Below are 144,179 nucleotides of genomic sequence, written 5' to 3'. Positions count from 1 at the left end.
CTCACATGCAAAATACAATCATTTCATTCCAATAGCCCCAATAGTTTTAACCAGTTCCATCATCAACTCAAAAGTCTAAAGTCCAGAATCTCATCTAAATATCATCTAAGTCATACCTGTATATGGGTGAGAATCAAGGTGCAATTTATCCTGAGGCAAATCTTCCAGCTGTGAGTGTGTAAAATCAAATGAGTTATGTGCTTTAAAATACAATGGTAGAACAGGCATAGGATGAACTCTCCCATTCCAAAAGGAATAAATAGGAAGGAAAGGAACAACTGGTCCCCAGTAAATTCAAAACCCAACATGGCAAACAACATTAAATCTCAAGGCTTGAGAATTATCTTCACCTCCATGTCCCTCCTTCTGGAAACGCTGGGGCAGGGATCGGGTCACCAAGGCTCCAGGCTACCCCACCACCATTTGCTGAATGCAGCCCATGTGGCAACTTTCTCAGGCTAGAGTTTCATATGCATGGCTCTATGGGTCTGGGGTCAAGGCGACAGCTATCTACCCATGGCTCCACTAAGCATTGCCCTGGGGTGTGGTTCTCTGTGTTGGCCCCAACCCTGTGAGAGTTCCCTGCCTGGGCCTTGAGGCTCTCCAGGTTATTCTTTAAAATCTAGGTGAAGGCAACCTTGCCTCCACAAGCTTGTGTGCTCTGAATCCTGGGGGAGATAGTGGCAGGAAGATGCCACTAAGGTTTACCACCCATGACCTCCAGAAAGGTGGCCTGAGCCATACCTGGGCCCACTTCAGACATAGCAGGGTCAGCCAAGGAACGTTGCACCAGAATGTGGGGAGTGGAGCCTTGAAGTTATTCTGCTCCAAGTACCTGGCATTTTGGGACTGTGATGGGCAGGACAGCCCCAAAGATCTCCAAAATGCCTTTGGATCATTCCTCTATTTTCTTGTTGAACAGCACCTGACTTTTGCACATTTACACTGTTGTCTTCATCAAACACAGTTGCTTGGCCACACCCTTTGTGTTCTCTCTGGAATACACTTTTTTCTTTTTTACATGTCCAGGCTGAGAATTTCCCAAATCTTTAAGTGTTGCTTCCTTTTTCATTATAAATTTCATCTTTGAGTTGTTTCTCTCTTCTTGTGTTTTATAATAAGCAATCAATAGAAGCCATGTTGCACCTCAACACTTGGCTTAGATATTTCTTCCACCAAATATCCAATTTGTCACTCACTCGTTCTACCTTCTGCAAAGCACTGGGACACAAACCCAATTCAGCCAAGTAATTTTGCTACTTTGTACCAAGAATCATCTTTCCTTCAGTTTCCAATAATATGTTTTTCATTTCCTCCTGAGACCTCAACAAAATGGACTTTACCATCCATATTTCTGCTAACGTTCTGATCACAACAACTTAGACGATGATCTCTAAGAAGACTGAGGCTTTCTATACAGGTCTCCCTCTCTCTCTTTTTTTTTTTTTTTTTGAGCCCTTGCCAGAATCATTACTGCTTTGTTCACAGCACCGTAGGCTTTTTCTAAGATGCATCTCCAAATTCTTCCAGCCTGGACCCATTATCCAGTTCCAATGCAGCTTCCTCGTTTTTATGTATTTGTTATAGCAGCACTCCCACTTCTGTATGCCACATCTGTCTTAGTTTCTTCAGGCTGCTAATACAAAATACCTTAGACTGAATGACTTACAGAGAACATAAAATGATTGCTCACATTTTTAGAAGCTGGGAAGTCTGAAATCAAGGTGCCTGCCGATTTGGTGTCTTATGAGGATTCTCTCTCTGTTTCAAAGATGGTAACTTCTAGCTGATTCTCCATATCACGTAAGAGGCAAACAAGCTTTCTCTGGCCTTATAAGGGTACTAATCCCATTTATGAGGGAAGAGCCAGAACCTAAATGTGCTTCTAGGTGGCAGAGAAACCACCGGAGCTTTTGACAGTTACATGGAGTTAGGTGACAAAGTTGGAGTACTTGAGGGGCCTCAGACACCCGGTAGGCTTCTACCTTAAGGCATTCATTGAAATTTGAAGGAGGGAAGATGGCTAAACAGCTAAACCATAATAGCTCTACAGTGTCATGTCTCAAAATGTTTAGGAGACAAAGGCCTTCCCGGGGGTCACTCTAAAAATAAATGATAGTTGAAAGCTCTTTCTGGAGTAGAAAAAAAAGTAATACCATATAATCTCATTCTACAGGGGAGTCTAAAAAAGTCTAATTCATAGAAGTAGAGTGTATGATGGTGGTTACCAGAGACTGAGGGCAGGCAAAGATGGATGGGGAAATGGGAGACACTGGTCGATGGATACAGTTATAGTTAGAAAGGAGGAATAAGTTCTAGTGTTCTATTGCACAGCAAGGTGGCTATAGTTAATAATAATGTACTGTACATTTCAAAATAGTTCAAAGAGAGATTTTAAGTTTTCTTACCACAAAAAAATAATTAGTATTTGAGGTGATGAATCTGCTAATTTTGTTGATTTAATCATTTCACAACGTATCCATGGATCAAAGCATCACATTGCACCCCATAAATATATACAAGTATTTGTAAATTAAAAAATAAAATAAAACTTTAAAAAAGTGACACAGTTGCTTTTTTCTATACTCACGTGGTGAAGCAGAACATGGTGCCAAGTGAAAGGGCACTGGAATGTTAAAGGGCAACGTGAGAGAAGAGAGACGGGGCAAAATTCAGGTTCATGAAAGCAACAAATCTACCAGCAGGAAATAAGAATACACGAACCACAAACAGCAGGTAAAAATAAATAAGAGCTCACGCACAAGTGATTCAACTGTTACATTAATTGACAAGAAATTTAAAACAGCTATATTTAATACATTCCAAAAACACCCAAGAAAGGAGGCACAAAATATATAAAAAGTTGGAGATTTTCAACAAAGAATTAGATCCTATACAGCATAATTGAAAAGATTCTCTAAAACTGAAAAATAAAACGCACTATGTTAAGAACCCATAAAGACATCAAAGAGACCAGCAAGATAGTAGAGTAAGAGGGCACCTGCTTGTACCTCCCACACAACAAGAATTCTGCACCCATTCATGGACAAAATCTCTTTGGGGAAGCCCTGGAATTCAGATAGAAGGTTCTGAAGCCCTGGTGGAGTCCAAGGCCTAGAAAGGTCACTTTGAGAGTACAGACCTGCACCCAGCTGGCAGACCTGCTTATCGTGCTCCCAGATTCAGACTTGGAAATAGTCCTCATCCCCAAAGGGCTTGGCTACAGCTCCATTTGGCCACGAGCCTTCTACCAAAACCATCCACCAAGGTGTCTAGGAGGAATCACACACACTAGTGCCTGGGCAGACAGGCCTGCTGACTTCAGTCTCAGCAGTGGGCCCAAAAGTCATCCTGTAACTGGGCTCTAGCACCCTCAGCTGTGGTCCCAGCTTAGTCCTGTGCACACCAGGACCCCGAGGGAGATTTACCCATCTGAGCCACCAGGACAGGCATGCTGGCCATTGTCCAACAACAGATCCTAAAGGGACCCTGTCTTAGGTGCAGCTCCTCTTGCTGCAGTCTGGGAGATATTACAAAGGCATGGGGATACTTTTAGTTGAGATCTAGCACCCCTTAGCTGTGGTCCCAGCTGAGTAGTGCTCACACAAGTGCCCAAAGGGAGACTCATTCATCTGAGTTACCAGGATGAACCTAGAGGACATTATGTTCAGTGAACTCAGCCAGGCACAGAAAGACAAGTACTGTATGAGCTCATTGGTATGTGGAATCTAGAAAAGTTGAACTCATAGGAGTAGAGAGTAGAATGATGGTTACCGAAGGCTGGGGGAGGGGGAGTGAATGCAGAAAGGAGAGGTATTGATCAAAGGGCACAGTGCTTCAGTTAGACAGGAGGAATAAGCTTTAGCGATCTATTGTACAGAAAGGTGACTATAATAAAATAATGCACCACATATTTCAAAATTGCTAAAATAGTAAATTTTAAAAGTTTTCATCCCCAAAAAATAAATATGTGAGGGGATGGATTTGTTCATTAGCTTGAAATATTCATTCCGCAATGTAAACATATATCAAAATATTACATGGTACCCCCAAAATGTATATAATTATTATTTATCAATTAAAAATAATATTTCTTAAAAGAACTCATTAAGAACCCATTGGGATCAGTTTTAAAGTAATTTGGACACATTGGAACACAAGAGTAGTGACTTAAGGATAACTAAATGGAAAGTAGAAAAATTCAGAGAATAAAGCAAAAAGAACAATATGAGATGTATGAATATATATGTATATTACTACAAAGTTTCTGTCATGCAACTTTTTCTTCACAAACCAATAGCTCTCTATTTCCAAATATATTTGCTTGACTTTTAAGGCCTTTCATTAAATGTCTTGCAGTGATCATTGGACCTTATATCCTAAGGTGTGCAGGGAACATTTATACTGTCTTTTTAAAACTTTTATGTCTTTATATCTCTTACTTATTTGGGGGGAGGGGGCACAGCTTGCCAGTACAGGGATCTGAACCCTTGACTTTGGTGTTATCAACACTACGGTCTAACCAGCTGAGCTAACCAGTCAGTCCTCTTACACATTTTTAATTCTCCTTGTCAAGAAATATAGCCAATGAATATTTCCCACAGTGGTCATTTCCCCTGCTCTGAAAATCTGCTGTCTTTTTTCATACTAGGGTACTTCAAAAAGTTCATGGAAATATTTGTATTATCTTTTAATTCTACTTTTTATGAATTTTTGAAGATTCGTATTATCTTTGAATTCTACTTTTCATGAACTTTTTGAAGTACTATCAGTGTCAGTATTGTATAATTTAGCATGTATGTTGGGTCTGCTTAGCTTAACTGTAAAATACTTAAGATCAGGGATTAAGTCTAACATTTCATTGGTAACCTTTTAGAAGGCACACTAAAGTATCCTCCATAACATATCTACAATGGCCACCCCAATTTTTTTTGGGGGGGGGCAGGTGGCTAGTACAGAGATCGTAGTACTTTTTGTTTGTTTATTTTTTGGCAATTGGCTGGCACAGGGGTCCGAATCTGTGACCGTGGTGTTATAAGGCTGTGCTCTAACCAACTGAGCTAACCGGCCAGACCCTCCGTGTCTACAGAAAGAGCAAAGGCAGAGCCGGATCTAGTGGCCAAATGTAAACAGAGATGCAGTCACCACCAAGCAGAACTTTCTCATTTCCCCTTCTCTCCTGCCAAGAGCTACTTCTGCACAATGAAGTACTTCAGCACTCTAATCCTTTGTTTCAGGCTAAGACTTGCACTGGCTTCTCTAAGTCGTGGTTAAGCATCAGGAACCCCCATTAGAACCACATGACTGCCGTGCCAAGAAGCAATTTCCCCTCAAAAAATAGGGTGCTGGTCTCAGAAAAAAAGAACATGGAATATTGGAAAAATATTATTTTTTGCCAAAGTATATAGAAGGTAATTTGCCAGCTTTATAAAGACCACAGAAAGTAAAGAAAGCCACCAACATGGGATACATTTGGTAAGAATATGGTTTTGATCATTGGCCATCTATAGGTCCTTGCAGTATGGAACTGTGATCAGCTGAGAGATACAAATGTACAAATCAGAAAGGTGGATACATTTAATTGTTCATTATGACCCAAAGCAGGGACATGATCCATTGGATGAACATTATATTTTGCATTCCATTATTTATTTTGGTTTGTGCCCTGACTGTTTTTTTCAAAATGACTAATTTGACTTAGAAGAGAAATTGGACATAGATAAGGAAGATTACAGGATAGTTTTAAAGGACATACGAAAAGAAAAATTAAATGAAATAAAAGGATATATGTCAAGAATGGGGCTTATACAAAAATGCATGACTTTATTGTACATGTACTTCCTAAAAATAAGTAAAAAACAGCTGATTGCACAATTCCTGCATCCATATGAGACAAGCAAATAAATTGCTAAGGAGAAGCACCATGATTCCTGATTCTAAATAGAAATATTCTCTCAAGGGTCTTCTTAAATATAAAGAAAGAGATTGGTCCACAACAATATTTCAATAGCATCATGCTTTAATTTGAATTTTAGCAAATATTAAATTCTGTTGGAACGAGAAGAAACACCAGGCTAGAAGTAGATCTTCTAAGCCAGTGGTTCTCAACTGGAACAATTTTGACCCCACTTGGCAATGTCTGCAGACATTTTTTTATTGTCACAAATGGAAGGAGGAGGTATTGCTGGTATCTAGTGGATAGAGACCAGAAATCCTTCTAAGCACCCTACAATGCACAGGACCATCTCCCACAACAAATGATGAGCCAAAAAAAATGTCAATAGTACCAACACTGAGAAACCCAAATCTAAGCCCTTTCTTCCCCTTCTCCCTTTGCTACACTTACTTTTAATACACTTGCCTAATGTTCAGTACACTTATTTTTCTCATGAAGTTTTACCCAATGTAAGTGTGTGTATGTATGTGTTTGCATGAGAAAAAGAGGATGTGCACAGGCATGTAAGTCAGTCAGTCTTGAGGGTATCTGTTTTGACAGGTTATTCTACAAGGAGAAAATTTAGTCTATTTTGTCATTTAGCCACACACAAAATGAGTTTATTTTTTAATTTTTGGATTACTCATGGAATTCATAAGAATCTCATCACCTGTTACCAAAGAGCACTAAAATATCTGGTCATAGTCCTGCCATTTTCCTCATTTGTCTGCTGTCAGTTTGGGCAGGACTTTGCTTCACTTCTAAGTAATGAATATGCTGCTATTGGTCAGTAAGTTCATTCAAGCCAAAGTGAAAAAGAAGAAATACATGTCCCAATGAGGAAGATTTGCAATGGAAACTCCTTTTCGTTCTCTTCTGAGGTCAGGTGCCTCCCTGTCCATTTACTTACCTGTAATTTTGACAAATATCTTTTTCACAAGAGGTAGCTGTAAAGAGCTCCCCAGTGTTGTCCGTAGAAACCTATGCATCCATTTAAAACTGTCATTTAGCTCTTAAACATATCTTCACCTAAGAGAAAATGATTCCAAAGTTACAATACCCTGGGCCAGCTGGAAAGTAAGGTACAAAGTAGTGGCATTTAATTATTCTGACTATCATCACCTCAAGAAGTTAATTTTTCTCAGACAGAGACTTAGCTCTGCCTTTACTTTGACTTTGCAACTGGCGACCTCCCTGACTTCAAGCTCCTTGGTCTGTCCTGGGGATCCTGCTCTTCCAAGAAGTCTGATGACAGTGCCAGGGGTACTTGCAGAGCCAGCCTTTCTCTGTGTTCTGACCAATACCTGTCAGTCTCCAGTTCTGGACTGCACCCATCGCCACCGAGGGCCACTCTGCCTGCAGGCTTCCCTTTGGCACGCAAATCATGGTGATCGCAGAGAGAGGTAGAGCTGAACCTACTGAGAGCTTTTCACTTGGGTTTTTCCCACATGGAAGGAGAGAATCTATGATGTCATTTCTTTTAATTTTTAAAAGCTACTGGGTTGAAAAATAAATGCAAGAAAGCAGATTTTAATTACAATATATAAAGACTTATTTTACTTTCTACTTCTTTATGGGAGTAGACAATAGCCTTTGCCAAAGAGTTGTATAGGGCTGGGTGACTTATGCTAAATTAGCCTTGTCGATGACCAGGGTACCATTCTCTGGGAATATCAACCTGGTGCCTAGAATGGTACATACTATCAAATCATCTAGGAGTATTTATTGAGAGCTTTACTAAGTGTAAGTATCCTGACATGGCTCCTGCTGTCAATGAGTTTTGAGTCTGGTAGAAGGATCAGGACTAATACTCATGAAAAAATTAGCAAGCAGTGCAAAAAGATATGTAATAAAGTGCTCAATTGGAAAGAATTTAACTTAATTTAGAAACCTCAGAGTTTCTTAGAATTGAGGAACTAATTTTAATTACTCTTTCTTAACCAAGAAAAGATGCAATATTTATGTTTACTGTAGATGATGCCAGAACAATCAGGTGGAAAGAGAGAATAATTGTTTATTATTACATTTAGCTGTACATCTCACTTTTGGCATGGGTCCATAAACTTCATCGTGTACAGGGGCTTGGAAAGGGGTGCACATTAGTGACATAAGCTGGTAAGGGAGCATCACAAGTAATGACCATTGCTGCAATCTATAAATTCAAAGGAGGCACCGAGAATGAAAATTCAAAATGTGTCATATTTTAAGAAAAATTTAAAATCCAGATATTTTTAATGTAAAATTTCCTAACTTATAAGTATTAGCAAGAAAGAAAATTATTTTTTTAAATGTAGTATGGGCCAACTGAAGTGCATCCAGGGGCTGAAGGAGTGCAGGAATTTTTAAAGCATGGATTATTTCCAAAAGATGGTAGTTCTACATGCGTATTGGATTGTGTGTGGCTGTGAGGGTAGTGGGAAGAGGTGGGGGAAAGGGGTAAGCAGGGACCAGGTTCTACCAGAGAATGCAAGCTATGGGAGGGAGTGGGGACTGCATCTTAGCAGCAATGAAGGATTTTAAACCGGGCAATAATGTGATCAAATTGTATTTTCAAAAGTTCTTTCTGGCTAAACATAGTCTGAAGCACAGAGGTGAGCTAGTTCACTGTCAGAGAGATCAGTTAGGAAGTTGTTGCAGTATTTAAGATATATATTTAAAAATTATATATTTAATATATATGTCATATAACATGTATATTATAGATTATATATGATTAGATGATAAATCTATGCTATATACTTATTTATATAGTTATAAATAAATAAATAAATAATATTATATATATATATATTCATCTATCTATGACTTCCTTTGGCAAGAGCATTACAGGGACAAAACATCTTTTGTCCCAAATAAGCATAGGATCAGAACTAAAAAAAAATTGTTATTTTAAGCACTATTTTTCTGACTACAGATGAATTCACCATAGAAAATCTAGAACATTCAGAAAATCACAGTAAAAATGATTGCTATAACCTGTAACACTGCCTCCACCGTTACTAAATGCTCAAAGTCTGCATCACTGAATGCACCTAACACAGAAACAGGGTGGAGAGCTGGTGGCAACTGTGGCTTATAAACTGGCTTGTGGTTACCTGCAAGAAAGACCTTTGGGACAGTTCAGAAAAAACTAGGTGGGGGCAGGGATATTTCAACGCAGCTAAATCCTATAGTTATCTCTCTTAGTCCATTTGTGCTGCAGTAACAAATACCTGAGATTGGAAAGTTTATAAACAAGAGAAATGTATTTACCGCAGTTCTGGAGGTGTGGAAGTCCAAGATCAAGGCGCTGGCAGGTTCGATGTCTGATGAGGGCCCGGTCTCTTGCTTCCAGGATGGCACCTTCTTGCTGTGTCCTCGCATGGCAGAAAGAGTGAAGCTTGTGTCCTCACATGATAGAAGGCAGAAGGGCAAAAAAAGGCAAAAGGCTGTGTGAAACCTCTTTTATAAGGACCTAGATCTCATTTATGACAGGGGAGCCCTCAGTACCTAATCACATCCTAAAGGACCCCAGCTCTTAATATTATTACATTGGGGATTAAATTTCAACATGAGTTTTGAATGAGACACAAACATTCAAATCACAGCATCATTTTACAGCTTGGGGGTTTATGTGGCAATAATTCCAATATGATTGAATAAGGGCAAACTATTCACAGGCTGATGAGACATCGCACCTATGGATGATAGAAACAACCATAAATTATTTCTTTAGGATTTAGTACTTCAAAACCTAGAATTATTTCTTCAAAGAATATGTGCATTTTAAGTCTTCCGTTAAGTACATCCAGTGCCCAGATTGGCAGTGCTAACTTGTAATTCTTCTCGTTTCCCTGAATCCTCATCAAAATTTGGTATTAGGGTGTGTGGCTGATTATATTTTCCAAAAATGGCTACAAATGTCTCCCGTGCCCCTCACTCTTCTTGCAATGTGACTTTGACACTCCTCCTCGAGAAGTAAGGTCTAGGTTTCCTCCCTATGACATTGAATGGACTCACGACTGGCAAAAGGGATGCAATGTGATATCTATGGCCAGGTCATAAAAGGGGAGTGTTTCCATCTGACTTTTTTGGGGGACACTTGCTTTTGGAAATCAGCCACCATGTCATGAGAAAACCAAAGAGTCACATGGAGAGGCCGTGTGTAGATGTTCAGTTGACAGCCCCACTCTGAGGGTCCCGGACACAAGTGGTAGCAACTATATGACATGCAAATTAACAAAGCCTTCCCAGCTGTGCACCTAGACACTGAGGAGCAGAGACAAGTTGTACCTGCTGTGCCCATTCTGAATTCCTGACCCACAGAATCCATGAGCATAATGCAACGATTGTTCTTTTATGCCACTAAATTTGGGGTGTGCGTGTGCGTGTGTGTGTGCGTGTGCATGTGTGTGTGTGTATGTGTGTGTGTGTTAAATTCTTCAATAGTATGAAAGGTAAAGTATGGCATCTCATTTTTAAAAATTTTTAATTTTTTATTATAAGCATATTCATTATTACAAATCATGATTTTTCTTTCTGCTCTTTGCTCAACCTATCCCTCCCCAAACCCTCACTCTGCCTCACCCCGATCTCTAGTATCCTTAAGTTTGTTCTCTCCTTCTGAAAGCTCAATGTATTGTTTTCTCTTTTCCTTCCTTCCTTCCTTCCTTCCTTCCTTCCTTCCTTCCTTCCTTCCTCTCTTTCTCTCTAATTCCTACTAGGCAAATTGTGTTTCTTACTTCCTCTGTTCCTCTCTTTCTCTTTTTCTTTCTTTCTTTCTTTCTTTCTTTCTTTCTTTCTTTCTTTCTTTCTTTCTTTCTTTCTTTCTTTCTTTCTTTCTTTCTTCTTTCTCTTTCTTTCTCTTTCTTTCTTTCTTTTCTTTTCTTTTCTTTCCATTTGTATTGCTTTTGAGAATTACTTCCTCATTAGGAGCTTAAGTTTTAGAAAGGATCATTGTATTCTCCATCCCCAAAGACAGGCACACACTTCTGCTATGATATCATCAATAGAATCACACATTACAAGATGGTAGATGATACATACAACTCAAAGAGACAACTTAGATTTGTCTTATATCTGCTTTTCTTCCACTCTTAATGATGTCAGAAAATGTTCTCGTGACTGTCCACATGTTCTGAGCCTACCCAGAGAAGCAACGGTGGAGGGCACATTCCCCATCAACTAGTATCCCTAGTTTCCCTTGCGCAAGTCTGGGGGTTGGCAGAAGATGAGAAATTGTACTGACTCAGTATGTGATAATATTATTTTGGTCTTTCAGATGTTGGTGTCTTTGCTACCTCAAATTTTCTCTCAAATAATCTACAGAAAAGTGATAAGACGAGAGATACAGAATCTGAATTTAAAATATAGAAATAAAACTAAAATTCTGTATTAAGATCTGCCTTGTGTTCAATATAGCACCATGAATCTAAAAGCAACCTCAAAAGTATGAAGAACCCTGGGGAGAATTAGGTGTGAAGCAAAGGTATAAACTGCATCACGTGTCATTCTCTACCGGCCCTGGCAAGATTTTGTGTTTGCTACCACGGTCCTGATGACAGAATGTGTGTATCTTTATCTAAACATTCCTTAGGTGTGGCTTGTTACGTGGATGGCCATCTAAGAATGTTTTAAGTAAGCTATTCATAATGATTTCTGAGTCCACTGAGCCTGGATCCTGTCCCTGATCCTGACATAAGGGATCTTTCTTGCTTGTCCGTCTTCTTCCCTGGAATATGAACTTCGGGAAAGACGTCTGGTTGTTCACTACTGTATCACCAGCAGCTGGGAGGATGCCTGTGTATAACAGACACATAATAATGATCTGAATGAATTAATATTATCCCAGACCATTCCACAAATTGTCTGGCCCAATAAAGAGCCTATTTAAATAGACAAGCCAAGGAGAACATAATAAAATTAAACAAAGTTTTATCTAAATGGTATAACACTTGCATGGATCTGTGAGTATTTTCTAGTTAGTTCATTGCCCCGAATGTTTGAAATTCCTTCTTCATCTTTATTTATGGTGCCCTTATCTTGAATATCCCCAAATCCCAGAAATCTTACTGTAAAACATTATGACACAGGATTATCATATTTTGTTGGGGAATTAGGGGATCATTTCTTTATATATACTTTGGACATGCTTAAAAGATTCATATTGAAAGAGCTTCTTCTAAATTCTCCCTGAGACTACTCAGTTAAGAAAACTCCACTACTTCTCTAAGTAATATTTTGACAGGAAAAGAGGAGGAGCTTCAAATATTAATGATTATCCTATGTGCCACTTGTCATAAGATGTACATATATGTAGGTACTCCCAGCAGATGTATGTTTAATCCTTCCAACCTGAAGCTACCACAGATTTGGGGGTTCTTTAAAAAAAAACAAACAAAAAAGGACACAGAATAAGAATGATAGAAATAGGTAAGAAAGTAAATATTTATTAAAAGTGAAAAAAAGAAATCAAAAGTTACAAATTTACAAAAACTTACAAACATGAAAACTAGAAAAATGGAATGTTTTTATTATCTACTTGAAACACTCTGTGCTATTTTACCTTTTTGTTTTTTTACTGCATACATTTGATTGGCACTTCCTATTATTTTTTATAGCATTTTCTTAGTCTGGTGTGGCTGCCACAACAAAATAGTGTAGACTGTGTAATTAATAAACACAGAAATTTATTGCTTACAGTTCTGGAGGCTGGGCAATCTAAGATCAACTCACCAGCAGATTGGGTATGTGGTGAGGTCCCACTTCCTTATGGACAGCCAGCCTCTCACTCTAACCTCACAAGGCATAAAAGGTAAAGAAGGCTCTTCAAGCCTCTTTTATAGGGGCACTAATCCCACTCATGAGGACTGAGCCTTCATGATCTAATCAGCCACCAAAGACTCAACCTCCTAATACCAATAGATTGAGGATTAGGGTTTCAACATATATATTTGTGGGGGACACAGACATTGACACCATACCATTCTACCCTTGGACCACTCAAAATTTATGTCTTTATCATGTGCAAAATGCATTCATTCCATCTCAATAACTTCAAGAATCTTAACTAATTCCAGCATCAACTCAAAAGTATAAAGTCCAGAGTCTCATCTAACTATAATCTAAATTATATATGAAACTTCAAGGTCTGATAAATCCTGAGGAAAAATGCTCTTGAAGGTGAGCCTGCAAAATCAAAGTATGTGCTTTGAAAATACAGTGGTGGAACAGACATAGGATGGACATTCCCATTCCGAAAGGGAGAAATAGGAAGAAGAAAGGGGAAACTGGTCCCAAGTAAGTTCAGCACCCAACAGGGAAACAACATTAAGTCTTAAAACTTGAGAATAATCTTCTTTGACTCCACGTCCCACCTGCTGGAAACACTCAGGCAGGTTATGGGCTCCCAAGGCTCCAGGCAGCCCTGATCCCATGGCTTTGCTGGGTGAAGCCTACATGGCAGCTCTCACAGGTTAGAGTCTGGTGTTTGCAGCTCTCCCAGGCTAGAATCACATGCCCATGGCTTTACAGGTCTGGGGGTCATGGCGGTGGCCCTATACCCATGATTTCACTAGGCACTGCCCTAGAAGGGGCCTTCTGCAGTGTTCTTGCCCCTGTGGCAGTCTTCTACCTGGGCCCTAGTGCTCTCTGGGGCATCCTTTGAAATTTAGTTGGAGGTAGCCATACCACTACAGCTCATACATTCTGTGCATCTGCATAGTTAGCATCATGTGGATACCACCAAAGTTTATTCCCTGAGTCCTCTGGAAGGGTGGCCCAAGCCACATTTGGGCCTGCTTGAGCCACAGTTAGGGTGGCCAGGGAACGATGCATTGGATTTCAGGGAGCAGATCCTGGAAATCATTATACTCCCCAAGATCCTAGCATTCTGGGCCTGTAGTGAGCAGGGCAGCTCCACAGATATCCAAAATGCCTTTAGAGTCATTCTTCTATTTTCTTAATAAATAGCATCTGGCTTCCTTCTATCATATTTATTTTCTTATCAAATGTTCATTTGCCCACACCCTTGGTGTTCTCTTCTGATCTTATGTTTCATTGTTTACAGAATAAAAATTCTCCAAATCTTTAAGTCTTTCTTCCCTTTTGAGTACAGATTTTATCTTTGAATTGTTTCTGTCTTCTTGCATTTTACAAGAAGCAGTTATTAAAAGCCATGCCACATCGTCAATACTTTGTTTAGGTATTTCTTCTGCCAAATATCCAATTTCATTGCTTGAGAGCTCTACCTTCCACAAAACACTAGAGTGCAAACACAATTCAGTCCAGTTCTCTGACACTTTGCAACAAGGATCACTTTTCCTCCAGTTTCCAATAATATTTTCCTCATTTCCACCTGGGATCTCATCAGAATGGCCTTTACTATCTATATTTCCACCAACATTCTCATCATGATCTCTTAGGTAAAATAAGAAGGTTGAGGATTTTTTTCTATAGGTCCCCTCTTCTTTTGAGCCCTCACCAGAACCACCCCTAATGCTCTACTCATGGCAGTGCAGGATTTTTCTAGCATGCAACTGCAAACTCTTCCAGCCTCTACTCATTACCTTGTTCCAAAGCTGCTTCCATATTTTTAGGTATCTGTACAGCAGCACTTCCACTTCATTGTACCAATGTCTGTCTTAGTCTTTTGCTGGCTGCTATAACAAAATGCTTTAGACTGGGTAATTTATAAACAACATTAATGTGTTGCTCACAGTTTTGGAGGCTGGGAAGTCTAAGTTCAAGGTGCCAGCAGGTTCGTTGTCTGATGAGGTCCCATTTCTCATAGAGTGCCTGCTATGTGTCCTCACTTGGTGGAAGGGGTGAACAAGCTCCCTCAGGCCTATTTTATAAGGGCAGTAATCCCATTCATGAAGGTAAGGCCTCATGATCTAATCACCCCCCAAAGTCCTCACTTAATATTGTCAAGTTGGGGATTAAGTTTCAAAATACAAATTTTGAGGAGATACAAACATTCAAACCATAGCAGTATAGAAGCATAATTTAGTCTTTCTTCTAGCATGTTTGGTCAAATATGTTTCTTATTCTGATTGTTAGAAAAAAAATTTAAGTGTCAGCTTTATGACTTATTAATGGTCATATAAAATAAAATTTCAGGATTGCTGTCTGCAGTATCGTGGATTATATATTTGGTCTTTGTCTCTGTTGCCTGTCATTACAACTCCTAAAATTCTAGGAATCATCAAAGTGACAGATGTCTTTTTGTACCCTAATAAGTTGACTGATGGCTTGCAGTTCCTGGGTAGCTTCAGTATGGGGACTAGTCACAGGAAAGGATTAGAGGGTTGGGACTTTTCAGGCCCACCCTCAATCTCTAGTGAGCGCAGAGGGGCTGAAGGTTAAACTGATCACTAATGGCCAATGATATAATCAGTCAAGCCTACATAACAAAGCTTCTGTAAAATCCCAAAAGGACCAGGTTCAAAGTGCTTCCAAATAGCTGAACACGTAGGGGTTTTTGGAGGGTGGTGTGCCCAGGGAGGGCATGGAAACTCTCTGTGCCCCTTTCCCCATAACCTGCCCTATGCATCTCTTTATCTGCATACTTTTAAATATCCTTCGTAATAAACCAGTAAACATTTCTTGGAGTTCTGTGAGCTGTGAACCTAAGAGGGTGTTATGGTAACCCAGATTTATAGCTGGATGGTCAGAAGCACAGGTAAAATAACCTGAGGCTTGCAATTGGCATGTGTAGTGGGTTTCAGTCTTGTGGGACTGCGTCCTCAATCTATGTGATCTGATGTTATCTCCAGGTAGATAGTGTCAGAATTGAATTGAATTAGAGAATACCCAGCTGCTGTACACTGTAGAAAGGATTGCTTGTTTGGTATACGTGGAAAAACTCCCACACCTCTGGTCACATATATTCTGTGTTGACTGTTGTGGTATGAGGACAGAAGAAAAACAGTTTGCTTTTTCCAGTAACTGTCAAATTTGGGGAAAATCCTATTAAGTTTATGTCTTTTATGAACTGTAGTATTTGAAGGACACGCTTCTGTCTAAATACATTTCAAGCCTGTTTCTTCTGCATATGATATACTTTAGGACTGTGCATCATTGGACACTATGGTGTTCAATGCAATGGACTGAACAGGTTACATGGCCCCCTGAATTCTGTCTTTCTTTCACCTTTGTTTCACAATGTCAAGTTAAGTTGGCAGAGTTGGCCATAAGATTATTTCTAGAACTCATTTCTACATTTCCATCAGGAGAGCTAGCAGTAACTTAATTATATATGACAGTAACTGTGAACAATGTAAATATATTGTGAAATCCTAAATGAAATGTATTTCCAGTTTAATTTTTCTTAGAGAGATCCCAAAATGTCCAGGGTCATTTCAGTGCAGCCTGACGTGAGGGGAGTGTGATGGAAAAGGAGTAGTGAAAAGATGCAACTAACTTCACCAACACCAGGTAACACATGGGGGGGCAGGGGTGACAAACCTCCTACCTATATTGGACTGTCTGTGTTCTATTTCTAACTCTACCATTTATTCGCCTTGTAACTTAAGGCAAGTAAGTTAACCTCTTTGTGCCTTGGTTTAATACCACTACCTACTATATAAGTTGTTGTGATATTCAAATGATTAAATGGATATAAAGGGCCGAGCCCATGGCGCACTCGGGAGAGTGCAGCACTGGGAGCGCAGCGACGCTCCCGCCGCGGGTTCGGATCCTATATAGGACTGGCTGGTGCGCTCACTGGCTGAGTGCCGGTCACGAAAAGGACGAAAAGAAAAAAGAATAAAAATAAATGGATATAAAATGCTTAAAATAGTGCCTGGCATAAAGTAGTACTCACTCAATGTTCTGTTTTAGTTTTGCTAAACACTATATCTGTTTATAATATGCCAGGGATATTAGAGTAGCCAGTGGGCTTTTCTGTAAAATGTTTTATACGTTGCTATAAATGCAAAGATAAAATAACAACTCAAAAGCAAAGTCTCTGCGAAGTATAAGAGGGTACTGGATATGCTTACTAGTCTGTATTACTTGGCTAAAATATTTTGTTCCTGGTCCACAAGTCATATTAATAAAAGGTGTTTTAAAAATTAAGGCAGAGAGATTAAGGTTGAGATGAGCCACCGATGCTAATGCCTCCAACACCCTGCTCTGGTGTGATTATTTGGGCTTATATCTATCATTTTATTCATTTTTTCGTGTGTGCCAGCATGGACAGCTCCACAAGAAAAAGGATAAGAGGGTTAGTTAATAATGCATCATTAAGATAAAACTTCCCCTAAATGTATTCAGTATAGAGAAGTGAAACCAAAGTGTTCATGATATTTTGCCAAGAGTGAGTCTCCTGCACTCCCATGTTCCTGTGCAGTATTTCACTCTGCCCTGAAATGTTATTACAGGCACATACAAAATGTGACTTTCAAACTGTAGGGGAAAACATCAAGAAACCCAGAAAAGATCTTCACATTTCTACTCATGGAATGGAAACTAATTGTCCAGTTTTTTTTCTTAAGGGAGGGGATGCGCTAAGAAGGACCATAAAAAAGATAAGGAAAAATAAAAGGGGGATAGTGTGAACTTTTGCCAGGAAATTGATTCCCATTACTTTTCAAGGAAAATAGTCAGAAATGCAAACTGAAAAATTCAATGCTTGCTAGACTTCATGCTTAATAAAATTTTTCCAAGTAACATAAAATTATTCAGGGCTATTTGAATTGCAGAGGTCCATGCAGCAGCCCTGCACGTTTTCACATGTGCTCATACTTTGAACGTTTCCTCGTTTCCTCGTCTGTATTTATTCAACAGATGGCAAGTCTTGTGATAGGATCAGATACCTCCTGACAAGACAGCAGCTCACTTTGTGCAGAGAGCCTGTCAGGTAGCCCTTCCAGCTGGAAAACAAATGGATGAGCTGTGCCAGTCCCAAGGGAATAAGCAACGAGAAGCCACAGAGGGGGAAGAGAGCGACCAGAAGGAATTGAAGTCCAAAAGACTTAATGACAGAAAAAGGTGTAATAAATTATGACGAAGACCTCAGAATCACAGTTAAAACTGTTCCCTAATCATATGTATTTTATATTAAGAAATGCTTTATACCTGGAATAGAAGTCAGTAAATCATAAATAATACACCTTGAGTGTTTCTTTTAAATAAAGTCTTGCAATTGCCAAATGACATTGTTATTCCCTTTTATTAAATTTCTCTTAGAAAAGAAATGAGGCTGAGAGTTTTACGTTAGCTGAGAAACTACGGGAAACATCCAAAATGATTGGAATTTTGTGGGGTAATATTGGATTTTTATTTTCCACATTTAGCAAAGCCATTTTTCTGTGCACTCAGATTAAATAGCAAATTGAAGCTATTAAAACCTAAAACCAGTATGTTTTATTCTCAAAAGGTGAAAGTATTTCAAAGTTAAATACGAGCACTTGAGTATATTACTATCCTTTTTTCCCCTTTGATTAGAACTAAAGATATTAACTCAATGCCAAGGTGGAATATTGCTATATATAGTATATTTTATTTTATTTTATTTTTTAATTTAAAATTTAATACATTTGTGAAGAAAATAAAGAGATACTATCTTGTCCCACTTTTTGCAGAATTAATGTGTCAGTTGTCAAATACCTATAATGACCTAAGGAGGGAGTTGGACTTAGAAACAGAATGGATAATTTTACGTATGTGTTGCTGTATTCTGTTTGCTAGTATTTTATTGAGGATTTTTGCATCTATATTCATCAAGGATATCGGCCTGTAGTTTTCTTTTTTGGTTATATCTTTACCTGGTTTTGGTATCAGGATGATGTTTGCTTCATAGAATGAGTTTGGGAGATTTGTGTCTGTTTCAATCTTTTGGAATAGTTTGTAAAGAATCGGTGTCAATTCCTCTTTGGATGTTTGGTAAAATTCTGCTGTGAATCCATCTGGTCCTGGGCTTTTCTTTGTTGGGAGCCTTCTGATAACAGCTTCAATCTCCTTTATTGTTATTGGTTTGTTCAGATTTTCTACGTCTTCATGACTCAGTTTTGGGAGCTTGTGTGTGTCCAGAAATGTATCCATTTCCTCCAGATTTTCAAATTTGTTGGCATATAGTTGTTTATAGTAGTCTCGAATGATTCCTTGTATTTCAGATGAATCAGTTGTAATATCACCTTTTTCATTTCTAATTTTTGTTATGTGAATCTTCTCTCTTCTTTTTTTTAGTTAGTCGTGCTAATGGTTTGTCAATTTTATTTACCTTTTCAAAAAACCAACTTTTTGATTCATTGATCTTTTGTATTGTCTTTTGGGTTTCAATTTCATTAAGTTCTGCTCTGATCTTAAAGATTTCTTTCGGTCTGCTAACTTTAGGTTTGGATTGTTCTTGTTTTTCTAGTTCTTTAAGGTGAAGTGTTGGTTGTTCACTTGCCATCTTTCCATTCTTCTGAAGTGAGCATTTAATGCGATAAATTTCCCCCCTAGTACTGCTTTTGCAGTATCCCACAGGTTTTGGTATAATGTATCATTATTTTCATTAGTTTCAATAAATTTTTTGATTTCCTGCTTGATTTCTTCTTGGACCCATATGTCATTAAGTAGAATGCAGTTTAATTTCCATGTGTTTGTATAGTTTCCAGAATTTCGTTTGTTATTGATTTCTAATTTTAAACCATTTTGGTCTGAGAAAATACATGAGATAATTCCATTTTTAAAAAAATTTGTTGAGACTTGATTTGTGACCTAATATGTGATCTATCCTGGAGAATGATCCATGTGCTGATGGGAAGAATGAATATTCTGAGGTTGTTGGATGGAATGTTCTGTAGATATCTCCCAAGTCCAATTGGTCTAGAGTATTGTTTAGATCTTGTGTTTCTCTGCTGTTTCTTTGCCTAGATGATCTGTCTAATATTGACAATGGGGTGTTCAGGTCACCTGCTATTATGGTATTAGTGTCTATTTCCTTCTTTAGGTCTAATAGAGTTTGGTTTATAAATCTGGCTGCTCAAACATTGGGTATGTATATATTTATGATTGTTATGTCTTCTTGATGGATCAATCTTTTTATCATTACATAGTGTCCCTCATTGTCTCTTTTTATGGTTTTTAGTTTAAAGTCTATTTTATTGGATATAAGAATAGCTACTCCAGCTCGTTTTTCTTTCCTGTTTGCATGGTAAATCTTTTTCCATCCTTTCACTCTTAGTCTATGTGAGTAGTTATGGGTGAGGTGGGACCATACAGTCATCTCTATAGATGCTGAAAAAGCATTTCATAAAATTCAACATTTATTCATGACAAAGACCCTCTATAAGTTAGGTATAGATGGAAACTATCTCAAAATAATTAAAGCCATATATGATAAACCCACTGCCAATATCTTCCTGAATGGGGGAAAGCTGAAAGCTTTTCCTTTAAGAACAGGAACTAGACAAGGATGCCCACTCTCACCACTCCTATTCAACATATTGTTGGAAGTACTAGCCAGAGCAATCAGAGAAGAGAAGGAAATAAAGGGCATCCAGATTGGAAAAGATGAAGTCAAACTGTCCCTGTTTGCAGATGACATGATCCTATATATCGAACAGCCTAAAGCCACTACAAAAAAACTCTTGGAGTTGATAAATGATTTCAGCAAAGTTGCAGGATACAAAATCAACACACAAAAATCAGTAGCATTTCTTTTCGCCAATAGTGAACATGCAGAAAGAGAAATCAAAAAGCTTGCCCATTTACAATAGCCACCAAAAAAATAAAATACTTAGGAACTGAGTCAACCAAGGATGTGAAAAATCTCTATAATGAGAACTACAAAACACTGCTGAGTGAAATTAGAGAGGGTACAAGGAGATGGAAAGATATCCCATGCTCTTGGATTGGAAGAATCAACATAGTGAAAATGTCCATACTACCCAAAGTGATATACAAATTCAATGCAATCCCCATCAAAATTCCAAAGACATTTTTCTCAGAAATGGAAAGAACTATCCAGACATTTATATAGAATAACAAGAGACCACGCATAGCCAAAGCAATGCTGAGCAAAACAAATAAAGCTGGAGGCATAACACTACCTGACTTTAAGCTATACTACAAAGCTATAATAACCAAAACAGCATGGTACTGGCATAAAAACAGACACACTGACCAATGGACTAGAATAGAGAATCCAGAAATCAACCCACACACCTACAGCCATCTGATCTTTGACAAAGGCACCAAGCCTGTACATTGGGGAAGAGACTGCCTCTTTAGCAAATGGTGCTAGGAGAACTGAATATCCATATGCAGGAGAATGAAACTAGACCCATACCTTTCACCATACACTAAAGTCAACTCAAAATGGATTAAAGAATTAAATATACACCCTGAAACAATAAAACTTCTTAAAGAAAACATAGGAGAAACACTTCAGGAAATAGGACTAGACACAGACTTCATGAATACAACCCCAAAAGCACAGGCAACCAAAGGAAAAATAAACAAATGGGATTATATCAAACTAAAAAGCTTCTGCTCAGCAAAAGAAACAATTAACAGAGTTAAAAGACAACCAACAGGGTGGGAGAAAATATTTGCGAAATATACATCTGACAAAGGATTAATATCCAGAATATACAAGGAACTCAACTTTACAAGAAAAAACAAGCAACCCAATTAAAAAATGGGCAAAGGAGCTAAATAGGCATTTCTCTAAGGAAGATATATGAATGGCCAACAGACATATCAAAAATTGTTTAACATCACTCAGCACTCAGGAAATGCAAATCAAAACCACACTGAGATACCATCTCACCCCAGTTAGGATGGCTAAAATCCAAAAGACTCTGAGTGATAAACGCTGGTGAGATTGCGGAGGAAAAGGAACTCTCATACATCATTGGTGGGACTGCAAAATGGTGCAGCCTCTATGGAAAATGGTATGGAGGTTCCTCAAACAATTGCAGAGAGATCTACCATTTGACCCAGCTGTCCCACTGCTGGGAATATACCCAGAGGAATGGAAATCATCAAGTCGAAGATATACCTGTTCCCCAATGTTCATCGCAGCACTCTTTACAATAGCCAAGAGTTAGATCCAGTCAAAATGTCCATCATCAGATGAATGGATATGGAAAATGTGGTACATCTACACAATGGAATACTACTCTGCTATAAAAAAGAATGAAATACTGCCATTTGCAACAACATGGATAGACCTAGAGAGAATTATATTAAGTGAAACAAATCAGGCACAGAAAGAGAAATATCACATGTTCTCTCTTATTTGTGGGAGCTAAAAATAAATAAATAAACACACACGCACACAGACACACACACACACACACACACACAAAAAAAAAAACGGGGGTGGGGAGAAGAAGACATAACAATTGCAATTTCTTGAAGTTGATACGACAAGCGAACAGAAAGGACATTGTGGGGAGGGAGGGGGGAGAAGGGGGAGGGAGGTTTTGGTTATGGGCACAATAATCAACCACATTGTATATCCATAAAATAAAATAAAATAAAATATTTTTTAAAAAAAGAAATAGAATGGAAAGGTCCATTGAGTTAGAATTATTCCTTTTCCAGATCTAATGTTACTCTTTGAAATTAAAAAATTGTGTTGAAAGGCAAGCAAAATATTTGATGAAGTGCCTACAAATCCTAAAGAATTGGTTATTTCTCATAATTTATGCAGCAGACAATAAATATGAATGAGTAGCTATGGAGGACAGTTCCCTCTTGGATGACTGATGTACAGTATACCTATCTGAGGTGTGTTTCTCCTGCTCCTGAGCCTGAGGTACTGGATACTGTGGTAAATGCCCAGCTCCTCGGGCTGAGGCACCCAGCCCCAGCTCCTGCAACCATCCCCTGCTTCTTTCATGGGAAATTGCCCTTAGACATTGGGAATTGTCTTGCGCATGATTAGGCCTCCTTCTAAGAAGTGCTCGCGATCAATGACTGTAAGATTTTGGGATACAAAGGCCAGGGTCCTGTGCCTTAATTTGGAGTGCCTTGTTCAGCTCGGAGTCCAGTGCAAGATGGGCTGGGCCTCGGCTACCTCTGATCACAAGTCAGCTTTCCCTTGGCCCCTCCTGCCTTCTGCATTTCCTTACGGGTGTACCGTGCCCAACCCAGAATCTCTTTCTCAGATTCTTGAGAAACAGCGTAGAATGGTTTTAAACCCGAGGCCAGATAAAACAAAGTTCTTTGACCATGGAAACCTATCATTGTTCTTTTTGTTGTTTCATCTGTTTGTTTAATCCCATAACCCCAGCGCCTAGAACGGTGTTGGGCACATGGTAGGTGTTCAGTAAGTGCTGCAGAAATAAATGAATTAATGAGTACATGTTTCATGTAACTTTTTTGAGTTCTAGATCATTTTCTGTTAGGAGAGTAAATATTTTTAAAAAGTGGTTGTTGGAGAAAGGGTGACAGGAAAGGAGGAGTCCTGTCCCCAGCTCGCTGATTATTTGCATGTTCTTACTATCATCGGTTTGGAAGTTTGCTTATTGTGCTAAGAAACATTGAGGAGAAACATCTCGTGGATTATTTTAACTACAGATACATTTAATGATTTTCACTTGAGAACATAAGTGTACCTCTGTTTCTATGGGTAAGGACTTATAGAAACACACCCAGGTAATTATCCAGAATAATTCCTCAGTGTCACCTAGGGAATCCTATGAGTCAAGGTTATTTGATGTCATTGACTAAAATTAGTAATTTGTTGACCAAAGCAAGTAATTTGATATAATTAAAAATTTTATGGTCAAATAAACAGTCCTAAGATTACTGAAAAGTAGTGCCTATAGTCAAGCTTCCAAATTTTTCCAGTCCTATTCATGTTCAAAAGAATTAAATTTCATTTCAGTCCTTGTCAATTTGTCATATTCCGTGTCCATGCTGTGGACATGTGATGAGGTGTGTTTTTCTTTTTATCATGAGGCCGAGTTTCCCCTGCCATTTCTTGTATTTCTGATCTCTCACCATAAGTTGCTCTTGCTCAGGAAAAGCAAACTCTCATCCCTCAGACTTTACAAGGGTACTTCAAGTTCATGGAAAGGTTCATACTATCTTTTAATTCTATTTTTCCACAAAGTTTTTAAAGCACCCTCATAAAATTAGGAAGGCAAATGTAGTAGATATAAGTACCTGCAAATCTATACTTATGTATTTGTGAATTGGAAATATGTATGAGCATTTGCTGTGTGTGAGCACACGCACGCTCTTTGTAGGATGAACTGAGATACTCCATCTTTTCATTCAGTGAAAAACTTGAGGCTGTTAGCCCCAGGCTCTGGGCCAACAGGTGGGCTTTCATGCTTAAGAAGAAACCAAATATCTGTAAGCACAATAATCCTAGGACTGTTATTAAACAAGGAGTTGGATCGAGTTATGTGAATAAAAGAATGTGTCTTCCTCAAGGAAGACTGGATTAGGCTTTTTGTAGAAAGAATAATTCAGTGGGGCAAGAAGTGATGACTTGGGAAAAACCAGTGGCAGATTTTTCTGACCTCATTTCCTCATTCTCCAACCTCATTTCAAAGCCAGCAAAATATAAACAGTGGAAGTAGGATCCCCTGCAAAGACCTAAATGATACATCTCACTCTCACCCACCAGTTAACCAAGTAGCCACATAAAGCCACAGCCCTTTTCCTCTTTACCCTGTCCAGCTTCTAGATGTTTCCCTGACCCTTCAGTAAAATAAATGCTCATACCGCCACTGAAGTTAACCATAGGTTAGTCTAAGAAAGATGGCAATAACTATATTCAGGTAGTACCACCCTGACCCTTTTATGGTTGGCTCCTTCCCACAGGACAGGGGATCGCTGGGGCAAACAGATAGCCCCCAGCCCTGAGAGCCAGTGACTTGCTCCATCGCAGTAACCTGGGGCACCAGAACAGCCTGTCAGAATGGCCCCGAGTCCACGGCCAGAACTACACAATCTTCAGCTGTGGGTCAAACCTATACACCCCAGTATGGAGGTCCAAGGGGGTGGGGAACAGGCCTGAAGCAATGTAGTTACTGGCAATCCAGTTGGCAGCTGAGGTACAAAATGGAGGCAGAGATAGAAAGAAAGAGATATTGTGGGGTGCCAGCTATAGGTTTGGCACTATCTGTGCTTACAAATGTTAGGACCATGCCCATACATCAGGAAAGAGAAAACACCTTGCTTCTTTTCACCAGGCAGAGGGCCAGCAGGGAGAAGTAAGTGTGGACCGTGAGGTAGGCTGTCAAATAACCTCTGTATTCCACCCTCGTATCAGGTCACAAGACCAATTTGCCAGATCTTTTCCACCATAGGATAGGAGAAAATACCACAGATTCACAAACACACACACTCACACTAATTACACATGGTTCAGAAAGAAGAGTCTGCCACAAAGACGTAGTACGGGGAAGGATGAAGAAAAGACAGAGAGACAAGTCTTAAAAAATAATTATTAAAGACAGCAGCCTGCAGCCATTTTCTGTAATTGTGTCATTTTGCATTTCATAAAGACAACTTTATGTTTAGGATAACACCTTGTATTCCTCTTCAATCTCGAAGGGGGTAATTTAGGTAGAGGGTGAAGAAAAAGTAAAAGAGCACCTACAAGTGAAATAGTCTTAGAATGACAGTGAGTGAACACAGATATTTAAATTTCTGGGAATCCAGAAAATTCGGGAAGGAACTCCGGAATTTATTGATTCAACAAATAGTAACTCTTTTAAGATAATTCTTGTCCCACAGTATATGTGAATGAGGACGTGTCAGGCTGTTGTGTTCGATTTTAAAGAGCAGAGTGACCACCAGGAATCTGGAGAACTGGTAGCACAGCCAGATGAAATATAACTGGGTTATATTAAATACATATGTATATACATAAGCCCAAGTACACACACACGTGGGTGTGTGCACGCGTGTAGTGTGGTTAAGTACATGAACCCGAGAGGCCAACTGCCTGGATTCAAAACTACAGTCTGTCTCTTTCTAGCTGCATGAGTTTAGGCAAGTTCCTTACCCCCGTGCCCGATTTCCCCTTCTGTATTAATAATAATGGCACTGACTTTGCAGCATTGTTGAGAGGATGCAATAAGCTCATACACAGGTGTAATGTGCTCATAGCAGTGGCTGTGACATAGTAAGTGCTCAATAAGTTTTAGTCATTATTATTATAATTACTACTCTAATATTATTACACTGTGCTTTCTTTTTCTCATGTCTAAAATGAAGAAATTAAACAGATAATCAATACATTATATTCAGCTTCTAAGACTCTAGTATATAGTTCCATTGCAAGACAAACAGGGTAGTATTTTATATTATTTTTATTCTGACTTACTCATTGCTGGAGATATTTCTTTTAAACCTGTTCCTTCATTTTTAGAGGGTTTTTCCAATCATTTACTTTGCAGTTTAAATCTTGTATACATGATGCTACTTGCTTTTTCCTACTGTAATCCTTATTTTGGAGGAAGAAGTATCCATTTAGAGTCCCCACACTTGTGGTTTTAATTCCAGGAACTCAGATTATGCTCTCAAATATGGCAAATCTAATCCCCATGACTCTCTCCTAGCTCTTAGGAGACTGAGAAAATTAGCTAAACTGAAATCATATTGTATTTAAGAAAGAATAGTTATTCCTAAAGTTGATGCACTTTCAATTTGAAGATTATGAATTTAATTTTTTACAGACAACAAAAGGACATGGAATTTTAGCTAGACGGACAGTAATGGCAATGGAGGATCTTTAGACATGTTGGAGTGTCTAAATAACCAACAATGAGGCACTAAAATTTAATATTCAAGATTGAGGAAAAATTCAATTTAAACAATGCCCCACAGAAAAAAAATAACAACACACATTGTGCAATTTTCAGAACAGATATTATATATCTAAATATTAAAGCACACTCTAATATCAAATTTTCAGACATCTTAGGCTAAACAAGGCAGATTAGGGAAAGTGTCTTTGTTAGTTGAGAGTATATATACACTTACAAAAGTCTGCGAGCCTACAATACTCTCTCTTACTGAGTCGATGATCAGTAAATGCTTGCCCACTGACAGAATTCTCTTGTGTGACCAGTTAGTCCTTCAGGGGACTCAGAACGCCCATTTTATCTATTTCTAATGCCATTCAACCCCCCCAGGCCTCAAACAAGAGGCTTGGCCAGTCTACTGGACAATGGGTTAGCACAGCATTAGTGGTTCCCTGCTGAGTAACACACTGGCCTCATCAGAAAACAGATTTAAAGTGATTATCTAATTCATTACCCAGAAGTGATCTGCTCACCTTCCTCAGGACCTAAGCCAAGACAGCTGCTCACAAGCCTGGCCCTGACTCCCCAGCACAGACGCTGAGGTTTCCTTAATGCCAGTTGGAAGGTGATGTTTGTAACAGGCTAAGAAATCCCAGCACAGCCTCTGCGGACCATTCAAGCATTCTTACCGTCAAGTGGTATTTTTTACAAAAAGTGAAATGTGTATTTCAAATCCTGAAAACTACAGAAATAGTTGGGTCCAGGGAATAGTCACAGCCTAGAGCCAGGAGTTATACACAGAGTTTGTTTCGCCACAGCACCACCAATTTATTGTATGACCTTGGGCAAACCAGTTAACCTTGACTGATTTATTATTTATTGAAAAAAACAGTGTTCTAGAAGATATGAAAGGTCCATAATGGATTCCATATATATTCCTGTAGGGCAGACAAGGAGGGAATGGGGGCTTCCTGACTAAGTTAATGGCCAGATCCCATCAAGAATACAGAAGGGAAAATCCACATCTTCTAGAACTGAGAAAGCTGCAGGTGCAACTGTTAGAAGCCTAGATTTAACCTACTCTTCCTCTGTGTACTGCTCAGTGAAAGGAAGGTTTGAATTCTCACCCGGGATTGTTGTAGACTTATTTAAATTAGGGCCTAGCCTTGATACAATATTTGTCCACTCTGAACCTCAGGGACACTATGTTAAAATGTCAGCAAAAAACCCAATGCAGACCCAAATGCAAGAGTAGCTCAAGAAAATCTGTTTTTCTGCTAATAGAGACTATTTGGTCAAGGTCACATTTCTCTACAGGTAAAAAGAAGCACCATAAGGTCACAGTGGGTCAGAACGGAGAGGGCGGACTTTAAAAGAAGAAACGCAGAGAGGCCAATCCCGGCCTTGCAACGTGTCACTTTACCCATCCGAGCCTTAAGTTTGTTGTTGTTACTGCCATAGTTTGTTTTGTAAATGGAAAGAAAAAAGTCCTACCTTGCTGAAGCATAGAGGCAATATGAAAAACTTGGAAAAAAACAGCATAAACCAGGTCAAAAAACAAAAACAAAAATATTTTTATTACATGGAGCTCAGTCCTTGGACTTCGTTTTTTAATTTCTACATACTGTACAGTAGCCCTCCCCTTATCTGACATTTTGCTTTCTGTGCTTTCAGTTACCCATGGTCGAATGCAGTCCAAAAATATTACATGGAAAATTCCAGAACTAAACAATTCGCAAGTTTTAAATTGCATGCTGTTCTGAGCAGTGTGATGAAATCTCAAATACTCTTGCTTTGTTCTGCCCAGGACGTAAATTATCCCTTTGTCTAGCATATTTGTATATGCTGCCCACCTGTTAGCCACTTAGTAGGCGTCTCAGTTACCAGATGGAAAAAGCGTAGTATAGTAAATACAGCAACAAGTACGATCCACAGATTTAGGAATCCATTGGAGGTATTGGAACACATCCACCTTGGATCAGGAGGCACTACTGTATTTCTTGGATGATGCAATTCATTTTCAAGGGCTTCACTGAGAACATCTACGTGCTGATGATGCCTGGATTTATACCTCCAGCCCAGACTTCTTCTCTGATCTCCAGTGTCCTAACAATACCTCCGCTTGCATTTCTAATAGATACATGAAATTTAACATGCCCAAACCAGACACCTAATCCTCTCCCCTACAAACCTGACTTTCTCCCATCTTCCTCCTCTGTTAGAGGCAACTCCAAATTGCAGTTGCTTGGTTCCTGTAGCCTGGCATCATTTTGACTCCTCTTTCTTTCATAACCCCCATCCAATCTGTCAGTGCATCCTGATGTCTCCCCTACAAAATATATCCAGAACCTTACCAATCCTCATTCATGCCTCCATTTCACACTGATATAAGCCAACATTACCTCTTCTTGAATGATTGCAGTGGCCTCATAACTAGTCCCCTTGCTTCCTCCCTTGCCGCCATGGCTTATACAACATAGCAGATGAAAAATTAAGCACAATTTAAATCAGATATTTTACTCATGGGCTTAAAACCCTCCAGTGACCACGCTTCTCACTCAGAGTACAAATTAAAGTCCTTTCATAGACCAATCAGGACCTCACCTCTCAGAACCCCAGGACTCCTACCCTCCCCACTTTCACCCCATACCCACCATGGTGACCTCCTTGCTGGGCCTTACATGTGCCCCTATGTTCCAGCCTCGGGCTGCTGCACTTACTGTTTACTCTGCCAGCCATGTCTCCTTCAATAAATCCACACGCCTCCCGCCTTGCCTCCCTCAAGTGCTTGATTCAATGTCACCTTTTACTGAGGCCTCTGTGACTGACATGCTTGCATAGCTATATATATGCTCAAATGACAACAAACCCTCATTTGCTCCCCAGTTTGGTAAAATTTTAAGAATTTGTTTATGCCAAGGACCTGTGAGACAATATAGACACATAAGCAGTTTAGGAGTGGAACTTGGGACTTCTTGCAAGGGAGATAAACAAGTCTACAAAGATATATACATCACCGGTCAGTGCAGCATTGTTTGAAATGGCAATAAAACTTGCAACAACCTAATCTTACAGCTTGTTCAGTCAGGAAAAAACCATGGTGCATATGTTGAAAATAACAAGGCAGTATATTCAGCTTCCCTTGGTACCCATGGGGCATTGATTCCCGGGTCCCTCACAGATAACAAAACTTGAGGGTGCTCACATCTCGAAGTTGACCCTGCAGAACACAAGAATGTGAGCAGCTGGCTCTCTATATACACAGTTCTGCATCCTGGGAATACTGTAGTTTCCATCCACAGTTGGTTGAACCCATGTATACAGAGGGCCTGTACGTACTGGTAGTATATACATATCAACATAAAAATATCTTGGAGATATATTAAGTGAGAGGAAAAGCAAGCTGCTGAACAGACCTAGTAAGGCAGGAGCTCACTTGTGACATATATAATGTATGCATATGTGTGGGGTGTGCCTATTCTTGTCTAGGAGCATACAATTGCTGGCATCACAACGCTTATCTCTGGGACAGGAAACTGTTAAGTCAAGGCTTTTAATGTTCATTTTATTCTCATTGTCACTCTTCTAATTTTTTTTTTTTTTTTTGACTGGTAAGGGGATCACCACCCTCTGCACGGTGTGGTCTGCACCACGCTCAGCCAGTGAGCGCACCGGCCATCCCTATATAGGATCCGAACCCGCAGCCTCGGTGCTACCAGCGCCGCACTCTCCCAAGTGAGCCACGGGGCTGGCTCTCTTCTAATATTTTTAACATTCATGTACATTACTTTTATAAATTAAAAGTCTTTGTGAAATTGATCTTGCTCTGATATTCCTGGGCTCGAACTGGGTTTTCTTGCTAAATATGTGACTTAGGAGACATAAATTAAATGATCTATGCTTTCAATTTTGCATCCATAAAATGAAGTTAATTATAAAAATTGATCTCATAGGATTGTTGTGAATATTAAATGAAAGAATATATCTAGAATGTCTAGCAGGGAATACACTATACGCTCAATGATAGAAGCTAATATATGATTTTTATCGTAAAAGGTAGCATCGTGAGAACGAGAGAATGCATGTAAAACACCCATCTGCATGCCTTAAGTAGAGTAGCTCTTTAGTAAAAAATAAGTGCAATTATTTCAATGAACTCCAGTGGCTGGTAGACCATCTGCGTGGTGGTTGTGGCATCTAGCTGCTTTTGCAACAGCTGTGGTTATTGTGGTGGCTGTGGTGGGACACCCACATGGAGGTGATGTTTTTGGCATGCTCCTTGGCGCTGGGAGATGGTCCGCCAATCAGTGGAGTGCACTGACACAAGCAGAGTCACCAGCAGAGACCAAAGAAAAGAAGACGATGTCTCTCTCCACAAAGCCCATTCCAGAGTGACAGAAGAAGCATCTTCTCTACGATAATATGGGGGGAACTGAACACACCTCTCAGCATTGGACAGACCATCTAGGCAACAAATCAACAGAGTAACCATTACTCTTTTAGAAGGAGAAAAGAAATCTAGGGTTATCAGAGGTGGGAGGTGGGAAGGAGGAGGGGATAGGGAGAGATTGGACAAGGGGCATAAAGAATAAGTATGATTTGTAACAATATATATGCCAGTATATTGATTTGATCAACATATGTCAACGTTGAACCTCCGAAATATGTGTAATCAATTAACGATTTAATAAATTTTTTAAAAAAGTGCTGTTATTAATATTTTAATATCGATGAATTAATAGCAATAATAATGGAGAAGAGGACCCCTTAGTTTTATGTTACCCAAAGTCACCGGTGACAAAGTAACAGAACTAGAATTAAACGTGATTCCTTTAGTATGATTAATTCAATACCTATGTCCGGAGCACCCAAGACTTCATTCCCTCTATTAGAACAGGTTTCCCCCAAAGGACAGGAAAAATATACAACACTGTAAAATAAGACAAGTAGCAATCGGTTGTGAAACACAAAATAAATATATTCAAGAACACATGGTCCAGCTGTTTCAGGAAAAGAAATGTCAAGCATGCAAGCACAGAAATAAAAATATAACAATGTCTTTAAAAACACGTCTGGCAAATAAGCATGAGTCTCCATACTAGGGAAGATTTCTGGTGTGCCAAGGGTAGAGGCCTTTGCCCAAGCTGCCTCTAGCAACGTAACCAAAGGCCCCAGGAGAAAAGTCTCGAGGAGCTGCAGCCCATGCCAGATCCTTATCAACTAGCTTATGTTACATTCTGGTCAGTTTCCAATGATTTCAGAACAGTCAAGCAAATTATCCTGGAACAAATTACTCCAACCCAATAATACAATATGGCTTCTAAAGTCTAACACCCACCTCACTGAACTGCTGTATATTTGCATTATTGTATCTTTGTATGAATGTTTTCCCCATTGATGTGAGCATCTTAAGGGCAGAGGCTATGTTTTATTCTCTAAGTATCCCAGAACCTAAAAAACACCTGCCCAGTTCCTGGTATATAGTTCCTACAAAATAAAGGTTTAACTGACAAACTAATGAATGTGGGAAAAGATCTAAGCCTAGGTTGAATTTACATTTGTTAACTAATGTGAAGAAATAAAGGATTCATGGCAGATAAAAATGTTTGTAGGATGGTCTTATGTAGTGGAGGTCTTCCACATATGCCTAAAGTAATGTTCATGAAGAGTTTCTTTAGGGACAAAAAATGAATAAGGCTGTTTAACGATGATAAAGGGGACCTAGGGACTGCATCCTGTGCTAGATATACTTTCTCCAAGTAATTTAAAACGTAAACCTAAAACGATGTTTGTAGGATGTTTATTTTCTTTTTAGGTAAGAAGAAAATATGACTCGGCTTACGGCCAGCATTTATCATTTCTTTGCCTCATCCATTACCCCTGCAAAATAAGAAACTGAAATGGCAGAATGTCTGCTCTGAGACTAACAAGAAAAAAACTGACTCCACCAAGTCAGTTCAAAGATATACTGTCCACAATAGCAGTTCTCATAGGACAGGGTTACACCAGCAGGGTTGTCATTGTGTGGGAGCGGGGCAGAGAACGTTCATAACAGAACAGCAATACGTGTCCAAATGGAATGCTGTGGGAATTTATCAGTGATTTCTCCAATTAGAGCTGGAGCCTTGGAGCTTAGCTCTGAATCCACCCGCCAGGGAGTAGTATCAGTACTAGCTAAATAAATGATAGAGTTGTCCTACACACTCCTGACATGCAGAGTGTAAGACACGTTCAGACTTTAACTCAAGGCAGCTGATGCTAAATAAGCAAACTGTTTGATTGTTATCACAAATATCAGCACATGCTACTGTACCAGCTGCCCAGAGCAGACAGAAATCTTCCAAATTGTTATTGGCCTCAAGTTATTACCAGTTGTGTGTTGAATATAAAGTGATGCGAGGATTAAACTAACGTGTGTGAATACCCTTTCTATATTTTTAGCCTCTCTGCTGTGAACGCATGAGACATATATCCACATTTATCCCCAGATGGTTTTCTGAAGTTAATTCAATACACAAAAGTCTGAGTTATATTAATCTTCCAAGAAAACTATTTTAGACCATTTGGAATTGACGTTGAGATCTATATCTCCATAATGCAAAAGCGTATAAATTCATCAAATATTCATGATCATAAAAAGCCTCATACTGTATACGTGGGATTAGACATTGAAATGGTCAAATCCCAAGGGTTTGTAGTGTTAACGTTTCCATTTACGACGAAATATGATATTAAACTTTAAATAAACTAGAGATTTGCAATGCTTCTCTTCAGGATGAGATAGCATTATCTTTCATCAAAAGTGCCTTATTCTGTGAGGATATTTATGAAAAAGAAAATATTTAAAACATCCTAGTGTACAGAATTTGGGTGAAGAAAGATTAAATTTAGGCTGTGGGGAAAATTGTCTTTCTTCATGCTACTACGTAAACTATAGTCCTTCACACACAGGAATACACGCAGTTGTAGAAATACCTGAAGTTCTCTATACACTTATATAGAATGATCTGCAGGAGCTGTAAGATACCTAAAGTCAAAATAGTTAGCTATTACGAATGTAAAACAGGTAGAGAAATAAAAAAACATATTCATGTGTACTTATATTTACATAAAAATACTGAAAATGTATATGAAACTAATAAAGGCAGTTTCTTAGGGCAGAAGGTATAATAATAGTATGGGCAGATATAAGAAAGAAAGCAAGAGTTTTTATAACATACCTTTTTATACAGTTTTCTTTGAGTAACATGCAAAATTACCTATTCAAAAATAAAATTAACTTGACAAGCAATAGGATAAGATACCTTTTAAAGAAAAAACAGAAAGCACCTACTTCATGTAGGTTAATTCCACAAGTCAGGCCTTCTCCAGATCAAAGTTTTTCATTATGATATTTCTCAGATGAATCCAACTGCTAGATATCACACTGTTTATAAACATAGACTAATGATGGATTGGATCCTCTTTATAAATGGGTAAATAATACAAAGCCAACAAATTTTGTGTCATTTTATAAATACTCCTCTTATTTTCCTGAATCAAAACACATATAGTATGCTCATTACTTCTAGTGGGATAATTATATAAGTGTGTGTGTTCCCTGATATACCTCCTGCTAGTAAGATAGTGACCTGGTTTTCTACTTAATTCTTTAGAGACTTTTAAAATTGTCTTCAGCAAACGTGTATTAATTTTATAATCCCCCAAAATTCGATAACAGTTGCTGTCAAGATTTTATTTCTTTGCCAACCAACCTGCTTCAAAGAAAGACCACTAAAATATGGCGGGTGCAACTGAAGTGAGTGTGCAAATGTTATCTGGACTGGGATATACTAAAGACCACATGAACTTCAGCTCTCATGTGGTACAGAAGGTGGCATACTCTCCTAACAACATCTAGAGGCTCATCCAGTCCTGCCAGCACATTTAAAATACTGGATTGTTTCTAAAATGAGAGAAATTTCCCAGAAACGAGTAGTACTCTGGGCCCACCACTCAAGGCTGAATTCTGAGTCCTCTATTGTACTCTCTGCTAATGATATAGGCTGCCCATTTCCTTAACAAGCTGGGTTTGTTCATTGGAAAATGTAACAAATAATTTCAAGGTTATGTCACTCTTGGCAAGTGCAGTAACGCTGGTGGAAAAAGGAAGTTTTCAGAGCAAGGCAGAGACTGAAATCTTGTTTGGAACCACCAGCCTACAAAGCCCGCAGTAGAGCCGTATTGTTCAAATTCACGGGACTCTGATGCTCACAGATATGGAATGCCAATCGGCTTTTAAAAGGATAGAAGTTTGAAACGTCTAATTTGATCAAATTCAGCCTCTGGGAATAAGGAAATCACTTGGAAATATACATTTATTTAGTGTGTCTGTCTTTTAAAAGTTTGCTTGTTAAAGGCTACATTGTCTTCACTTCTAATCACAGCCAAGTTTTGATTATTCAGGAGATGGTTATTTGCATGAAATTGAGTTCTGCCTTTCCTTCCTCTTGTCTACTTTTGTAATCTTTTTGTTTATTAGGCCTTCCTCCATTAGATAAGCAAAGAAAGGGAAATTGAGGTAAGCTGAAATAATTTGTTATAGGCCAATTTGATGTTAAATGTGCTATTTTCCCTGTCCATGGATAATTACGAGTGCATTCAGGTCAAATTTTAATATTAAACCTATTGAAACATTTTCTTTTGTAGATAAGAGAAAGCAGAAAGGTCTTGCACGATTCTAGTCTGCCCTTATTTTTGCCGTGGTTCACTTGGTGACCTTAGATGAGTCCGGTGTCTCATTGTCTCTTTGTGTTTTAGGGGGATAGTTGCACTGCTGACTTTTTAAAAAACACTTTCAGAGAAGAATTGGGGAAGAGAATCTAAAATGCCTATAAATACACCAAATTCCCCAAATGAAGTTTAAATAAGAATTCGAAGATATGCACAAGCAGATTCGTTTCTTCCAAGGAATCCTAAACTCTGGTCCTTATGCACAGCTACCAGCCAATTAGCCATGCATATAAATCTTAACTTGCTCCATAGCCTAAAGCATTCCATTTGTCTGTGGCTCTGTCAGGGCATATTATTCTGACAGATAAAATCACATTATAATCAACTCTAATTATGTCCAAACTATGATTGTATATGTTTTAGATTACAAGAATTCAGAAGTTATATTTTTAAGAGAATTTTTCTATTCCAAAAATATTCTGTAATTTGATTATTGCTGCCTGAGTTATAATGGCACTAGCCAATAATATTTGGCCTAGAAAGATACTCCTAAAGGAACACACGGTCTCCATTGGCTACGGGGAGCCACCAAACACATGATTTTGACAAAAGAAATAAATATTTTCACTTAAAAATTTAGTTTTAGCCAAGAGGGAAGGAATATTAATTTCCTTTTCCAGTCTTGCAAGAAACAGGGAAAGTAAATATGTTCCTTAAAGAGGGGAAAAAATGCCATCTTGTTCCTTTTTTATGTAAGTTGCAGACATGTGCCCCTTTACTGCTAGGTACTTCAGTGTGTATTTTCTTTCTTTCTTTCTTTTTTTTTTAAATTTTATTTTGTCGATATACAATGTGGTTGATTATTTTGGCCCATTACTGAAACCTCCCTCCCACCTCCCTCTCCCCCTCCCACCTAACAATGTCCTTTCTGTTTGCTTGTCATATCAACTTCAAGGAATAGTAGTTGTTATGTCTTCTTCCCCGCCCCCCCCGGGTTTCTTTTGTGTGTGTGTGTGTGTGTGTGTGTGTGTGTGTGTGTGTGTGTGTGTGTGAATTTATTGTGTGTGTGTGAATTTATTTATTTATTTTTAGCTCCCACCAATAAGTGAGAACATGTGGTATTTCTCTTTCTGTGCCTGACTCGTTGCACTTAATATAATTCTCTCAAGGTCCATCCATGTTGTTGCAAATGGCAGTATTTCATTCGTTTTTATAGCTGAGTAGTATTCCATTGTGTAGATGTACCACATTTTCCGTATCCACTCATCCGATGATGGACATTTGGGCTGCTTCCAACTCTTGGCTATTGTAAAGAGTGCTGCGATGAACATTGGGGAACAGGTATACCTTCGACTTGATGATTTCCATTCCTCTGGATATATTCCCAGCAGTGGGATAGCTGGGTTGTATGGTAGATCTATCTGCAATTGTTTGAGGAACCTCCATACCATTTTCCATAGAGGCTGCACCATTTTGCAGTCCCACCAACTGTGTATGAGAGTTCCTTTTTCTCCGCAACCTCGCCAGTATTTATCGTTCAGAGTCTTTTGGATTGTAGCCGTCCTAACTGGGCTGAGATGGTATCTCAGTGTGGTTTTGATTTGCATTTCCCGGATGCTGAGTGATGTTGAGCCTTTTTTCATATGTCTGTTGGCCATTTGTATATCTTCCTTAGAGAAATGCCTACTTAGCTCTTTTGCCCATTCTTAAATTGGGTTGCTTGTTTTTATCTTGTAAAGTTGTTTGAGTTCCTTATATATTCTGGATATTAATCCTTTGTCAGATGTATATTTTGCAAATATTTTCTCCCACTCTGTTGGTTGTCTTTTAACTTTGTTAATTGTTTCTTTTGCTGTGCAGAAGCTCCTTAGTTTGATATGATCCCATTTGTTTATTTTTCCTTTGGTTGCCCGTGCTTTTGGGGTCGTATTCATGAAGTCTGTGTCCAGTCCTATCTCCTGAAGTGTTTCTCCTATGTTTTCTTTAAGAAGTTTTATTGTTTCAGGGTGTATATTTAATTCTTTAATCCATTTTGAGTTGACTTTAGCGTATGGTGAAAGGTATGGGTCTAGTTTCATTCTCCTGCATATTGATATCCAGTTCTCCCAGCACCATTTGCTAATGAGGCAGTCTCTTCCTCAGTGTACAGGCTTGGTGCCTTTGTCAAAGATCAGATGGCTGTAGGTGTGTGGGTTGATTTCTGGATTCTCTATGCTATTCCATTGATCAGTGTGTCTGTTTTTATGCCAGTACCATACTGTTTTGGTTATTATAGCTTTGTAGTATAGTTTAAAGTCAGGTAGTGTTATGCCTCCAGCTTTATTTGTTTTGCTCAGCATTGCTTTGGCTATGCGTGGTATTTTGTTATTCCATATAAATGTCTGGATAGTTCTTTCCATTTCTGAGAAAAATGTCATTCAAATTTTGACGGGGTTTGCATTGAATTTGTATATCACTTTGGGTAGTATGGACATTTTCACTATGTTGATTCTTTTTGATGTTGGACATATCAAGGATCCCGACAGTCAGTCTCAACCCACCCTGTACTCTTACTAGATTCTCGACTCTGCCACAGGAAAGAATTCAAGAGCAGAGCCACAGTAGAAAGTGAGAACAGGTTTCATGTAACGAAGAAGAGATAGAGATTTCACAGAGAGTTCAGCCTAGCTTCAGAGACTGAGCAGGGCCCACACCAGGTTTAACACAAAAGTAAGAAATACACATTTAAAGTTCAGTACAGAGTGCAGGCTGGCTCACGAGTATGAGCAGCTGCTTGCCGAAAGTAAGCTCGATACAAAGTAAAATATACACACCTCAGCCAGCAAAGTGTTGTTTGCCTCCAGGAGAATGAGCAACAGCCCCATCTTCTGCTGGGATTCTGCTTTTATAGTTTGGCTATCTCATGAATATTCAGCTAAGGGGGTGGTTCCCAGTTATGTAACATAGTCTTGCACATGCTCAGTTGGTCTCCTTTTGGAACATGGTCATTGGTCCAATCCGATCACACATATTGAACATATTCAATAATATTCTGTGCTCCCTAGTACCTCTAGTGGAAGGTCATTCAGCTACCACAGTCATATGCTCCTTCTGCCACTAGATTTACATAAGCCAGCCCCTTGTGATCTCATTTTCCCTCTGTTGGTGCCAAAAATAGGTCTAACCAGCAACAGTAACTTTCCTCTAGCGGAGGGTGGAGAGGAGGGGCCTGAGACCTTGGAGAATGGCCTGAAACCCAGAGGTGCATCCTGTAACCCAAGCCCAGGGAAAACGAGCACTTCCTGTCTCACTTCGGCTTATGTGTCCTCACACAATCAAACATTCTGACCCCATCAGTGAGAGGGAAGGCCGGCCCTCAAGGAGGAAGGTAGGTGGTTGCATCACAACCCTGAGGCCTTAGCCGTACTCCCCACAAAGAAAGAAAGGCTATAAAAAGAGGCTAATGAAAACTTGATAGTTCTGGGTTTTGTTTTTTGCATTTTTTTTTTTGCTTTTTTTCTTTAAACTATAGGGTCATCTATCTACGAAGCAGGTTAAGGTAACTAAACAGTAAATCCTATCTCTTCACAATACATATATTTCTTTTTTTTTTTTAATTTTATTTTGTCGATATACATTGTGGCTGATTATTGTGGCCCATCACCAAAACCTCCCTCCCTTCTCCCTCCCCCCCTCCCCCCCAACAATGTCCTTTCTGTTTGCTTGTCGTATCAACTTCAAGTAATTGTGGTTGTTATATCTTCTTCCCCCACACCGGATTTTTTTTTTTTTTTTTTTGTGTGTGTGTGTGTGTGTGTGTGTGTGAATTTATATATTAATTTTTAGCTCCCACCAATAAGTGAGAACATGTGGAATTTCTCTTTCTGTGCCTGACTTGTTTCACTTAATATAATTCTCTCAAGGTCCATCCATGTTGCTGCAAATGGCAGTATTTCATTCGTTTTTATACCTGAGTAGTATTCCATTGTGTAGATGTACCACATTTTCCGTATCCACTCATCCGATGATGGACATTTGGGCTGCTTCCAACTCTTGGCTATTGTAAAGAGTGCTGCGATGAACATTGGGGAACAGGTATACCTTCGACTTGATGATTTCCATTCCTCTGGGTATATTCCCAACAGTGGGATAGCTGGGTTGTATGGTAGATCTATCTGCAATTGTTTGAGGAACCTCCATACCATTTTCCATAGAGGCTGCACCATTTTGCAGTCCCACCAAGAATGTATGAGTGTTCCTTTTTCTCCGCAACCTCGCCAGCATTTATCGTTCAGAGTCTTTTGGATTGTAGCCATCCTAACTGGGCTGAGATGGTATCTCAGTGTGGTTTTGATTTGCATTTCCCGGATGCTGAGTGATGTTGAGCATGTATTTCTGACTAACATCTTTGCTCCCTTGATGAGTATTTTAGTAAACATTTTAGACAAAATTTAGATGCATCTATGTGGCTACACTTCTCAATGGAATACATTAGCTAAGAATCTATTTCAGAAATCAGCTGGCTTGGAACTTGAATAATCGCTTTCATTGCTAATCCATGAATTTGTAGAAATTGTAGTTGTTTTATAGCTTCTGGGGAAGGAGTTTGAAGGAAAAAGGAAATAAAGTGTGGGATAATAAAAAAAGTTCTATCTATGTAACTGCATAATTGTATCTTAATGGAAAGCATTAAAATTTGAAACAGTATAAAACCTTGGAAAATACTAAAAAATAAGACCCTGATGCAGAATGGGCTGGAGGATTATTTAGAAAACTCTTAAACATATACTTTACTTCCAAACTATAACATATTTGATATATTTATATTACTGTTATATTTCATATTAATAATTCTGATAAACTGACACACAATTTACATTTTTAAAGTAAAATTTACAACCTGAAAAGCTCTGTACGCCTCCTTATTTTCCAAGGCTATAAAGTGGATATACTGAAATATATCTCTAGAATTAGGAGAATATGTGATAAGAATATAAAGTAGTATCAGAAAGACTTTTTACTGGCGACCCTCTTCTAATAAATAATAAAACAATATGAACCTTTTAAGTGGGAATTTTTCATCAGAGTGACTTCATATTTTTTATTTCTTTTGTCTTTTCCTCTTTTCTGTATTATTAGTACTTCTGGATTGTTGTACGTTTTGGCTATGCTATGAACAAATTCTTACCACACTGGAAGTTTTTCAAAATTACTCTTCAGCCTGTATCATGAAAATAAAAGTCAATGTTCATGACACAGATCCTAGATATTTTAAAAATTAGATTATCTAATACGCATCCTTGTGAATTATGTTATATAAAACATGTGCAATAACATGTGAACGTATAGTAAAACATCTAGCATATCATATAAACGGTTAAAATACTGAGACTTTAGAAAATCTAATGGCTATCAATAAATACCACCTAATTTTTATGACTCATGAGGAGGAAAAGTTGAGCTCCTTGGAAAAAGAATGCAGATGCTCTTTGACTTATAATACGGTTATATCCTGAGAAACCCATCATAAGTTGAAAATTTCATAAGTCAAAAATACGTTTAATACACCTAACCTACCGAACATCATAGCTTAGCCTAGCCTATCCTAGATATGCCTGGAACACTTTCATTAGTCTACAGTGGGGCAAAATCACCTGGCAACACAGTACCCTGTAGAGTATTGTTTGTTTACCCTCATAGCTGACCGGGAGCACTGGGAGAGAGAGTATAATACCGCTTTCTACTGAATGCTTATTGCTTTCACATTACAGTAAAGTTGAAAAATCGTAAGTGGAACCATCATAAGTCGGGCACCTACAACCCTTTAGAGCTGTATTCCAGTTCAACTCCTCCTGAAACCCACCTCAATGCAGCCACAAGACATAGCTGTTAAGGGTTATTCTTTCTGGAGTCAGACATACCTGGTTCATTTCACATCTACATTTTTTTAAATGAAAGAATAATAGTAATTACTACTAAGTTTGTATATGAGTGCATGTATATGTTTACACACACACGTGTAGCTCCACACAGCTTACATGCATAAATATACATACATACGAAATAAAAGGATGTCATTTCATGATGAAACTTGGGGAAATGGTATATCAGACACAACCAGGTGATAACTCATTAAACACAAAGGTGTCAATCAGATACGTTAGGAGGTGAAGTGCGGGAACTCTAGAAAGATTTCTTTCCTGTAAAGGGAGACTTTGCAAATGAAACCCTGGACATCAGCCTTTAGCTGCATGGACACAAACCTATTCAGAAATTTAAACTGACTGACCAATTCATTTCAGTCACATCAACTGTACAAGGATACTCACCAAAGCAGCTACTAAAAGTTCATCATAGCATAATGTTTTAAGTGCTATGGTAGATGTAAGAACAGAGTCTGGGCAGTAGAGAAGTCATTTGCCAAGGTAGAAGAAACAGCATTTTTCTCAAACTAGTCAATCATAATCTGCTCCTGTCCATTCTAACTGACTCTGGGAAATTTAATCTCACTGACACCTGATGTTCTTCATTAATAAAACTGTGTTTGATGTATCTAAGGTAAGATTTATTATTTGGAGTACTATAGGCAAGCACTAGTGGAAGCTAAGATGAACAACTGGTAGATCTCTTTCTTCCAGGGGTCCTCTCACAACATCTAGCCATGGCAGACCCTCAGTGCATACGAGTGGACACATGCCTTTTTGGGTCAATTTACCTAGCTCCTGTCAGTTCCCCCTCATTGTCTAAGTTTATAGTTTCCTCTGATGAAGAGGAATCGTTTTGTCCTAAATATGGTGTTACAGATGGAATTTCTCCCAGTTAGAAACTATGGCTTCCCATTTGTATTGTACTAGGTAAGTCACACCACATTAGCTAAAATGGAAACGTTAAGGAGGTTAAAAGCCCAGTCATCAGTATCTCCTATGTGACCCATAATGTAGAGGGAACCTGAAGTAAGAGAGAGGAGAAAGAACTTAAAAATACTTATGTCGTTTACTGGTGGCTAACCTGTCTACTGAAAGCTTGCTGGAAGCTATTTTTACTGACCAAAATGATACTGTTCAGCCAATAGATGGCTGAGGATCAGAACACAGAGGCCAGAAATTCAGGGAAAATCTAAGCGATGTGTTGGTCCAGGACAGAGCCAGATGGTTGATAGTGACATGAACTAGTGTAACCAGTGGGATAACTGAATTAAAAAATAGGTAATCAGCAGTAAAATCATTAACACTAATAGGAAATCCAAAAAGAAAACCATTATATGTATAATTTGTCAAGAAGTTTACTAGCCCTGGGTTCTGAAGTCTCATAGTGGAGTCTCTTCGAAAGCTAGAAAGTTTATTATTCTGCAAGTAGCCATGAAAGTCACATGACCCAGAGAGCAGTGATTGATCACAGCAGGAAGGAAAAACATTGAAGAGCAAGGGGGAACACAGACCATGAGCAAAAATGCAACAGTGTTAGGTGTAGCAGCGGTGATAATGGTGGAGAAAATTCATGGTAAAATACAAGTTCCAGCTCTGTAAGAGTTGGATACTGAACTTATATAGATCATTAAGAAAAAGACAGATGACCCCATGGAAAAGTAGGCAAATGATTTAAGCAGGCACTTCACAGAAGAAGACATCCAAATGGCCGAAAGGCATATAGATAGGTTCTCAATATGATTAGTCATTAGAAAAATACAAATTAAAACCAAATGAGAGACCACTCTATACCCAAAAGAATGAGTGAGATTAAAAACAAAACAAAACAAAATCTGACAATAGCAAGTATTGCTGAGCAACCACACTAAAACCTTTTCTAGCAGGATGTGTATTAAAGTGAAACTTACACCTACACTGTGACCCAACAATTCTGCCTCTGTGTAAAATAACTAAAAGAAATTAGTACATGTGTCTCTCAAAAGAGAAACTGAAGAATCCTCATGGCAACTTTATTCATAATAGCTCAAAACCTGATTTAACCCAAATGTCTATCCACAGCACAATGGATGAAAAAATCACAGTATATTCATATGTAGGATTTCTACATAGGGTTGGGAAAGAATGAACACCACAGATGGATGTTATGTTGAGTGAAAGAAGACAAGTAAAAACCACCTGTTCTATGATACCACCGACATGAATTTTACCCACAGGCAAACTATTCTATGGGATTAAAAATCAGAAGAGTAGTTGTCATTGGGGAATATCGATGGAAAGAAACACAAAAGGAGTTTTCTGGGATGTTGGCAATATTTTATATATTGATCTGTGTGATGATTACAAGGGTATATATAGGTGTTAGGCAGGAGTAGAATTTATTTAAGTGTACACTTAAGATTTGTGTACTCTACCTTATGTGTGTTACACCTTACAGATTTTTTTTAAAAGTCTAAACAAAAAAGAAAATGGTTTTAATCAGGAAGTCACTGCTGCTTAACCAGCAGGAAAACAAAAACGTGAATCTCGAGGAGAAAACAACTCAAAAGAGTTTTCCCATTGCCTAGTGAGAAGGTATTAACAAAACCACATTTATCTCATACAAGTAATTATTATTAGTTACACCCATGTATATGATAAATAGTCTCACCTATAAAGGTTTTGGCTCATCTCAACTAATTTATTTTCTCTCTTTAAAGTTCTAAGTTAAAGAATTCCATCTAGATCATTTGTACTTGGCATTAAGCTCTGATGATTAATTTGATGATTCTTTAGATAGAAGGGTTGCATTTCTAATTGCTTACATTTCCAATTTTCATGGTAATTCTCTCAATTGAATAATACAAACTTTGTCAAAATTATTTAATTAAATAACTAAATATGTTAAGCACCTTCCAGAAATGAAAACCAAATGACCAAGTCATTTTTTCTGCCCCCTAAATGGCTCATGAGTAATTACTACTATTACTACTTTTGGGTGACTTAGACAGGTTGGGAACACAGGGAGCATTGTGAGCATCAATCATCTCACCTGCCTTCATAGAATAGCTGCTGGAGGCTCTCTCCAGGAGACTTTAATTTCTTTGAGAACAGAAACTATCTCTTATTTGATACCTTCTTCCCCTCAGTTTCTAGCTCAGCTAGTTTAGCTTGTGTTTTCTTCACTTAGATTTAAAATGGTTTACAGCTATATCACCATAAATGTAGATACAGAAGACATTGTTGATTTTTTAAAAGAAGACTAAGAAGAAATTATAAGAGTGAGCATGTACTCTTACACGAGTATGTCAATTTGTTTTATGTAAAACAAAGTCAACTTGAGATTTAAAAGGCAAATGCTGAATTCTCTGTACTTTCTATGGGCTGCTCATAAATTTGGCCCTAGATTTCCTAGCAGCCAGCTCTGATGCTGGGCATATCATCAGGGCTCAACCCATGATGAGCATTATTGAATGAAAATTAGGATGGAGACAGTATCAGATGCAACTGCAAATCTACACCCAGCCTCTTTTCTCTTTCTGAAGGCCTTTCGATTTCTCTATTTATAGCCTATTTTGATTTGTGAGCTTAAACTGTCCTGCTTACACAAGACTGTTTGCTTCTGATCTCCTGGCTTCCTACTTCCAGTTTACTGAGAGCTTACACTTCCAATTCTAGTTTGTTCCAGTTACTTGTATTTAATAATTTGGCTTTGAAATTCTTGACCCTGATGAATAAATATTAATAAATAAATATTGGCAATCCTCTCTCCCTTAGCGAATAAACCATAATTTAAAATTTATAGCAAACATTCAATTCAATATTAGTGTCATGCACATGCCAAAGTGGCTTTTTAAATAGTGGTAACAGAAATAAAACTCCTAAAATAATTTATGAACTGGCCTCTGTTACTTTGTGCAAAATTATGTAGGGATTGTATGTGATATTCTGTATTATTTTCACTCCAAGTAATGTGGGTTAATTATATACAGGGAGAAAAACTACAGAATGAATTGCAGATCCTGCACACCAAAATTTAACTATGTAACAGTCGTTATCTGATAAGTAGGAGTGGGGACAATTAGTATTTTCTTTCTACTCATGCATTTTAGAAATGTCTTGCAAAGAACTTGTATTTTTTTTTAATAATCAGAAACTACATATTAAACAACAAATACCTATTGGTGAGCACAACTAACCAAAACTAAATATCTCTGACACATAGATCTTGAACTTTTATAAATTATCTAAAAACCCAAGTTGATTTTATTGTTATTGGTTTATAATCGTCCAAAAATGGTAACTACAAACAATGTAGTAAGTGAATGGACCAGCCAGCATATCTCTGCTTATTTTCAGCTCAATTCATGTGACTGCACCCATCTGCATGCACCTGGATACATACCCACAACTGGCTCCCTCTTTACATATATGATAAGATTTTATTTTTTGTTTGGCAGATCAGGGGTTAGCACTCAAACACAACAGTGCTTAGTATAGCTGCCATTGATGTTTTATTCTAAACAATTCAGCTAAGATTTAAAAAGAAAAAAAAAAAAGGATGAAAGACAGAAACCAAGAGCCCTATTCTTCCATTGATACAGCAGGACTCAGAGGACAAACCCCTATTAGTGTTAATGGTAGTCATGTGCCTGAATTTCCACTCACTTTCACCCAGGCCAAATGGGAAAATTTGACAGCCTACTCCCTAAAACATATACAGCAGCAATAATCTTATCTTTTCAGATTTTTCTACAAATAAGCTCCCCAAAATCCTGTATTTAATGTATTTCACTCATTAAATTTGATTAGAGCAGAGTTGAATGATTTTTTAAAAACTCTCAACTAATTGTTCCTTAATTAAGTTGGGTGATTTGCGATTCAAAAAGGATGTTAGATTTCTAGTCAGGTAGGGCTCAGCTCACAGTTACTTGACGGAAGGAAAGTAAGATACAGAATTGAGTTTCAGAAATCAATGCAAAATAATAAAAAATTAAAAAGGAGAAGCAGTCTCTCAATAGTACTGCTGTAACAAAGGGGAGGCTTGTTTTATATTGATTAGCAGCTGTTAAATAATGCATCACTGCTTCCCAATAGTGCAGGATCTTGCAGGGCTGTTTATTGCAAGGGGTTGTTGGACAGAACTGAGCGATCAATACCGGAGCTGTGAACACACTCACAAGTGCAGTTCTGCAGCTCACCGTCAGAGTGGCTCTCATGCCATCAAGCTGTAGTAGCCTGGAAGGAATTAAGTAGACTGAAGCACAAAAATCATCATAGATCCTTCTAGAGATCACTGAGATTTGGTCCTGCTAAGACCAAGCTAACTTAAGAGGTAATTTCGGAATGCTCTCCTATCCTTTATTTGCTACATTGCATCTACAGATTTCACAGTTTACATGAATTACACAGAATTTACCAGCCCCGTAGAAAGTACTTATCAGATGCACTTTCCCCCTCATCAATTATCAACTGTTCTGGCAGTCATTTATTTGAAAAATTCCCCTACAATAGGTAACTTAGCACTATGACTTTCCTCAACTTAATTGTTATGTAATTTAAAAGCAACAGTATATACACTGGAACTAAAGATCCAGGTATGTTATTATCGTCAGCATTCAAATTCTCAGCAATGCTTAAAATTTAGCAGCTGTAAACATTTTCATTTTCCATGAAAAATAACCTGAAAATAGTGTCTGTGTACTCCGATGTCCTAGAGAAGATCAGTAGGAATTGTAATTTGTTCTCTTGGTCTTGATGGTATAAAAGCAGGGCCCAGAGCACCTGCTACTTACAAGCTCTATCGTTTCAGGGAAGGCCTTTAGCCTTCTGAAACATCTTCATCCATAAAATGAGGATGTCGGTATCTTCGCTTTTTAACTCACAGGGCTTTGGGCAGATAGATAAGCTAAAGTACATAGTAGGTTTATAAACTGTAGAGTGATACTTACTTAATATTACAATTCTTTTTTAAAGAAAGAGCTGGAAAAAAGGGCTACGGAACCCTTCACAGGAGCTAATATCTTCCAGTAGTTATTGCTAATGAAACTAAAGATAAAAGTTATATTTAGGACAAGCATCACATAAATCATAAATTAAATGAATCTTCCTAGTAATTAGTTAATGTCATTTGGTGTTTACTTATGTTATTTACGTTTATTTGTGTTATCTTATTCCAGAAATAATTTCAGTCGGCTTAAACATATATAAACCATCCAGAGGAACATGTGCTTAAAAATGCGGTGAACAAAAACAGGAGTAGAAATAAGTGTGGGACGAGGAAAATGCCTAAACCGTGTATAACTAAGGGACCCGCACAATGAATGGACGGGCTTAGCAAGATAGTGGAGTTGGTTCTCAACAGCTCACAAAAGCTAACTGTGCACATCTCTTCCCCAACTTCACATCTAGTGAAGTTTAAAATGTTGGTAGCTTAAAATCATCCATAGTGGAATCATTTATGCTTCAGAAATTGGCCAGTGCTACAAATCAAAACTTTTCTCTTTTCCCCAGAGAGACGGTTGTAAAACATCTACCAGTACCATGGAAGGGCTGAGTACTTGGCTACCCAAAGAAAGCAAAATGTTGTCTCTTACGCAGTTCAATGTCATAAAATATTTTTTATCCAATTTGTAAGTGGAATTTCTAACTATTCTTGTTACTAAGCAAAGGTATTTTTGGCTTTGGGTTCTCACAAAGAAAATACAATACGAGTTGGTGGGAAACTCTCTCCAACTTCCCGGTCTCCACCAAATTCAGCAAAAACGATTGTGATCAGAGTAGGGGTATTTTACCATCACACATTTACACTGCTGTTGTACCACAAGTCAAAAGACACTAGGTGAGATTTTTTTCATGGGAGAGTGTAAGTTATTTTTTTAAAAAGCCCAGTGCTATCCAAAACAATTCAAAACAAAGTCTAAGAGGAGTAAGAAGTTAAATAATCTTTATATAGAGAGGGATTACCAGGGAAGAGGAGAAAACAGAAGGCATCACTCCTGTGCATACCACCATCTCTCACAACCTGGACACATTTCCCAACTGAACGGCTGTCTCTAGGCTGTTAATTTGATGTGTGTTTTTTTCTGGTGAGCCTCAAAGTCTATCTTCTGCTACTGTCAGATTAAAATCTTCTGATAGTAACAGAAGTGTATTTTACACTTGTCCTATATATATATTTTGGTTTTAGCATACTGGATATACTTTTTAAAGAATGGGTTTTTTTTCCTTCTTCCTAGAAATAGTAGTCTGTTCAAAAATCTTCGTTTTATCTGTGTGTGTGTTTGTGCATGTGTGTGTAAATTTTCAGATTTACCTGCCCCTATAGGGCAATATTTTGTTGTCTTTTTCATTGAACCAACTTTTACAAAAGTGTAGAGAGAGAAGGAAAACTAAATTCTATGATATTGATGGATCTGTAGCCTATCTTATAACCTGATTTATTTTAGCCAAACAAATTTGGTCTATTCATTTTTCTGTCTTTAATGCAAGTGCTGTTTACTCAGACAAGGGTGTCAGCATCATCGGAATTTCAGAAAAGGAAAAACACTTGTCAACACTTTTACTTTCCTTCGTTCTCACTCTCATGCATTACAAATGCACTGATTGGAATACAAACATAGACACACCTACCTTCCCTGACACTCACATGTAACACTCAATTTCCAACCTCATCTTTTACTATGCTAACTGTTAAACTACAATCCATTCACACTCTTGGTGAAAGAGCACTGCTTAAAATATCGGACAATCATCAACTTTACCTCTTCTACATTACAAAAAATAGTGGGCAAGGGAGGAGATTTTCTTTCAGGAGTTTGGCAAGTACATTTCTAATCAAAGGGATACAATAGGTATTTTAATAGCATTACTGGCTCTGGAAAAACAATGCATACTCATTATACATAATTTTAAAGCAGAGGAATGTAAAAAAAGGAGCTATAATCTAAAATTATACAGCAGAGAGATAACTGTTAATGCTTCAAGACCAGTCATCCAAATATCTCTATACATACACACAGAAATATGCCTTCGATTTTACAAAATATAATTATAAAAAGAATGTTATTTTGTAAAGGTTTCTGAGTCAACAATATTTCATTGGCATTTCTTCATAGTATTGGTTTTAGATTTTGTTCTTTGGTTGTTATTGATGATAGAATCTCAGTGCATCTTACTAAACAAATAAGGAAAAAATTCTTACATGTTTTAGTATAGGATAAACCTAATAATCCATGATCAGGAGATTTCAAATTCTTTTATCATTCAAAACATTGCTGAACTGCTTTCTCTGTGGTACGAACAAGACTGGGTCAGAGAAGAGCTGGCTCTCTATAATTCAGGTCACATAAAAGAGATAAATTTGTAAATGATAAATCACTATATAGCAGAGTAAGTGCCATGAAATTCTCCCTTTATACATATGGAATCATTCAACAAATGGTTGATTGAGTTAACACTAGTGTAAGGGACATACCTAAGTGCTGAAGACTGAAAAATAAAGAGAACACGGTTTCTGTCTTCAAAGAGCTTACAGATCAGTAGGGAGATAGATGTAAAAACAGTTAGAGACTCAGTCCATAGTCATTGATGGCACATTGTGTGCTAACTACACAAATTCATGGTCAATGTATGAAGCTACTTCCATGAAACCTACAGTTTTATATGGGCTACAGAGAGGCAAATCGTAGTTGGAATATAGGGGAAAAAAAGTGACACAATAGGGATACTGTGAAAACCCAGAAAGTCATCTAATTCAGAGGCAACTGGCATTTGGGAGGTCAGCATTCTCACCGGATATGATGCTTAGACTAGCACGTAACAATTAGTGGAACTAGAATGATAAAGATGGAAGGAGGGAAAGCATCCATCCAGGGACAGCATGTGCAAAGGCTGGGAGGCTGGAACTAAAGGAAGATCAGTTTAACTGGAGTATGTCATGGGGAGGAACTGGCTAGAGGGGAGGCAGAAGACCTAAGCAGGCATCAGATCATGGCTGGGCTGGACTTCATCAGACGGAAAGAGAGAATTTGAAATCATATTATACCCCAGCAACTGACATAAACAGATGCTAGAGACATCACCTGACTTCTACCTGGAGAATCAATGGAGCAGAGGACAGAAGGTGGGGAATCAATTAAGAGGCCACCATGTTAACAGGGGAGAAAGATTATTATGGCTCGTGAAGTAGGAACAGTGGAAATGGGAAGATGTGGACCGATTCAAGAGGGCAACAGTTTACCAAGAATAACCACGGGCTTCCCTAAATTTATACCTTCAGTCTGTTGCAAGTTTGGGCCCAAATATAAGTTTTTAAAATAAAAATCTAAGGCTTTTCTCAATATATTGAGGTGGCTTATATGCCAGCCTGGGAATATTTATCAATTAAGTTCATTAACTCTAGTAGCAGTGACTGCCTCCCAGAATTATGTATGCACCTTATCTCTCAGGGCCTGGAGAAAGCATGAGGACAGACAAGAGGCAGGCCTGATTCCAGGACACTCCCAAACCAGAAATCTGAGACACTCATTCAGGATATTCAAATTCAGGGTATTCAAATAATGCCACATAGTTAATATGTCTTTTGTGTTCACAGGCAGAAAGGAAGCTATATGGAGTAACCTTGTTTATTTCTGTAGGGAATTCCTAGACCACTGGGGAGACCAGACGTGACTGAAAGAATCACATAATCTCTGCACACTTCTGGTAAAGGATAGATAAGTCTTGTGGCTGGCACATTTTACCGTAACAGGGCATAAAACTATCAAAATAGTAAGAAAATTTCCAACTGTTGCTTTGTGTTGCTTTGCCCCCCATGGATTTGTCACCCCACTTCCTCTGGGTGATGGAGATGCAAAGGATTACTCAAAGCCCATCTCTTCTGAGCAGTGAGAGGCCCCAAAGTGGTTAACTTCCCTGGGAATGCTTCCTCCAGCAAGAGGCAACCCTTCCTCGGGAAATTAACCTTGAATTAGAGTTCTCTTCCTGCATTTATTTTCCAGACCAGGAAGTTACAGGAGGAGAACATAAGTGGGATCATAGTTTAACAATATAGGCTGGTAACTTTCAGTGAAACAAGCCAGATGACATTCCAGTAAGGCTATTAAGTGGTCCTATCAAAACAAGCTTGATCTTAGCAAACATTCCTTCTCCCTCCAGAAATTTTCCAGTATCTACACATATCAAGCAGTAACCTGTCTGTCCTTGAGCCAGCAACCTTGCTGTGCCACACAACTTTATTTTACACCAGAGACTTTGTAGCCTGAGGAAAATTTCCAGTCCTCCACAAGGTCAATATTTGAAACTGTAAGGCTTTGGAAAACCATGCCCTGGGAAGTACATATACTTTATAGTATATTCCACATCCAACAGCAGATTTCAGGAACCTCTGGCAATTGTTGGATTAGAAGCATAAGATTATGGAATTAATTTCCATTGTCAAATTATGAAGAGGTGAAATTTGAGACCTGTCAGTATATATTGACAATTATAAACTTGGCGAGGCAGTTGCAAAAATGTAATTTTGGCCTTTCTAAATGCCATTCAACATTGTTATTTTATCTTCTGGCTCCACCTTGCCTCTGTATCCACTGCCTTTCTGAACCCTTGAACTTCTGGAACTCCTCATGATGTCTCTCTCTTCATAAAGCAGTTCTCTCTTGCTATTTATTTTTGCTTTCAAATTTCAGTAATGTTTCAGCATGTCTGACAACAGTTGATACTTAGAGGGGAATGATTGTTGTCTCTCTTTGGGATCTTTGCACTGGGCACAGGATAACCATATTTTCTGAAACAAGCACTGGAACAAATCATCTAGTGGAGAATTTGTGAAAAAGACCATTTAACACAGAGCTCTCCTTCAAAATCAGCATATGTGGTTACCACCATACTGTGTCTAGTGTACTGCTAAGTTGCAAAGTATGGACACAATGAACACTTTCTTGTGTTTTTTAAATAACAGATTTACTAACTCAAAGGAATTAATGATTTAATAATAAGATTTCAGCCTGTGTGTTAAGGGGATCTTCTGAAGACACACAAAATAGTTCACTTTTGTACCTGTATTCCGTATGCACACAAGATAATCTGATCTAAACACACACACACACACACCACTTTTTACAGGCCTTTTAGGAATGTAGCAGAGTGTAAGTGTGTGTGAGTGAGATGTGGATGCACAGGTACTACCCATTAGAAGAGTAGGCTTCTAATTTAGCAGGGGCTAAATGTTGGGGAAATGCCAATGTGTGGTGAAGACAAGACACAGTTCTCAAGAAGACAGGCTGGATAAACATCTGGTTACACATACAAACACACTTCAATATAGGCAATTTTTAATGCAGGGATGTCTGGAGTTTGTGGACTTGTTATTGAGTTTGATGAAAGATACAGGAGGTATCAGGTTTAGGGCCTGATTACTGATATGTCAAGTAATTAGAAATATAACAACATGTCTACTGCACATTTGGAAACAAGAAACAGGAATTGCATATACTAAACAGGTTACTTAGTGTTAAACAATTTTTTTTTTTTTTTTGGTGAGGAGGAGATGTCTGACTGGGGATTTTAAAGGCACATTTGTCCTTTAGAAGTAAATTTTCCTAATGCCTGTGTGTTTATGCTTTAGGTCACCAAGAACATAGTTACATGTCCTATAATGAAAAAGGAAACAAACCAGAGCCTCATTTTCATCAGTGATCAATATGGAACCTTGTTTCATATATGTTGCTTATTTCACCTTATTTTATATATATTGTTGATTCACTAACACGGAATGTATGGCCAACAGCAGCATAACTCGTGCCTGAATGAAGCTTATCTAACACACTTATTTCCTTCATAAGACAGATTGCAGTGCACTTAGGGAACACTAGACAGCATTTCAGCACTATTTCAGGGGCCATTTTAAACAGTGAAATAACAAAACATAAGTCCACAAAAATGCAAAATATGTGACACTCCATAGACTGCAAAAAAGACACTTGTTTATAGTATAAAAGTGAAACAAAAAGGCAGAGAGTTGCCTTTTTTGGCCTCAGCTGGGAAAGTGCATATTGGGCAACTCAAATTTCAATCCATTCTGTACATGGCTGCAAATGACACAAAAATTTCATGAATACTGATTTTGGGGTTACAGATATATTTTTGGCAAGTAGTGAAATGGAATTCCCAGATATAAGGTTTGACTGCATATGAAAGTTCTGGCCAGACATTGGGTGTCATGCAATGCAAAGGAAGGGAACAAGGGCCAAGGGCATAAGCTTACTTCCTGGAGGCAGTTTGTAGCTAGAAATTATAAAGCAAAATACAAGAGAATGGGGGTGAAGAGCTGAGAGAGAGAGAGAGAGAGAGAGAGAGAGAGAGAGAATGTTCCGGAGATCTGCTGAGGAATCCTCTGAGTGTTTGGCTGAGTACTGACCGAAGCAGGTCTCCATGAAGTCAGAAAGAACATCCAGACAATAAGATAGTAGTTGACCAAATAATTCTCAGAGCTAACACACAGATGGGAATGATTTGTGTTCTCTCAGCCAAAGACACCTTGTAACATTTGGGACATTAGACAGAATCCTCAAAAGGGTGTAGCCATCGTAGGGGGCAAAGCTAGCCCCAAAGCAGTGTATTAGCCTATATTTGTGTTGCTATAACAGAATACTTGAAACTGAGTAAATTATGAAGAAAAGAGTTTTATTTGGTTCATGATTCTGGGACAGCTGTATCTTGTATGGGACTCAGGCTGCTTCTACTCATGGTGGAAAGTGGCAGGAAGCTGGCAGGTACAAGCAGATCACATGGCGAGAGGAAGCAAGAGAGAGAGGGGGGAGGTGCCAGGGTCCACCAATCAACCATCTCTCATGGGAACCAATAAAGCAAGAACTCACTCACTACCCCCACCCCCGAGGGAGAGCATTAAACCATTCATGAGGGATCTGCCACCATAACCCAAACTGCTTCCACCATTGCCAAGTTGGGGGTCAGATTTCCACATGAGTTTTTAGGGGACAGCACATCCAAACTCTATCAAGCAGACACTGCTCTGTACTTGCCATTCCCAAGCCACAAAGCATGCCTTGATAGGATCAAACCAATCTGCAAATAACTACATGTCAGTAAAAAAATCCAACACTTCTTAATGAGGTAAAACAAAATCCAGCACTTGGCACATAAAATTCACTGTGTCTGGTAGTCAGTAGGGACCTACCAGGCATACAAATAGCAGTCATAACGGGAGAAAAATCAGCCAGCAGAAACAGATGCAAAGGGCAGAGACAATGGGATTACAAGACAAAGATCTAAAACAGCTTCTAGAAATATTACAAATTTTTCAAGGATATAAAGGAAAATATGAACATAATGAAGGAAAAATGGAAAATTTAAAAATTATTCAAAGAGAGCTTTCAGAGACAAAAAATTAAAAATCCAATAGAATTTATAGACAAATGATAGAGATGTTAGTACTCTTCCCTCAGTGATAGAACAAGTAGACAATAGGGACAAGAAGGGATATTAAAGATCTTTAACTACTAAAGAAATTGAATTAATAGTTAAAAATATTCCACAAAGAAAATTCCAAGCCCAAATAACTGGTGAACTCTATAAATCAGTTAAGAAAAAAGGTATACTAGGTCTACAGACACTCTTTCTCAGAAAATAGATTTGGAAGGAACACTTCCTAATTTGTTTAATGTGGCTGTCCTTAACCTGCTAGGAAAACTAGGAAAAAAAGAAGAGAAAACTATAGACCAATATATATCTTCAAAATATAGATACGAAATGTATAAAAAATTATTAACAAATTAAATGCAGCAACATATAAAATAAATAATACAGCATGACCAGGGGGCCTTATACCAGGAAAGTAAGGTTAGTATAACATTCAAAAATAAAATGATATAATTCACAGTATGAATAGAATAAAAAATAAATATGATATGATTGTCAAAGCTAGAAAATTTCAATACCTATTTATGATAAAATATTAGAAACTGTGAATAGAAGGTGATGTAGTTTGGATATGTTTGTCCCCACAAAGCTCATGCTGAAACTTAATTCCCACTGTGACAGTGTTAAGGGGGTGGGGAATCCTTTTATGGTAATTTGAAAGGAGGAGTCTTAAAGAGATAATTAGACTTTAAGGATGATGCTTTTGTGAATGGATTGATCCATTCTTGTAGTAATGGGTGTGGTTCTGATGACTTTAAAAGGAGAAAACAGAAGCTTAACTCTCTCTTGCTCTGGCCATATTGGTCATGTGACACCCTATGTTGCTGTGAAGAGTCACCATCCACCAACAAGGCCCTTAGCAGATGTGCTCCCTGAACTTTGGATTTCCCAGCCGCCAAAACTGTAAGGAATAAATTTTCTTTCTTTGAAAGTTACCCAGGTTCTGGTACTCTGTTATAAGCAACAGAAAATGGACTAATACAGTAGGGAACTTAAACTGATAAAGGATATCTGCAGCTAATACTTAGTAGTGAAATACTTAGTAGTGAAATACTGAATATACCTACTTCTAAGACTGAAAACAAAGTAAAAGGTGTCCACTCCCGTTTTCTCTCTCTGCAATTTTACTGGAGGGCTCATGCAGTGCAATAATGCTATGGAAATAAACCAAAAGCATACAGATGGAAAAGGAAGAAGTGGAACTTCTTTATTTGCATACAATATGCTTGTCTACCTAGCATACATAAAGAATCTGGAAATCAACTATTAAGACTAATAGGTGAGCTTAGCAAGGTCATCAGAGACAAAATTCAATTTATTACTGTATGTTAAGGAAAAAAAAAACCCCAAAACACTGAAGTTAAATAAACAATGCTGTTTACAATAACATCAAGAATGAAATTCTTAGAAATAAATAAAACAAATTTTCTGAGTATTTCTGAGAGGAATTAAAGAAGGGATATAACATGTTAATCAACAGAAGACTCAATATTGCTAAGATATCGAGTTTCCCTAAAATTGATCCATAGATCCAACACAATCATGATACTATCAGGAAATATGAGAAGATGATTTTAATTTTTTATGGAAATTCATTGACCCCAGAGTAGCTGAAAATAAAACTGAGAAAGAATGAAGTTGTATTACTTCCAATATCTGCTTTCAAGACTTACTAGAAGGCATCAACAAGCAAGACAATGTAAAAATAAACAAATGTAAAATAAACAAATAGGTCAATAGAACAAAACAGAGTTCAGAAACAGCCACATACTTATATAGTTAATTTATTTTTGCCATAGGCTTTAAAGCACTTCAACAGAGAAAGAAAAGTATTCAGTAAATAGTACTGGAACTGGATATCAATATAAAAAAAAGTAAAGAAAAACATTTTTAAAAAGGAAATGAATCTCAAATACTACCTTACAGCACATATACAAGTTAAATCATAAATCACTCATAAATCATATACAAAAATTGAACATAACCTAAATGCAAAAACCAAAACTATAAAACTAACATGAGAATACAGGAGAAAATCTTTGTGACCTTGGGTTAGGTAAAGATTTCTTATAGGATACAAAAAGGTTAACTATATAAGAAAATATTCATAAATTGGACTTTAACAAAAGTTTTGTACTCCAGAAGACAATAAGAAAATGAGAATGTGTGCCACAGACTTGGAGAAAATACTTGCAAAACTATTTCTGACAATAGACTTGTATTCAGACCATATAAAACACAGTTAAAGAAAAAATTATCCTGAAACTTGTTAAAATAGTGAGGAAGACTTTATTCAGGACTATTGTAATAAGTGTCAGAGCTATCATAATAAGGGAAAGAGATTAGGTTCAACTCCAACTACAAAAAAAGACAGCTAGAGATTTATAGCCAATGAGCAGAGTATGGAGGTCAGTGGATGGAAAAAAATTAAGAGACAGGAAGAGTAGGGAGAGTTTGCTAAACTGACTTAAGAGGATTCTTGCTGAAGGCAGGCCAAGGGCTTAGACATCAAGTGTGGGGGATGAGAAATTTGATCAGATATTAAAGGTGGAGGACTTTCTCTAAACTGACTTCATATTCTTGCTACAACTAACCTAGGCAGGCCAAAGTCATGACCTAAGGACAAGACCTAAACGGAAGAGGATTCAGATAAGACTGTCTAAAATTTGGTCAAGGAGAGAGTTTTTGTCAATGCTTACTATTCAATGTTAAGAAGATAATTAACTAGATTTTTTCTTTAAAAAAGATTTGAACAGAAACTTAACCAAAGATTGTATAAAATGGCAAATAAGAATGTAAAAAGTTCAACATCATTGTTTCTTAAGGAAAAGCAAATTAAAACCACAATCATATGTGCTAGTGTGGCTTTGAGTATTGGCATAGATGTGGAGCAACTGGAATGCTCCTAAATGCGAAATGGTAGCCACTTTGCAAAACATTTAGGCATTTTCTTTTTTCTTTTTCCTCTGACCAGTAAGGGGATTGCAACCGTTGGCATGGTGTGGTCCGCACCACGCTCAGCCAGTGAGCGCCCCGGCCATCCCTATATAGGATCTGAACCCGCGGCCTCGGTGCTACCAGCGCCGCACTCTCTCAAGTGAGCCACGGGGCCAGCCCAATATTTAGGCATTTTCTTAAAAAATTAAACCTATATTTACAATTTGACCCGGCAATACCACACCTACATCACATCATATGTGATGTTAAACATATGTCCACACAAAGAATTATTCATGGATGTTTAAAGTAACTTTATTAGCCAAAACTTGTAAACAACTAAAATGTCCATCAACTGGTAAATGGATAAATACATTCGTATTGTGGCAGTGTATCCATGCAATGTAGTAGTATGCAATAATAAAGAGGAATTAACTTGTTTGATGACAATCTTCCGTGGGATTTCTATACTTCTTGTCACAGCTTTTGTTTTAGTTTATCTTTTCAAGGACATTTGTATGAAAACAACAGCAACAAAAAGCCCAGGAGGACAGAGTAGTGCCTGTATTGTGGCATTCTTTGTCTCTTGACTGCAATAATGAAGATAATGTCTTCCTCCAGGCTTAAAGCTAGGCAGGGTCACTAGCAGCCCCTGATAAAACTGGTGGAATCACAAGCTTAGGGTTCCTCAGCTGTGACACAGACCCAGTGCGTGTGCCACATTCATCTGGGACACTTGGGGACTTGGAGTACAAATAGATCATGATGAAGCTCATGCTCCCGGTTGTGTCATGAGTAATAAAATCCTTCTATTCTGACCCAGCAGTCTAGTAGCCTTCTATTAAATAAATAGCAGTCTATTTAACCTTCTGCCAAATCTATGAAATTGTGGCAGGCTCATTTGATATCACGCAAGAAGGGTAAATTGTCAAACTCTTCACAGTTCTTTACAGAAAGTACTATGCTAAGTGATAAAAGCCATGTCGACAACTACACACTGTCTGCTTCCTTTTGTATGAAATTCTAGAAAAGAACAGATGGCAGTGATGGAGAGTCAATTGGTGGTTACCCAGGGCTAGGGTTCAGCAGATGGATTGACTACAAAAGGACAGAAAGGAATTTAGGGAGGGTTATGGAAATGTCATAAGTCTTGATTGTGGCAGTGGTAGGATAGCTATACCTTTCCATCAGAACTCATTGAACTATACACTTAAAATATTGAATTTCATTATCTTTAATTTATACTTTAATACATCCGACAAAATATTAACAGAAATAAAACTAGAAATATCAACATTTTCAAATCCTGAATTAATTTTAACATATTGTATGCTTTTTGCTTAGTTTTCTAGGGAATTAATTACTAATTCGTCCCCCAAACTCAACATAATATTGAGATAATCGACATAGAGTAAAACATATTAGTGTTATGTATATATTTTGGGGGAGTCATCCATTTTGCACACATCTGTCCTTCTTGTATAGATGCTGTTTAAACTAGGTTTCACTCTGGAAATTTAATTCCAAGCCAAACTTAGATGGATGGGAATTTCAATTTCACTTTTGGAGTTCCCTCTCTACCTTCATAATGTTGTTGTGTTTTGGAAATCCAGTTGTGCAAACAGAGCAGAACATATGAGAAGGATCCATTGGTCGCTGGACATAGTGATCAGTTCTGCTGTGTCCCTTGTCCAAGTCTGCAAGGCCCAGCACTTCTGCTGATGCTGTATAACATTGGCCACTGGAATTTTTGCTGAAGCTGAGAGTCCAGTTGCCTTGCAAGCACCCTCCCTCCATGCCTTATGCAGCCACCCCCTTGAGGACCAGCACATGCATTCAGTGTGGCATGGAAACACAGGTCTCCAATATTCGAGAACCTGCAGACACTCGCCCTTGTTCTAGTCTTGGGAAATGTCTTTTCTCTCCCCTGTTCTCATCCAATCCCTCAAAAGCACTCTCTCTTCCACTCCCACACACTTTACATAACCTTTCTATGCTTTCACAGGAAGATGAGAGATTGTCTCCTGCAAATACTTTTTATGTCTACAAATGTCTAAGAGGCAAAAAAAATAAAAGAGCCTGAACATTTCCTTGAAATGGAGAAGTCAAAATACAGAAAAAAAAGCACAAATGGCCTTTGTTCCTAATTCTATGGAAATGAAAAGAAAGTAAATGTTAATATCTCAATACGTTTTCCTTCCATATTCTCATAGTTTCTATTTTAGTCTTCAATTAAATAACTTATTAAATCTGAATTCTTGGTCCTAGGTCCCAGTACATTCCTCTGAAATCTTCTCAACACAGGATTCCTAAATTAAGTATTCCTTGTTTCCCTATGAAGTGTATATTTTAAGTTGAATAAATTATTTTAACTTTGTAACATTGCAAAGCCAAGTATGCAGAGATTAGAAGGTTCTTGAAAAACTAAAAGTATTTTAAGATATATTTGGTTAACAGAACAACGTGGGCTTCCCTCCCAACCTTGGCATTCGCCTCATTCTTCACAAACCACTGCTCTTAAATTATATGCTGTTCATAATAGACACAGATATAATGGACGGTCGGTCACAGCAGACAAAAACAGATTTGCCCAAACAACTTATTACATTCAAGACATTCTTCTCTGTTTATGACAAACAGAAACTTTGGCTGTATATGACTATTTCTGAGCTTTTCCATATATCGATATTGGTTTTAAAAATAGCAATATTTTTAAGAATAGCTACAGCAATAGTAATGTAATATAATTTGATGTTACATGGCATACTTAGGAACTGAATTATAGCAACTCTACTTTAATTTGTGGGGTACCAGAAAGCTATGTGAAACTTTCCAAATCCAACCAATAGACCAAATCCTGCCACAAGATCTTGACCTCTCTCAATATACTGCAAACTCTACAGCACATGACTCCTCTATGGGGTTGCACTTATAATGAGACATGTCTGATTTTAGCAACGGAATACAATCAGAAGAAAACCAATGCTATAATTGGATGACAGTGGTTTGCATCTCTGCCTGTGAATTTTTATGGCCCATATGTAAAATGGCAATATGGTATCCCAGAAATGTATATGAGTGGAGCACTGGAAAAATTGAGTGCTAGAACTGGCCCACCCACCAGCTGGCTGTGGACTCTGCAAATCTCTGCACATTTTTTGACCTTGTTTTTCTTATATGTAGAAGTAAAGGCAAGGCTAGGTAATGTCTGTGCTCCCTTTCAATGCTGAAACTCCAAGGTAAAAAATGATTAATGATTTCATTTAGTCAATTACTATCTTTTCCTTGGAATAAAAAAATTCACCTGTAAAATAAGGCTAACTTGCTATGTATTTCTCTTCAAATGCATGTTCAAGAATTTATAGAATCATGATTGTTACGGTTTAGAGGCTGGGACTGCCTTTATAACAGTAATAACAAACACTATAAACTAGACATTATTCTGGCGTTGTATATATACAAACTCACTTAATCCTCAGAATCACCCTATGAAACAGGCCTCACTAATAGAACTTTAAAGATAAACAAAAGTATTATAATAAAATTTGAATATTTGGCTGGTTTACTCTTTACTAATGAATGGCAACCCTCACATTCCCCTTCTGTCCACCTGCACCCCAGCCTCATTAATCTCCCTCATTCTGCCTTCCACACAGCCCTGACAGACAGACATCACCTGGATAGCTAAAACTCAGGTGGAGGTGCACACGGACAAAGTGATTGAATGCAGAAGAGATTGAATGCAGAAGAGAGATGAACATTGTTGGTAGTGATTTTGGAATCATGAGCTTCCAGGAGGATTTCAGATCCTGGCTGTAGATAAAAGAGATGGACCAAGGCAGTAAGCAACAGTTACCCAGTGAACACAAGGAGAGTGTGGCAGTGGTAGTACTCATCACCACTATCAGCTTTCCCTCCACTCCCTGGAAGACGATTACATTTCCCTGCCCTGTGGAAGTCAGGCTCAGTTACAAGACTAGCTTCAGCCAGTGAAATGAGGTGGCAGAAGCTTTGGAGGCTGGTTTGTTCTTTGCAAGGCTCGGTTTTCCCTCTGCGATTGCAACCAGCATACTTCAGAGAGGCTGCCCTGATTGCAAGGCCACCAGACAAGAATGAGACAACACAATAAATATGCAACACAACAGAAACAGACCTTTGCTCTCTGAAGCCACTGAGATGTCAATACATCAACGAGAATAAGAAAAAGGGCCCAGAAAGTCCATGCTGAACGAGTAGAGTGTTGTGTCACCAACGTCGTCGTTAGAGCACATGGAGAACAGTCAAGAGCGTCAAATGCTAAAAGAGGTGGAGTTAGACCATTAGACATTCTTATTGGTCTTACTGAGAGCACTTTCAATGGAAAAGTAGGGACTGAAGCTAGACTGTAGTGGTTGTTGTCATTGCAAATGCAAGGAAATAAAAAATAGTAATGCAGACAACTGTTGTTTTCTTAAATGAAAGGAATAAGAGAGATAAGATTACATAGGGAGTTAGAGAAGGAAATTTAGGTGACATTGGAGCACATGTGGTAATGGCGAGGCATCCTGTATTGTCTGGGCAAGCATCCTAAGGAGCTGGGGTGATCACATGCAAACATTAAAGATGATGGGGTTACTTGTGTGCATGCATATTGCACAACCAACCATTTTTTTTCTAAGCACACACCTCTCTTCTGGCGAGTTACATAAATTCATGAATGCTCCCCCTACACATATATTTAATGGGCTTACATATAGATATACCTGTGCACAGATCCATGAAGATATAAGATAATAAATATGCTATGATAACTAAATATTTGCTTTTCTTTGATATCTGCATCAAAATTGGGTGCAAGAGAATATTAAATAATTTATAGGTCAGTATCCAACCTGAAGTTTGAATCCACATTCCAACACTTAGTATCTTGTGCCATTAGTGAAGTTATTTAACCTCTTTGAACTTCTGTTTATTTATTACCCAGCTTCAACCAACACAAACACACATGCATTCACACACACACAAAGGTACACACGTTATATTTATATAACCCCATTTTTTATTTAAAGCATAGTAACGTATGCCCAAAATTTTTCCATAAAGAAATCTATATTGTCTTAAAATCATTTGTTCATTGGTAGAAGGTAGAAAACATGGAAAGAAACTTGCTGAAAATGTAAATCACACTGGACAAAGGCAGTGTGATTGCTGAATCAGTGCTGAAGACTCCTAATCCTAAAAACACTTAAAACCTTCAAATATCCAAAAAACATGTGAAGGAAGTTAAATTAGTCAAATTTTAAAATTCCTTAATGGAAAGCCTGGATAAAACATGATGAAAAAAATTGTTCTTCTTAAATAACTATTGTTGTAATTCTTACAGATTTAATTCTCCCCGTAAGAATACCTAAATTTTATGTTATGCGTGCTTCTTTCTTTTCCTAAAAACTATTTACGATTAATTTTAAATATATATGAATCTAGGGTCATTCTGATTTGAGGTGAGCATCTTAATTCTCAAAATATATGAAATCAAAGATAAGAACAACAGCTTTTTAAATTTGCTAAATGTGTATACGAGCAAAGGAATTACCTCGATTTATCTTAGCTGTTAAGAACAGAAACTGACTCTTACCTTCTTTTGTTGCAATGTCCCAAAGATTATTATTAAACCTTGACTTTAATAACAGCCTCCAACATAAGAATATGTTTATGTGACACTACGTTAATCATAGAACCATCACAAGAATTTTAATGGGGAGTGGCCTTAGAAATCATTCAACCTTTCACATACAGGGTCACTGAGGCCCAGAAATAGTAAATGGCTTACCCAAAGTCACAATGCTTAGAAAAAAACTGACTAGTAGTACTAAATGTGAAATAAATGATTACAAATAATAGTTTTAATATTATTACAATCTCATTAACAGTGAATTAGCTCATCAGTGAGCTATATTTATAGCCCAGCTTTAGTTTTCAACTATAGCTTTTCCAGTTCTATTTTTGCCTCATATAGAGTCGCTTGTTGATTAAGATTCACATTAATGATGATGCCTTTTTTTTTTCTGTGATGTTACCTTGTTTCTTCAGGCATGTGTCTCTCATGGATATCATAGGACACTGTGTATATACTGTGCATTGAGAAGTATACTCTTATTTTACCTAACATTCTTGAGATCATAATTGACAGATATTATTTTAAGGAAATAAGCAGAACATATGAATTATGAAACAATAACCAAACACACATGTAACCAGCCTTACACAGTAGTGCACAAAACGCAGCAGAGGCGAGCAGAGGGTGTGTGGCTGGGGTAGACCACTATACCTGAGTACCAAGCTGCCCTCAGAAATGTCTTTGGAGATATTTATGCCTATATGCATTCTCCTGTTTAGTTTCTGCAAGCAAAAGGTTTATTAATGAAACATATTCAATATATCTGCTCTCCTAGAAATCCTTCCAAAAAGTAAAATCTAATTGCAAAGAACTATTTTATTTTCTTCCTTAAATATTATAAAAGGTAGCCAGTATAGAAGTGGGAGGCAATAAGGTGGCATTTAATCTGTGAGTCCATCCTCTGAAGAGAAAAATGTCTAGAAAGAAGGTGCGTGTGTCCTTTGTTACTTAGAGTATATTTCACTCCAAATGAAACGAAATGCTAAGGCTCATAGGCAGGTGCGTGTGTCCTTTGTTACTTAGAGTATATTTCACTCCAAATGAAACGAAATGCTAAGGCTCATAGGCTGCTCGAGTGTCCCTCACAGAACGCCAATTAGCATCGGTGCCCAGTGGCAGCCCAGCTCAAGCGCCGTCTACAGGCGCTCACCCATTACACACAGCGGGACGTTGCATTGCTCTAAAACCACAAGCCACTGCTTTGATGGTTCAGGAGACCTTGGCCTTTTAAACGTATAAACAACCTTTCTTTTCTAATCTGGCCCATTAGAGGGAAATGCTGTGAAAGCCTGTATTCTGAAATAACCAGGTTTGCTCAGAGTCATGACAGTTTTCAATCTTGCTGCCAGTAATAGAAGAATAGCGCTAAACTAAAAATAACATGGGTGAGGGATGCGCCCGGGGCACCTACTGAGGCCTAAAGGGTTTCAGATTAATTTGAAACTGAGCAGAGGTGGATTTTCTCTCTGCTTTGGCCCTTTTGTGGGTGTTGTAATCATGGGGAAAATTCGTCTGCTTAATGAGCTCTAGGCACAGAAAGAAAAGAAACTAGTCAAGAATAAAACACTCATCAGGCAACCCTATGATTTTTCTTTTCTAAGTTATAATAAGCATTTATTGATTTTTTGTGCCATTCCTTAGTAACAGTACTTTTCTGTCTATAAAGTACTCATTTTCAATCAAGCCCTGTAATTAAAATAAATCAACAAATAATTGCAGATCATATTTCAGTGGTTTGGAAGGTACTAATAAAATTAAAGACCGTTTACAAGAAACATGTTCTGAATACCTTATGACACAGACAGTTTGTTTTTTTTTTTTTTATAGTAAATGGAGTTGTAATTTTCAGACTCATTTGATTGCTTTGTGGGACCATGGATTGAACTGATAGATGATCATTCAAATATTCAAATGTGTTTCTGAATATTCTGAAAACCCCTGAAATTTCAGATGTTGAAACCATCTTCCCCAAATTAGAGCTATTTATTAATTCTCATGTAACTCTCAGGGGTTTTCCTTTATAACATTTGCATCTACCAGAGCCCAGCTTTGTGTGTGCAAATAAGTGAAAATTTTTGCCACTCTATGTCCTTCTGAAAACAGAATAAAGGATAACCCGAAACCTATCTTTTAGGTTTACATGGGGCGTGGAGTGAGGTGGACATAGGGAGGCAGGGAGAAGACACAGGACAGGAGTCTGCAAAAGCAAATATGCTCCTTTGGGCTAAATATGAGATGTTGGTACCTTCTCTTCCCCACAATTCAAAACAAGCTCTTTCTGAGGTAGGACAATGGGAGAATGCAGGGCCACTGGATTTGCAGTACATGAGCCATCATGGATGAATCCATAGGAAAAAGTGTTCTTTCTGTCTAGGTCCAGTGATTGAGTAAAAAGATATTATATAGCTTTCTTGGAGTTGGTCACTTTACTACAGGTAATTTCAATTAGTTTCCTGCTTAGAAGCTATTCATTTTGCTCCAAAAGACAAATGTCAAAAGAATACTAAACTTCAAAGGGGCTAATGTATATAATTTGTTTTATGACACTAAATATACTACTTTAGATGGTTTGAAATTATAAGAATATGTTCAAATAAACTAATTTAACAATGACACATCAATTTATGATACAGGAAAGTGTTTACCTAAAGACTTAGAAAATAAATAGCATAATTAACTATGGGCTAAAAATAAAACGTTTTTTGTTTCAACCATGGTTGAAAATCTTTCATAAACACTAACAACATAATGATTATATGATGCAATGTCTTAATTATCTTTGAATATATGGAGTTTAGCATAGTACTGGTAAATACCGGCACTTACCAGTATTTGTCAATTAACTGTTCTGTGTTTTCTTTGATCGAATTTAGGAAGAAAACATAAATAATGAATCAAATAAGCTAATGTTAAATGTTTATATACACTTAGTGTATATAACATTTGCACAGACCAGTTAATTTGTCCAGTACTGGTCAGTGCTGGATAAATATACATAGAGTTAAATAATTAAATCTTTCTGATGTTTAACATTTGTGAAATGCCTCAGGATACATAACATCTACATAAATTTGCATGATATTTCATATGCAACTAAAGATTTTATATCTAATACTTCATTTTTTCTATATTGTTATTTATTCTTATAACAACTCCTGTAAGTAGGAAGGACAAGTTTTACTATCCTACTTTGAATCAGAGTTGAGCTCCATACAATCATACAAGTAGCATTTCACACTAAGTGTATATAAACATTTAACATTAGCTTATTTGATTCATTATTCATGTTTTCTTCCTAAATTTGATCAAAGAAAACACAGACCCGTTAATTGACAATCCTTACTATTTTCTTCAGTTAGTTGAGAGTTTACTGTACACACCACACACACACACACACACACACACACACACACACTCTAACTACACAAGTATTCTCAAACATTTTGGTCTCAGGTCCCCTTGAAGATTATTTGGTCTCAGGTCCTCTTAAGGGTTGTTAAGGGCCACAATAAGCTTGAGTTTATGTGTGTTATATCAAGCAATATTTACAATATTAGAAACTAAAACTGAGAAATTTAAAAATTTATATTAATTCGTTTAAGAATAAGGCTAATAAATGTATCACATGTTAACATAAATAACATATTTTATTAAAAATAACTATATTTTTCAAAACAAAATAGTAGTGAGAAGTGTGACATTTTTTTATATCGTTTCAAATCTCTTAATGTCTGGATTAACAGAATATACCTAAGTTCTCATATCTGCTTCTGCATTCAATCTGTTGTCCTATATTCTTTCATTTAAAACACATGAAGAAAATCTAGCTTTACACACATATGTAGTTTTTAAAGGAGGGGCATTTTAATAGCCTATTAAAAAATCTTTAAGGAAATTCTTTGAAACTGTACCAAAACATGACAAATGATAGTATTTTAAATGTTAATTGCAAAGTGTGGTCTTAAACCCTTTCAATTAGCTTTTCTGTCTTACATTAAAATCCTATGGTCTGTCCTACACTTTGAAAGAATCTTTTAACACAAATTATTGTGTAACATCATGCATTGGTAATTTGGAAAATACTGGTTTGCTACGTTATACAGATCTTCTGAGTGTTGACATATTTCACTATTTAACATTTTTAAAATTATGGTTGTTAATATTGCCACTGATCTCATCAGGCTAGTCGTTAAGTATTGGGAAGCTGTCAAGTTCACAGTGGCAGATACATATTTCCAAAATTCTAATTTTCACTTGGAAGCTCTAAAAATGTCACTGGCCGCAAATATTGTCAGTTGTTTTCCTTAAAGTAACAGGCTTGCCTTTTTTCTTTTTAAACAAAAGTTGTCCTCCAAATACCCAAATCAGAATAACCATAGTTTCTTTATCAGTCATTCTTTAAAGTAAAACGGTGTTACATGAAAAAACAAAAATGGCTAGTTCAGCCAACAACTCAGTCACCCAAATGCTTTTTCTGGAGAAAACCATCACTCTCCAGTGTGTAGCATACCTGCTTTATGTGTAATTTCTATTTGGTCACACAGAATACTACAAAGAGGTACACTCAGAAGTTGAAATTTAATAAAATCTATAGTTTTTACAGCTTCATCAAGGACATTCTTAAATGAAACTGGATTTTTACCACCTGTGAGTATGTTCTGGTGAAACGGAGTGAGTACTGGTATGGTCTGGTTTCACTGCTCTGATTCATGCTAGGTGCCAGCATGGTCTTACCTCCCTTTCCCTGCATTGTGTGCATTATGACTGCAAATATCAACATAGTGAAAAATAATAAAATGTTTATATTATTATGAAGGTGGTTTTGGCCTCGTGGAAAATAGTTTCACTCAGTACATTTCAAGAACCATTGGTCTACATAAACAAAAAGGTCTTCATCAAGGTTATGTGATATAGCTAAAAGAATTTGAAATTATACTGATCTGAATTTGAGTCCCGGCAGCATTATCTAATGAGTTCGATGGTTTGAGAAATGTTTCTTATACATTCTGGGACACAGTTATTTCATCTGTCCAATGGAATCACAAATGTAACTGATAGAAGAGGTTGGCAAACTACTGCCCATGGATCAAAGCCTCTCCATCACTTTTTTTAGGCTCAGAGACACTGGTTTACTCTCGACTTATTGTGAGTCCTCATAATTCTCAGTACAATGCAGTTTGCAAGCACAAATGCGCATTTTAATGCTAGACAATTGAAAGACTGAGAGAAAAAATGAGACTTTCTATCCTCTAGAGATGTGCTGTCCAGTACAGTAGTCACTAGTCACTTGTGGCAATTGAATAGTTGAAGTGTGGCTAGTTCAAGCTGAGATGTGCTTTATTGGAGAACCTTACATTTCCAAATGGCTCTGTGCTGCTCTCTACCATTTTTTCATTTCAACTACAGGGTTTTCCCTTAGCATTTTTTTGTAGACCAGGCCGAGTAATAACAAATTCCCTCAGCTTTTGTTTATCTGGGAGAGTTAACCTCATTTTTTTTTTTTTTAATTTTATTTTGTCGATATACATTGTAGCTGATTATTGCTCCCCATCACCAAAACCTCCCTCCCTTCTCCCTCCCCCCCTCCCCCCCAACAATGTCCTTTCTGTTTGCTTGTTGTATCAACTTCAAATAATTGTGGTTGTTATATCTTCTTCCCCCCCCCCAGTTTGTGTGTGTGTGTGTGTATGTGTGTGTGTGAATTTATATATTAATTTTTAGCTCCCTCCAATAAGTGAGAACATGTGGTATTTCTCTTTCTGTGCCTGACTTGTTTCACTTAATATAATTCCCTCAAGGTCCATCCATGTTGTTGCAAATGGCAGTATTTCATTCGTTTTTATAGCTGAGTAGTATTCCATTGTGTAGATGTACCACATTTTCCGTATCCACTCATCTGATGATGGGCATTTGGGCTGGTTCCGACTCTTGGCTATTGTAAAGAGTGCTGCGATGAACATTGGGGAACAGGTATACCTTCGACTTGATGATTTCCATTCCTCTGGGTATATTCCCAACAGTGGGATGGCTGGGTCGTATGGTAGATCTATTTGCAATTGTTTAAGGAACCTCCATACCATTTTCCATAGAGGCTGCACCATTTTGCAGTCCCACCAACAATGTATGAGAGTTCCTTTTTCTCCGCAGCCTCGCCAGCATTTATCGTTCATAGTCTTTTGGATTTTAGCCATCCTAACTGGGGTTAGATGGTATCTCAATGTGGTTTTGATTTGCATTTCCCGGATGTTGAGTGATGTTGAGCATTTTTTCATATGTCTGTTGGCCATTTGGATGAAGGACAGATTCACTGAATACAGTATTCTCAATTGACATTTTTGCCCACACTTTTTAAAAAATTTATTTTTAATTGAAACATAATTGATTGTACATCTACATGGGGTGTAGCACTGAATATCAGTATCTGTGTGCAGTATGTGATCCTCAAATCAGGATAATTACTGTATTTATCACTGCACCATGTAATCATTTTTGAATGTATTATTCCACTTTCTCTGGCCTGCGAATTTTCTGCTGAGAAATCCACTGGTAATCTTATGAAAGCTCATTCATATATGATAAATTGATTGTCTCTCAGTGCTTTCAAGATTGTCTCTTTATCTTTGACTTCAGGCAGTTTGATTATAATGTCTCTTAAAGTGGTTCTCTTCAGTTTATACTAATTGGAGTTCTTTGAGTGTCTTAAATCTCTATGTTCATTTTCTCCCTCAGATTTAGTAATTTGGGGGCCATTATTTTCTCAAATTAGCTCTGAGTTCCTTTCTCTTTGTTTTCTTCTTCTGAAATTCCCATAGATGTATAGTATCCCATATAGTTTTCTGGCTGTCTACTTTTTTTTTTCATTCTTTTTGCTTCTCTGACTTGATGATTTTATATAATCTGTCTTTAGGTTTGCTAATTCTTCTGCCTTCATCCACTATTGAACCCCTGTAATAAAATTTTCTGGTCATTTATTGAATTTTGCAGGTCCAGAATTTTTGTTCAGTCCTTTTTTTAAATAATTTCTGTCTCTTGTTCATATTATCATTTTGTCCATGCATCATTTTTTCTGTTTCATTTAGTTGTCTACATGTGTTCTCTTTAAAACATCTTTAAAACAGCTATTCTGAAGTTTCTGTTAGGCAGCTCATAGATCTGTGTTTCTTCAGAGTCATTTTCTGGAGTTTTATTTTGTTTTTGTTCCTTTGATTGGGCCAAATTTCCCTGTTTCTTTGTATGCCTGTAATCTTTTGTTGGGAGTTCGGTGTTTGAAAAAGCAGACAAAATCTCCCAGTCTTTGCATACTGGCTTCATGCAGGGGAAAATCTTCATCATCAGCCCTGCTGCAGGTTTTAAGATCTCTCAAACACTGATTTCTTGTGGCCCCTGGATTCTGCCTGAAGAACTGCAGACCAAACATGCTATGTGTTCACCTCTGTTTTCAGCAGCTACCAAACTCTGATACTGGCCCCATCATTACTCCAAGTCAGGCAAGATTCAAAGCAGTTCCTCCGGCTTGCCGCATGCAAGCCATAATGTTGCACACATGATCCACTCTTTTGTTTCCTTCCCTTGGTACGAGGAGGTTTCCTTCAAGTTATTCTGCCCTGTTCTCCAAGCAAGCCAATCACCACAGATTTCCCTTCTCTCTTTTGCTGGAATCCCTTCTCAGTTTTACAATGGCCTGGGTGCTCTAACTCTTCAACTGGTCTCAAAAGTTCTCACAGAGATATTCTGGTTCATATTTATTAACTCAGTGTTTCTATGAAGGAAAGAGGGTCTGTAGCTTCCGAATCCACCATCTTGTTGACATCACCCCTCCACCAGTTATTTTTGTAAATCAAGTTTTATTGGAACACAGCCATATTCATTCATTTTTGTATTGTCTATGGCTGTTTTAAAATGCAATCGAAGAGTTTAGTATTTGTGACAGAAACTGCCTGTCCTGCAAAGCCTAAATGTCTGGCCCTTTACAGAAAAAAGTCTGCAACGCTTGACAAATAAAGTAAACTTCCAATCTCATCCAAAGTAAGAGACTTAGATTTTACCACGCACCACAAAGTTTTCTAAAGTCTAGCTTATGTTATGTTTCTGACCATGTTTTTTATTGTCCTCCAGTTGACTCTGTCAACCCTTCATCACACAGGTGTTCTAGTTGTTTCTCAACACTCCTGGCATACTCCTACCTTAGACCTTTGGTACATGCTGTCTCACTGCCTGAAATGCCCTTTCCACAAATATCCATGTGGCTAGCTAGCTAGCTCCAGTGCCTCAGATCTTTAACAAAAGTCATATTCTCAGTGACTAGCCACCAAATCTAAAATTTTAATTCCCACTCAGCATTTCATATCTTCCTCCCTGCTTTATTTTCACCCTTAACATTATTTTTTATGATCTTTCCCACTCTCGTTTTTTAAAAAGAACTCCCCATATCCCCCTCTAGAATGTAAGAAATGTGTTTATATATATATATATATATATATATATATATATTTTTTTTTTTGGTTTTGTTTTACTATCCCTAACAACAAAAACATTGTTTGGTATATAGCTGGCACTATGAAAAACATTGAAATAATAAATGAATGAATGTGGAAAGTATTCATTTTATCAAAGAGAATGAAAAAAACTAGGTTACTTTTTACTTAAGTTAGATATGTCTTACCTATAATGGGGTTCCACTATACATGGGAGCAATTAGCCCAGGAAAAACATAGACTTAATTTTAAGTTTTAATTAGTTTTTAACTAAAAATATTTATCCACAATTTTCAAATGTTAAAGTTTCAAATCATGTCATCACAGCCTTATGAAATGGGAGAAATGTATTTAAGTTTCTCTTTTCATTCATTCAGAAAAGAAGAACTTAACACAAAATATTAAAATGGAATCAAACCTGGGCTGTAATTTAATTGTTATATAATTTGGATATTACACCTCTTTTGTTTTCGGTACTTTCTAATAATGCTGTCTTTGGCATCTGAAATGGTCAGATTCGTCGGGTTTTCTGAGAGCGTTTCAACAAAGAGATGTTGCATTCAATCCTTTCTTCTCAAAGCATCATAGTGTTCACAGCTGAGCTCCAGCTACACACCCCACAATCCATTTACCTCGGACCTCAGAAGGCCAACTATGTTGTGTGTGGCTTCTCTTACAACGCAGCCATTAAACTTCAATAGGTTTTTCCTTTCTTTTTTAATTATATGTCACAGGTTTAATTTCTCTTTAGTTTTTAATGCACATTGGATTCTGTAGGAACATAGCCACTTCTAAGGTGTGTCTATCTTCTCCTTTTATGACCAGGATGTATTTTTATAAAGGAGAAAAAGTACTCAAAATTGCATTTGGCATTTGGAACACAGCAAAAGGTAGCTGTAGTCCTGTTTTATTGTACAACAATCATGTAAACTCCAGCTGTCAAGTCGTCTGATCACTTCTTCAATAGGAAAAAGGGGCTCAGCTAAATCCTGCCCACATGCTGATGTACACCCGCCTAATAACTGTGTTTTTCCCTCTTTATGAATTTCATTTACAATTACTCTGGGACTTTCAAGGAGTATCTTGAAAGAAAGACCTGACTGGAATTGCCAAGTAATTTTATTTTCTCTTTGCAATGTTGGGGGTGTGGAAAAAAATACCATCTGTTTTAATTTATACTGAAGCAAAGGGATGAAACTCATGCTCTGTTTTGGGTATAGTTTTCCAACGTAGTTCACAAAGGTCTCCTCTCTCTTTGAATGTTTGCAATAAAAATCTGTGAGAGACTGATCTTAAGACTTCAGCAGAGTGGAGTGGGCAAGGAGACTTCGAGGGTGAGAGTATTGAGAATTACTGTTAAGAAATCCTCATTAAGTAAAAAAAAAAAAAAAAAAAGAAAAAGAAACATGGAGCTCAAGGAACTTCCTCAGGATCTCCCAGCATCTGCTGTGTTTTGTTCCAGAGCGAGTACCAGAAGCCAGATCTTGAGGATTTCAATTTGAGTCCAGCTCCTTGGATTACATACACACACATGCACGCACGCACGCACACCTGTGTACACACCTGGACACACACGTTACAAAAATATCTTTATCATAGAAATGAGGGGTGAACTGGAAAATAAAGTATTGTTGCTGCGTCTGTTGCTGTTATTGATGCTGTTGTTATTTTTGATATCGTTATTAAGGGATAAATGTTCTGAGAAAAGAATCCTCATATCCCCAAAGACTGAGAGCTTCTTGAGAGCAAAGATCCAGTCTTATTCAGTTTTGTATATTCAGGGGCTGCCATATCTGAATCATAGTAGGTGTTGAATGACTGTAAAGTGATGGTCCCTTTTTAGTCACTAGAAACTTTAACTTAGAAGAAATAGCTAATTTAGTTGATATAATTAGAATTTAGTAGAGAGATTTTACTTTTTTTCTCATCATAGATTTGTATTCCATGAATCAAGTAATGCAGTAACAGTTTGGGAGATTTTATTAATTTATCACAAAACAAAATCAGAACATTTTCTATGGATTTTGTAGGTTCTAACCCAACTAAGCTGTTTCCTGGCCTCAGATTATGAGTGCTTTTATAATTAATATAGTTATGTGATTATTTTACTGATATCCATTTAACTGCCTCAGCAAGAAAATAAAGCAATCTTTTTACTCATTAATATTTCTCCTTAGAAGAAATGTAGCGATATTTGTATATGTACCAAACCATGCAAATATAATCTATCAATACAGAAATCCATGTCAGTGCAAGAGATTAGGTAGAGACAAATAAGAAATAGAAATATTTGCATATATTACAACAGAAATATTTGCATATACTACATATATTATTTGGATCCTTCTATGCAAAGAATTCTATTCAAAGACTAACCACGTATTTAGAAACCACTATGACTTAGTTTCATTTGGCTAAAAGAATTTTAGATGATAAAATCTGACATAGAAGTGAGACTGAAACACAGAAATCTGTCTTGTTTTTCGTTTATACTACCTCAGGTTGGATGTCACATTCTTATTCTCAAATATGCTGTCCTGTTTTCTAAGGTTGCTTATGAAATTGCCTTTTGCCATTTCTAGAATTTTTTACAGTCCACATAATCTAAACATAAAAGGTTGTCTAAATAACTAATTGCTGATGACAAGAAACTCAAATTTTTATACTGAGTTCTATATTTTAGGTTGTGTTTTATCAATAGCCATCTGGACTATGAGATTTTCAAATAATACCCTCTGAGATACTTCTAGGATATGGAACTGTTTAATGGTCACATAAGTTAGTTACTCTTGCATTATTTCCAGATTTTGTCATAAATACATGCTCACCACATTGACCTTTGCTTCATAATTTTGTGAGTTCACCACTGTCACCTCATGTCAAAATAACCCTAAGGTAGGGTGTGTTGTAGCAGATGGAATTCCAGAGAGATGAACTCATCTTTGGGTTTTGATTTAAAACAAGCTCAGTAAAATCACAAACTGTCTATTAAAAGGAATAAATATCTTTTTAAATGTTAAATTTGTGCATCCCCAGCACCATTTAGCAATGAAATTTTCCCCAGTATTTTATTATTATTATTTTAATTTATCAGAATGCAATGTAGTTGATTTTCATGTCCTTTTACCAATTCCTCTTTCCCACTTCCCTAGCCCCCATCCCCACCATCAACATCATATCTGTTCACTTTTCTTAATAAGCTTAAGGAATTGTTGTGATAGTTGTGTCTTCATCCCTGCTTCCACCCATTATTTGTTTGTATATTTATTTATTAATTTATTTATTTTTAGTTCCCACAAATAACTGAGAACATGTAGTATTTCTCTTTCTGTGCCTGGCTTATTTCACTCATAATTTTCTTGAAGTCCATCCATGCTGCTGTAAATGGTAGTATTTCGTTCTTTTTTATAGCCAAGTAGTATTCCATCATGTAGATATACCACAGTTTCCTTATTCACTCATCTGATGATGAACATTTGAGATGGTTCCAACTCTTGGCTATTGTAAATAGTGCTGCAATAAACATGGGAGTGTAGGTATCCCTTTGACATGATGATTTCCATTCCTTTAGGTATACACTCAGCAGTGGAATAGCTGGGTCATATGGTAGGTCTATCTGTAATTGTTTGAGGAACCTCCATACCATTTTCCATAAAGGCTGCACCATTTTGCAGTCCCACCAACAATGTATGAGAGTTCCTTTTTCTCCACAACCTTGACAGCATTTATCATTCTCAGTCTTTTGGATTTTAGCCATCCTAACTAGAGTGAGATGGTATCTCAAAGTGGTTTGGATTTGCATTTCCCAAATGCTGAATGATGTTGAGCATTTTTTCATGTGTCTGCTGGCTATTCGTATATCTTCCTTTGAGAAATGCCTATTCAGCTCCTTTGCCCATTTTTTAATTGGATTATATGTTTTTTTGCTGTAAAGTTGTTTGAGTTCCTTGTATATTCTGGATATTAATCCTTTGTCAGATGTACATTTTGCAAATATTTTCTCCCACTCTGTTGGTTGTCTTTTCACTCTGTTAATTGTTTCTTTTGCTGTGCAGAAGCTTCTTACTTTGATATAATCCCATTTGTTTATTTTTCCTTTGGTCACTCGTGTTTTGGGGTCATATTCATAAATTTGTGCCCAATCCTACATCAGAAGTGTTTCTCCCATGTTTTCTTTAAGGAGTTTTATTATTTCAGGACATGTATTTAATTATTTAATACATTTTGAATTGATTTTGGTATATGGTGAGAGATACAGGTCTAGTTTCATTCTCCTCCATATGAATGTCCAGTTTTCCCAACATCATTTACTGAAGAGGCAGTCTCTTCCCCAGTGTGCAGTCTTGGTGCCTTTGTCAAAGATCAGATGGCTGTATGTGTATGGGTTGATTTCTGGATTCTCTATTCTGTTCCATTGTTCTGTATGTCTGTTTTTATACCAGTACCATGCTGTTTTGGTTACTATAGCTTTGTAGTGTAGTGTAAAGTCAGATAGTGTTATGCCTCCTGCTGTATTTATTTATTTTTTTTGCTCAGGATTGCTTTGGCTATTTGTGATCTTTTGTTGTTTGATATGAATGTTAGTGTTGTTTTTTCCATTTCTGAGAAGAATGTCAGTGGTATTTTGATGGGGAATTGTGTTGAATCTGTAGATCATTTTGGGTAGTATGGACATTTTCACAGTGTTGGTTCTTCCAATCCAAGAGCATGGGATATCTTTCCATCTTCTTGTGTCCTCTTTAATTTCTCTCAACAGTGGTTTGTGGTTCTCATCGTAAATATTTTTCACATCCTTGGTTAACTTTATTCCTAGGTATCTTACTTTTTGATGACTATTGTAAATGGGCATGCTTTCTTGATTCCTTTTTCTGCTAGTTCATTGTTGGAGTATAGAAATGTTACTGATTTTTGCATGTTGATTTTGTATCCTGTAACTTTGCTGAAATCATTTATCAACTCTAAGAGTTTTTTGTAGAGTCTTTAGGCAGTTCTATATACAGGGTCATATCATCTGCAAACAGGGACAGTCTGACTTCATCTTCTCCAATCTGGATGCCCTTTATTTCCTTCTCTTCCCTGATTGCTCTGGCTAGTACTTCCAACACTATGTTGAATAGGAGTGGTGAGAGTGGGCATCCTTGTCTTTTTCCTGTTCTTAAGGGAAAGGTTTTCAACTTTTCCCCATTCAGGATGATATTGGCTGTGAGTTTGCCATATATGGCCTTAATTGTGTGGAGATACTGTCCTTCTATACCCAATTTATGGAGAGTCTTTATCATGAATGAATGTTGAATTTTATCAAATGCTTTTTCAGCATCTATAAAGATGATCATATGGTTTTGGTCTTTGATTGTGCTGATATGATGTATCACATTTATTGAATTGTGTTTGTTGAACCAACCTTGCATCCCTGGGATGAATCCCACTTGATCATGGTTTACAATTTTTTGGATGTGTTGCTGTATTTGTTAGCTATTATTTTATTGAGGATTTTTGCATCTATATTCATCAGAGAAATTCCCCTGTGTTTTTCTTTTTTTGTTGTATTTTTGTCTGGTTTTGGTATCAGGATAATGTTTGCCTCTTAGAATGAGTTTGGGAGAATGGCCTCTGTTTCAATTTTTTGGAAGGGTTTGTAAAGACTTGGTATTAATTCTTCTTTAAAGGTTTGGTAGAATTCTGCAGTGAAGCCATCAATCCTGGGCTTTTTTTGTTAAGAGAATGCTGATTACAGCTTCAATCTCTTTGATTGTTATTGTCTGTTCAGATTTTCTGTGTCTTCTTGGCTCAGTCCTGGTAGTTTGTGTGTGTCCAGAAATGTACCCATTTCCTCCAGATTTTCAAATTTTTTGTTTGTAGTAGTCCCTAATGATTCCTTGTATTTCTGAGTTGTCAGTTTTAATGTCACCTTTTTCACTCCAAATTTTTGTTATTTGTGTCTTCTCTCTTCTTTTTTTAGTTAGCCTTGCTAATGGCTTGTCAATTTTATTTATCTTCTCAAAACACCAACTTTTTCTTTCATTGTTCTTTTGTATCGTTTTTTGGGTTTCTCTTTCATTTAATTCTGCTCTGGTCTTAATTATTTCTTTCCATTCACTAATTTTGGGTTTGGATTGTTTTGTTTTTCTAGTTCTCAAAGGTGAAATGTTAAATTGTTTACCTCCCATCCTTCTATTCTTCTGAAGTAAGCATTTATTGTGATCAATTTCCCCCTTATACTGCTTTTGCAGTATCCCACAGGTTTTGGTATGAGGTGACTTTATTTTCATTAGTTTCAATAAATTTTTTGATTTCATGTTTAAGTTCTTCTTGGACTCATATGTCATTAAGTAGAAAGTTTAATTTCCATGTATTCGTATAGTTTTCAGAGTTTCATTTGCTATTGATTTCTAGTTTTAATCAATTGTGGTCTGAAAAAACACATGGAATAATTCCAATTGTTTTGAATTTGTTGAGACTTGATTTGTGACCTAACATATGGTCTATCCTAGAGAATGTTCTGTGTGCTGATGAGAAGAATGAATGATCTCAGGTTGTTGGATGAAATGTTCTGTATATACCTGCCAAGTACAATTGGTCTAACGTGCTTCAATCTTGTGTTTCTCTGTTGATTTTTTTGTCTAGGTGATCTGTCCAGTGTTGACAGTGGGGTATTCAGATCCCGCACTATAATGGTATTACTGTCCATCTCTTTCTTTAGGTCTAATAGATCTTTGTCTTTGAGTTTTGCCAATTTGACTATAATGTGTCTTGGAAAGGACCTTTTTGGGTTGAATATGTTTGGGGATCTTTGAGCCTTCTGAATCTGAAGATCTGTATCTCTCTCTATACCTGGGAAATTTTCTGCTATTGTTTCACTGAATATGTTTTCAATGACATTTCCTTTTTCCTCTCCTTCTGAAATACCCATGATTCAGATATATGAGCACTTAAGGTTTTCTGTTATCTCTTTTAGACTTTCTTCAATTTTTAAAATTCTTTTTTCTTTTTTTTTTTGGTCCACCTGTGTTATTTTGAACAGGCCATCTTCAAGATCAGAAATTCTCTCTTCTGCTTGTTGTAGCCTTCTGTTTAGGCTCTCTGTTGTGTTTTTTATTTTCTTGAATGAATCCTTCAGCTCTACAAGCTTTGCTACACTCTTTTCAGAGCATTAATTTCTTTATACATTTCCTCTTTCAGGTCATGTGTACTTTTTCTCATTTCATTGTGTTTTCTAACTGAGTCTTTTTGTATCCCATTTAACTGCCTTAAAATTGTTGCTCAGAACTCCTTGTCAGTCATTTCAAGGACTTTATGTTCTATAAGATCTAGTACTTGGGAGTTATTGTATTCCCTTGGTGGTGTACTTTTTTTTTTTTTTTTTTTCGTATTTCTTGTATCTCTCCTTTGGTGTTTAGTCATTGTGGCAGGGGCTGTCATGGTCCACTAGCTCCACCCTGGTGTCTGCAGCAGTGGCAGGGAGTGTTGCTGATCCTTGGCTGCCTGTTGCTGCCTTGTGGCCTCAGAGTCGGTGGGGCAGGCCTCTCAGGGTCAGGGTCTCACCTGGCCATGTTCCCACAGAGGGTGCCAGCTCAGCACTGCTGCCTCAGAGCCTCCCAATTGTAAACTTTATCTGGTTACATACACCCATTCCTAGGATAGTAGGCAGAAATGTTTCCAACGTATCTCAAGGTTATGGAGCCACTGAGAAGAAACATGCAAATCCCCTAAGTTTTTGAAACAAAGAAATTTCTACATAGAGTAGTTTTTAGTTCCTTCATTTCCCAAATAGAGTTGGGTTAAGCTGATAGAAAATTTACTTTGTTTGCTGTAGAATAATACTGATAATGGCTTGGATAGTAGGAAAATTAGTTAAGGATCCTCTCTCAGAGATGACAGATTAAAATTCCTTTTACAGTAATTGTAGATATTTAAATTCTTTACAGAAAGACATTTAATTTAAAGAAAACTTGATGGTATTCATTAGACTGCTAAGAATCCAGAGATTTAATAAAGATATGATATGCACACCTCTCATTTGGAAAGATTAAAGTGAAGACCACCTTAAGTATAGTTATAATTAAGCTCAGATATAATGATTTATATGCCAGATGTCTAGTATATTATGGTTGAGACCCTCTCTGTCAACAATAAAGCCTTAGAATAAGCCTTCCTCAGATTTATTCTAAGTTTGCTTTCTGTGGAAAAATGACAATAAATGAACAGAAAAGAATAAGAACTAAAGCAGCAGCAATAAGAATTACAATAACAGCAAAACATTGATATTACTCCCCTCTATGGAAAATGAACATGTCCAGAGATGGGAGTAAGGCACAGAGAATCTATCCAAAGATCTTTCTTTGGCAACATGTTTCAGAAATACCTTTTGGATGTTGTTATACCTGAGACAACAAGGCTGGAAAGAGTGAAAAAAAGTAGCTGAGAAAGCAGGATATGCCGAAAGAAGAAGAAGATGTGATGACCCACTTAAAGAACATAGTAAAATTAAGAAAATATTACATATGTACATTTTACATTTTGTATTTGACTGGGTATTTTAAAATTGACCTCGTATGAGTTTAGATCAAGTAAAATATTGGGCAAATTTTGAGATTGGTCTTGAGCCAGCACATTTTCAAATCTGTTGCTGATTAATATGTGTCCAAATTCAAGTAAAAATAATTTTTAGTGCAAATTGGTACTACTGGTAGCTGCTTTTGTCAGAAGAAACAAGGGTGGATGATAACACTCCACAAATAGCTTTCTACATTCCAGGTGGTTTTTCCTAAATTCATTTATCATCCTCATTTAGAACCATACCTTGTATTATAGAGTAATGTCAAACCTTGAAGGGTTCTAGTTATACAGTCTCTCAAACATTCACAAAAGCAAGGCATTGACACAAATAATTAAGGGCTGATAGAATATAATTAATAACAATTGTCCCATGGCAGTCCTCAATTAATATTTAAATTAAATATACATATACATATACATATATATATATATATATATATATATACACACACACACACACACAATGGTAAAAGAAACTGATTTGACTTTTTATCTTTCTGCTGCCCAAAAACTGATAGAAGAATAAGTTAGTAAAACTCAAAAGGTGGGCAAAGAGAGCACAGAAAGAAAGAGCAGGAAGGAAACTGAATTACACAAGTATGGATATAAAGATCTGGATTGGTCTGTGGTATGCGTAACCCACACTAAAATAAATTAGATTTAAGAATCACCCTTCTCATGGAAAATTTTTTACATAACTAAAAAAAGCATAACATTCTGGCAAAGGAGAGAGAAAAAGCTAATAAGGAAAAGATAGATGTTGTTTTTTTTTTTAAATATCAAGCAGCTCTAGCAAGCAATGCTTTGATTACTTAAGAACAACCTCATTAAATTTCATATGTTTTCACTTTCCCTTGAGGACATTTACATTTAAGAATTAATGGTACTTGGAAAATAAATTTGGGTTTTTCCCAACCCAACATAGTTGGGTAATAAATAAAAAGATTAAACCAATAATTTAACTTTCTTGCTAAAAGAAGAAGACAGAAAAAAGCCCGATTAAGTAAAAATATTTTCTATTTTAATTCAAAACATTTTTTAATGTTTTACTTTTTTCTTAATTAACCATTTCTTTTCATGATGTTCAGTAGCACAGACAGAATCTATGAGTATAATTGGATATTGCATCAATCTTACTACACATCGCCAAGTGAACTTCTGTTTAGATTTTGTAGTGCTTTCCAAATGCTCCTGAGGTGATTATTATAAAGTTATTTTAGGCACTTATAGTTTATGTGAGAGATTTAAGGAGTTAAAAATAGATATTGGAAATTAATATATAACCGAAACCAAGATTAAACACTTACGGGAATCCAAAAAGTGAGGGAAAGAAAAAAAAAAGTGGAGGAAGGAAGTGAAATATTACATTTAATTACCCTAAGACTATCAGAAAAATGAAGCATTATGTTGCATAGATTATTTGTGATTTCGAAGAGGACTGCGAAGTAAAGACAATGCTTCCCCCACCAAAAATGATCTGCTATGGATAAAAGTATAGATACCCATACAAGGACTTTACACTCTGGCTCTGACCCCAGGTTTGTCTACATGCTTAAAACAAGATGGGATGTGAATAGACATTTTCACTGGTGTAACTGCAGGCAGATGATCTGGCCCTCCCGTGGAAGCACTAAATGAGTAGTGAATCAAAGCAGCAATCTTTCCATTCGGCTCCCATTAGTATTCTTGTCCATTTCGATGCATGTTTCCTGTCTCTCACAAATCCACTTTGTTACAATTTCTGTCTTCCTTTTGAAGAAAATTCTGACTGTTTAAGGAAAATCGAGCTAGGAATTATGCATCCCGCCATCTGAGACAAATTTACCTCTATCTCTTATTTGTCATTGATTAAAATGCTACATTCTAAAAAGAGATGAAGTAGGCAGGGGTTAAGAACTCACTCGGGAATCACATGGACATGAAATGACATCCTCATGTTGATACCAGTACTGGTCACCTTAGACAATTTATTGAATACCTCAGATTCTCAGTTCATAAGGTTGCTATGAGTTTTAAATTAAATTATTTATCTAAAACATGTAGCCCCTTTTCTGGAATAGAGTAAGGCAGTGAATGTTAACTACTATTGTTATTAAGTTAGAATGAAGGAAGTACCTAAAGAAGTGCATCAAGCAACTAACAAATCTTAAAAGCCAGCCACATAGCACAATATAGGTCAGGAATCTGCAAACTAAGTTTGTGGGCCAATCTACTATTGCACATTTTTGTAAATAAACACACTATTTTTATGTCTATGGCTCTTTTGCACTACAGTGACAGAGTTGGGAGTTGCAATGATGAGACTGTATGACCCCACAAAGGCAAAAATATTCACTATCTGTCCTCTTACAGGATAAGCTTGCTGATACACAGCATGGCTCATTACCAACCATTGGAGTCAAAAACACCCAAATCATAAGCCATGAACATTGACTACACCAGAGTTATTCTTTCATATGTCTTACTCCCTCATTTTTTACTGTGTCTGTTTCTCAATATTCCAAGCCCTAGGTATGGCCAATAAATAGCATAACCACAATGAAATACCATCTCACACCTGTTAGAATGGCTACCAACAGAAAGGCAAAAGATAACAATTGTTGGGAAGGATGTGCAGGAAAGGGAGCCCTTGCACACTGTTGCAGGGAATGTAAATTAATACAGCCATTATGGAAAACAGTACGGAGGTTCCTCAAAAAATTTAAAACATAAACTACCATAGAATCCCACAGTCTCACTACTGGTTATATATCCGAAGGAAATAAAATGAATATGTCAAAGAAATATCTGCGCTCCTATGTTTATTGCAGCACTATTCACAGTAGCCACAGTATGAAATCAACCTGTGTGCCAACAGAAGAATGGTCAAAGAAAATATGGTATATACACATATGCACAATGGAATACTATTCTGCCATTACAAAGGAAGAAATCCTGTCATTTGCAACACCATGGATGGACTTGGAGGACATCATGTTAAGTGAAATAACCCAGGCACAGAAAACAAAAACCACACACACAAAAACAGATACCACGTGATCTCACTCATATGCAGAATCTAAAAAAGTCGATCTCAGAAAAGTAGAGAGTAAAATGGTAGTTACCAGGGACTGGGCTTGTTAAAATTTCAGTTAGATAGAAGAAGTAAGTTCGAGAGATCTATTGTACAACATGGTGACTGAAGTTAATGATATATTGTATTCTTGAAAAATGCTGAGAGTAGATGTAAGGTGTTCTCATCACAAAAATGAGAACTATATGAGGTAATGCATTTATTAACTAGCTAGATTAAGTCATTCTACAGTGTATATATACTTCAAAAGGTCATGTTGTATGTGGTAAATGCACATAATTTTATGTCAACTTAAAAAATAATAAGAATAAATTTAATAAATAAGAATAATAACATGAGTTTTATTAGTTATAAGAGGTATCTTTCTTTTATTTTATTTTATAAATTTTATAAATTTAAAAATATTGTTCAATGAGTGTATTTTATTTCTCTAATGTTAAATAATTCTTCCATTCCAGAAATGCAATCTTACTAACCATGGCTTATTACTACTATTAATATACTATTTGTACTTAGACCTTTAAATACTGTTTCCATTCTATTCATTCCAATTTCTTTTTCAAGAGCATTATTTGCATGTTTTAATTCTACAGTTTGCCTCTTTTTTTTCATATTCTGTTTTTCCCCCCATTTCTTAGTTTTTTTTTGCATAATGGAAGGTTTTCTATGTTTTATTTTTTGATTTGCTGACTTTGTTTTCTGCAAAGTCAATTTGACTTTTCAGTTTGACTCCTTATAATGCATTTTAAAATTACGTGCACTCCTATTCTTTTTCAGAATATTCTTTATCACTGCTCTTTTAAAAAATTTTTAGTTTGTTCATAATCCAGCTAATTTTTTATCTCCATTTGTTTTGTTACCATCTCATTGTTTACTTATTTTCTAATGGGAACCATGTTTTCTCAAATGTAAATATGAATTTAATGACTTTGCTTCTGCCTTGGAATCAGTGAATTTTACTTTTTACAGTTTCAACAACCTATAACCCTGAGTTGTGCTTCACCACAACTCACAGTGACAGGGATTCAAATAGAATTGTCCCAGTGAGAGTAATAACCCACATCAGCATTCATCCTTTGCCCCTAAAGTGAGGGTGATTATGTGGTCTGGGATCGTACTGATATCTCACTAAAAAGCTAGACCATTCCTTCCATCAGGTGTGATTTTGAAGTTGTCCATCCAGTCTTTAATGTCCCGTCAGTGCTATGTGTAGGAAGAAGTCTCCAACAATGCTTGGCATTTCAATAAATTCCTTCTCCAGCACCCAAGGTTAATTCCAGTTTTCTCTTATTCTTATATTCTCAGAGTTATTTCACAAAGAGTGAAGTGGAAGATAAGCTGGGTACAAATCAAACATAATGTCTTAAAATCCTCATGCAGGAAGTAGGGCTAGATTAACTTTTTTCTTTTGATAATTATCACTTTGTCCTCAAGAAGGCTCCTATTTTCTTCACTTGGCTTCCTTGCCCAAATGAAAATTTATCTCTTTGACTTCCATCATGTCATTCTGTCCTGAATGTGTTCTGACCATTGTCTAAAGAAGGCTGAGGCTACATGACTGTTGATGGTTGGAAATGTCAACCCCTAAGAAACTTTGGGCATCTTAAAGCACACACCAACACACCAGTTTTTGTCTTTATCTAGGTGAATGGGAGCAGAGGTCATGATGAGCAGTAAAGCTCCAGATATGGTAGGCAGAGCTGTCTTCCCTCACTTTTTTTCCTTAGTGTCTTTTAATCCCAGGATTATCAGTGCCTGGGCCTTCCTGCCATGGTGAGCACTTGCGGAGCCTTTAGATTCCTGCTGTTTTGGAAAGGAGTTAGGTACTATACACACAACCCACAAAAGAGACCCATACAGTTCTTTGCTTACTACATTACATTAGTCTGGGGCTGAGATTTTGACTCAACCAAATCACAACCCATCAGATTAATTTCTCATTCAATGCCAACACACAAACACAATGTAAAAGAGCCTCAGATTGTGCAAAAGGGCAAAGAAGGGTGCAGAAGCCCATGAGAGCAGGATCCTCGGTGGTCTCTGGAAACTTCTAGAATCATCTACCTATATTCACACTAGTCAGGTATATTTTCTATGACCAATTCAGTATTCAATTCAGTAGTGGAGTTGCCACTACTTTTGCAGCCAGTTTTATGAGTTAGAAAGAGTAGAATTTGGAGTTTGCAATGTGGGCTCAACTCAACTGACAGTTTTCTCCTCAATAAAATGAGGATGATAAAACAAATCTTGCCAAACTTTTACGAGATAGTTATTAATTTAAGTAAAGCTCCTCACACATTGCCTAGCATTTGGTAGGTGCTGAAGTAAACATGACTGCTTCTGCTATCGTTACTACCAGGGCTGTGTCTACTGCCACTAATAATAGTAAACAAAATGACACTAGTAATATTGGTTACACTTGAAAAAACACATCTGACCCTAAATGTTTGAACCTGTAGAAGCAACTCCAAATGTATCAAAAAGGGTGTACTTGGTGCAGCTCAGTTTACAAATGGAAACTGAAGTCAGCACTTAGCAGAGTGACGAAACCCAACAGCCCAAGTGGATGACTGCAGTTGGCAGAATTGATGTACGTGTCTTACTTGTATAATCACTCGGTGTGGGGTCTGCACACTGAAGTTCTCTTCCCTGAACTTTACCGCAAAGTGAAGAGATTTGGTTTAATTCCAGCACAAGCAAGTCTCTGAAATGAATACATTCCGATCAGTTTGGATTCATTTACAGAGAAAAGGACTGAGCTGGATCTAGTCATTGCCCAAAAGGCTAAAGGTTGATTCTCTGTTAGGGCTTCTCCTAGGTAAAGATCAGTCTGATTTATATCCTGCCTCAAATGTATCTGTCTTATCAGTGGAAATCTTGCTGCCCCAGGGTTCATGGAATGCAGATGCTATATATAGACTGAAGGGGAAAATGAGGATGTAGGAAACCAGAAATTCCTGTGTGAACCAGTCTTTAAGATCTGTGAGCAATTATATGTGGCAACTTTGTGGAAAATACATCAGACTTGTAGTATTTTACTCAAAATTATGTAATTTCATGTTTCAAGTCAGCAAAAATATACATATTTAAAAATATTCTTATGGGTCTAAATCATAGACCTAATCTAATTTGTTTCCATTTATATACATTTCATTATGTCATTTTTATCTCACATATATTTCTGGTTTTTATACGTCTAAAATTTCAACACTATTTCATTGTGTTTAAAGTATAATTTATTCCTTCAATTCCTATAGCTTTAATATATGTGAAGTAATTCACACGTTACCTATTTATTTTGAAGGGGTAATCTTGTAAAGTTTGTAGGTTAGGGAATTATTTTCCTATTTACACAAAAAGAAATAGGCTCTTAGAGGTCAAGTCAGTAGCTCAAGGTCACCAGCTAGCTTTGGCAGAGAAAGGGTCTAAATATGATTGTAATGACACCCCACTCAGGAGACTTTTCACTCTATTCTATGCCTTTCCAGAGACTGTTGATTATCCAAAGTAAGTTCTGTATAAATAGATACAGTTAATGTGCTCTGAGTATGGGGTAGTCATCTACGCCATCACTGAATTTTATATTCTGATGGAGTGGCGTGCCAAAAGAAAATCTTTAGTGGTTCTGTCTCCATAGGAATGGTGCAAAATTCTCTTCTTCAAACACTGTAATGCTGTACTATGTTTGATGATGTCCTGTGCCTTCAGTAAGTGAACCATTGATTCTCGAGTCAAGGCTCTGACTATACAAAGAACCCACTAGTGCAAGCCCTGAGTCTGAATTCGTGAGCCAACTGCCTGCCCTGTGCTGATATCAGCGCGTGGTGGTCACCAGGGGTCCCAGTGAGCCCCTAAGCAAAAGAGGATCAAGGACAAAAGCACATCTGCCCCATAGTCCTACTGTGATTCAGCAACCACCTGCGGAGGCATTTCTTTAAAATACTGTCCATGGGATGACCAGGTCCACTCATTTAGGCAAGATGCAAGGTGTCTTCTCCTGACTTTTAGGATGCACAGAGACCAGAATTAAGCTGTCAGTCCAAAATCAAACTGTCTCTAATTTGGATCTGTTCTTTTGCATTTTGAATACCTCCCATGAAGCACCCTGAAAACAAGGCCACATTCCAACACCTCGGAGCCTTTGGTTACATTCCTGAGGGAGGGGCTTGGGTTTCACACGCCACATATGATTCATACCAGAGAAGTATGTTTTCACTATCTGAAGCTAAACAGATTAATATACATTTATGAAACCCATTTGTTTCCTGAAGATTTGGCTCAAGAGGATTTTAATAATCCTTCTGGATAGTGGCTTAAGTAACCAACACCAGCATCTGTGTGTCAGCAAGCCCAGGAACAAGGCAGAGGAGGAGAAAGACATGCTGGCAAATGGACAGAGCTTTCTCTATTTCGGTTTGGGGGCTCTCTTGCAACAGCTGCTCAGTGTCACATTTTTAACTAAACAAGGAACCCTTACATCCTTCCTTCTGGAGAACAAGATTTGCTATAGTCCAAGCAGACAGAATGCACTTAAAAGTGATAAGGAAACTGAATGTCAGAACTTGCTAATTTCCAGTTGCTTAGCAGATAGACTGAAGTAATCTATGTTTGTAATTTTGTTAGTTATAAGGTTTATAATGTTTTTGTAGGCTCCTTCTACAAAAAATGGGCTTTGTAGAAAATTTGTACTGAAATAGGTTGGGAGGTGGGGATGAGGAGAAGAAAAATGGGAAAATATGAGAAGGGAATCATTTAAACCTCACTTTGAAATTTCTAATTTTTTTTTTTTGACTAATTGAATCTGGTGAAGCACAGGAGAACCTGTATATTGGTGTCAATATCTTCTTATTAATTAGAATAAAATACCACCCTATCTGATACCTAAATATGTCGTGATAGTTTCTAAATTTGAATCAGGCACACGATTTGATAAATAATTTTGTTCTGATATGTGGAATAAGTATTGCAACCCTGTGAAAGTCAAATCATCTATAGTTACACACTATATAAATCACCTTTATCAAAAACACAATATTACATTAAATTAGGACTGTTCCTAAAAGTTCATTATGAACTTTCAATGTGAGAATGTTATAAAGACATGTGTGATGTTAACTTTAAGCACAGTTGCACACTTTGGATTCTACTGGCCATATTCAGCTTTGCTTCAGTTCCTGAATTCTATTCCTGATCTCGATGGTTGATGGAGAAAGAATGAGTTGGTTAAGATTGGTAGCTTAGTGGATGCCTACTAAAACAGAGAACGTGAAATCTCTTGTTGTGATAGACAGAAGTCAGGTTGTCTAGACTCTAGCCTGGCAAACCTAACACTGGATAAACTGAGGCCACATTTTCCCAGGGCCTCAGGATTTTTACTTGTGAATTAAGGGGTTGGCTTCGTTCATCCCAAGTCCCTCTTTCACACTACTTTTCTATGATTTTATGACAGAATTCACACTGTAAATATTAGAAATCCAAATCTTTGGCAACCGGCTTCCATTTCCATCTCTTTATAGATTTGGTTCTAATTCGTTTTGTTCAGATAATCAAAAAGGGTAGTTCAAGCCTAAAGGACCCCTCCTCCACCATTTTTTCCTCTGAGGTATTTTTATTATCCAGATGAAAATGTGCAAAACAAATAGATAATGTAAGCTGTTTGCACTGGCAGTGAAGAGAGGATTATTTGAAAATGTTATAAAATTTTAGTAGGAAATATCATCTTCTACATTACTAAAAGATCTTTTTATAAGGCTAGACAAAGAAGTTCTGTTTGTGCTTAAATTAAGGAAAATGTTGTTTCTGCAGATAAATGTACGAAGTAGAATGTATGCAACGTGACATGTTTTCCCTTTCACTTAGCAGCCAGAAAACTGACAGCCAGATTCAGGGATAAATTATATTACTCCTACTATCTTGAGTGTCTAGTACAGTCTTTCCTCTCTGCTTCCTTTAAACTACCTCAGTCTATTTTTATTCCTAATTGTTCTATTTTTATATTTAATTTTGATTGTTGCAAATACTTTTGGAATAAGACAAACTTTAGTCAAAATGATAAGCAATAATAAAATTAGTTGAACAAATTACATAGTCCAATTTCCATTAAACTCAAATAGAATACTGGTTAATATTTCAATATTCAGAATATCATGTCATTGGAGAAAATGCCCTGAAAAGCATAAATCATCCTTATAAAGATATTTTTCTGTGTATTGTTTAGCTATAATAATCAGAAAATAGGCACAGGAATCACTTTTGTATTCGTAGTTAAACTGAAGGCTCGAGGCACTTTAGGTCATCTTAGAACAACACTGAAGTAACTCACTGATGAGTTGGGAACCCAGAAGGACTGTATACTCCAGTTGCAGCTAGGAAAAGAAGAAGGCAAGAGAAGTAGAAATGCAACTCAGGAAAAATTCAGTCAGGTAACTTGTTAGAGATAAAGAAAATGTAAAATCTCTGGAGTTTCCCAGACATTATTTAAGTAATTCAGGATTAAGATGATTGGTACTCATTTTAACCTTATTTAGAGAGGTAGGAACCAGAAATGACAGCAGACCCTCAGTAGCACATGCTGATAGGACAGGCCCGAGAATAACAGGGCTCCAGTTTTTTGTATTAAAAATACCTCGTGAGTGAATAAGAGTATAAAAGGCTGATTTAAGAAGAACTACATCTTTGTTTTTTTAAAAATTTGTTTGTTTGTTTGTTTGTTCAGCTTCTACTTAAAGACATGTAGTATTTGTCTTTCTGTGCCTGGCTTATTTCACTTAACATGATTTTCTCTAAGTTTATCCACGTCGCTGCGAATGACAGGATTCCGTTCTTTTTTTAAGGCAGAGTAGTATTCCATTATATAAATACACCACATTTTCCTCATCCAGTCATCCAACAATGGATATTTAGATTGGATCCAACTCTTGGCTATTGTAAACAGAGGTGTGATGAATGTGGGAGTGCAGGTGTCCCTTTGACATGATGATTTCCATCCCTTTGGATATATACCCAGCAGTGGGATTGTTGGATCACATGGCAGTTCTATCTGGAGTTGTTTGAGGAACTTCCATACCATTTCTATAGTGGCTGAACCAATTTACAGTCCCACCAACAGTGTAGGAAGGTTACCCTTTCTCTTCATCCTTGCCAGCATTGATTAATCTCCATCTTTTTTGATAATTGCCAGTCTAACTGGGGAGACATGATATCTCAATGTGGTTTTGATTTGCATTTCCCTAATGCTGAGTGATGAGCATTTTTTCATGTGTCTGTTGGCCATTTGTATATCTTCCTTTGAGAAATGCCTGTTCAGCTCCTTTGCCCATTTTTAAATTGGTTTTTTTTTTTTTTCTTTACTGCTAAGTTGTTTGTGTTCCTTATATGTTCAGGATATTAATCCTTTTTCAGATGCATAGCAAATGTTTTCTCACATTCTGTAGTTTGTCTTAAACTCTGCTGATTGTTTCTTTTGCTGTGCAGAAACTTGTTAGTTTTATATAATCCAATTTATTTATTTTTCCTTTTGTTGCCTGTGCTTTTGGGGTCATATTCATAAAGTCTTTGCCTAGTCCTACTTCCTGGAGTATTTCCTCTATGTTTTCTTTTAAGAGCTTTATAGTTTCAGGTCTTACATTTAAGTCTTTAATCCATTTTGAGTTAATTTTGGTATATGGTGAGAGGTATGGGTCTGGTTTCATTCTTCTACATATGGATGTCCCATTTTCCCAGAACCATTTATTGAAGAAGCTGTCTTTTCTCCAATGTATGTTCTTGGTTCCTTTGTCAAAGATCAGTTGGCTGTTAAGTATGTGGACTGATTTCTGGGTTTTCAATTCTGTTCCATCCGTCTGAGTGTTTTTATGCCAGTACCATGATGTTTTGGTTACTATAGCTTTGTAATATAATTTGAAGTCAAATAGTGTCATGCCTCCAGTGCACAATAATCCATTCAACTTTCAAAAGGAGAGAGCAGAATTGACATTACCAGAGATGGGAAAGGAAGAGGGAGGTAATGGAGGAATTGGTAAAGGGCCACAAAAAACAATTATATTGTATGATATTGGATATACTAATTATCCTGATTTGAGTGTCACATATATTGCACACAAGTATTTATATTCAACTCTGTACCCCACAGATATGTACAATTAACTTTGTTTCAATAAGAAAAATGAAAAGAACTACAACTCTGCAACTGACAAGAACTGGAATATGATCAAAACCTAAAGGGGAAATAATATGAACAAAAAGCATGCCAGTTTGGACACCCATCCTCTGACAAGAAGCTATTTACTGAAAAATTTACTGTTCTGACATAAAGTATAAATTTCTCCTAGAAAAATTTTAAGAAAGTGAAAGAATTATATAGAGTATATAGTAGTATAAAAATTATCTCCCTGAAAATAAAATCCATGTGTACAGCTTTTTTAAATGAATCTTTCTAAAATTCAATTCTGATTATTAATTCTCATATTCATTCAAATATTTTCAAAGCTTTTAGTTAGATATTGTAGGAAGAAAAAGAAAAGGTTAATGAGATAAAGTCACTGTCCTCTGTGATCTAATCCAATTGATTGTCATTGCTTCCTGCATCTAAATTCCTTAACCAGATACAAGTGTTTCTCTCTCTCTCTCTCTCTCTCTCTCTCTCTCTCTCTCTCTCTCTTCCTCCTCTACTTTTCGTTTCTTGGTGGTGATGATATTATTATTTGTTTTCTTTATCCCTGTCTACTATTTTAGTTTCACTCCTACTACTATTCAAAATATTTCTTATGTTTCAACAAACTAAACTTTTTTCTCTCTACGTGCTGAAACTCTACCCATCTTTCAGAGTTCATCTCAAATGTTTCTCTACCTTGGACCTTGACATTTGACCAATGGCATTCAAATCTCATGGCTCTGGCTCTGTCACTTCCTACCTGTGTGACTCTAGACAACTTACTTAACTTCTCCAGTCTGTTTTCTCATCTGTGTAATGGTGATAACACTTAACTCAGAAGGTTATTCTAAAGGTTAAATGACATAATGCACGTAAATTGCTTAGCACAATGTGGTACACAGTAAAGACCTCCGAATATTTTCTATCTCACCATTTTTGCCAATAGCACTGAAAATGAAATGCCTGCTTCCTCCGCAAAAAACTGCAGGTACTTTTTCCTTTCCAATGTCTTTTATTAGTGTTATTTCTGCTCTTGTCATTTGTTCTATCATATCACATTTTCTAAATGTCTTGCAAATTTTACAGTATGATCAGCAAATATACGTATTGTATTTTAATGCGTTCTTCAAAAATTAACATTGTTATTTTTATCTTGACAGAAATCTGATTATAAGTTGTTAGAAACCTATATGTTTAGGTTTCTACCTCCAGAAATGCTCACTTTGTGCTGTCTCCTAAAACCCTTCCATTTATCAATCCCCAGCTCAAATTCACCCCTCTCTCCATATATAGCCTTTACTAGACATAATTTCTCCCTTCATTGCATGCTCATAGGACTTCGGTCTTAAATCACTTTATCATATCCTGTTTCAACGTATAGTTAGGAGTATATATTTTTCATATGTTTGAATCCATTATAAACTCCTTAAGGTTGGGAAATACTTCTTAGTTTTGGACCTCTTGCATTTCACAGTTTGTTCGTACAATAACTCATTCCTTAATTCGTCCATTTGTTCATCCCTCATCTTCCCAGGAAACTGAGGGCTGAGTGTTTTCAACTGTTGAGCACAAAGAGTGCAGGGTTGGAAAACAAGCAACCAGGGTTTGAGTCCTGCTTTGCCACTGCTGAGTTGCCTCAAATCTCTGACATGGCTTCTTCAACTGTAAATGTTTTTATATAGGTTGAATTATATATAGAAATGTAAAAAAGTTACGAAATCACCTAGCAGAGTAACCATAGATGCTAAGTCAATGTCAATGTTTCTCTCTTATCTTCACCAACAAATTATTTGTTAAAAGCAGAGACCCCAAAAGCATTGTATTCAAAGTAAGCTATACTTCATTGGGCATTCTGAATTGTTAGCACATACTGTATAGTATGTACTGGATTAATACTTAAAACCTTTGTAAAGGTAGCAGTTGGGGAAAAAACAAAAAAATGAGGGAGTGTCAAAACTGAAACGCCAGTACAGTAAACTTCAACTCCCCTGTTGGAAACTGTTAATTATTTTTGTTGTTGTTGTTTTATAAAGAAAAAGAGTAACTTAGTTCAATCAACTTGGATTCCTGGTAAAATAAAATTTGCTTCCCATGACCTGCGAACAGGCTGTATTCTCCACAGATCCCAGTGTCAGACTGCATTTCTGATTTCTACTGGAACATTTTTTATGTGGCCTGAGGGAACTGAGGATTTCTCTCTATTCTTTCTGTTTGCTGTGTCAGCAGGATTGGCACGACCAAATTCACATCAGACATCAAGCTTTGCTTGATCCAGGGCCTCCAAATTCAAACTAATCTATCAAATGCCAAGTACAGCACACATTCACTCTCTGCATTTTCCAACCTAGAATTAAAATTATTTTAAAATATAAGCAAGCCTATAGGTAGCCTTACTGCTGCCAAGATTATGTGAAGAATATATCAATTTAGTAGAATTTCTACTTCATGTTTTAGTGATTCAACATTAAGATATGGGAAAACCTCAAAATCTTATTCTATTTTAAGGTTCCAAAATGTACTATTCCCTTTAGAGGTGTTTTAAATCATTTTAGAAGAAATAACTTTGTATAATAGTAAAAGTTCATACTTTATTTTTTGTTAGAAAAATTTTAGAATAAAAAAATTTAAAGGAAAATCACCAGTATAATTTCATTTCATTTAGAAGCTAGAGTTTAGAAAATAACTGTTCATTACTTCTTCTCAGAAGGAAATCCAGATACACAAATCTCTAAATTAGTTCTGTCTACCATACGGCACCATTTTGTGAATCTGAACAGATTTCAGACTTTAAAAAGTGCCACTCTTTCAAGGTGTGTTCATTCAGAGATATCCCATTTGTCTGAAACAATTATATTATTACTCCTCCATAGTTCCATTTTTTTTCTGAACCATATTATGTGCATAAATCTTTTCACATTCCCTCTGCTATATTTGAAATCACTGTGCCCAGGTTACCTCGTAATACGGTCACTAAAAGGCCTGTTTGTAGAGTGATCCAAGTTTACAAAGAATAAATTCATAACTATTTGCCATCTAAGCTAATAGTTAATAGGTCAGAAATTTGACAAACTATTTTGATGTTTTAAAAAATTAAGTTGCTTTATATTTATGATTGTGCATGAAACAGAATGGACCAATATATAGACAGTGGTGTTTCACTTGCATAAATTTGGTTTAGGTTCAAAGTGCAAAATAGATGCCCCCAAAAGTAAAAAAATCAAATATATAACTTGACATACTCAAGAGAAATTTTTAAATGGAAAGAAAGATGCACAACTGATTATGCAGTACAATTGTTAACATTACTATGGCTTTGTAACAAATTATCCCAAAACTAATGGCATAACATAATCATTTCTTATGCTCACAGATTCTGAGGATAAAACATTCAGACAAGATACAGCATGTATAGCTTATCTCTGATCTCTAACATCTGAGGCCTCACTTGATAGACTCAAAGGTGTGGGTCCAGAATCATTTCCAGACTTGCTACTCACCTGTCTGGCAGTTGATGTTATTTGTTGGAGTATGTCCACATGGGTGTCCTCACAGTATGGTGGCTGATTTCCAAGGGAAAACATCTCAAGAAAGAGAGAGCCAACTAACAACCTTTATCTTTTTTATGACCTGTCCTTGAAAGTTACAAGCCCACCCAGGTTTAATGGAAATAGATTTCTCAAATTTGGTTCTTGACAGTGGTAGCAAGTTTCTGAAAGATCATGTGGGACTGGAAATAGATCTGTGGCCATTCTTGGAAAACCCACCAAGTAGCAAAGACCATTATTAAGATGCAGAACACATTCCCATCACCCCAGAAAGTTTCCTCCTGCCACTTCTGGTCAATTTGAACCCACTGTCTCTCCCAACAAATGCCTGTTCTGATTTGTTGCACTATAATGAATTTTGCTTCTTCTAAAACTTCATATAAATATAGTAATACAGCAGGTTGTCTTTTATGTCACCTTCTTTCTTTCAGCATGTATCTTTCAGACTCGCTTGGGTTATTGCATATATCAGTAGGGTTTTTCCTCTTATTATTGCTGAGTAGTATTTCACTGGGTACAGCAATGTCATTCTCCCATTAATTTCCATTCTCCTGTTAACGGACAATTGGGATATTTCCAGTTTGGAGCTACTATGAGTAAAGAAGCTATGAATACTCTTTACAGGTCCTTTTGTGAACATATATTTTAATTTCTCCAGAATAAATATCTAGAAGGGGAATTTGCTGGGCTGTAGGGTAGGTATACGCTTAATTTTACAAGAAACTGCAAAATCATTTTCCATAGTATTTGTGACATTTTTCACCCCCTTAGCAATGCATCCTTGCCCACATTTGGTGCTGTCAGTCTTTTTTTTTTTTTAAATTTTAATTTCAGCCATTCTAATGGATGAGTAATGGTAACTTATTGTGGTTGAAATTTGGATTCCCTTAATTACTAATGATGCTGAGGACTTTTTCATGTGTTTATTGAATATCCATATGTTTTCTTTTGTGGAATACCTGTTTCAGCCTTTGTCCATGTTTTACTGTTTGCCCTTTTTGTTGAATTACTAGAGTTCTTTATTTATTCTGTTGATAAAGGTTTTTCTTGTCAGATGTATATATTTTGAAAATATTTTGTTCTATGTAATGGCTTCCCTTTTCTTTTTCTTAATCAGGTCTTTTGATGAACAGGAGTTTTTCATTTAATGTAGTCCAATTTAACATTTTTTCTTCTTTTGTCAATTGCTTCTTTCTGTACCCTACACAATTATTTATCAACGTTAAAGTCATGAAGATATTCTTTTTTATTTTCTTCTAGAAGCTTTACAATTTTAACGTCTATATTTTTATCTGTGATTTATGTCAAACGAATTTTGTTTATAGTAGAAGTACAGGCTATTCCTCATTTCCCCATATGTAAATGCAGCTGCTGTAGCACGGTTTGCTGAAAGAAATTTTTTGATAAAATTGTTTTTATGACTTTGCTGAAAATCAAGTAACCCCATATCTGTAAGTCTTTTATGAACTACATTTTCTGTTCCATTTAAGCTATTTGATTATCCTTACCTCAGTATTATACTGTCTTGATTACTGTAGCTTAATAGTAAATTTTAAAGTCATGTATTTTGTATCTTCCAAACGTTTTAATTTTCAAGACTTCTTTGGCTATTTCAAAAAAAAATCTGCTTGACAATTTCTACAAAAGGAATTCTAAGATTTTTATTGGGATTGCATTGAATATATAAATAAATTTGTGAAAAACTGACATATTAACAATAATGAATCTTCCAATCCATCAATGTGGTATATTTCTCCATTTTATTTAGGTATTCTTTATTTTTTCTCATCACAGGTTTATATTTTTTATTGTAGAGGCATTTCCCTGATTTTGTTAAATTTACTTATGAGCATTTAATGCTTTCTAAGGGTACTGAAAATAACATTTAAAAAAATTCTAATTATAGCATTCTAGTATTTAGAAAAACAATTGATTTTTGTTTACTGGCTCTTTATCTTGTCACTTGGATGAATTTACCCTTTGATTCTAGTAGTTGCTTTGTAGAGTTCTTACAATTATCTATGTAAACAATCAAGTATCCTGGGAATAGAAACAGTTTTGTTTCTTCTTGTCCAATGTGCATTATTTTATTTTATTCTTTGCTTTACCTGACTTGCAAGAACCTTCATTTCAAAACTTAGTGCCTATTCCCAATCTTAGAGGAAAAATGTTCAGACTTTAATTCTTTAGTTTGATGTTAATTGTAGATGTTTTCTTTAGTTTAAAATATTGAGGAAGTTTCCTTCTACTCCTAGTTTTCTAATTTTAAAAAGGTATTGAGTATCATTTGTCAAAAGTTTTTACTCCATTTATTAAAATTAGTTTCTCCTTTTATCTGTTAATATCATGAATTATACTAAACTTGCATTCCTTGCATATACTCCAGTAGGTCACAGTGATTTTATTCTTGTGTATTTTTGGATTCAATTTTGTAACATTTTGTTACGAACTTTTGGCTCTGTTTTCATGAGAATTTTTTTTTCTTGTTGTGCTTAGGTTTCGATATCAAGGTTGTCATGGCAAATTATATGCAAACATCTCTGCCCAAAATTCCTGTTATTTCTGTATATAAATGCCACCACCACCATTAAGAGGTTTAGTCTCTTTTTCCTCCTTTTCAATAGGTTTAGCCTTATAGCTTGCTTTAACCAGTAGAATGTGGCAAAGTTGTGTTCTCTGCTATCCCTTACAAGTCTGGCAGCTTCCACTTTAGATCTGTTGGGATCCAACACCAGTCAACTCAATGATAAGAGAACATATGGAGAGAGAAACATTGCAGCCTACTAATTACCCCTGCCAATGCCCCAGATATGTGGAAGACTAACATGGACTTCCCAGCTCTTCCCCCATCTGCCATCTGAATGCAGCAGCATGAGTGACACCAGCTGACATCACAGGGGATTAGTGCCATGCAGCCAAGACCAGCCATCCCCATAGAACTTTAGAAATAATAAATCATTGTTTTAAACCACTGACTTCTGCCATAGTTCATTACACAGGAATAGAAAAGTAATAGGCTTATAATAGCCTCATAAAACAAGATGAAAAGGGATTCTGCTGCGTCTTTTTTTCTAAAGGAGATTGTACACAATTAGTATTATTTTTTATTAAATATTTGATAGAATTAATCAATGAAACCAACTGAGCTTGGAAGGTTCATTATGGGAAGATTTTTTTTAAACCTAAATTTAATTTCTTCAAAAAATATGGATTTAGATTTTCTAGTTAATTTTATTAATTTGATGAGTTGTTATAGATTTTTTCTATTTAATTTACATTGTTGCAATTATTAGCCTAAAAGTTCTCTTAGTATTTTCTTTTTGTTCTTATTTTCTTTTCTTTTGGTGGCTGGCAGGTAAGGGGATCCATACCCTTGACCTTGGTGTTATAACGCTGCACTCTAACCAACTGAGCTAACCCGCCAGCCTCCTTTTTTTCTTTCTGATATCCGTAAGATCTGCATAATATTTTCACTTTCACATTAACTGGCATTTTGTGAGGACTTTTTGCTTTGATGATTTTCTTTAATTTTATTTTTTATTTAGTTATGACTGCATCAACAACTTTTTTGGTTAAATTTGCTCTAGCTATTTAAGAGAAGTTCTTAGACTATTGAATCTTTTTCTTCTCTAATATAGAAATATAAAGCTATAATTGTCTCTTTAGATATCTAGACGTATGCTAAAATTTTGAAATATTTTGTATTTTCATGTTCCAAATGAGAATCGATCTAAAGCAGAAGTCAAAAACAGGTAGTCTAAAGGGCAAATTCAGCCCACGGAACTCAAATATTCAAAACTTACATTCTTGAACTGCCTATATTTAAAATTTGGAGGACACAATATTTTAAAAATCTGAATTTCCATACAAAACCAAAAAACAAAAATGCAGTAAGCAAAAAATATTTGGGGGACTAAATGGGAAAGGAGTTTGTATAATTTATATAACATCGATATCTCTAGAGTGTTAAATAATTTTTAAAATTTTATTTAAAAAGCCTTCATATACAAAAATGAATAAGGCTGGAATCCACCACCCTCACAAAAAAATAACAAAAGGCCAAAAGCGTATAAAATTACTAGTGATAAAAGATAAATTGAATAATATACTATTATTTATTATTTCATAAATTGACAAATTTCTTCTCTAAAGGTAATGCTTTGTGCTGTTAAGGATGTAGTGAAACAAGCAGTATATTGCTGGAAATGTACATTGTGACGACTTTTGGGAAACCATCTTACAAAATACATATGAAAGGTTTGAAAATACATCATTATATTGACACCATAATCCCGATTTCAGGAATGTACTTTAGGAATACTTAGGAAGTCAGCAGAGATGTTGACAAAGGGTATGTATAAGGGTATTTTTAGTACCATCTGTAATAGCAAAACACTGGAAATGTCAGTTAAATGTCCAATACTAGGAGCATGGTTAAATGAATTGTGGTGCATCCATATTACTGACTAATATATTCTATGAAATTATCTTGAGAAGTAGTAAGCATAATAAGAAAATTTACAGTATAGAATAAAAAACAAATTAGTGAAATACTGATTTTTTTTATGTTCAGATGGTCCCCAACTTTAGATTTTTCGACTTTACAATGGCGTTTTAGGCTGAGTACATTAATGGTGAGTACCTACATGACCTTTTTGGTTTTCGCTTTTAGTAGAGTATTCAATAAGTAAAATGAGATATTCAGCACTTTGTTATAAAATTGGCTTTGTGTTAGATTATTTTGCCCCACTGTAGGCTAATGTAAGTGTTCTGAGCACTTTCAAGTAGGCAAGGCTAAGCTATGATGTTTGGTAGGTTAGGTGTATTAAATGGGTTTTTGATTTACGATATTTTCAATTTATGATGGGTTTACCAGAATGTAGCCCCATCATAATTTAAGGAGCATCTCTAACATGATCCCAAGTATACAGCACTTATCACATATAAAAAAAATTTTGTCTGGAAAGAAATAAGCAAAAATACCAATCTTTCGTGATATCATTAAAGTTTTTTTTTTTTTCTTCTTTACAATTTTCTGTATTTACTAATTTTTAAGTTATCTTTATATATAACATAACATTTACCATTCGTGATGATTAACTTTACGTATCAAGTTGAGTGAACCACCGAGCGCCCAGATTAAACACCGCTTGTGGGTGTATCTGTGAGTGCGCTTCCAGATGAGGTTATCATTTGAATGAGTGGACCCAAGTGACATAGATGACCTTCCCCAATGTGACTGGGCACTGCCAGTCCATCCAGGGCCTCAATTAAGCAAAATGAAGAGGAAAGAGGAATATGCCCCTTTTTTTTCACCTTACTGCTTGAAATGGGACATCTCGTTTCATCTTCTGCCCTTGGACTAGAGTTTACATCGTGTCCCCTGAGTCTCAGGCCTTCACACTCACATTGAATCACACCAGCTTGCAGACAGCAGACTGTGGGATTCCTCAACCTCCAGGTTCACCATTTTAACCATTTTAGGTGCACATTTCAGCGGCACTGGGGACATTCACATTGTACTGAAGTTTTAAATGGCCAATTATCACTTGGTAATGAGATTACAGTCAGTATTATTTGCCAGTTATTTCATTAAATCTATGTCATGACCTTTTGCAACAATTGTATCAGAAACTGAAAAGTAAGCATTTTTCTCATGGTCAAGAGGATAATTCTAAATGATGAATTATTAGATCAGGGCAAGTAAGTTCAAGTAGATAGATTTTTGGTAAGATTATATGTATTTTTTTTTTTTTTGGTCATATCCATTAACACACAGGTGGCCAAAAAGAGTGTTTATTTCTCTACTGTTATTCTTTAGAAAAATCTCTGATAGGACTTTGAAGTTGTATTGTTTTAAATATTTCAAAATCATTTCAAAAAGTACCTTTCATGGTTAACATTATAAAATTTACTAAAAAATATATTAGAAAAAATAATTGTTTCTCTTACAAACTCCGTGAGGAAGTTAAAAAAATATAAGCCAAAAAAAAAAAAAGTTTCCTTTTTTACTCTATCTGGTAACTATTTCTAAGACATATTTTACTTTTTATTTTATGTTTTTTTTAATTTTTATTAGTTAAGCAAGTTAGCATATGTTAATAAAAAAAGAGTCAAATAGATCAGAAAAGCTTATACCACAAAAAAACAATTCCTATCTGATCCACCTTCCAGTCTCGGGTTCATCCCACCAGAGGCAGACACTTTCAACACTTTGATTAGTTTCTCCTGGTATTTCCATCCATATTGATGATTACTTTCATTCTAGCACTGCCCCTGCCATATTTAATAATTGCTCCCTTATTTTTTGTTTTCTTGCTTTTCTTTGCACAAGATTGTTATCTTTTCCCCCAAATGATCCAACACATCTACCAAATGCCTAGGTAGAGCACATAGCCCACTATATATTTCTTGGAGCTCTTCAACTTTCTTGGCTTGTGCGCAGCATGGCCTGAGATTGCTCTTTGCTTTTCTCCTATATTGAATCCCCTATTCTTCGATCCTTCACTTTCCTTGAACATGTCCTCCAGTAGCTTCCTAAGAAAAGATGAGAAAGATAGGTGTTTGGTTGATTTGGTTTTTTTTAAGTTTTTGCATATTGAAACTATGCCTTTTTCCTCAAGTCTGACTATTATTATTATTTTTTTCTGGGAAAAGAATTGTGGATTAAAAGAATTTTTTCTGAGAATTTTGAAGTCATTAGTTCACTGTTTTCTAGCTTTCAATGTTGCAAAGAAAGTCTAATGCCATTTTGATTTTTATTCTTCTGTGTATGAATTAGTTTTCTCCCTCTCAAATTATCTAGAATCTTTCTTTTACAATAAAGTGCTTTGATGTTGTCATTTTTACATTTGCTTTGCCAGCAGCTAGTGCCCTTCAATCAGGAGGAGACTCTCAGCAGTCAATTCTGGGAATCGTTTTCATGCATTCTTTGGTAATTTCTTCCACTCTAATTTTTTTCTGTTTTCTCTTTCTAAAATGTCTATTAATTTAATTATGGGAATTAGTTCAATTTCTTATTTTGTTAACTATTCTAAATTATTTACCATCTTTTTGTCATTTTTTTTTCTTATTTTCTGGAAGATGTAATCAACTGTATCTTCCAATCTTATTCTTTAAAGTTCTTGTTTTAAAAATGTTATTTATTCATAATTTTTTTCTTGTTTTAAGATCATCTCTTTTAGAATGTTTTTAATCTTTTTTTATTGTGGTCTTCAAAGACATACAAATCACTAGTAGGTATATGAAAAAAATGCACAATATCACTAATCATCAGAGAAATGCAGCTAATGAGCTATCGCCTCACGCCTGTTTTAGGATGACTACTATCAAAAAAATAAAGAAAGAAAAAGATATCACATATTGTCAAGGATGTGGAGAAATTAGAACCTTTGCACACTGTTGGTAGAAATGTAAAATGAAGTAGCCAATACGGCAGTTTCTCAAAAACATTAAAATAGAATTACTGTATGATCCGGCAACAGTTCTTTGTTTTAAGTTTGTTTTTATGATTCCTCTACAACTTGTTTCCTTCCTTTCTTTCTTCCTTCCTCCTTTCCTTTTCTTCTTTTCTTTCTTCCTTCCATCTTTTTCTAACTTGGTTTGGGTTTTACTCCTGCTAGTTTGAGGTTTCCCTCAGATGTCTGGTGATTTGGGTTGCCACATCATATTTAAGGGTGAGACTCCCATAGCTGGCTAGAAGTCCTGTGTATGACAGCAAGAACTGGTGGATGGGGTTTACTTAGGACAATCAAGCAGTTCCCTAGCCTTTTCCTGGGGTGGGAGGAGGGCAGAGGCAAATGTCTATGCTGAGATTTTATTTATACTTTTTTTTTTTAACCATTCAGTTTCTCCAGAGTATAATTTTTCAGGTTTCTGTCTGCAGGGAGATGGATTTTAAGTCTGGGTGAGAAAAGAAGGCTCCTCTTACTTACTCTGCTTATTTTAAGCCCCACAGGCATTGCTATCTTTTCTGTATCTAGTGCCACCAAGTCTAGAACCTCTTTAGCTTGGTTTCTGCAGAAAATAAGTCTGTGGTCTCTGACAAGAATTAAGGCCAAGTCCAATTCCTGCCTGGGCAGGATAGGAGAAAGGACTTGAAGACAGATTTCAATCCGTGCCTTGTTTACCGCTGCCTCTTATGGGGCCTGTGCCTCTGTATTAGTCTATTTCTGGTGCTTATAACAAAATATCTGAAATTGGGTAATTTATAAAGAAATGAAATTTTTTTCTGACAGTTTTGGAGTCTGGGAAGTTGATGGTCCAGGGGGTGCATCTGTTAAAGTCCTTTTTCTGGGTAGGAATTCTCTACAGGGTCCCATGGCAATACAGGATGTCACATGACGAGAATGGCCCGAGGAAGAGAAAGCTAACCTTCTCTTTTGCCCTCCTTAGAAAGCCATCAGAACCATGTCCATGACTCCACCAATGGGTCAATCCACTCATGAGAGCACAGTCCTCACAATCTAATCACCTCTTAAAGGCCCCACCTTTCAAATACCATAATAGAACTTCCTACCCTCTCAACACTGCTATAATGGGGGTCAAAGTTCCAATACATGAACTTCTGGAGGACGCATTTAACCCATAGCAGCCTCCAAATGATGACTCCCTCTGAGATTCTATAAAGCAAATTAACACAACTTCATTGGTATTGTGACCTCTGCCACCTCTGAAAGTATCATTTCTATAATTTCTCCTGCTTTGCCAAGTCACACATCACTCTCCAACCCTGTCTTTCTGAAATTAGTGTAAATGTTTTCCCTGCTGAAATCTTCCCATTGCCTTTATGAGTTAATACACTTTTTGGAAAAAATACTTTCATTTTCTTTAGGTTTTAGTAGAAAGAGGAGATAAATACATGTTACCAACACTCCATGGTTAACCAGGACCCTTTGTTTGAATTTGGACTAATTTAGAATCTAGCAATGATGTCAATTTAATTTCCTCTCAGGAGAACACAATCAAGTACTTAGTCCAGGTATACTGTGTTGCAGCTAATGAAGATGAACCTTAATTAAGAACTATGTATAAATTGATTGTCTATATTCATGAATGCTAAGCGTGTTTTCTGTACATAAATTCAGAATATAAGAATATTTGTTCTTTTTTTAACAATTTTGGATTTCAAATATTACTATTATCTCAGCTATCTAGATGTCAGATGAGCAGATACAGTGTAGATAGATAAAATATGTGTATCATACTGCTGTTGAGATTTTTTTTAATGTGCAGAGATATTCTTAAAGAACACAAGTAAAATTGCAGATAAGTGAGGAAATTCTTGTCACTGCTGTAGTTTCTGATTGGTGGGTAATAAATATAGCCTAAAAATTAAGTTGTTAGGAATTTCACTTCTCTCGATCACTTGAGCTGAAAATGGTAGGCTGTCACAGAATAGAAACAGTAAATGGTGGCTTACATAGATGCATTTAGAACTGTAAGATTCCCTCAGTGGATTGTGAAGCAGTTTTATTCCAAACCCAAAACAGAGAACACGAGATATATAATTATGTTTGCACTTGGCTCCTTTCTACTTGTGTTATTTTTCTTGGCGTAGGACTGTTTAAGAGTTAGAATGTCTTTAGTCTTCTATTTACTTATGATGTTGAGAACTGGCAGGGTTTGTAGATTTAGGACTACAGAACAAGCCCTAGATTAACTGAGCTGTTCAATGTCCTTTTGTTAGAATATAAAGGATTCTATTCTACCCATCAAAACAGATATTAGGTACATTCTTTGCCTTAAAGCATGCCCACATCTTTCAGTAAGGAAACACAATTAGGAGTCAAATCCACTGATCCTCTTGTTACAAAAGTAATGTTTACCCCAAGACAAGATTTTTTGATGTTAATAATATTTAAAGCAGGTTTACAAAAAAGAATCTAATTAAAGTACAGGGTGAAACGGACTTAGAAATAAGTAAACTTCCAAGATCCATCTCTATAATAACTGGCCTTCAACTCAGGACTATATAACCATCAGCTCAGATAAATGAAATTATCTACAAACCATAGGGAATGGAGAAAATTGTCTTGGAGCTTATGGCAAGATATAACCTAAAGTTCAGTTTTTAAGCTGGCATATATATATATATATATATATATATATATATATATATATATATATATATATATATCGTATAAAAAGACAACTCGTTTAGTTTTTTACTGAAACATATTATCATTGAGGCTGTCTTGAGGTGTCAGTTTTCTCTCAGATCAGATCAGTTCAGAACCTTATGAGGTTATTTTCTAAATAAGTACGCCACCAGTTCAAGTGGTCCTGCACACTAAAATAATGCAACATTTTCTCTAAGGCTATTGGACAAGCTGATCTTTAAGGTCCTTATAATCTGGGAGCTATGCTTTTGTGGTTAAAAGAGAAGCTATCCTTTTCTGAAAATTTTTACTAAGGCATTTATAAAGTTCAGGCTTACATGACTTTTTGTTCGTTTGTTTTGCTAGTGTAGTTATTTTTTTTAAAAAAATCCAAACAACATATGCAAGCAAAAATAAAGAAGAATATGAAAACTCTGATTCAGTGTTTGTACCTTCTGACCCAAAATATTTTGAATCATAAATTCTACTAAATTTTAATCAAATTACTGTAGGAAAATATTAGGGCTGCATAACATTTTCAAATAGAAAAATAATATAAATGTGAAAGTCATTAAAATAGTCAATATCTAACTTTCACCTTCTGGGAAATACATAAACTCCATGAAAATGTTCTTATTTTATCTGAATTAGTTTCTAGAAGCCTAGCGATAGATACTTAAGAATCTTGCACTATTATTCTGTATTCAAGACTGCAAATACAGGAGAGTTTTGTAGGAAAACTAAATGTCCACAGGGTTAACTTTGTACTCCAAAGTGTCCTGTCCTAACTTCAAAACAGACTGTTCTAACAAGACTTACCCTGGCTACTTTCACTCATGATTAGACAACTCTAAAGGGATAAAAGTCATGGCATTTTATATATGTATTTTCAAACAGTGAAGGAGTTTCTGAGTGAGTACAGGGCTGTTTCCAGTTTGTAAACTACAGAAATCTGTACAAAGTCACAAATCATCTGCTTGTAAGCAAAGCTCCTTTTAATTGATTTAAATTCTATTTGCTCAATCACGCTGAGTGAGCAATAATCTGTGATAGGGATAACTACGTGAAACAAGTTCAGTATCACCAAAGGTTAATAGAGAAGTTTAACGTTTTATCTAATGACATTGAATAACTGCTACTGTGCTGCAGGATAATTGGGGTACATGGGAGAAGCCAACTACATGAAGTGGTCTCTGTCAGGCCTGAGCTGAAATCTCAGCTCTGCCTCTGACAAACAGCATGATCCTGGCATGTATCTTAACCCTTCTATGACTCAGTTTTCAAGAAAATGAGAGGTCAATGTAGCACAGCCCTATGGGGTTGCTAAAGGAACCAAATGACATGATGCGGTAGAGGGCTTGGCCTGTACGTCCCCAGCATTTTTCAGATGTTGGTGTTATTACTATTACAAGTATAATTATTATTACTTTTACATAAACAACTTGAGTATTTATGAAGTCATGTGGGAGAAAGGAACTGAGCAAGAATCTACCTTTCCCAGGTCCTCTAAAGTCTATGGTTTGAACGTTTTCGTTCCCTCCAAAACTCATGCTGAAACTTAATTCCCAATGCGACAGTGTCGGGAAGTGGGGCCTAGTGACAGGTGTTTAGATCATGAGGACAGAGCCCTCATGAATGGATAGGTGCTTCTATTAAAAGGGCTTGCAGGAGTGGAATCTCTCTCTCTCCTGCTCTTTTGCCATATGAGGATACACGTTTCTCCTTTCTGGACGACACAGCATTCAAGGTGTTATCTTAGAAGCAGAAAGACTGGGCCTTAACCTGCCAATGCCTTGATTTTGAACTTCCCAGACACCAGAACTCTGAGAGGATAAATTTCTAGTTTTTTGTAAATTACACAGTCTGAGGTATCTTGTTGTAGTAGCATAAAACAGACTAAGACACTCGTACTCCTTAGAGACTTTTTATGGGGACAGGTGTGAGGCTCAATTTTGAAGTTTACACAAACAGGGGAACTCCTCAGTACATTACAAAAAGAAAGAGAGAAATCTACAAGGATCAGATTAATTCTATTGTAACTCAGGAATTGGTGTTGGCCACTTAATAACCCCACCTCCCTTCAGGATCTCCAACCTCCCCACATCCCCTATCCAAGTATTGACTCTTCTTCCCCAACCGGGCCTACCTCCAAAATCAAATGTACCGTTTCTTCATTCTAAAATAACCATGACTAGATTGTTCAGGTAAATTACCTGTGAATTCTCTGTAAAGCTGGAATAAGACCTAATCCTTCTGGGATTAAGCTTCTTACACTTTTCCCAATTCACCATCTGTTTAGACCTTTACATTTCGTGCATGCCAATCTCACAATGTTTCCCCTTGATTTACCTACCTTGGAAATTCCTCTTTATCTTTTAAGACAGTTTGAGTTTTATCTTTCCTCTAAAGAATTTCAGAATGCTTCAGGCAAAGTTAACCACTTCCTCTACTCTGTTTTCAAAGTGCTTTATTTTGTATTTTTAAATCACAGCATTTATTACCTTACTGGTTAACATATGTATCTCCCACATTAGACAAAAGATCAGGGACTGTCTGGTTCTTCCTTGTAGCTTTTTATGTACCTAGCCCAGGTCTGGAGTATAGCTGGTTTCCAACAAGTGCTATGTGGACAAATGTTCTTTTCTTCTAAAATCAATGCAGTTGGCTTTGGACCTGGCAAAATAGCTACCAAGCAGCATATTCTTTTCTTACAAAAGAGGTGTAAATGAACCTAAAACTACCTCCCTCACCTCCGGAACAGCAGGATGTGCCTTTGTTTTCATTCCTTGTGAACATACCATGGAAAAGCAGTAACGTAAAGAGGATGGGACAGAGACTTTGAAATCAGAAAGACTAGGTTCAAGCATTTTTTCCAGCTCTGCCACCTAACAGCCAATGGGTTTGCTCATGTCACTTTCCTTGCTAGTTTTTAGTTTTTTTCTATAAAAAAGGAAAAACAATAATGCCTACTCCATAGAGATGTTGTGGACATTAACTGAAATGATACATAAAAAAAGCTGAGTAAGGACCTGGCACATAACAATGCTGAACAAATGTTGTGATCGCTGCTGTCTCAGTCTATTTGTGCTTCTATAACAAAAAACCTGAGATTGAGTCATTTATAAAGAACAGAAATTTATTTCTCTTAATTCTGGTGGCCGGGAAATCCAAGATCAAGGGGCTGCCAGTTTTGGTCATCTGGTGGGGCTGTTCTCCGCTTCTAAGATGATGCCTTGTTCCTGCATCTTCTAGCAGGAAGGAATGCTATGTCCTCACGTGGCAGAAGGCGGAAGGGCACAAAGGCCAAACGCTGTGTGAAGCATCTTTCTTTCATGAGGGCCTGAGTCCCAAGTGTGAGGGAGGGTTCCACATGACCATCTTAAGGGGCCCATCTCTTAATACTATCACATTAGCCATTAAGCTTCAACATCTGAATTTTGGAGGGGACACCTTCAAGCCATAGCAGCAGCTAAGACCCCTTCTCCTCCAGGAGCTTGGTTGTGGGGCTGGAGGCACACCTGGGATGGAGAAAGGGTGGCGATGAAAAATGTTTATTACTAACAAGGAGTGTGTCATAGGGTTGCACATGACTGTTAATTAAGCAAGAGTTACACCATCAATCCTTAATTTTTCATGACCACAAATGAATGACTTCTTAAATGTATCTGTTAATTAAGATCACTATTCATTAATATATGTATATACAGCAATATAGATTTTCCATTGATAAACCACATTTTGTAGTGATGGATAATTTATTTACATCATTTTTATAATACTCAGTGAGCCTGGAACTAAAAATAGATTTTAGTATCATTTATTTTCAAGTAAGCACTTTGAACAATGTAAAAAAAAAAAAAAAAAATTTAAAGGACATACGTAGTTCTATAGTTGAGGAAATTGAATTCTACATTCACTTTGTCATTACACACATTCTGAGTCTTATTTCCTGCATCAGTTAAGTTGGAATAGCAATGACTGTCCTTCAGGGTATATTAAAGAGATTAAAAATAGATTTTAAATGTGAAAATCTTTGAAAATATTTTGAAATGCATAAAATAAAAGTAGTGGTGATAATAATATAATATAGAGTTGAGCATATAAGGTAAATGCTGCATAACACCATCCCCAAATAAGGCAAATGTACAGCTGTAACCGATCAAGCTGTTTCTGTATGTCACTTTTTCTCTATATAAATCTCACCTGCTCCTGTTGCTGGGAGGAGCGCCTTGCACCTCTCCTGGTTCTGAATGCTGCTCAATTCATGACTTGTCCTTTGCTCAGGTAAACTGTCCTAAATTTAATTTGTCTAAAGTTCTTCTTTTACCACTTTATTTTACTTAGCAGCTACACATTGATGGCATCTGGGCTGCATGCTGTGTGTGTTTTGTTTTATTTTTATTTTGTTCAATATCCAAAAGAGAAATCTTTACTTTCTTCTCTGTAAGTATTTTAATAATTTTTGGCTAACCAGTTTAAGAAAAGTCACAGCACAATAGTATAATTATTGTATCTGATTCTCACAGCAACCTATATTTTTAAGCAAGGAAATGACTCTAGGATTAGCTAATTATTATAAAAAGAAAAAAATTTTAAAAGCTACCATCACACAAAAACAGACTTTTTCAGTCATCTGATCCACTGTTACAGAATCAATAAATATTCTTAACTACAGCATTTTATCATGCCATATGATGCAGTGGTGAATTTACTTTGTCTCCTTGAGAAATACTGATTCTATTGTCTGCAAAGATAATGGTACTCACAGCAGAATGTTTTGTTGTGTGTACTGTTTTACATCCTCCATTTCACACACTGGCCATGTTTCTTTCCTCAGCTCAGTAGAGTAAACCATCTTTTGGCATACACTGTAGCAGCCAAAAGGCTAAGCTAGGTGGAGTCCTGCACTTGTAAGGCTTGAGCCATGGGTCTGAATCTCATGGGGGCCAGTTGGCTTGTGTTCTGTCCCACCGTCAGAATGCAGTCCTAGTTTGGCTATGTGTTAAAAAGAGGGTAGTTGGAAAGCGAGGTCAGCATTAGTGCATACAGGTTCTCTCCATAGGAAAACCCACTCAAAGTTTGCAACCTACTCAAGAGGATTTGAGAGGGTCATTTCAAATTATAGGCCAAAACGACATGGCAATATTCACGTACTGCACTAATCACCATCAAGTCACCTATTTTAACAATTTATCACCACCATGGCAGACAGAAAAAAGCCATGCTAAAAAAGTGTCAAAATTCAGGGCTGGCAGGTTAGCTGAGCTGGTCAGAGAACAGCCTTCTAACAACAAGATCAAGAGTTCAGTTCCTCATACTAGCCAATCACCAAAAAAAAAAAAAGTGTCAAAGTTCGTCAATTCTACAACCATAATGAAAAATTTCTTAGAGATATCTCTTAAAGTCAACCTAGACTTCTTTACTTCTTTTATTTCTCCCAGAATCATTAGAAATAATTTTCAGTCCCAGACTCTAGGAAAGGAATCCTGCTTCATTCATGATAAGACTGCTTCAAATATCTGTCCATTTCTTTGGGAATTAACATTGTACCTACTTAGGCTATTTCAGACTAAAATACCAAGTTTTATGCACTGATTAGCATTTTTTGTTGAAGCATGTGGCTGTTAATTGTCTTCCCCAAGTTCCTATTAGGCCAGTCTCCCATTTATTTTATGAAATCATTCATTTATGTTGTCAGCCAACCAATCAACACATTTATTGAGCACCTATTTTTAACCAGACACTCTTCCAGGTGCTAGTCACTTAGAGCAGCTCTTAACCTTCAGTGGGGAATCTTGATAAAACACCGATTCTGATTAAGAAAATCAGAGGTGGAGCCCAAGATCCTGTGTTTCCAACAAGCTCCTTTGCTGGTCCAAGGACCACCTAAATCATTGCATGAATTTAAAGAAAGATGGATCAAGAGACTTAGTTTCAATTCACTGTTCATAAGAGAATAGAGCTAACTCTAAATAGGGTCAGTTTTTTCAACTAAAGTTTGAATTTCCTATGCGTATTTAACTAATTAGACGTAATTATTGAAAGCAGAACTAGATTAAATTAGCAAAAGAGTCAAAATGGAGTTTTATTTTTTAGGCTGCACAGAATCATTATCTAATGACTAACAAAGTGCTACCCAGAGAAGATCCTACGTTTGACTATAGGAAGAGGTAAGATTTACTTTATTCACTCCCTTATATTCAATTGCATCTAGTTCAACTTTAATTGCAAACTGACTAAAAAGTTTGAGTGGTTCTTAAAGCACTAAAATAGTGTTTCCTTCCTAAAAATAGCATACGGTTGTTGAAAGTTTTTTCCTAGTAGCATACTTGGAAAAACCATTACATTTTCTGAACTGTTCTTTGAAAGCACAAATCCACTTACCAGATGTTTCACAAGTACGGTTTTCCATTTTGAAGGTGAAGTATGGCAAGCAAAATTCCAAAGAAGACAGTATGGGATGAATCGAGAGTTCCCTTATTCAGCATTTAAATTTCCATGTCTGAATGTCCTAATTTTAAAAGATTTTCTTCACCCTCCACAAGAAACCTTGCACCCGTTAGCACTCATTCCCCATTTCGGTTCTCCCGCCCTCCGTCGCAGCTCCTGGTGACCACTAATCTACTTTCTGTCTCCATGCAGCTGCCTATGCTGGACATTTCACATAAATAAGATCACACAATATAAATAAATAAATAACTATACAAATGTATAAATAAATTTCCATGCCTGGAGAAAACTTTGTAGGAAACTTTGCAAAATGAGTGCTCAGTGAGACACAGTAGTTTCCAGTTTTTTGTGGCGCCGAGAAACTAGGAAACCTACTTTATCGAGACAGCGTCCTGTGTCACGATGAACAGTTGCATTTCAGTTTGTTTTTTTTTTTTTCTACCTCACTAAACTCACTGAGATCCATGTTTTTCACAACTCTTATGTGAGAATGCAAAAACTCAAGGGGACAATAGCTAATCTGTCCCTGATAATAAAAAATCGAGTGAAACCTCGAAATTTAGATTATCTTTCAAGTTGCAAATTATTATATATTGAAGTATATATTATAGAATTTTTCTCAATATGTTTATGCGTGATTCTCTACACTGAATATACTGTTTTCCTGTTTATTTTTATACACCTTTTTCAAATATTCTGTAAAATTGTATTTTTATTGTTTTTTTTTTTTTTTTTTTAGAATTGTATTTTTACCTGTTAAGCCTTTCGATGACTACTGAATCAAAAAGTGTGCTTCCTCTTCCTTAAATCCTGCTTTTGGGATTCTGGTTGTACCTTGAAAGCACACATCCTACAAACATTTTCTTATTTATTAAGGAGCAGCTATCTTTAGTAAGCTATCTCTGTCTCCAAAGCGACAGAATAAAGGCAGCTCTTCCTCAAATACCAGGCTTTCATGAAGCTCAATAAAATGTCAAGCACAGCCAAGCTTGCCATCCCCCTGGCTAATGTTTAGCAAAATTGCCTAATGTCTGACAGCAATTTTAAAATATGCTAAAAATGATATGCCCACATTTTCCTGTATTCATCCAGTGAAGGAAAAGTAGCTGAACATTCTTAGCCAGCCTCTTCAATTTACTGTGAGAATCCCCTTGTGCTGTGGGTTCATTCAAAGCCAGCCGTATTACTTGACACAATTTTTTCATTGTACTCAAGGGAAGTTTATGGAAATGTTACAGAAATAAGCTACAAATGGGAACCTGGCCTTCTGCCAAACTGCATCTCCCTCTCTTGCTCTAACACTTTTTTCCCCTTCAGCACTTAAGGTGTTCTATATCACATGTAACATTTATCTAAGATAAATTTTAGAAATACAAAATACAGCAATTATACCTCAGACAATATTAATAACTGAAAATCATGTTACGTAACTGTGCGCCAGGCACCTTTCTAAATGCTTTACGCAGACTAACTCATTTAATCCTCGCAATAACCCATCAGGTAGGTGAACATTATTAATCCCCTGATTTTACAGATGAGGACATTGAAGCACAAAGAGGTTAAAAGATATTCTCAGGGTCACTGGGCATGTCAGTAACAGGAGTGGAGTTGGAATCCAGGCCATCCTGCATCAGAGTCCAGCCTCCTAATCATTTATACCCATAATGATGCAATTATTCTTTCAAAGGTGGACAAGCATTTTTGAAAATATTTTTATTATAAATTGACGATTTATCAATGCATAAATTTAGCGGGTACCAAGTGATGCTATGATGTAGGAACACGATGTGGAATAATTAAGGGAAGGTAATTAACATATCCATCACCTCAAATACTTAACATTTTTTGTGGTAAGATCACTTGAAATTTACTCTCTTAGCAATTTCGAACTGTACAATACTCTATCATGAACTATATTTACCACACTGTGCAATATGATATTTTTTTAGTTCTATATCTTATATTCTTGATTTACACAATATGACCAAAGTAGTACATACTACAAAACGATGTTTAGAAATGCAAAGTGTGACATTTACTTGGCTAGCATAGCCTTCACTTTATAATTGCAATGATATTCTTTAAAGGATTAGTCACCGTGGACCAAAATAAATTTTCAAGGGAAAAAAAAAAAGAGAGAGAGAGAGAGATAAAACAAAGAGGAAAAAGGAAGGAAACGTAAAACCATTTTTCAAAATTCTGATTCACACGTATGAATGACATTGTTTGTGCATATGTGGTACTCACCAGGGTGCACTCACTTGTAAAATTGAGATTGGAAACAGAAATTCTCATGAGAATACTAGGCCTTCCAGGTTTGATAGAAAACATAAAAACAGGAATATATTCCCAATATGCTTTTCCCTTCTGAGTGTAGTGTAGTTGAACAGAAGATTCACAGCCAAAAATTCCTGAGTAGTCCTCCCAGTCCTGACACTGACTTGTTCAGTCACCTTGGCGAACTGCCAGGCCACTGTGATTTCATTTCCTCCTCTGCAAAATTAGCAGACCACTTACCTACATCCCAGATGTTGGAAGACTTAATTAATGTCAACGTTTGTGTAAAAATGAAATGCCATTTACTCAATAAATGCCAAGTCATCCAGATTTTGTACTCCTACTTTTGGCAGGCGCCATAAAGAAAAAACATGAACTTACTAAAATAGTTGGTCCTATAATGGATTCTAGAAAATTTCTATGCAGTTTATTAAAACTGGGCAATAACAATAGAGAACGTCAAAAATCATCTGTTAACCCCTCACGGAGGAATGGTTTTCTGCATATAGTTCACAAAATTTTACATAAATTACACTTGTTAGAAATTTATAGCTGCATATCAATACTAACCTTCCTTACAGAGCCATGCTAATGAGGATAAGATCAGTGCAGGTCCGATGACTCTGCTGTCCCACTATGTTCCAAGGCCACAGACAATCCATCTACACTATCCACCACACATCTGAGAAATGTGTGCTGTGAAACACAGGGAATCTAAAATGAATAGATCAGCATGACTCCACCCATGTTTCTGAGAAGATAAGTTGATGTTTCTGTCTTATTTTTTACCTACACACATAATTAATCATTTGTTCATTCCTATATTTAAATAAACTTTCATTGAAGGGCTACTATATATGAGTCCTTGTACTAACTAAGCACTAGGAATACATTGGTGAGAAAGAAAAAAATAGTCCTTGGTATCGTGAAACATACTCTAAAATGGAATACAAATATCAAGCAAGCATTTAGAATCAAATGTTAAATCATGATGGGGAAAGTTCAAAGAGACCTAACATTTTATGGAAACGAGAGAAGGTCTCTCTAAGGAGATGACATTTCAGTTGCAATTTAATGGTGGAAAAAAGTATGGTCCAGGCAGAGAGAAGAGCATGCCCAAGAAGCTATGAAAATAAGAGAAGGCATAAGGTTCAATTTGGCTAGATCTCATACTGAAATAATGTGAGGACAGAGAAGCACTTTTCCCTAAGGAAATTGGGAAGCTATTGAAACATTTTATGCCAGAATGTGAAATGCCTACATTCACTTAAAAAAAAAAAAAAAATCACTGTGATTGGAGTTTGGAGATTGGACGAGAAGGGAGCACTAGGGGCAGATATCTAAGTTAGAGGTCATAAAAATCATTCGACAGGAGTTAGTGTTGGGCTGGATGAGGGGAGTAGCAGAGACAGTGCAGAGAAACAGATCGACTTGACAAATGTTTGAAAAATAGAACTAGCTGAACACAGAGCCTTATTGGGTATTTTGGAGGGGGGGTGGTGAAGAGAGGGGACTGAAAAGAGAAAGTCAGATTCAAGGAAAACTCTCATTAACTGAACTAGGGACCACTGAAAGTACAACAGCTTCGAGGGGAAAGGAATTTAGTCTCAGACTCATTAAGTCTGCACCTGAAAGACATCTTGGTGAAGATATTGGAGAGGCAATTTAAAATATGGCCCACAAGAGCATCCAGGCTCAAGATAAAGACTTGGGAGTCTTCAATATATAGATTGGAAATAAAGCCAAAAGAGCTTTATTGCACTGGGAAAATGTGTAGAGTGAAAAGAGCATGAGGTCTTGGAGAGAGATTGAGAAACATCAATACTGAATGAAAGAGGAAGAGAGGACTACAAAGGAGATTGGACAGGAAAAGGAAAGGAAAGAATAGGAAAGCCGGGAGAGTCATCATCAGAAGTAGCTGAGTGTGAGAAACAGTTTCTTTCATACACTGCTGGTGGGAAAAGATATTGGAATAATTTCCATGGGAAGCAGTTTGTCAATATCTGTCAATATGAAGACACATATCCTTCAACCTGCGATTTGACTTTTTAGAAATTTACTCTCTCTATACAGGCATGCATGCACAAAATGACACAGGGACATCAACATTTTTTGCATTCATGTTTGCAATAATACAAGACTGAAAGCAACCTAAGTGGCATACGATAGGGACTGACCAGATAAATTATAATACAGTCATATAGAGGAATACATTGCAGCTTTTTTTTTTTCTTTTTGGTAGAGAAAGTTATTAAATTAAATTAAATTAATTTATTCATTTTTACTGTAACATAGTTGATGGTACATAGGGTATAGAGTTGAATATCAATACCTGTGTGCAGTCTGTAATGTTCAAATCAGGATGATTAGTATATTCAACAATATACAATGTAATCCATTGCAGCTTTTAAAAACTGCTCTTTTCATGTTGCCTCCAAGAAATTGTTCAGTGAAAAAAGCTAGCTATAAGCACTTTATGTATAGTGGGTTACCATACCTACATGTTAGAGTATATATATAAAATAATTTATATTATAGAATATATATAAAATTAATGTTTTTTTATATATTGTGAATAAAAGTGAGAAAGGGGAGACAAAGAGTATAGATAGTAGCACTCTGGAAAGTGACTATGAAAGGAAGGTGAGAGATACGGGGAATAGCTGTTGGATACTATGAAATCAAGGGCAGCTTGGTTCGATGACTGATGAGCATCTGCGTATGCTGATGTGAAGGAGGCAGAGTGGAGGAAAAGTTTCAGATGGAGCAGAAAATAGGGATGACGATGGAAGTGGGCCATGAGGAAGTAGGAGAGAATAGGATCCAGAGCATAGGCGAATGACTACCTAAGAGAAAGAACACCTTTTCCAAATACAACATATGGAAGGAAGAAAAGATTCTGTGTGCACACAGGCAAGTTGTAGATTCAGAGATGGGAGCTTTACAGAATTACTTTAATTCTAGATTTTCTCTGAAGAAGGCCTAGAATGACTGCGAAGGTGGTAAGTCAGAAATCTGAGGAATTAAACAAGTTTTAAAATTGTAAGTGGAACAAAAAGGAAACCTAACAGGTTTGGTAAATTTAAAAGAATTGCTGGATGGTGTCCATGTTAAGGATTTCCTATAATACTTATCCTCCCTTTATTTATGACTTACCAAACTCCTATCCGTGCCAGTTCAACACGGTTGACCAAGCATGCCTGTATACTTACTTTCCCTCCTCATTTTCCACTGAAATGACAGTGATGTTTACAAAAGAAAAAAATTTCCTCCAGAGCTAGGGATGAAAATGGAGACCATGAATAAACTTGAGATTGTGATGAATTTCTGATCGTGGAACTATAGGATAAACCCATTTAAAAAGCCACAGGGCAGAATAAATAGGTAATAGGCTGCAGCATAGGGGGTAGCAAATGGTAGAAAGTCACTTTTGATTCATAGAAAAGTCCAGAGAGTATCAGGATGTTAAATAAGGAAACTGATTGCAGGGCTCTTCATCAACAACTGGACGCAGACAAACAAGGAAGTTCATTTAAGCAGATAAAGAGAAACAATAAGTTACAAATAATGAAATAAGTTGGATTGTTATCAGATTTCCAATGAGCAACACTACAAGTTACAAGAAAATGGAGAAATGCCTAAAGACTTTAAAATGTCTTGATGGGAAAAATTTCAGACATAAAATTCTGTATCCTCTGAAATGATTAAAAGTATCAAAAAAAAGGGGGGGTATTTTCAGAAGTGCAAGGACTTAGAAAGTTTTTTTCTACACACTGTTTATGAAAAATTTTTTTTTAAAAAAACAGCCAACAGCATACATTACAACCTATATCACAATATTCTCCAGCAAAATTAGAGAAAAGAAAACACAGTATCCAAGAAACAGTAGATTTAGTTCAAGATTGTAAATAAAAGTAATTTCAGGTTGGCAGTTAACCTAAATCCAAGTACAATGTATTCACAAAGAATTACTTTTGTAAATTCTATAGTTAAAAATTTGAATGATTATGTTGATACAGTAAAGTTACAAAATTCTTTTATTAATAGAAAAAAAAGAAAGGCAACTGAAAACACAGAGGAAAACAAAAATCTGTCTAGGAAAAATTATGGCACAAATAAAAAGAAACATAAAGTGGCATCAAGAAACATCAACTAAAATTGATAGATCAAGAAAAATAAGTTTTAAAGTAATATTTAAAATTGTAAAAGTTATTATTAATAGAAGTACTAAAAATATAATAGTAACAAAAATGGGGAGGAAGATTGGGCAAGGAGAGACGGAAAGTAATTTACTTAGAGCAAAGTAAAATGCTTAATCACATAGCAAAATATATTGCTCTACCTTTCCTTCATTATATATGCAATAAACAAACATAAAAGTTTATACCTACATGAATTTGGCTTTCTTTTTCTGGTAGTAGTATAGTAAAAACAGCACACATTTTGGAATAAAATAGACTAGCGTTTAAATCCTAAATCAGTTATCAGTTACTTATAAACTGTGTGTCCACGGGCAATTTACGGACGTTCTCTGAGCTAAATAAAATGCTAAATTTCTTTGCTTTCGTTTAAAATAATATTAACTCATTTGTGTGAGTGTGAGTTATTTTTTGCTCATCCCTTCTAATTGGCAATTCGTTTTATATGCCTTGATTAATTAAAATTGGAAATTATACTTACTACTTAATAAATGAAGTTCCTTTGGTAGAAGTGGTTCTTGGATAAGATGAACCCCCCAGAAAGAAAATAATTGAAGAGGCCTCTTAGGATTATTTCTCCCCTACACCTCTGGTTAACATGAACAGGGCGTATTAATTCATTTCTGTTGCCTATAACAACATACCTGAAATTGAATAATTTATAAAGAAATTTAATTTATTTCTTACAGTTTCAGAGGCTGGGGTGTCCAACGTCCAGGGAACACATCTGGTGAGGGCCTTCTTGGTGGCATAGGGTGTCACACGGCAAGCATGGGCTGAGCAAGAGAGAGCTATCATAACCATGCCCATGACCACCCATCGAACCATCAATGGATTAATCCATTCAGGAGGGTACAGTCTTCACAATCTAATCACCTCTTAAAGGCCCCAACTTTCAATTACCATAATAGGATTTCCCACCCTATTAACACTGTCACAGTGGGGGTCGTTTCCAAAATATGAACTTTTGGGGGACACATTTGACCCATAATAAGGGGCTTCCCTGAACACCCCTGGCTCTTTGTTCCACCCTTAGCTCTCCCAGGGAAACAGAGTGGGTGAGCAGAGCGGTGAGCTTGGAAGGAGGGACTGGACACTCATTGCTGCTGACCCTTCTGCTCCTCTGTCTTGAGCAAGTGGGGAGCCGAGATCAGCTGTACTCCTTGTGCTCTGAATGGTACAAGGAGAGGCTTGGGCCACTCAGTGTAGCTTATTGCAGATGGGTAAGTTCAGTTTGGGTGTTCAGAGGACTGAGAAGTTTGTTGCTATGATAAATCAAAGTCTTATTTTCTAATCTCAGCTTTATCAGTCGAAACTTTAAGCTCCATCTGCCTAAATTTGCTGCTTCTACTGTCTCTCTCTCTTAACTAAGGAAGAGGAAAGGGGTCTTATTTCTTGAGCCTCTTAAAAATCTCAAAATAGTGCTAGGTGGGAACAACTACATTCAAGCCTTAGATATCATTGAAGCAACTTGTTAGATAATTACACACCAACTAAAGGAGGTAAACAGAAATGTGAAAACTTACATTTAAAATATAAATAGCTGGCTACTCTGCCAGACAACACTTATAACACATAATTAACACAATCTGGTATCTGTAATAAAATTCTATTGAGAGATAAATTGACATGTTTTGATTTTTGGCAACCTGTCTTACTTGCCAAAAAGTGATGAACTCAGCAACAAGGCCTCAAATGTCTATCCTCACCTACTTGCCCTGAATTGTGAAACTGCAGTACTTAGGGGGAATCAATCCATATGTTTCTCATTATTATGAATTTAACAACCGATTTGTAGCTGCTGTTCTTGTACTTCTTGCAAAGTTTTTGTATTTTGACCTGTGGAACAAAGGTTCGGATGAAACAAAGAAAAAATAAGTATAAAAGAATGGATGATCAGGTTCAGGCTACAATAACATTTGAAGATCAAAATATATATTAAATTTTAATGTTAATGCTGATCTTAATACCAGCAAAAGCTTAATTTTTCTTTTTAATAAAGTTAAATAAGCTAATAAAATATAACTTTTCCTCGATGTCTTTCTAGAGTCTAAGATATTCTAACAGCCTCTTAATAGAAAATCCTTTTAACAAATTATGATGATAGGATGGATCTCTTTGGAGTTGTACAAATTGATTTTATTCTGTAAAAAAAAGGATTTTTAAAAAAAGTTTGAGATATTAGCCAAAGCATCTTGGAAGCATATTTCTAAAACCAATCACTGGCTATTGGAGCCAGAAAGAAAAAAAGAAAGAAAGAAAAAGAGAGAAAGAAAGAAAAATATAAGCCCAATCTATAGTTATACTAATAGCTATAGGTTCTGGTATTCACATCCTTTACTTAGGGCTTCATCAATCATAAATATTTTTTCATTTTAAAAAAATTTATAATGTGTATTTAGGATCTGGTACCTTAATTATTTTTAATGTGGAAGAATTAATTCAACAATAAAAATGGTATGTTAGGATATATGACACATTATGGAGTCACCTCCATATAATTCTTTAATTTTAGTCAAGTCCATAAATAATTACTTAATTATGGGTCAATTCCTCTATGCAATTATGGGCTCAATTTCTCATAACAGTTATAAAATTATTAAGGATTTCTATCGTTTTTAGTTTTAACATGCAAACCAGATTAAAAGATTTCCTTTTTTAACAAAAGTTAATTCTGATTAAATATTTCATTTTACTAGTTGGAAATATATCAGGGTTGAATATTTATATCTTCATTATAAAAAGATTGCCTTACTAATTTGGTGACTTTAAGATATCAAGATGTTATACCAATTGTAGAGTCATTCAAATAAGTTACAAGAATCAAATATAGTTTATATTTTCATTTTGTTTCCTTTATTAGTCTAAATTCTTGTGTTTGTCCCTGCCTTGACCTTTCATGACTGCAGTGACTTGACCAGCCTGGCAACGAGGTCGGTCTACTATGAGTGCAGCTCCTAATACTGGCACTCTACTTACGCCCAAGTTCCAGTAACTTAAATTCAGAGTTAGGATCACTCAGTAAGATCTTCTTAGTTTATGTAAAACTCTATTCAGAAAAATCATTCATTTGTCCAAGGTGTATCTGGGTCTCAAAAAAAAAAAAAAAAGAAACTTTTTAATAGTCAAAATATGTGACTTGATGTCACATGAAAAATCCAAGTCCACTAAATTTTCTACTGTCTTCATATCTGGATGTACTAGAGTCTTCTAGACACCCAGATTTTTAAAGATTTTGAGATAGATAGTATCTTAGTTTGTCTCTAGTTAACATCAAAACAGCCTCTGAAGAAGCCAACAATTCCAGCAAGCTCTATTTTTCACGTTCAAGTAAACTATGAGCCTTATTTAAACTATACTTAGTCAAATTATTTTGCATTCAAAGAAAAGATCAGCACTTATGAATATTTTCAGATTGGAAATATTAGAGCTTCCTTTAAAATAATAAACCTTTTACCACATTTTTAAGTTCCTTAATTGTCAGTCCTGGGCATGATTTAATGGCATTTTAATGGTAAAAACCAGACATTTTAATTTTTTCATAAAATTTTTCAAATTTTCAAATATCTTAGAAGTATAAACCATTACGATAGCATAATGCTACCGGAATAAGTGAAACAAAGTACAGTTTAATTGGGGTAGATGAAGATGAAGAATCAATTCTGTCCATTTTTCTAATGTTGGGATCTATAAAAATATTCTATAATGGATAGCGGATTTTAAACTTTATTTTTTAAGCAAGTTTTTCAATCTGTCTAGATGTATATTTCCTTCCCAGGCATTGGCAGGCATTCGTTAGTGAGCAATTGTAGACTGTTCACCTCCCACGTCTGCAGGAAAAGACCTCATTCACAAACAAAGGAGGCTCACATACATGCAAACGTGACATACCTAGTTTTTGTTGCACATCAGAAATCGTACAAAATTTATTCAAAATTTAGGAAGAAATCCTGTCGGTTGAGAAACCCTCAGGAAGATAAATCGATTGGTCTTTGAACTCATAATTTATGTTCTTTTAAAAATATTTATACTCCTGAATCTAAACTGTAAAAATAAAGTCAACCCAATTATTTATTTATAAAATTTTAAAGTGGGAAGTATACCACTAGTGTTCTGGAAAGAAAAAGCCTGTTAGAAAAACATAAACTGGGTATTTACACATATGAACCTATTTCACTGTGTAAGGCAAAGACTGAAACAAAATGAAAAGAAGAAGGAAAGAAATTGAATTCAATAAAACGTCTAATAAATCACTGGTTTGAACCAATTTTTCACTTCCCTAATGGTTGTGCTGGCAGCATGTAGACACAGACTATGTGTCTGTGACACTTATATGACTTATTTAGGGCTACAAACATGCTTTTTTTTAATGCAAAAGAGAAAAAAAGTTATCTAGTTTCACAGTGCCCCAAGTGTCCTGACAGACAGACTCACAGTGAATTCCTGGTTTGTGCAAAACATTACCCAACACACAAGCTCTTACGCATTTCATAATGTTTCGACTTCAAATAGGAAATAATCACAAAAAGGCCTTAAAGTATGAAAAATTTGCTTGAAAATAACACAGTTTATCACACAACTTTGAAATTTAGTCAGTTATGCAAAACCATTAGCAACTGCAGACATACATGTAACAATCTTATCAGAAGATCTTACTATGCTCTTGTGATCCCCTTCCTAAAAGGAATACAAAATCATTCTCAAGGACTCGCGCCCTATCCTACCTCCCATAACTTTCATGCATAGGCCCTGTCACATCACCATCTTCTTGGTCATCTCGTCAATGGGGAAGAGAGAAAAATATGAACAAAATGAGGAAGGTAAATTCCAATTTTCTCGATGGTTCTTATTGTCCAAACTTACTCTTGTGACCTAACAAGTTTGGACCTTTAGCATCTTCCCTTTGCCAACGCTCATATTTGGAACAATTTTAAATACATCACCAAATGGTTTTATTAAAAGAAATTCACAACATAAAAGCCTATTTGTAAACAATAATTATTAATAGATTTGTTGTTCTGATTACCAAAATCCATTACTTCCATATGAAAGGTCTTCTAATTTTCACTTGTATTTTTACCATCATTTTTTTTTTTTTTTTTGCTATTAGAAAAATAGCAAACTATAATATTTTCAACATCAAGGAGAAAAAGTGCAAAATATACCACGGAAATAGGAGAAAGTTGAATACCATTGGTAATAGTCTAAATTAAGTTCATGTACAACAGTGTTGAACTCATAAAAATTGTAGACCACAAAATTATTATTTGGATTACTTACTGTTATTTGTATGCTACCCATTCCACAAAAGAAATTGAGGCAACATACAAAGTTGTGTACCCAAAACAGGTTAGAAGTTGAAAAGTAATGAAAGGAGAACGGGGAGATGAAGAAAAGATCGTGGAAGTCAAGGGCCCCAATATTTAGACATGAGCAAGATTGTGGAATTAAACTTGAGGAAGAGCAATATCCTTCTGAATTTACATCACTCTAGAGTTACCCCGAAGCTAAATCTTCTTTCCACATTATGGTGGCTGGGAGATGGGAAGAAAGAAGGCTCTTTTTCTTTCTTTCTTTCTTTTTTCTTTTTTAATTATGAATATTCATGATATACAAAGCTAATTGTCACCCCTCATGCCCATGACGTGAGGGCTAGTTCACACTGGCAGCATACCCATTACCAGAAATTACTTTTGTACTCCGTGTCCCCACTCAATTATCCCCCCATCCTCCCTCCCCTTTTCCCCCCTACACCAATTCGTAGTCCAAGGAATGTTCTCTCCCTCTGTAAGACCAACACGCTACTGTGGTCTTTCTTTCTCTCTTAGCTCCCACTTATGAGTGAGCACACGCGTTATTTATCCCTCTGTGCTTTGCTTATTTCACTCAACATAAGTTTCTCCAGGTTCATCCATGTTGTTGCAAATGGGAGTATTTCATTCTTTTTTATGGTGGAGTAGTATTCCATGATGTATATATACCACAGTTTCCTTATCCAGTCATCCATCAATGGACATTTAGGTGGGTTCCATATCTTGGCTAAGGCTCTTATCTTTTTCTGCAAACTTGGTTCCCTTAAATCAGAGGAGTGCAGAGAGGCCATGGCCTCCTGCCCAGAAGTACCATACAACAATGTCTGGATTAAATTTTACTACCTTTTTCTAGCAGCAGTACAAGGACCCAGAGCTCACTACCCTGTGCAAACCAGGTCCACAGCCCTCTGGTAGGCTACATCCAGACACTTCCTAAGTCTTCCCCTCCCTGTCTTCCCACTTTCTTTACAGCCCTGGGCTCTCAAGGGTTGGCTCCACTGGCTCCACATCTCTTAAACTAAAACCAATCCCAAGGACCTTTTCCTACCTCAGCTGAGTCATATCCAGCTGAGATTTAGAAAGGTGATTATAATTTCCTCTTACTCCAGTTCTTGTCTCTGACCCCTACGGCAGCAATTCTCAATCTCTGTGGTCTTGGGATGTCTTTATAATTTTAAATATGACTGAGTACCCCAAAGGCCTTTTGTTTATGAAAGTTACACGTATCGGTGTTTACCTTATCGAATATTGAAACAGAAGATGTTTTAAATATTTATTTAGAAATAGCAGTAATAAGCCCCCTATATTAAATATATTCATGTAAGTATTATTTTTAAAATAACTACCTTTTTTGAAACAAAGAAATTCAGAAAGAGGCATTGTTTTACATTTTTACAACTCTTTTTAATGTTTAGCTTAATAGAAAACAGCTGAATTTTTATATCTGCTTCTGTGTTCAGTCTGTTGTGATACACAGCTTTGGTTGAAGTATATTAAAATCCAGTTTCACATACATCCGTAGTTAGAAAATTTTCAGAAATTGTGGCTATTGTTTGATAATACAACAAAACTTGACAAATAATAGTTCTTAAAGGTTGGTTGCAATATGTAACCTGAAAGCAAATCAATGAATTTTTCACATCTGTTATATCAAAATCCTTTCGTCTTGCACTTTGAAAGAGTATTTTATCCATATATGATTTGTAGTATTGGTCATATGGAATGTATCAGTTTACCAAGTAATGCATCTTTTCCAAATGTCAACACATTTCATTATGTAATACTAAAAAAATCACATTCATTAATATCATCATGGATCTTGTCATAGAAGTCTTGAAGTATCAGGAAGCTGTCAAGATTTTCACAGTGGTGTATACAAGTTTTTCAAAATTCCAATTTTCACTTGAAACGCTCAGATTTTATCACAGACACCAAACACTATCACTTGTTTTCCTTGAAGTGACAAGCTCATTTCGTTCATTTTGAAGAAAATGTCTGCCAAGTATCGATGTATGAATAAGCACATTTAGTCTGTCGGGCATTCTTTCAAGTGAAAAGGTGTTCCACACACAAAGTGGCTAGTCAGCCCACAATTTTTATCATCACACAAGTGTTTTTTTCCTGGAGATACCCGCCATACTTTGGCAGGCAGCAAAAGTAAGTGTTTTATGTATACAGCCCATTTTGTCACTCAGAACAATATGGAGGTTTCTCAAACCACTACAGATAGAGCTACCATATGATCCAGCAATCCCACTACTGGTATATACCCAGAGGAATGGAAATCATCATGTTGAAGGGATACCTGCACTCCCATGTTCACTGCAGCTCTGTTTACAATAGCCAAGACATGGAACCAACCTACGTATCCATCAACAGATGACTGGATAAGGAAACTGTGGTATAAATACACAATGGACTACTACTCAGCCATAAAAAAGAATGAAATACTGCCATTTGCAGCAACATGGATGAGTCTGGAGAGAATTATGTTAAGTGAAATAAGCCAGAAAAAAAAATACCACATGGTTTCACTCATAACTGGCTGCTAGGAAGGAAGGGACGGAGGGAGGAAGGGAAGAAGGAAGAAACAAAGGAAAAAAAGAAAAGCCCACATTAAACTTTCAGAAGGAGAGAACAAACCTAAGGATACTAGAGATTGGGGGAGCGAGGGGGGTTGGGAAGTGATCAGTCGGGTAAAGGGCATAAAGAAATATCACGATTTGCAAGAATGAATATTCTAATAATACATTTTAAAAATTAAGTAATAAAAAAACCCTATGGACTCAAGAGTTGGTATTGAATACAGGTAATGCCTCACCCAGGATATTCTTTCCCCCAAAAAAGCAGCTTCTTTTTTCCTACTGAGAGTGCGTGGTGGTGAAGAATAGACACAAATAATACAGTTTGGTGCCTGATCCAGGCACCTGTAGTTTTGCCCATCTTTGCTTGTCAGATTACATCAGTGCAAAGATGCACAGTGGAACATACAAATAGCATCTTAGCATTTCTATGCAAATAGTTTGACCTTATGGACCCCTTGAAAAAATTGGACCAGTCATTGACAGTCTTCGGTCCAGAGTTTTCATGCTTCAACCTTTCTCATAGTGAAGAAATTTGGAAAACGGGGACTATTCCAGGAAAGAGTGATGGCTAAGGCATAGCCAAAGCAATGCTGAGCAAAAAAAAATAAAGCTGGAGGCATAACACTACCTGACTTTAAGCTATACTACAAAGCTATAATAACCAAAACAGTATGGTACAGTATGCACGGGCAACCAAAGGAAAAATAAACAAATGGGATTATATCAAACTAAAAAGCTTCTGCACAGCAAAAGAAACAATTAACAGAGTTAAAAGACAACCAACAGAGTGGGAGAAAATATTTGCAAAATATATATCTGACAAAGGATTAATATCCAGAATATATAAGGAACTCAAACAACTTTACAAGAAGAAAACAAGTAACCCAATTAAAAAATGGGCAAAAGAGCTAAATAGGCATTTCTCTAAGGAAGATATCCAAATGGCCAACAGACATATGAAAAAATGCTCAACATCACTCAGCATCCGGGAAATGCAAATCGAAACCACATTGAGATACCATCTAACCCCAGTTAGGATGGCTAAAATCCAAAAGACTCTGAAGGATAAATGTTGGCGAGGTTGTGGAGAAAAAGGAACTCTCATACATTGTTGGTGGGACTGCAAAATGGTGCAGCCTCTATGGAAAATGGTATGGAGGTTCCTCAAACAATTGCAGATAGATCTACCATAAGACCCAGCTATCCCACTGTTGGGAATATACCCAGAGGAATGGAAATCATCAAGTCGAAGGTATACCTGTTTCCCAATGTTTATCGCAGCACTCTTTACAATAGCCAAGAGTTGGAACCAGACCAAATGCCCATCATCAGATGAGTGGATATGGAAAATGTGGTACATCTACACAATGGAATACTACTCAGCTATAAAAACGAATGAAATACTGCCATTTGCAACAACATGGATGGACCTTGAGAGAATTATATTAAGTGAAACAAGTCAGGCACAGAAAGAGAAATACCACATGTTCTCACTTATTGGTGGGAGCTAAAAATTAATATATAAATTCACACACACAGACACACACACACACACACACACAAAAACCGGGGGGGGGGAAGAAGATATAACAACCACAATTATTTGAAGTTGATACGACAAGCAAACAGAAAGGACATTGTTGGGGGGGAGGGGGGTGGGAGAAGGGAGGGAGGTTTTGGTGATGGGGAGCAATAATCAGCCACAATGTATATCGACAAAATTAAAAAAAATAAAAATAAAAAAGAAAAGAAAGAAAGAAAGAAAGAAAGAAAGAAAGAAAGAAAGAAAGAAAGAAAGAAAGAAAGAAAGAAAGAAAGAAAGAAAGAAAGAGTGATGGCTAAGGAAGGTCCCAGAAGAAACTCAAAAAGTTGAAAGTTTTGATCAGATGAGTCCAAGGAGTTCAGTCCTGAGTCATAGAAGGGGAGATGGGGAATTTTGAGCTGATTGGAAATTGGTTCTAATACCTTTCAACCTACTTGTAAGGTATGGTGAAGGCACAGGGTTGAAGGGAAAAAGGGAAAAAGCCATGATGCCTACACAGCCACCTCCTTTCCTACACAAATTCAGGAAAACCTTACTGTGGGTGTTAATGCAGTAATAGTTCCCCTGTCCCTGTACCTGTCTAGGCAGTGCTTTTAACTGTGATCTCCCCAAAACCATCCTGTAGCCTAGGGGTTGACAAACTTTTGCTGTGAGGAACAGATAGTAAATATTTTATATTTTGTGAACCATACGGTTTCTGTTGCAATGATTCAGCTGTCATCGTGGCATGTGAATTTCCAAAAAAAAAAAAAAAAAAATTATGTGTGGACCATTAAATTTGGACTTTGTAAAATTGTCATGTGTCACAAAATATTCTTCTTTTGATTTTTTCCAGCCATTTAAAAACTGAAGAAACACTTTCAGATTAGAGGCTGTAAAAACATCAGGAGGTAGGCTGGATTTGGACCACGGGCCAGAATTAGCAGACCTCTGCTCTAACCTAAAAGAGAGACTCTAATGACAAAAATTTGATGTACCCTAAAGGATAACTTGGCTAAATGAAGACCTTTTACTATTCCTCTATTCAAACCTTTATTTCAGGCTGGCCTTATGCTGACTTTCTGTCAGTTGGATGTGTGCTGCTTTGTTTTTACAGCATCGCTGATAAAGGTCACAAGGTCCTGTGACAAAAAAGAGGTCATGAAACATAAAAGTAGATAACACAACCTAGCATGGTACAGTGATAACAAGACAGGTGAAGTTTTTGTTAAATTCTGCCAGTTCTCATCTACAAAGCTATTCCAAGAAATGGTATTTGCACCAAAAAAGAAAAAAAAAGGTAAAGTAAAAAAAGAAGGAACTAAACAAACAACTCCCCTACATTTGGCGCCAGGCAGAACACGAAAAAAAAAAAAAAAAAAAAAAAAACCGTAAAAGACGAACCATGAGCTTCTCTAAGAAACTCAGTTCTGAAGGGCCTAGCCTATTACACAGTGCTCTTACGGATCCTCCGATTAAATCACCGCACGTGCTTTATCCCAGGAACGTCCTCCCTCCCCTTCTCACCTGTTCAGGGTTTAGAGGCTCTTCAAGCCCCTGTTCAAATTTTATCTTCTCTATAAAGCCCTCCTCAAGTCATCTCTCCTATCTGAATTCCTAGGCATTCAAGTATGGTGCTATTTACTTGACATTTACATATTGATTTATAGGTTCTTTTCCACTGTTTTCTTAAGCTGTTTTTTGACTCGAATGATTAACTGTAAACTCCTGGAGAATCACCATCCTCTTGTAGTTTCTTGTATTTTCTAGGTCCCGTAGCATAATGCCTCATTCATGGTAAGAGCAACTCAATAAGTACTTGGTTAAAAGTAAATGCAAGGAAAAGAATACATTTTTTTGCCCGTTGTTTTTCATGACTTCACCATTCTCCTAGAAGCAAAATTTCTCAAATTAGTATTCATCTTGCATTAGATTTTTTTTTAAACTACTAAGGAATCTTTTTAAAATATAACATTGAGTTTGCAAACTAGTTTGTTTATTCTGCACATTGACAACCCTTGACTAAAAGTACTAGCTCTCCAACATTCTGCTAAAATTAATTCGGTGCTCCAGTAGTCAAATTCAGTAAGACCTCATGGCAATGTGTCTCCCTGTAAAAATTCCACTTTACACATACAAAGCAGTACTGTGTCACAAACTTCTCTATTCTCTGATTTGATCCTCACAATGGTGTAACAGAAAAAAAAAATTGCTCATTGATCTAACAAATGCAGCTATTACTACTGCCTAATTATGATCACTTTATTTTTTTTCAAATTCTATTCATCTAAACTACATTGAAGTATCATTTTGATGTGTACAGAGGTTTTCAGTCATGCTGAGCTGGGTCTTACCATAATCAAGGTAATGTAGATCCCTGACCTTCAAAAAGCTTCTGAAGTGACATCTTTAAAATGGGTATAGAGTTGGCATTTAAAGAATGGTGTTGGGAAGCTGTATCAATTTTGAAAAGCAAATCGACAATATCTATCACAATTGCATTTTAGTTATTCTATTTTTTGTAAGACATTAATAAAATAAAATTTATCTTACAACTGGGCTTTGATAATTGATGATGTGACTGAGACCTGGAGTTGAAGGACTGTGATTCTAAAGCACATTATTTTGCAGTGTCATACTGTTCATTTCTATCCCCTGCCAATGTAGCCATTTCTTTTAATTAGAAAAGAAAATGCTTCACCTTTCCATGCCTTAGTTGGTTAAATTCATAGATCCAAAATTTACTCAATCTGAAATGTAAAAGACAACAGGAAGGAAGGATATGTTTCATTTTTGATGCATGTGAGGGTACTTCAAAAGTTTGTGGAAAACAGAATTAAGAGATAATACAAACCTTTCCATAAACTTTTTGAGTACCTTTGTATATGGTCTCACATCTTTTTTGGAACCCAAGACCATCATTTTTTTTTTTTTTGCAATTATTTATAATCTTTATTCTCAGATAAAGAGTAAACACACAAATTTTATGTAACCAGATAGATACTATAAAGCTAAGCAGATATCTTTATCTTTCCTGATTTTTGTATTGTGTTGTATTGTATTATATTATGGTAATAACCCTTAATATGAAATCTACTCTCCTAATAAGTTTTGTATGTACAACAAAATGTTGTCAACCCTAGAGGCAATGTTATACAGCAGATCTCTAGAACTTATTTAGCTTGAAAATTGAGACTTTATGCCCATTGATTAGCAACTCCTCGTTTCCCCGCCCCACAACCCTTAGCAAGCACCATTCCATTCCCTGATTCTATGGGTTTGACCGTACTAGATACCGCATAGAAGTGGAAGTATGCAGTATTTGTCTTTCTGTGACTGGCTTATCTTCCTTAACATAATGTCCTCAAGGTTTATCCACATTGTCACATATTGCAGTATTTCTTTCCTTTTTAAGGTGACTAATATTTTGTAGAATTTATATAGCACATTGGAGATGTCAATGGAGATCTAGGAGGTTTCCACATTGGCTACTGTAAACAGCGCTGTAGTGAACACTGGAGTGCTAAGATCTCGTCAAGATCTTGATAGCCGCTCTTGGGGGATATATACCCAGAAGTAGGATTGCTGGATCATCTGGTAGTTCTATTTTCAATTTTTTGAGGAATCTCCATATTGTTTTCCATTGTGACTACACCATTTAGAATTCTTACCAACAATATACAAGGGGTTCAAATTTCTCCACATGGTTGCCCACACCTTAGTCTTTTGTTTTATGATAATAGCCATCCTAACATTGGGAGGTGATACATCATTGCGGTTTTAATTTGCATTTCCTTGATGATTAGTTTTGTTGAGGATCTTTCTATATATCTGTTGGCCATTTGTGTGTCTTCTTTGGTGAAATGTCTATTCAAGTTTTAAGCCCATTTTTTATTAGTTTATTTTTTCTTTTTTGCTATTGAGTGTGAGAGTTCCTTACATATTCTGTAAATTAACCCATTTGATAAATGGTTTAAAAATATTTTCTGCCATTTCATAGGTCGTCTTTTCACTCTGTGGGTTTTTTTCTTTGCTGTGTAGAAGCTTCTTCATTTGATGGGGTCCTACTTGCCTATTTTTGTCGTAGTTACCTATGCTTTTGGGGGGTGATACCATACCCAAAACCAACATTGTGCAGCTTTTTCCCAGGTTTTCTTCTAAGAGCTTGTGGTTTCAAGTTTTATGTTTAAGTCTTTAGTTCATTTTGAGTTGGCTTTTGTAAATGGTGTAAAATAACAGTACAATTTCATTCTTTTTTACATAAATATCCGGTTTTTCCAACCTCATTTGCTGGTGAGAATATCCTTTCTCACTCTTGTATTCTTGGCGCCCTTGTGAAAGATCAGTTGATCATAAATGCATGGATTGATTTCTAGGCTGTCTATTCCATTGGTCTATATGTCTGTCTTTATACCATACTGTTGTAATTACTGTATCCTTGTAATGAGGTACTTCAAAAAGCTCATGGAAAAATAGAATTAAAAGATAATAAGAAACTTTCTGTGAACTTTTCGAAGTACCCTTGTATTTTGAAATAAGGGAGTGTGATGCCTCCAGCTTTGTTCTTCTTGCTCAAAATTGTTTTGTACATTTGAGATCTTTTGTGGTTACATATGAATTTTTGTGTTGTTTTTCTATTTTTGTAAAAGACCCAAAAATCCATTGGTATTTTGATAGGAATTGCATTAAATTTATAGATCACTTTGGATATTATGAACATTTTAACAATATTAAGTCCTCCGATTTGTGAACATTGGATATCTTTCTATTTCTGTCTTTAACTTCTTTCATCAATGTTTTGTAGTTTTCAGTGTGAAAGTCTCAAACCTTCCTAGTTATATTTATTCCTAAGTATTTTTTTTAGAGCTATTGTAAATGGGATTGTTTTTCTAATTTCCTTCTCAGATAGTTTGTTCCTAGTGTTTAGAAAATCAAGTAGTTTTGCTTGTTAATTTTGTATTCTGCAACTTTACTGAGTTTGTTTATTAGTTCTAACAGGTTTTTTGTGGAGTACTTAGGGTTTTCTATATATAAGATCATGCCATCTGCAAACAGGGAAAATTTTTGCTTCTTCCTTTCTGATTTGGATGTCTTTTCCTTTCCTAATTGCTCTGGCTAAGACTTCCAGTACTATGTTGAATAAAAGTGGTCAGTTCTTTCCTTGTTATAGATCTTTGTAAAATGCTTTTTCTGTGTCTAATGAGATAATTTATGCTTTTTATCCATTATTCTGTTAAAATGGTATACTACAGTAATTCATTTGTGTATGTTAAACCATCCTTATCACATGGATAAATTTCAGTTGTTTGTGGTGTATGATGCTTTTAATGTGTTGTCGAATTCATTTTATTAGTGCTTTGTTGAGGATTTTTGAATCTATGTTCAACAGGGATATCGGCCTATGGTTTTTTGGGGGGCAGGGTTGTTTTTATTTTCTGGTTTTTGTCTGGCTTTGGTATCAGGGTAATGTTGGTCTCAGAAAATGAGTTTGGAAGTGTTCTCTCCTATGTAATATTTTGCAAGAATTTGAGAAGGATTGAAGTTAATTCCTTAAATGTTAGTTCCTTAAATGAAGCCATCTGGTTTTGGGATTTCGTTTGTTGAGAGTTTTTTTGATTAATGATTACTTTAGTTGTAGGTCTGTTTAGACTTTCTATCTCTTCGTGACTCAATCTTGCTAGCTTGTATGTTTCTAGAGATTTATACATTTCTTCTAGGATATCCAGTTTGTTGGGATATAATTGTTCATAGTAGTCTCTTACGATCCTTCTTATTTCTGTGACATCAGTTGTAATGTCTCCCCTTTCGTCCTGATTTTATTTATTTCAGTCTTCTCTTTTTTTCTTAATTAGTCTAGCTAAAGTTTTGTCTATTCTGTTTGATTTTTCAAAAACCAACTTTTAGTTTCATTGATTTTCTCCTGTTGTTCCTCTATTCTGTTTCATTTATTTCTGCTCTAATCTTTTTCTTTCCTTTCATCTGCCAATGTTAGGCTTATTTTCTTCTTCTCTCTCCAGTTCTTTGAAGTGCAAAATCACGTTGTTTGAGACCTTTCTTCTTTAATAATATAGGCATTTATCAACATAAATGTTCCTCTAAGTACCACATTTGCTGTGTAAGTTTTGGTATGCTGTATTTTCATTTCTACTAGTGTCAAGATATTTTCTCATTTCCCTTTTGAGTTCTTCTTTTATCGATTGGTTGTTTAAAAGTCTGTTGTTTAATTGCACATAGTTTTGAATTTCCCAGTTTTCTATCAGCTATTGGTTTCTAGGTTCATTCCATTGTGTTCAGAAAAGATAATTGTTATACTTTCAATCTTCTTAAATTTGGTAAGACTTGTTTTGTAACCTAACATTGGCTCTATTCGAGAGAATGCTTCATGTGAGCTTGAGTACAATGTGTATTCTGCTGTTATTGGGTGGAATGTTCTGCATATGTTTATGAGGTGCATTTGGTCTTTAGTGTTGTTGAAGTATGCTGTTTCTTTGTTGATTTTCTGTGTGATTGTTCCATCTATTATTAAAAGTGGGGTATGAGGTCTCCTAAAATTATTGTACTGCTATTTCTCCCTTCAGTTCTTTCAATATTTGTTTTATATACTTAGGTGCTCTGATATTATGTACATACATATTTGTAATTACCATGTCATCCTGGTAAACCAACATTTTAAAAATTATATAATGTTCTTCTTTTTACAGTATTTTACAGTATTTTACTTAAAGTCTATTTTGTCTGATATAAGTATAACCACCTCTGCTCTCTTTTTGTTGCCATTTGAGTGGGATATCTTTTTCCATTTCTTCATTTTTGTCTTATGTTTATTATTATATCTAAAGTGAGTTTCTTGCAAATAGCATAGAGTTTGGTCTTAATTTTTATCCATTCAGTCTTTCTATGTCTTATAAATAAGGAATTTAATCTACCTACATTTAAAGTAATCAGTAGTAGGGAAAGATTAACTATTGACATTTTTTTCATTGTTTTCTGTTTGTCTGTAGTTCTTTCATTTCTCTTTCTCTCTCTTGCTGTCTGTCTTCCTTTGTATTTTGTTTATTTTTTATATTAATATGCTTTGATTACTTTCTCTTTTTATGTCTGTGTAACTACTATTGGTATATTCTTTGTTGTTACCATGAGGTTTACTAAAATATCTTGTTATAATAGTCTACTTTAAGCTAACAGTTTACACTTTTACTACTGCCTTTTACAGACTTCTAATAAAAATGTTTAACCCTTTTTATATTAAAATTAAAAGTGATTTTCCCACCACCATTGCAATAATACAGGAGTCTTTACTTGACTGTAGATTACCTTTACTAATAAGTTTTACACTTTCTTATGCTATCTTGTTTCTGTTTAGCATCATTTTATTTCAACATGATGAACTTCCTTTAGCCTTTCTTGTAAGGTAGGTGTAGTGGTGATGAAATCCTTCAGCTTCTGTTTTCATGGGTATGTCTTTATCTTTTTTTCATTTTTGCATGAGTTTCCTTGGGAATAGTTTTCTTGGTTGTCAGAGATTTTTCTTTCTTTCAATACTTGAAATACATAATTCCACTTTCCACTCCCTTTGGCCTGCAGAAATGTCTGCTGATGTATGTGACAAGTTGCTTTTTTTCTTGCTGCTTTTACAATTTTCTTTGTCTCTGACTTTGACAATTTTAGTATAATTTGTCTTGGTGTGAATTTCTTTGGATACATCTTATTTGAGGCCATTTGGACTTCCTGGAAATGGATGTCCATTTTGTTCCACAGATTTGGGAAGTTTTCAGCTATTGTTTCTTTGCATATGCTTTCTGGTTCTTTCTCCCTTCTTCTTCTGAAACTTTTATAGTGTGTATATTGCTTTATTCAATATTGTCCAATAAATTCCTTCAGCTTCTTCACTCTTTCTCATTTTTTTTTCTTTTTGTTTCTCTGGCTGAATAATTTCCAGTGGCAAGTCTTCAAGTTCACTGATCTTTTCTTCTCCTTGATTTAGTCTGCCATTGAAACCCTCTAGTGAAATTTTCAGTTAAGTTATTGTATTCTTATGCTCTAGGATCTCTGTTTGGTGCTTTGTAATGCTTTTTATATCTTTGTTGAGATTCTCACTGTGTTCATGTATTGTTCTGTTGACATTGGTGAGCATCTTTATGACAATTATTTTGAATTCATTGTCAGGTAAATCATGTAATTCCATTTCTTTTGGTTCAGTTTTTGGAGATTTATCTTGCTCCTTTGTTTGGGACGTATTTCTTATTTCTTATTTTTCGTGACTCTGTGATAGTAGTTGCATATTACACAAAACAGCCACCTCTTCCAATCTTCACAGACTGGCCTCATATGAAAGATGACCCCCACCAATGAGTCTTGCCAGAGACTCTAGGAGCCCTTCAACCTTTGTACAGATTCTATTCACTTTCACAGTCCTTAGTGTCCCCTAGGCATGTAGAGTATGCTGGGTTCTGTCAACACTCCAGAACAAGTGATAGTGAGACCAGATAGTTCCTCGGCAGAGCCTGGAAAAGCTGTGTTATTGGACAGTCTGTCCAACTCTTTCCCTTACCAGTGAGAAGCTGAAATTTGGAGTTTTTCACCTATTTACTCTTTGCTGAGCTGGAAGAAAGGGTTGTGGCAATGAGTTGCATGCTAGTTTAACTAATCATCTATGTTCTCACTGATTCCCAGTGGGGGGGTAGCATCAGCGCTTAAGACAAGCTATAAAAAGATCAGTTCTCTGGCTAACCCCAAGAATAGTTGGGTCATTGGACATGTGGTTTACCTCTTCTTCCTCCCAGGAAGAAGCTTTCAGCTGGAGTTTTTGTTCACTGTCTTAGTGCTGAGCTAGAGAGACAGGATATGGGGTTATAGCAATTGCCAGCCCACACTGTCTTCTGTGTTCTTTCTGCCCCCAGACAGCTAGATTATGCCAGGTCTCATAAGCACAACAAGATGAGGCAGAGAGAAACCAGTCCTCAGGGTAAGCCCCAGAAAAGTTGGGGCATTGGATATGTGGTCCACCTCTCTCCCTCCCTTGGGAGAAGCTTGGAGCTGGAGGTTTACTTCCCAAATTTTTGGAACTTTGCCAGGGGTAGGGATTATGGCAAAAGAGTGTCTCTCTTTCCCTACCATCTTTGATGTGGGTAGTTTTGTGCTTACCAAGGCTGCAGGAGCCTTTCAACTATTTTCTGGATTTCTCACAAAAGGAATTTTTCTGTGAGTGGTTAAATTGGTCTGTTTACGTAGGGAAGGAATGTCCAGGGCTTCCTATTCTGTTGTCTTGCTGATGTCTCATCATAATTTTAAATTCAGATATCACATTTGACCTCTCAGTTGCACTTTTAGCATTTGGTTCTATGTACTTACAAGATTATTTCAAGATATATGATCAACAATGCTTATTATAATATAATTTATAGTAGTAAAAATATTGAATCATCTAAACATACAACAGTGTGTAACTTGTTACATAAAATTTATTATTTTCATAAAATAAAATACTGTGTTGTCATTAAAAAATAAGAAAAGGTTGTGTATACTGTTATTGAAATATCTCTAAAATTTATTATTTAATAGTTGAAAAATCAAGGTTCAATGTAGGGTAAATAGTGTGATTTCATTTAAGAATATAAAAAGATCACTACATATACAGGTTTATACAAAAAAATTATTTTTGTTTTCTCTAAGGATGAACACAGAATTATTAATTGTGGTGATATTTATTGGAAATGATTATGGAGTCAGATAAGAACACTTGAACTTTTCATTTGGTGCCTGTGTTGTACTATGTGCCTAATAAATAGCTACTATGTATGAATTGCAAACATTAGGCTTGAACTTGTAGCAGTGTTTGGCAAGTAGCAGATTTCAAAAAATGCCAATTTCCTTTACTTATCCCCATGTCTAGTCATAGAATCCACACAGGTTTTTTTCAAAAAATTTTTATTCCAAATTAGAAAATGCCTGAAATGTGATGAATCACCATCCAATCTATATTCTGTGTATTTAATGTGCACATCTGGAGTTTGTACTGCCTGCACATACAATTTATTGTTTTATTTTCTGGATTGACTTGAGATGACAAAAATAAAATAAATCTGCACCTTAAAGTGTTTTCTCTAAAAGCATCTTCTAGTTTAAACTGGAGTATATAACACGGGAATTTTAAAAATAGTCTTACTGATATTACAGCTTTAGGCAAAAATACAAAGTTGCATGATGCTGACTCAGCCTGACTAATGAGAAAATAACATCTCCTCTCCTTTCCTAATAGCCTGGTTAATACAAAATATGAATGTCCTTACCAAACCCACATGAAAGAAAAGAGGAGAGAAAAAAAGAGGAAAGTGGGGGAGTGGAGACCCTCTCTTCTTGGGAGGCCGACATGACATTGGCCAGAACAGAAGTCAGAAGCATGTTAGAGAAAGTATGATCTATCCCATCTGCATCAATTCTTGTTATACTTGAATTATTGTCTTTCTACTCTCTGAGATATTTCGGCTGACTTAAAAAAATGGATATTTAGTTATTTAGTCTGGTTTAGGTCACCTGTCAGAAATCACGATATGAATTGCCTAATCTCAGTGAAGTGCTATGGAAACCATAGAAAACTAAATGTTGTTCAGCATTAAGTTATTCCAAAGTGCTAAGAAGAGATTTAGACTTTGTAAGTATCGACCATGCTGCCATGTGTCAGCTGCCAACTGCACCTCAGGCAACAAGGGAGGCATTGTTGAGGCTGCGTGGATTCCTCAGGAGTGGATCTATAGGATGATTTCCTGGAATGTAGGTGGACAAACGCTAGTAAATACACAAGGTTTTAATCAAACACAGAAGGTCCTCTGGGACCATGTAAGGCTGGAAGGTCCAACTAAACCTATGCTAAATGCATGCTCAGGGTGAGGGGAAAGTTTAAAAAGCAGTATGTTAAAACCCTTTTATAAATGGGTACAACCTGTAATATTACAGAAACCTGCTTGTATTTTGTTGGAGATGAAGGGGGAAAAAAGCCTATGGAGGAAATCTCTTAACGTAGCCCTTTCATTTAATGATGAGTAAGCAGGTAGTTTTGCTGAGTTACCTAAGTTAATACAAGTTAGTATTATATTTAAGAAAATAAATGGGGTCCTATCACTACCAAAGAAGTTGCATGAAATGCATGAAAAGTTATCCATAAGAGAATACATTTACCTTAAACTCTTGCAACGAAGTGGTCATGGAATACTTGGAATAATGAAATCTAGAACAATCCTAAATCTTGTTTGGGTCATTTGATTCCCTCTCTCACGAACCACTCATTAGAGCCAAAAACACTAATCTGAATTCACTCTTTTTTTCTTTCCTTAATGAATTTAGAAAACGTAAGAGTAAAATAAAAAAAAAAATAGTTTCCAAACATTAGAAGCTCATGGTCAGATGGGCATTCCCATGAGCCATGAGAATGGTGACTGTTACAGGGATACGGGCAGTGCTCCTGCAACGCGGTGGCAAAGAACCCTAACTTAGATGGGGCCGTCATCGAGGCTTCTTGGGAGGAACGCATTAGTGCACTTTGAAGAGCAGGTAGGAGTTAGCCACGTAGAACAGGGAGAAGGTCACCCGGCTGGAGAGAACAACATACCCAATGACTCGGAGACATGAAAACTTCATGGAAACCTATGTCAGCACAAGATGCAAAACAGTAATCCTGGATGATGGGCTATAAAAACAGGCACAGAATATACAGAGTTTTGATTGCCATGCTGAGTTTCAAGCTGATTCAAAGGTTGAGTGTGAGACTTTAGAAAGAGTCATTGTGCAGCTGTATGAAAGATGAGGTAAAATATACACATGGGCGTCTTTCCAAAGACCGCCAAAGTATAGTGAAACATTATGAGTACACGATGTAAGGACACCAAGTAATTCTGCTTAGAGAGGAATGGAGAGTTTTGAGAAAAGTGTAGGACAAAGACAAAACGTGAGTGGCAATTAAAAGTAGAATATCTATATGGTGACAGTGGATAAAATAACGCTTTTTATTTTTCCTCCCTGTTCTACCTTGGGCTGTAGAACTGGAAGAGTTATGTAGCCATGGTAATTTTCTAAGTCCAGCCACATCTACCCTGTGATATTTACTCAAGGTTTGCAGTTCTTCTGAAATTTTGTATTTTAAAGCCTTCATAAGGTGTTTAAAGAAAAGTCCCGGGATAGGAAATTGTTGTTATCCAATTGCCACTTTGATATGAAAGTCATCATTTATCCTCTTAATTTATCCTACCTGCCAAACCTGATTGTAAGTTCCTATTTGATGGATAAAAATCTTACATAAATTTTTATTTCTAGCATAGCACCTTAGATAATGTAGGATATTAAACTCTTTTTTGTGGGGAGGTGATGTTTTGGGGACATGGAGATCCATGGAAGATATTTTTTCCAAACCTCTGAACTATGAAAGTAGCTACATGTCATTATAAAAAAACATAAAAGTTTTATACCTGTTAAGTTTTCTCTTCCTATCAGCCATCAGGAAGCCCAGAGTAGTGATGTGGTCCACCCTTTTTAACTGTGTCAAGCTGAAGATTGGGCATATGTGTGTATAAATTTTCATAGTAATTGACCCTCATTTTTATTTACTCAAGTTCATTCATATTTTTTAGCAAAATCTTCTCATGTTTATATAAATGTCAAATTCTTTTTGGAAGTAATGGGGTATAAATTATGAAATAGACTCTCTATATTGTATCATTTAATAAACATTCTTGGTTGGTAATCACAGGATGTGTAGACAGCTCAAACCAGAATAAGAGAGAATGTGACAAGTCTTTGTCATATTACTTTGTTTCATTTGGCTGTCCACTGCATTGTCTACTACAGGAAGTACTTCTTTCCATTCTGCATCACAGAATTAATGAGATACCAGTACTGGAGTTTTCCCCCCCAAATTTCCCAGACTGAGTAGAATAATTAAATTAGCTGAGTTTGCTGAGATTATCCAGGCTTGACTAATCAGTAACACATCTGCTCTTCTCCTTAGAGTCTAAACCTGTCTCAGTTTTATGGGGATAAAACTGTTATAGGCTTCCCCTCTTGAGTTCATATGAAAATAAAATTTACCCTCTGCTAAATTGAAATGTAAATAACTAATCCCTATGCTGCTTCAAGGGCTGGTTGAGGCACTAGAGATGAGGGAGATATGATATTGCACTTTCCAAAACATAGAAAGAATATTAAAATTAGTATATTTGGCCACTGAGCTAAAGGATTCTGACAGAAGAGCCTTTTCAGTATCACCCGTGCTCTAACTTGAATATGAAACAATTAACTGGAGATTTTCTCCATCTCTTTTTCCTTCCCTACTCTTCTTCTTTTAAAAATAGATTACTTACTCTAGCGAATACAGTGGTCCACCGCAAAGATGCCCCCTCCAGAAATGAGGCATTCATTTCCCCACCTACAAGGAGTGTTGGGACAGATGGCTCTCAGCTGAGTTCCTCCTCAGGACTCAGCTGAAAACTTCTCAAAGGCAACAGTAGAAGCCAGGAGAAATGAAAATATATGTTCAAGGTGCTGAAAGTAAATAGCTGTCAACCGAGAATTCTACAACCTGCCAGAAGATTCACAGGTGGGCAAAGCAAAGAATTTCAGATAGGCGAAGACCAAGAGAATTTGCATTTAACAGACACTCACTGAGATCCTTTTGTCACTTGGGAGTTGGAAAAGGTAATGATTAACTTCACACACAAACAAGTTATGTATGTATATTAAACATAGAAGGGTAACCGCTAAAAATATTGAATGTATCTGTATAACTTCCAAACCGGTAGAGGGAATTAAGTGGAACTTGATCAGTCCATCAGAGAGCATAAAAGGAGAAGACACAGACAGAAGGGTAATGTCATGAAGGGTATGAGGAGTCCTGGGAGCCCCTTTCATGACTGAGCTGTTTATTTCCCCAGGTATGAGGAGTGTTGGCCATTGACGGCCTGCCCTTGACAGGAGATACTCTGCCCGAGTTTACATCCTCTCTCTGGTGACAGCCCACACCTGCTTACCGGTCAAAGCAGGCGTATAAAAGCTCCGCTCACTTGCTTCAAGATAAGGTGGATCTCCAAAGCCCTCTTAGCTCCAGAGCTCCCCATGGCACCAACAGAGGCTTTGGCTGCAAACTCATCACAGTTCAATTTCTCAGTTTGCCTAGTTCTGCCTTCTTAATTCCTTCACCGGCACCAATTCCAAGAGCACCCCCCACGATGCACGTTTCTATCTTAGATTCTTTTACCCAGGAACATGCCCTAAGATGATGATTTCATACATGCTAGGCAACGGGATACAAAGACGAGAGGAGAAGACAAATTGTACCAAAAGAGTTACAAAGCTAATTTAGCAACATAGCTAGACTGTAGATGCTCAAGTCAGACTTGAAACTTACTGCCTGAGTGACCTTAGATAAACTCATTGAGCCTCAGTTTCTTCATCTCTAGAATAAGGTCACTGTGGTAGTTAAAAAGGAAATGCTCAATAACATTAGATTGCATTATTTATCATACATGAAAACATAAAACTGAGAATATCAAAATAAAAAAAAAGATAAAAGTGGAATGGCCTGTTTTGCCTAAAAGAAGACTTTGAAAAGAGGTGATATTGAAGTATGAACTTGAAAATGAGTAGGACTATGTCAAATAGAAAAGAGAGGAATGAAATATTATGCCAAGCGGAAGAAAGAATATGAGCTGAATCACAAATGCATGACAAACTAGTGTATAGATGAAAGTAGCAAGAGGTGGGGCTGAAAAGATTAGAGCTGGCCTATGCAGCTTGGATTTTATTCTGAGCTATGTAATAGGAGAGTCCAATGTCTTTATAAGTAAATTGTGACATAATCAGACTTGAACTTTTAAAAAGGTAACAGCCTAACCAAAGATATATTGAGAAACTAAGAAGCTGGAAGCCAGAAGCCATGCATGGAGCTAATTGCATTGGTCCAAGCTAAAAATAGGAACAGACTAAATTAGGGCAGTAGCAGAAGAAATCAAGACTAGGTGACAAACCCTAAAAAACTTAGGAGACAAAATAAGAATTCAGGATGCATAGGTGAAAAGAAGAAAAAGGAGTCAAAGCCAGTCTTTGAGTGTTCTAGCATAAGAAAGGGATTGAGAAATGGGAAAGACAAGTTTTATCTTGAATATGATCATTTTGGATATTAGATTAGCAAAGAATTATGTAAGAGAGCTAGAGTGAAAGATGCTAAATAAGACTTCAAACAGTACAATAATGGAACAGTGGTGTCATTGTGCATGGAGAAACAGTCATCTGTCAGCGTGTCTGCAAAATAATTTTCTACCTGCTTAGGTTAGCATATGGAAAATGTGTGTTTCTTTTCCCATGGAAAAAGAAAACTTAGACAGTGGACACATAACAAGTTATAGGACTTCATTCGGAATACCTGAATGTGGGTTTTCAATAGACAATTCAGAGTGCTTTTCATGTACTCTTCACCAATAATTTACAACATGCACAAATAAGCCTTCTCGATTAGATTTATATCCATGCATTTAAATTAAGATCCACTTAGTCTGATGCCTCGGAGTCTAGCTGAAAAGATGCCAAAAGTTTGGCTTTTAAGTTTTCAGGCTTTGGGGGGGATTAATTCATCCAGCAGAAGCACAATAATTCCATATGTCCAAGTTTGGATGTATTTGCTACTTCTGAAAGAAACAATGATGACACTATGCTGGCTTTCAAAATGAATCAAATAGAAGGAAAAGCATAATGCAAAGCCAAATTGGGATTCATTTGCACATATTTGGGACTTAAAAGATTTTTGTCATCATTTGACTGGAGCCCTGTTGGAAACTATTTATGAATCATTTCTAGAGAGCTCTTTTCACGATGCTCAGCTTTGACTTGCACCAAAGCCCTGTTTTGCTTTCCCTGATCATGTAACAGACTGCCTGCCTTTCTATAATTGTGTCTCTGAAGCCCCTGTCAACAGGACAACTGCAAAGCCATCTTTAAATCTAGTGAAAACATGAAGCCCAAGATGAAATTTCGTACTTGAACCCTCAACCACAAAAGCTTGAAAGAAATCAGAAAATTCCATTGGAATCTAAAATCATTCATTCTTAACACTTTAAACTGGCAGCATGTGAGAAACTATACCACTAAAATTTCTAGTAGTACTCTTAAACATCAAGTAGTCCCAGTGGCAAGTTTCTAGAAAATTTCACAAGTATTTTATGACAAAAAATGAGCTTTACTGTCAAATTGTATTTATTGCTATTGCTATTTTTCACTCATTCAACACTAGACTGCCTTCTTCTTCTTCTTTTTTTTTTTTTGGATGGCTAAAAGAACAGAAATTTATTCCTCACACTTCTGGAGGTTGGGAAGTCCAAGATTGAGGACCTGGCACCTCCACACCTTCCTGGAGCAAGACTTGGCTTGTTCCTGGATATGGATGTACAGATAGCTGGATGTCAGGGTCCCACACACGCTGCTTAGACCACCTTCTTTTTTTTTGTGACCGGTAAGGGGATCGTAACCTTTGGCTTGGTGTCGTCCGCACCGCACTCAGCCAGTGAGTGCACCGGCCAGTCCTATATAGGATCAAAACCCACGGCCTCGACGCTCTCAGCGCCGCTGTGCTCCCAGCACCGCACTCTCCCGAGTGCGCCACAGGGTCAGCCCTAGGCCACCTTCTTGAAAGGTCATGTTGTGTTGTC

The sequence above is a fragment of the Cynocephalus volans genome, chromosome 6 (assembly GCF_027409185.1).
Source record: "Cynocephalus volans isolate mCynVol1 chromosome 6, mCynVol1.pri, whole genome shotgun sequence".
Classification (NCBI taxonomy): Eukaryota; Metazoa; Chordata; class Mammalia; order Dermoptera; family Cynocephalidae; genus Cynocephalus; species Cynocephalus volans.
This window is presented reverse-complemented; position numbering follows the sequence as displayed.